Consider the following 144179-nt stretch of genomic DNA (forward strand, 5'->3'; position numbering starts at 1 on the left):
TATGAATAGTGAAAGTACTGTCAAAACAGAGCCGATCTCAAATGTGATATACATTGCAAGAGCTGTGCAAGAGAATTGTGCTTTCGCTTTATTTTGGCTTGAAAGAATGTTAATAAAAATGTCTGCATTCACTTTTTTCCCGTTAAAGCTGTGCGTCGATCGACGCAACCCCTGAATCAGTGTATGCATGCAGTCTGACTACTGGACGTGCTCTGTATGATATACTGTTCCCAGATCCGCTTCTGTACACGCAATTTAAAGATGAGCGAAAGTTTAGCATACTTTGGGGATTTATGTGTGTTTAAACAGACACATACATTTAATAATATGTAAACATGTTTGTACTGCTTGTATTATTTTTAAAAACACAACATTTTTTTTTCTTAAATGAGCACAAACAGTTACTAAACTAATCGAATGCTTTCATTAGCCTATTGATCTGTGCATTCTTATGCCGAGTTCAGACTGCATGATTTTCAAAGTGATTGTGTCACAGATGTTTTCACACTGCATGACTATCTGGGCTAGCGTTTCGTTGCTGCTTTGTTTACACTGCAAGATTGATCGGCGACTGGGACATTCACATTGCATGACTTTACTATAGGAAGAATCGCTGACAACTTCGTCCAAACTACGTCTCAGCCAAAAACACGTAGTATATCTTTTGTTATTAACTACATAATGAGAAAGAAGCTTTTAATGGGGTAGAGCATGTACGTGTTTGCTCACCTGGGTTTAAAGGGAATTAGCCATTTCTCCTTAACGTTGATAATAAACTAATTTCTTTCTGTATGAAATGTCAAACAGACAAGGTTGCTCCTGAGTCCTGTCAAACCTCCACTAGTTTTTCCTCCATTTCGTGGGTCCAAATAAACCGAAAAAGAGCGCTTTTAACTTCTCCCCCAGCCTCCCGCTGGCCTGCAGCAGGTACACACACGCACACACAAGTGAAAGCTGCTCTCTCATTGGCTGTAGGCGAACGCTGATGTTATTTTCAGTCAAAACTCAATTCAAACGGCATGATTTGAATCGCCGACAGCTCCAGATATTCAGCATGCCAAATATCTCACAGGCATCGGCGACTCATCGGCGATTCTCTCAGATCGCGTCTTTGATAGTTCATACTGTGTGATTGTCACTCACGTGCACGAGCGGCGATTTGCCTGTGATTTCAGGCATTTGTCGGCGATTTCTCAAAACCTGTCGGCGAGCCAAAATCAGGGCTAAAATCACGCAGTCTGAACTAGGCATTACAGTGACACCTCTGTTATCAAAAAACAAAATAAGAGATTGCTGCTCTTCACTAAATAACTGTAGTAATGCTAATCAATATTTAAATACAGTAAAAAGTGAATGGGATTTTATAACTTTATTTATTTTCTGTATAGGCCATTGGTTTTATTAGGCAAAATATTTTGTGTTATTGTTAATATTTTCTAATGTTTGCTATGTCTTCTTTTTAAAGCTAATTGTTGTCCCATATTTTTACATCACAGTGTTGAGCGGTATGGCATAACATGGTTTGCTAATCAATAAATAGCAACCTCTTTGGTTGCTATTTTAAGACTGGCTGTCTTTTTTTAGTCTCTTTGTGCAAAAACGTCTTGCCCTGTTTTCAGCATTGGTACTGTGGCTTAGTTGGTCAAAGCGCCTGTCTAGTAAACAGGAGATCCTGGGTTCAAATCCCAGCAGTGCCTAATGTACAGTTTCCAGAGTTGCTTCTTCTCAAGATTTACAAGTGTTTACGCAGCAAGCTGTTTAGCAGTGTGGTACTTAACAAAACTCAAATCCTTAAGAACGCTGCTTGTTCAAGAGGGCTTTGGACAATGTCTTTATAAAGCATGGTGTGGTAATGCATAACCAATTAGACTTTAATATTTCAAGTCCAGACATTCACACATGCAGCGCTACCGCTGTAAGTTGTTTTTTTCTTTTTTTGATTAAACAATTAGCTCCCGTCTGACGCTGTGGCTTAGTTGGTCAAAGTGTTTCTCTAGTAAACAGAAGATTCTGGGTTTGAACCCTAGCAGTGCCTAGTCTGTAGTGAGATTGGCTTTTATAGGCCAGAGAGTACCAAAAAGTGCTTTCTGTGGAACAGTGCTGGAGCACGCAAGCTCTCCGGTGCAATCAATAGCGTCGGACTTCTAGGCTATGAGCTGAGTCATGCAAAGGTTGTGGGTTCGAGTCCCACCAGAGTCGCAAGTTTTGCCCCTTTTCTTCACTTGACTTAGGTGTGAAGAGTTTCCATCATTTTACGCATCTGTACATCCAGTTTTGCTTCTTTCCTTCATTGCTCAGTGCAGGCTTAGATACTAGGAGTACTCTACAATGAAGCTGATGACTTACAGTTTTTTCTTAGTTGTTTACACACAATTACTTGTACTACAGACACAATTTCTACAACATGTGTAACTGATGCACCAACCCCCTGAACCAATTCTGCTAAACTACAAGCACAATTCCTGCTTTACACTCAAATTGCAGGTTTACAACACACTTTTTTCAAAACACTACACACAATTTTTTGCATATTACACAATTTTCATGCAAAAAATCTTTTGTTTTCACAAGGAACACACTGACAGTCTGTTTCTTAACAAAACTCAAATCCTTTAGAACGCTGCTCGTTGAAGAGGGCTTTGGACAATGGCTTTATATCGCATGGTGGGGTAATGTGTAACCAATTGGACTTTAATATTTCAAGTCCAGACATTCACACGTGCAGCGCTACTGTTGTAAGACAGGGGCAAAACAAATTGTCCTTGTCTGTCGTTGAGCCTTAGTTGGTCAAAGTGCCTGTCTAGTAAACCGGAGATCCTGGGTTTGAATCCCAGCAGTGACTTGATTGCAGTGAGCTGTTCTTTTATGGGTCAGAGAGTACTCAGGCTTTGTGGTGCAATGGATAGTGCAGTGGACTTCTAGGCTGTGAGCTGAGTCATTCAAAGGTTGTGGGTTCGAGTCGCAAGTATTATCCATTTTCTTCACTGACTTAGGAGTGGTGCGTTTCCATCATTATAGGCATCTGTTCATCCAGTTTTGCTTTTTTTCTTTCATTGCGCAGTGCAGGCTCAGATACTAGGGGTACTCTACAATGAAGCTGATGACTTAATTGAGCTGTTTTAAATAAGGGAGATTGGAAAGCGGTGCAGGGCAGAGTGGGCTTAAAAAAAGGCTCGAAGGCAACCTGTGGTTTTGGGGAAAAGTGACTGCCACCTATTGTTGAGATCAAGCCTTTTGGGTTTGTCGTACAAAACCCTCTTTATGCATGTGCAAAGTAACTGAGTAGAAAGCACAGTAAATTTTGCTCCCCCCCACTGTCTTAGATGAAACTTCGTTTTGTTTTTTTCTTTTAGTGTTAAGACTAAGTTGGCCAGAGCACCTGTCTTGGGAACAGCAGGTGCTAGGTTCAAATCCAAACTGCACCTTTCCCTCAGATTATGGGAGAGTGGCTTTACTGATCTGAAAATCTTTCAATGGCCGATAGCATATGTTTGTCCAGATTTCCATTTTCTTTCCATCTTGTCAGCATTTTCTGCATCCTGACATGCTGGTTTTTGTGTTTTATTGTTTTTTCTTCATCAATTTTTGTTATCGGGCAAATGTCTCTTACAGTTAAACAACCTCTTTTGGTTGCCATTTTAAGACTTGCTGTCTTTTTTTAGTTTCTTTGTGCAAAATCATCTTTCCCTTTTCAGCGTTAGCGCTGTCGCTTAGTTGGTCAAAGTGCCTGTTTAGTAAACAAGACATCCTGGGTTCATGTAGTGCCAAATGTACAGGTGCCAGAATTGCTTCTTCTTAAGATTTACAAGTGTTTACGCAGCGAGCTGTTTAGCAGTCTGTTTCTTAAAAAAACTCAAAACCTTACAGGTTTTTCCAATTGTTTACACACAATTAATTGTACTTCAGACACAATGACTACAACTTGTAACATGCACCAACCCCCTGAACCAACTCTGCTAAATTACAAGCACAATTCCTGCTTTACACCCAAATTGCAGGATTAAAACACATTTTTTTCAAAACACAACACACAATTCTCTGCATTTTGCACAATTTTCATGGAGAAAATATTTTGTTTTCACAAGGAACACAGTCATTCACAATTGTAAAGTCAGTTGTCCTACTTTGCATACTGATTCATCATATAGGTAAACACCTGTCACACAGAATTGCAATTTAGAAATCAGAGCTCATCTGGTTCATAACTGGTTCTCTGCCTACCCATGTTTTTTAGTTGTTTATCTCCCTCCATATTCTCCATTCCTCAAACCTATTGAGGTCTTTTTTTCCTGCCTGGAGATGTTAAGTGTATGACCGAAATCCACACACACGTATACCCCTTCTCCAAGCTATAGCTGATGATGCTTTTCGTGGCTGGATTCGCCATGCAAAGTGACATTTCCCCCGCTGCCTGGCCAGACCAGACCAAAACAGAAAAGAGGATGTAGACCATGTTATCTGCAACTTTGTGTTGGTTGTAATGTACACTGTGTATACTGTATTTATGGGGAAAATACAGTAAAATATATTTGGTATTTGTTTGTTTTGTATAAAAACAATATTCTGAAATATTTTACAAAGCACTTCTGTAGGCCTACTGTCTGTAGTACAGTCTATTCCAATTGTTTACACACAATTACTTGTACTTCAGACACAATAACTACAACATATAACTGATGCAACAAACCCCATGAACCAACTCTGCTAAACTACAAGCACAATTCCTGCTTTACATTCAAATTGCAGGTTTAAAACACCTTTTTTTAAAACACTACAGACAATTCTCTGCATTTTGCACAGTTTTCATGCAGAAAATCTATTGTTTTCACAAGGAACACACTGTCATTCACAATTCTAAAGTCAGTTGTCCTACTTTGCATACTAACTCATCACATGAGTAAACACCTGTCACACAGAATTGCAATTTAGAAATCAGAGCTCATCTGGTTCATAACTGGTTCTCGGCCAACTCATTTTTTTTTAGTTGTTCATCTCCCCTTCCATATTCTCCATTCGGAGAATGTGGATAGTATGGTGTTTTTGAAGAAGATCTTTCACTAGTCTACACTGCAGTTATTTATTTAATTTTAGTTTACTTAGTTAAGATGGCTGCACTAAAGAGAATAGTTTTTTATTCTGACTAGTCTATATTGGAGGTATTTATTTAATTCTAGTTGTTTACTCGGGTATCCTGACTGTACTAAAAATGCGATGACAAAGTTAATAAAGAAAAAGTTAAGATGTTCTTGTTATTAAGTGAATTGTCCCTTAGCATTGCTGTTAGCATGACATCAACCCTAACCCCACAGCAAACAGAAACCGAACCGTACCGAACTGAATCGTGGCTCCAAAACCGTGAACCAAACCGAACCGTGCCTTTTGTGTATCGTTACACCCCTAGAACTGAGGGTAACCATTTATGGTATAATATGGTATGATCCAGGCTCTTGTAAAAACAGAGCCTGGAAGAGGGGATTGAAAGAAATATCCATGTAGTCACTCTCCAAATATTCTGTTTTGTAACTGTTCATCTTCCCTTCCATATTCTCCATTCCTCAAACCTATTGAGGATTTTTTTTCTCCCTGGAGATGTAAAGTGTATGACCGAAATCCACACACACGTATACCCCTTCTCCAAGCTATAGCAGTTGATGCTTTTCGAGACTGGATTTGCCATGCAAGGTAACAAGTCAGAAATCCTCATTTAACAATTGAGTCAGAATATACCTTAAAAAGCTGAAGCATTGAAGCAGAGCTTTTGCTTCATTTGGACTCTGGACTTCTGCAAGGGTTCATCCAGGATTTGAACCCGGGAGCTCTCGCACCTTAAGCGAGAATCATATCCCTAGACCAACAAGCCACTGCAAGATCGCACCGTACATGGCAAAACTATCTGCTGACAAACCAGCATTCTCAGAAAAAGGCCTCTGTGTAAGCCACAACGCCTTTACAAAACAGCGGACAACTGTAAGGGCTCAACCAAAATTTGAACCTGGGATTTCTCACGGCATGATTGAGAATCATACTTCTAGACCAGCAAGCCACTATGCAAGGAATGATTTATGTGGTGACACTATCTGGGGTCCGTTCTTTGTACCTCGCTTAAATGATCTAAGATGATTTGGCAGATCCTGGATCTTTTCATCTCGATAACTGATCTCTCGCTAATTTGGTTCTTCAAACAAGTTCGCGAATCAGATTAGAATGTCTGGATGAACTGATCTGAGATCGCTGCATGTGTTGTGAAGGACAGATCTATCGATCCTCGAAATCATGAACAGCAATGCCATGATTGGCTGACGGCACATCAGCGTATTGACATCATCTGATTAATATTCAATAGTCCATGTGAGCAAAATTACATCAAACTAGCAGTAAACAGTTGGTTAAATTTGAAACGCAATAACCTTCCACATTTGTTTTGAGCTGCAGGCTTTACACTTTCATGTGTCAAGACAAGAGTATTCATCATGTATTTTAATGCATATCAGTGTATTTAGTTCTACATTTAGAGAAGATTTTCTTTATTATAGTAGCCGGTTTTTTAATCAGTGTAAAGAAAAACTGGTTGTTTACAAAAGCATTTTAATATTGATAAGGCATCTGCAACTTTTGTGAAGCATCAAATCACTGGCATATTAACTGTCAAAACATGTTTATGACTGCATAAATGTATTATTGCTTTTAAAAAAGTCACATATTGTGGATTTCTATAATACACAATTTGTACTAAAGTAATTTAAAAAGTTCATGTCAATACATTTTCTCTTTGCACCACCAGGTGGCAGTATTTATTGTATTAGTAACTATAAACTATATATATATATATATATATATATATATATATATATATATATATATATATATATATATATATATAGTTAAAAATATTTACCATTTTCCCAAGTTAATGTAACTACTACTGTAAGAAAATATTAGAATTCGGTACTTACTTTCTGTATTATCTTTGCTTGAACTGAGCCGATCTAATCCTATTTATATGAATTTAACCTGCTTCCGATCAGGTTTGACCTAGCAGAACTGTTGCTATGACAACAACTCTCAGATCAACTTTGAAGAACGAAACGATCCTGGATCGTGTTAAATCGTCAATATCTAAATACAGCTAACTGAGTAATCCACATACGAAGAACGGACCCCTGCTGACAAACTGGAATTCTTCGAAAGACGTTTTTATGAAAGACATAATGCCCTGTAAAACGCAGGACACCTGCAAGGGCTTGTCTGGGATTTAAAACCCCGGACCTCTCGCACACGAAACGAGAATCATACCCGGGGGTGTCCAAACTCAGTCCTGGAGGGCCAGTGTCCTGCATAGTTTAGCTCCAACTTCCTTTAACACACTTCAACTCCATGAAGCTTTCTAGTATATTTAGAAGAGCTTGATTAGCTGGTTTAGGTGTGTTTAATTGGTGTTGAAACTAAAATATGCCGGACACCGGCCCTCGAGGACCGAGTTTGGACACCCCTGCCCTAGACCAACGAGCCACTAAAGTGTTCACATTTTACATGGCGTCAGAAGTATCAGATAGTCAGAAATTTTTCTCTAACAAATCAAGGGCACCCTAAGCGAGAATCATACCCCTAGACCAACGAGCCACTGCAAAACAGCAACTTTACATGGCGACACTATCTGCCGACAAACTGGCATTCTCAGAAAAAGGCATCTGTGTAAGCCACAACGCCCTTACAAAACAGCAGACAACTGTAGGGGCTCAACCGAAATTTGAACCTGGGATTTGTCATGGCATGAACGAGAATCATACTCCAAGACCAGCAAGCCACTTTGCAAGAATTTTTTTATGTGTCGACACTATCTGCTGACAAACTGGAAATCTTTGAAACACCTTTTTATAAAAGCCATAATTTTGAACCCAGGACCTCTCGCACCAAAAGCCTGAATCATACCCCTAGAAAAACAAGGCACTAAAATCTGAAGTTTTTACATGGCATCAGAAGCAGCAGATAGTCAGAAATCAAGTGCAGAGAATTTGTAAGATGGAGGAAGAGAGTCTGAAACAATGGTGGATAGTCTATTGGGTGAGAGAGAGCGTAGGTTTCTGCGAAAGGCAACTTGTTTTGGAGTAATTGGTGGCTCAGGAGTCCTGTGGATGTGATCCGATGTGTGTAGTGGAGTTACTAGTGTTTGATCAGTGAAGCAATGTCGAGTGTAAATAAGATCAGTAGCAGAAGTAGGTGCTCTTTTGAGGTCAAAAGAGGCAAGCAGAGTCTGGAAGTCAGTAGCTTGAGGTTTTTCAATGTGGATGTTGAAGTCACCTAGCACCAACAAGGGAGTGTCATAAACAGAAAAAGATGAGAGAAGAACATCCAGTTCATCTAAGAAGTGACCTAATGTACCTGGTTGGCGGTAGATGACAACCACATTTATGTAGAAGGAGTGGATAATGGTGGCTGCATGGAATTCAAAGGAGCTGATCTTTGCCAGTGACTATCTCTGAGTAAATTTCCATTCTTTGGAAATCAATAGTCCAGTTCCACCCCCTCTCCCTGTCTGACGAGGAGTGTGGGAGAAAGAGAAATTAGCAGAAAGAGTAGCATGTGTAGCAGTGTCCTCCGGTCTCAACCAGGTCTCAGTTAGAGCCATGAGATTATAGTCAGAATGTGTAGCTATGGAGGTAATAAAATCTGCCTTGTGAACAGCAGATTGACAATTTCAGAGGCCCACGGAGAGAGTTGTGAAATAGCAGATGCATGTATTGAACGAAGGTTGTGATAATTATGCCTGCAGCTTACCTTCCGTGCTTTGCGAGTGTTAGTAACAACAGGAATTAGTTAACACATAATAAAAGTGCAATGAAAACAATAATAAGTGCAAAGATTAAGTAAAATAAATAAATAAAGTACTCAGGTGCTTTGTCAGTGTCTTTGCTCGGTGGAGTCGCACAGGTAGAGTCAATGGTCTTTACACTCGTCGGTCTTCACACGCAGTGAGACTAGCTGCTTATATACACCCCTGAGCGCTTGCTGATAGAATTCAGCTTGACATGCCTCAAGAGTTCCAACAATACAACAACAGAAACTGAGGCGAGGGGTGCAAAACCGACCGTGATCCACACACACAAGCTCTTACAGTAACCAAGGAAACAGTGAGTAATATTTCTAGCACTACACACAAACAACTGAAAACAAGTCTAAATGTACTTACACGCTGCTGGTCTCGTTGCTAAAGTGCTTCTCCTTATATGGTTGAACAAGCCATCCTACTTCCCTTACTTACTTACATTGTCTATCCATCCATCTATTTATTCATTTTGTTTAGTAAATGTGTTATTTTTGAGGCTGACCTAATAAAAATATAATAATTTTACTGCCAGAATTTTAGGTGCAGGCTAGGACTGTCTCTGCCATTGGCAGATAACGTTGTTTTTTTTGGCTTCATAGGACATGGACTTTCAGCATGCAGTGGGACGGTTTGCTGCTGAGTGTGACATGGCAGGGAAATAAACAGCACCTCTGAGTCAGAAACCATGGTGCTTGACTGGTAAAAAGGTGGCCATCTCCAGTTTGGAGAGTCTTTACCCCAAATGGAGTACATTTATCTGCGTTTTTTTTTTCATGAAAAATGGAATGTGAGATTAAAAGATGGATCAGTGGAGGAGTAGCAGTAATGCATTTGATGTGATTGTCTGTTGTGGTGAAGTAGCTGAGATGAAAGGCAATGTTCTAAATTTACCACTCAATCTAGGTTCCTACTCACATCTATGGTCATGACTGAAAGGACAAGATCTCGGTACCAACCGGACACATTTTGCAAAGTGTTATGACCCGCTTGTTTGAGTTGCACCATAAAAGTGAGATGAGACAACAAAATAGCCTGAATGCAAATGATTTATTATAAAATGTAACTCAGAACAATCAATCAAAGCAACCAACAAATGTCTAGGCATAATAATGAAGATAAAGAACTTAGGATATAATCACAACAACACTTTAACTACATAATATAAGTAATGCAAAACAAAACCATAAAGTTAAAGAGTCAATGAGATGGCAGGTCTTGACATGTGGACTCCTGAGTAGCCACAGCGTCCAGGGGTAGCTAGCACAACAACTTTCATATACCCATTGATGAGTAATGCAGGCATCCAATCAGGATTTATCACATATTCCAATCTGGAGTCTTGGGATTATCACAGTGTATTAATATTGTAAAACTAAATACTTGTCGCTCTGCCTAAATCATCAAATATTCATCAAGTTTGTATTCTACTCAAAACAGTAAATGTAGTAAACTAGAAAAAAAATTGAATCTAAAAGTAAAGAAACTTTACTAATAAATAGATGATTTGTTTCTCATTCAGGGAGTCAGACAAAGAACATCATCGAAAACAACACTAGCTACATGAATACACTGAAGAGTAGAGTACAGATGTATCCACACCTGTACAATCACTTGCAAAGAGATTTTAAGCAGCAGAGATGCTGTTTGCCAGATGTTTATGAAACTGTTCTTCTCTCAGTTGCCATCATTGTGTTTACAGTAAACGCAAGGAGCGCAACACATTTCTACAAAATTTTCACAGAGGCACAACAAACACACAGACGCAGGGGAGAAAGACAGTGACTGTTTACATGGACATCAGTAACTGACTGTTTAATGACAGTGGAATGTTTGATATCGCACATTGTATAAGAGAAAAAAAAACTGCATTTCTCGGTAACTGAGATGCACTCAGTAAGTCAGAAAGCCATGTGCGTGTGTAGACTATCCTGTCAAAAAACGCGTTTACATGTTTACACTCAGAGAGCAGCATTTACAGCAGATCCTTCAGTCCATAATATTGTAGTGATATTAAAGTACTGACTTTAAACAATTCCTCTTCTCCCACTTGTTTTGGCAACCCAACTAGTCGTCTCTCTGTCGTCTGAACACTGTTTCAGGTAAAACAGTCTTTAAAGCTATCATACATATTAATGAAGTTGCCCCAAATACACAATAGAGCGCACTGATTGGTTTGAAAAAAGTCTTTCTCATGAATGAATGCAGTACACTCAGAGACAACATGAAATACTCCCAGGTACAGACAGACAGTCTACATGCTGGAATACACGCAAGGAAGTGTATGGGTAGAAAAGTCCAGTATGACTGCGGCTTAAGTGCATGTGAATGGTTTCTTTCCAGTGTGGATCCTCATGTGTTGATTAAGGTATGATGAGCGGCTGAAACTCTTCCCACACTGAGTGCATGTGAATGGTTTCTCTCCAGTGTGGATCCTCATGTGGTAATTAAAGTGTGATGAGCTGCTGAAACTCTTCCAACACTGAGTGCATGTGAATGATTTCTCTCCAGAGTGGATCCTCATGTGTAGATTACGGGACCACGATAAGCTGAAACTCTTCCCACACTGAGTGCATGTGAATGGTTTCTCTCCAGTGTGGATCCTCATGTGGTAATTAAAGTGTGATGAGCTGCTGAAACTCTTCCAACACTGAGTGCATGTGAATGGTTTCTCTCCAGAGTGGATCCTCATGTGTAGATTACGGGACCACGATAAGCTGAAACTCTTCCCACACTGAGTGCATGTGAATGGTTTCTCTCCATTGTGGATCCTCATGTGAATCTTAAGAATGTCTTTTCTTCCAAAACTCTTTCCACACTGAGTGCAGGTGAAACGATTCTTGTCATCAGTCTGTAAAAAAGTTTTTTCCTCAATTTTGACATGATGTTCCTCCTGTTTACTCCCCTCGTTCTCTTCAATTATTTCTAAAATAGTAAAAAAAATAAAACATTAGTTTTCATTAAGTCTTAAAGGGCACCTAGGTTACCCCTTTTTTCAGATTTAATATAAGTCTTTTGCGTCTCTAGAATTTGTATATAAAGTTTCAAATCAAAATACCCATCAGATTTTTCATTATACCTTTTACAAGATGCTGTTTTATACTGATTTCCAGCAGGGGGTGGTTTTGTCGTACTGTGCCTTTAAGCCAAGTTCTGCCCGCCAACTGTTTCTACATGCCTCCTCCCTCAGCTGCGTCAGACAACAGACAGACTTAAAGGAAGAAGGTCTCACATAGCGTTTGTGAGATACTACAGTAAGAACTAACCTTTACTAATCAGTATTGTGAAGTTGCCTTGATGAGTCACACACAATATCGTTACAAAGTTAACGCGCGCGCACACACACACACACACACACACAGATACACACGCAGGCAGGCAGGCAGACAGACAGAGCGCACTTAGCTTAGTTAAGGCTAACCTCAAGTACTGTGTGGATATCTGTTATGCTAATGTACAAAGTAAACCTGATTTAACTTCCACAAACCGGGATTGAAGCGTCTTCTTTTATAATTGTTCTGACACGCGGCTGTGCTGATGAAGTAAAGCTGAAGTAAAACGCTGTAATTAATTACACACATACTCTGTTTTAAAACACTTTAAACATGTTAAACTTACTCTTAATCACATTTGATGATGATTGCTGATCCTAGCGAACAGAACAGACCTTTTATTCCCGGTTGCTTGGCGTATGTCTGCCTGGTCTTGTTGACATAAACACGTGACTACCGGAACATGTTAATGCGCGCAGCTGTCAATCAATTCGGTGGGCGGGGGGATCGCACACCTACGTAATGGTGCGATCGATTTGAAAACAGCTCCAATTGGCCGACCCTTTTTTTGCAGTTAAATTGAAAAAAAAAGGACTGGGTGTGTTCATATCACCCCAGTATGACGGTCTATACACTATACCAACACACAGATCTGTCCAAACAGCTTAAAAAGTAGATTTTTTACCATAGGTGCTCTTTAAGTCATCCTTATTTATCTAGTGCTTTTACAATGTAAATTGTGTCAAAGCCACTTAACATAGAAGTTAAAGTAAATTTAAACTGTGTCAGTCCAGTTTTCAGAGTTTCTTACATAATTGATCATGAAAGTCATTTTGGTCATATTGATCAGACACAGATTTGAAAGCTGTAAATGGCCTCTTTTTATTCCTATATATTCACAATTACAACAAAATGTTTTTCTAAAATGTGTAAAGCAGACAGGGAATAATTGTATATTCTGTGCCTGACTGGTACACGGCAAAAACTGAAATCTAAGAAAGTAAAAAAATCTTATTTCAAGAAAATGTGTCTTGTTTTTTTGCTATTAAAGATGAATTGTCTTATAAAATACACTGTGGAGTAGACTATAAGTCTTAATTTAAGAAAACCGATCTTCTTCTGGCTAGGCAAGTAAATGTTAACTAATTTTAAGCAAGATTTTACTAGAAACAAGTAAGAGCTATAAAGCCCAAATTTGTGCACATTCAATAAGATAGTTGTGCTATTTTTAAGACTAATACACCACTAAAATTTCTAATTTTAAGAATATTAAGAAAATATTATTTTAGATTAGATTTAATTTTTCATACAATTTTGTGTGGGTGAGACTGTCTGTTTTTGAAAATTGAATAAAGAAAAATTGCTGTGAACAAACACTTGGCTTAAAAGGATTTTAATTCTTATTTCGTACTGAAAAAAAATGCAAAAGTTGTATTAACAACAAACTCATTCAACATTTGTTTTCACAGAATTTATGTAAATGCACAATCACTTATAACAGATTTCTTCCTGTCAAAATGGACAGCACTTTACAAGTATTAAAAAGTTAACCTATAAGGAATATTCTGCGTTCATTACAGGTTACCCATAATTAACAGCATTTGTTGCATAATGGTGATTATCTCAAAACATTAACTTTCACTTTTTCCGGAACAATAATATTATACGCCACACCAAACAGTGAAACACGAAATTAGAATGCGCGCGTTGAAATAAAAGAAAATAATTATGATCATTGATCCTGCCACCTTAAAGCTCTCTTAATAAATTAAGTTAAATAACGATTTTATTAAATAATTATAAAATGGTTTTATTATTACAATAATATAAATATATATATTATTTTCTGTCTAGCAGTTTATAGGCTACCTGCTCTTTCTGGGAAACTTCTACACAGCAAAGTCATTGGTGTTAAATTTCAAGTGTTGTGGTAATTCAGAGTAAAGTGTTAAAATTCTAGAGTTAGATAAAGGTAAATTAACCCTCTCGGCGTTAGAAGCTGATTTGCCTCCTTGTCACACAGAGTAACATGTATCTACCTTTGTAGAAAAAACCCTGTTTTTGAGTAACTAATCAGTGTCTCATCATATACCCTCATTCACCTGGCCCTTAAATTAGTCAATTAGTTTAGTCCACTAGACAGAGTGAATGACCACAAATAAGTGAATTCAGACACCTGCTGTTAACAAGCACAATCACTGAAGGAATAAGAAATAGAAGGAAGAAATAAAACTAGACACAGCCTCACACCAAACCAACTGAATTAAAACAGAGGATTAAACAACTCCATTAAATAATAGCATAAGCAGTTTCACTGATACAGTTTGACTTCATTTCTGTTAGAATTTTTTTTTATTAAAAATATTTAATTTGACCTCACCATCATAGAGATCAGAGGCTGCTTATTTGAGCTCTTGAAGCTTTACTCTTATATTCTAATGTTTCTCTGACTGTTATAGCAATGATTCTAAAATGCATCAGTTATAACAAGAAAGGTCAAGAGAAACAATACTGTTGATGCTTAATTGTGATTGATATAATTTCAGGTATTTACTAAGTTAATTCATAAAAAATGCAAATATATTTGTATTAAAGCTGTAAGGGACAATACTACTGGAAGTCTGCTGCTGTTCATAGAAAATTCAACAATTAGGATGCAATTAATAATTAGAGTGTCATGCACTAAACATTCACGCTCCAGCTTACTCATTATGACACACAGGCATCAAAAATCAACATATGAACCTCAACAGTGGTTGCTAAAAAAAAAAAGCTGCATAGTTCATGCCGCAATGCATGCTGGGTGCCAGCATAGTACAAAGCTCCCAGCATGCATTGCAGCATGAATAAATTATGCAGCTTTATGTTCTTACAATCTCTTTCTTTTCCTTTATTTTGTGTTGTTTTTGGGAGGTGATATTTCAGTAGAGTGTTTTTTTTACTTGATTTTTATTTTTTGTTTGTCACCATTATTGAGATTCAAAGACTAATTATTGATGTCTGTGTGTTTTTAAGTTCTGCCATAGTTCAAACATTCTCATTGTAAATATTGGTTTCATTTTATTGAAGCTTCAGTGGTTTCATTTATTTAAATTACTTATTTCTCACACATAACTAACATAGTACTGAATTAGAAAACAAGCAGGAAAGGAAGGCTATGTTATCATAAATAATCTCTTCAGACTGACACTTTAATTTTCTTTCAGCTTTCCATGCTATATATATATATATATATATATATATATATATATATATATATATATATATATATATATATATATATAAATAGTGTAATTAACACTAACTATAGCAGTCAAAATAAAAGACATTTATAGCAAGAAGTTGAAGAGGCTGACTAAAGCAGACTCTGTCCTCCATCATGGTGACTTCAAATGAACAACAGAAATTTTATTAAGAGCTTTTGTTCACATGACAGAAATCAAGTAAAAGGTCAGTAATAGGTGAAGCTCCATGATAACTTGTTTAATGTGATGAGTTTTTTTTAAAGATGTTGAAAAATAACATTTTTTATTGTGTAATTTGTTTTATTTTTATTGATTATTATTTTATTTACAGTTTTTTTTTCTCAGTTGATTTCATCTTTGGTTTTAGTTTGTGTTTTTCTGTCCTTCAGTGATTCTGCTTGTTAACAGTTGTTCATCAACAATTCTCAATCCTCCTTTAATTAGACACTTAATTGTCTCATTAACTTCATCACTGTCTGAGTGTTCAGCCCTCTGTAGTGAGGACACTAGTTAGGATTTTGCTCTGGAATTTAAGGCTTACGTGTGTTCGAATGAAAAATACAGACTATGGGATTTGTTTTTAACAGAAATATTCTGGAAACTGAATTTACGAATGTAAAATGTTGAAAACAGCAGATTACTGGCAACCAGTGCTGCCAGTATTTTGACATACATTTAACAGATATTTTACACAATAAGAGTTTGCTAATTAACACTCTGGGTGTTAAAAATTTTAACACTTTCAAAAGTGTTATTTTAACACTTATAGTGGTTCCCATATCAACACTGAGGAAGTGTTAATTTTAACTCTAAGGTTGTTAAATCTACCAAATCTAAAATTTGCAGTGTGAGTTCGATAAAAAATGCAGACTGTTGAATGTGCTTTTAACAGAAATATTCTGTAAACTGAATTCATGAATGTTAAAAACAGCAGATTACTGGCAACCACAGCTGCTGGTATTTTTCCGTAAATTCTAAAAAAAAAAAAAAAAAAAAGAAAAACAGCTAAACAGTTTTTGTGTTACCATTGTGGAGGATGATAGCGTCTCTGTTCAACTCCAAGATGAACTGAGAGTATTTGATGTTATGCTGCATCTTCTTTTGTTTAAAGGTAACTGTGTAGTTACTAATGCAGTCAAAATCTGTTTGCTACTAGCAATCACACATGAAAACATTATTGCATCTATTGCATTTTTTGCACTAAGCTATGATATTGTAAACTGAATATTATATCAGTTCATGAAATATGGTTATTTTTTGTAAATTTATACAGTTCTATAGAACTTCCATGTTTTTCACAGAAAGATTCTGGCAACCACAGCTGCTGGTATTTTTTCTGAAATTTAACAGATATTTTACACAATAAGAGTTTGCTAATTAACACTCTCTTGGTGTTGACAATGTTAACACTTTCAAAAGTGTTATTTTTAACACTTATAGTGGTTCCCATATAAACTCTGAGGGAGTGTTAATTTTAACTCCAAGGTAGTTAAATCTACTATCTAAAATTTGCTGTGTGGTCCCATTTTTATGGTTATCTTCTACATACGCAGAAATCATTTGTTTTAGGGTTCTTTTCAGTCTTTTTTGTGAGATTGGTCAGGGGGTGGTAGGCTATTTGATTTTTGTCATTTTCTGTTTGATTTTCTATTTTTAAACTTCAGAGAAAACTGCTGATGTGAACTGTGTGCCTAGGTCAGATAGAATGGAATCTGGTACTCCCCAACAAGTAAGTATTTCTTCTCTGAAGAATTTGGCTTCTGTCTGGGCAGTGGCCTCTCGCATGGGAAATAATTCCAGTGTTTCCTCTAGGATTGCACAGTAGAATCTCTGTCTGCTAGGTTCTGAAATATCTTGATTATATCTGGGTCTTTGTGTTGCTCTTCCCAGATTTCTGCAATGGAGATGGGTCAAAGTACGGTCACTTGAAAGGTGCAGAAGGGCATCCAGCTGGTTTGATGACAGACTCACTGTGCTTTTGATGAAGGGTTTACGAACCCAGTCGTACTGGTTCCAATTATGCTGCTCAGAAAAATACCTATTGAAATGTGCAGACAGAGATTGCAGATGGAGAGTGATTTCCGTTTTAGTAGTATCCCAGTTAAACAAATTTTCTGTGATAAATTCATCCAAGGTCAGGAACATGTTTAGATTTAGTAGGTTTGAACACGGCCTTGAAGGGACAAATTAAGCGAATTAAGCCTATCAAATATGTCAGACAGGTATGTAAGATCTGTGAGCTACTTAGCGTCAGTAAAATAACTCCTAAAGGAAGATCCACAATCAATCCTCAGTTCGTAATGCAATGAAAAAATACGCTGCAGGACTTTGCCTGTGGAGAGTCATTTAACCTCCTTGTGCAAAAGCAACGACTCATATTCGGACCCCATTTCTATGCACAACAAGGCAAACAGTCTTGATTTAGTGGGACAAGTCTTTATGAAATTCACAATCTGTATTGCTGTTTGAAGCACTGCGTTCAAGTCTGCAGGAAGTGTTTTTGCTGCGAGGACCTCTCTGCGAATCATACAGTGGGTGAAACAAACATGCGGAGCTACTTTATGAACCAAAGCAGCGAGTCCTTTATTTTTTCCTAACATGGATCCCGCTCCATCAGTGCACACACCGACACAATTGTCCCAACAAAGACCAAGTTCATTCAGTTGACCGCTGAGTTTTTCTAAAATATCTTTTCCTGTAAACGTCTTTTCATTGATGAGCAAAATAGAAGATCCACAAGCAATTTTCTCTCATGACTGTAGCGGACGAATACAAGTAGTTGAGATGAGTTTGACATGTCTGTCGACTCAACTAATTGTAATAAAAAATAAATCCCATTCTTTATTCTTTTAATCAGCTGACGTTTGACGTCGCATGCCATATCAGTTATACGCTGGCTTATGGTGTTATCTGGTAGTGGAATTTGTTCAATTTCACTTGCATACTTCTCTCTAAACAGTTCTACAGATGGCCTTTGCAGCTGGAGATATGAGGCTCTCTGCAAATGTATGTGGCTTTTTGGCCTTGGCAACTAAATGTGCCTTGGCAACTAAATGTGCCACCTCACTTTGAAGCAGTAAGCGCTTTTACTTGCAGCGTGGTTTGACTAGTCATCATTTGTTTTTGTCCTCTTAATGCTGATTCTTTACATCGAAAAAATTCGACTGACTTATCTTTTAACATCGGATGTTTCTTCTGTAAGTGACGCACCAGTTTCACAGGTTTTAAACTGTCATTTGCAAGGACCTCTGAACACACAACACATTGTGGATATGGTTTGTTATTAATCGTATTGTATGTACTGTTCATCATACTTCCGTTGCTTTGATGCACACAGGCCTTTGGTTTTTGTAATGAGCGTTAAACCTCTCTGTGTGGAGATCCCCGTTGACGCGGAGGGTTGGTCATCTGTTTGCTTTAATGCTTCAGAAGGGCACTCGTCATCTTTTTTGTCAGACGGTTTACCGGTGTTAACTTCACCGTCTTTAATTTTAAAAGGCCACAGGTCCATTTTTTGTATATGTTTTACGTGATCGCATTAACTACAAAAGGTGCCTCGTGCCTGATAGTTAGCTGCGGGACTAATCAGATTGACTCTTGTGAACATAAAAAAAACGTCATAATTTACTCGAGTGCACACCTCAGTTTCTCGATCCCCCCTTAACAGGCGCTGGCGCCCCACATTTTGAAAACCCCTGGCCTATAGTATGGCTAAACAAATTATAAATATTAATAAATTCCTCCTGTCCTTGCGCCTTGTGTTGTGTCAAAACTGCACCTAATCCGGAATCACTGGCATCGGTGTAAACCACAAAGGGGAGTCGGAGAACAGGATGTCCAAGGATGGGAGGCGAGGTGAGACAAGTCTTTAATTTCTTCAGTGCTTGTTGACATTGAGGTGTCCATTGAAAAATTCACCCTTTTTTCTTCAATGAGTTCATGGGCTCTGCAATTTGAGAAAGGTTTGGCACAAACATATGGTACCACCCTGCCAATCCAAGGAGTTAATGTCTTTGATTTTTTTTTGGAACCGGGTAGGATGTTATCGCTTCTACTTTAATGGAATCAGCAGGAATGGCCTGTGTGTTCACCACATGTCAAAGAAATGATAATTTATGTTGGCAGAATTTACTTTTCTTCAAGTTAATGATCAGACCAGCTTTGTGTAACCAGGTGAAGATCTTTGAAGTGTTGGGTGACTGAGGGTGAGTATATGATGTCGTCATCAAAATACACAAAACACATTTTTCCCAGCAACTCTGCTAGGACAGACTCCATTAATTGCTGAAATGTTGCTGGGGCATTTTAAAGTTTTTAAATCCAAAAGTCTTGGATTCACTTCCAGGCTCCATAGTTACCTGCCAGTACCAACTGTTGAGATCAATGGTGGAGAAGATGACAGCACCAGAGAGGGATTCCAGTATCTCTGTGATGTTAGGTAGGGGTAGGCATCTCTTTCTGTGATAGCGTTCACTTTACGATAGTCCACACACAACCTCATACTGCTATCTTTTTTGGGGACAAGGACAATGCGTGAGGCCCACGCTATTTGTGTAGGTTCTGTGAGGCCATTCATTAGCATTTCTTTGACTTGCTCTTTCACAATCTCTTGCTTCTCTGGTTTTAAACGGTATGGACGTTGTCTGATCAGCACAGGGTAGTCAGTATACAAGCAGTGCTGTAGAACAGTTGTTCTTCCAAGCTGGGAGGTACATACTTGTGGATTCTGCAGAAGTAGATGATGTAACTGGCAATTTTCTTCTGGATGCAGGTGAGATTGATCAACTGATGCTTTTATTATTGTCTTGTCATCCCTATTATCTGGTAACTAGAATAGACTTTGTGGTGGGGGATTCGAGGTGAACAACAAAAGAGCTTGGCTTGAGTTTTTTCTGTGCACTTTTTTTTTCTGGTGCAGGTATGTTTTTTTCTGGAATGCTGGCCTGCCCAGGCTGAAAAGGATACACTTGGTTTCAGGTTGATGTGCAGGTTTAATTTTCACCAGCCACATTGATCTGTAGCCCACTGGTAAATATATAATCCAATCCTAGGATCACTAAATAAGTGAGAGCTGTGGAAGTGAGGATAGCAAATGGAATAGGAAAAAAACATATTGTAAAGAATGACATTTGTTTTTGCCCATCCTAAAGGTATGCCGGTCTCACCATTAGCAAAGTAGAGGAGACCATGGGGCCATTGATGAAGAACATCAAGGGAAGCAAGTGCTGACCTCAAATGTTGGTGAAGTAGGGTATAGCTGGCTCCAGTGTCGATTATGGCTTTTCCAGACCAAGCTCCAAGGGTGCTTGATACAATTAGCTGTTGTGGTATGAACTCATGGGTAGGAGGATGACTTGGTTTTGCTGTAATTGTGGAGTTGGAGTTGTAACAGAGATGCTGTTGTGAGAAGGTGCAGGCCTTTGATGCTGTGTGGGTATATTTTATCTCCTTCAGCAGTGGTTCTCAATATACCAATATAAAATATACCAGGATTTTGAAGCGATGATTTGACTGACATTAAAAGTGACCAATCACAGTCAACCTTGTCTAGTTTTGCGTTGAACGTAAGGGCGGGACAAAGGCCTTTCTATGTTACAGTGGCAGAAAACAACAACCTAAAAACAAATGCATTATTGAAATAATGCTTTTTGGGTGTTTTTACTATAGAGATGTCTATGTTATTCACAAGAGTAATTAAGCCGCGGACATCCTGCCATTTTGAATTCTCTTCGACGGAGTTTACTCGCCTCTAACCTATCACTCTTCTGAAGCCTAGTTTAATACAATCTGAGAGCATACTCACACTATGTACAGTTGCTTTGAACTAGGCCAAAGCACGCTTGTCCTCCATTCAGGCCAGGGCACGCTTACAATATCGATGATGCACTGTTCAGTAGAGAAGTGCTCTCGCTCAGCACAGTGGAGACTTCTCTAGTTATGTTGTTTTAGTCGTTTGGGATGCAGTGTCACACAATCAAATATTTTGCCGAACAGATCCGCCAATTTTGACGCTCATAAACAGTCATAAAGTCCTCGTGCTGCAGGAATTAGGAGGTTTGCAAAAGGCACAGCTGTGGTGCATTGAGGAGTTTGCATCTTTAATAAACTACAACAGTTTGCATTCATTGAACGGTAAGAATGATTAATAAATGCATATGAAATAGTCCCTTAAAAGAAACGTCTTGCTTTCAGTTTCTGGCTTAGGCGCGTTTTGCACTCACACAGAAGCGTACCACGCCAAAGCCCAAGTGAACTGTGCCTGAGCCCGATTCAGCGCACTCACACTTCTCAAACAATCAGGCAAACAGGCCTGGGCACGGTTTGGATAGCATAGTGTGAGTAGGCTCTAAGAGTGTCGGCGCGAGCTGCAGGTAATGCGCAATTATTCATTTCTGCAAATGTCGCAAGTGCTTTATTTTAACACGAGAGTGCAGTCATGTAGTTAATTTCGCCAAAACTAGATATCCGAGCCCTTAAATAGGCTTTTTCAAATGAACTGCAAGTCCTCTCATGATCTCATCATCGCGTGTGTGTGCTCAGACTATATACAATTGTGATCTCTCAGAAGTAGAAATTATTTATCTTTGCTCCTTGACTAAACTTAGTCAAAAACTATCAAGTATTCAGAATTAGATTGATGCATGACCGGTGACAATGCTAACGCACTTACTTGGCTGTATTGTGATGTGAAACTTAGCCTACCATAACTTTTAGCAAAGGTGGAACTTTTTATTTCTTTACGGCAAAAGAATTATGCTAGAAATGTTTCTGGATGAGGTATTTATGTGATTTATACATAATAGAGGTGTTCTGATCTGTCTTAAAGCATCACAAAATTGTACAGTCAATACTGGTCAAAGCAATCTGTTACATTTATCAAAATAAACATTATTAAAGCACTGCCTTGAGAAATGTAGTGTTGTCAGAAACCAAGTAATTTGTTTTTCTTATTTTATTACTGACAGTGTTCTTGTCTTTTTTGTAAAATTATTTCAGTTTAGGATCAAACGTAAAATAAAATATTGTATAGACAACAAGCAATTAAGAAAAACAGTGTAAAATATGTAAATAAAACCCCAAGTTTAAATCTTTTCATCATACACTTTAAACATTTAAAAGCTTGAAAGTATTGTTTAAAAATTAACAAAAAGTGTCTCTATGGCCTTAAAAGTATGTGGTAGTTTTGCCAGTGCTATTAAAAATGATTCATTGTCGTGTACAGAAAAAATAGTCCATACTTTGTTAATGCAAATACCTATATGTAGCCTATGATTTAAACAATTAAACAATTTAAATAATTGTATAATTAAAAAAGGGCCATAATGAAAAACATGTTTTTTTTTCAAAAGTAATTGACTAGTACTCAAAGTAGTTTTTTAGAGAGTAATTTGTAAAATATTAGTATCATTTACTAAAACTCGTATTATTTTTGCAGTGTATTATAACTTGAGTACAAATATTCTGTTCTCTTTTTATCTGTGAGATAACATCAACAAATAAACAAAAAAATGCACAAGCACATTTAGTAAAGGTGTATTATATTATAAATAAATGATTGATTAATTGTTATATTATTATTAATAAATGGTTTTTATTTGTATAAATCAATAGACAGTTCATATGCAGTATTTTTATGAATTGCTGAAAAAACATTGCAGGTGTTCAATACATTGCATGTCAGTCTTGGCTTATTATATTAACGCTGTTTTTAGGATCTAAAAATGTATTCTTTAAAAAGCAAAAAGATTCCAATGGCGACACCTGCTGGTACGTGAAGAATATGGTCAATACTGACGAACTTTACACTCAAATGTTTGCATATCATCAGCATGCTGTAATCCATTTCCTAAGCAGCAAAAGTCTTTTTTAGACTAGTTTGTTGGCCAGCTGTAGTCAGTGCAATGCTAAACGTTATTGTTTCACTTTAATTTGTTTTGTCTCACGTCGTCCCACAACAACATCATATAGTTTAGAACACTGTACAATGTTTTATAATAATTAATTATTTTGGTGTCCATTTCATTCAGCAGATTTAAAATTAGGGGCATCCACGTTTTTTTGACATACTGTAAATCAGGGTTTCTACAGGTGTCACCAAGTTAAATGTAAGACTTTTTAAGATCATTATGAATGAAATTTTAGACTAAGGAATTTTTCAATTGGCCCAGATGAAAAAGATTTTTATTTGTCCAAACAAAAAATATTTTAATATAAAATATTTAATAATACAATAATAAATCAATAATAATAATAACATTAAACTATTTTATCTCTACTTGGATCCACACACTTTTTTCCCCAAAATAAACTTTCTATAAAATAAAAAAAACAACAAATTAACAAATGTTTTAAAAACTATATTAAACTAAATCTATGCACAACAATCTGTCCAGGTCGATATCCTCAGCAGTCCTTATCATTATGATAAACAGAGTTAAAATGTCTTGTTGGTGATTGTATGGGTTTTGGCCAGATTGGGTAACAAAACATGAACAAAGGAAAATGAAGACTTGTTTAAAAAGATTTAAGACCTACAACACAATATTTCAGTAAATTTAAGACTTTTTAAGGCCTAAATGTTTGATTTTGGAATTTAAGACATTTTAATACACAGCGGAAACCCCGTTTAAACACAATAGCCCAGGTAATTAGTAGTTATTATTATAATGTAGTTCAAACTAAGATACTATCTGTGAGAACTATTAACAACTACAAAAACAAGTTTAAACCCATAAAGAAGTTGATAAAAAAAGGGAATTGTGATCAACGTGACACATGCAAATGGAAAGTACTAAGCCAACACCATTACTGTAATAGCAGATATCTTCTATGAGAATACTGTAGGTCAAATATTCTCAACTCAGTTAAACTTTTTTAGTTTTTTGTTTTTATTTATTTTATATAGCGCCAGTGCTCAAGGACGCTTTACAAACAAAGAGAACAAGAAAAGCAATAACCTTAAGAAGGTAGTGAAAATAGGAGACGAATAATACATAACAAGTCTGACATAAATAAGAACAAGTGATGAAACTCATTCTTTCTTTCAATAGCCCCTTTCACACATACAGACCTTTCCGGAAAATTACCGGCAATTTTCCGGAAAGGTTGTATGTGTGAACAGGTCCTTTTTGAAAATACCGGTAAATTCGTTCTGGCTATTTTCCGGAAAGAGAAGTTGTAACATTACCGGCAATTTGCCGGAATGCTGCGCTGTGTGAACGCAGAAGGAAGATTTCCGGAATAAGCTCGTGCACGTCTAGAACGTGCTGACGTGAGACGTCTGCTTTAGCCAATCACAACAGTCAGACGCATTTACGTCCGCGCGGTTTGTGAGAATAAAAGCCTTTGAATATTTTTCCAGACACATTTAGCTGCTAGAAGTTAGTCAGATCACGTTTATATGTTCTTCTTAATGCCAACTGTGCAAATAGTCATCGATAAGATGCTTATGATAAGCCGTTGTTTGTTTACCTTCAAGCTTTGCGTGTGCCCATGAAACAGCCTGTGAGCGTCAGCACACGCACATATTATGAACATCTCGACATGCGAATATGATCCTGTGAAAGTTGTTTACAATATTGATCATCAAAAGAGTTTGTAATTTAGTCAAATGTTTACAAATACAAGCGCAGCCGTTTAAAGCTCATTTGTGGTGAATGATGTCAGAATTTACCGGTATTTTGGAATGGATGTGTGAATGCTCTTTTCCGGAAAATTTCCGTAACGTCCTCGCCTGTGTGAACAGCGCTTTTTTGAATATACCGGTAAAGTCGTTCCGGAAATTTTCCGGATATTTACCGGTATCACTGTGTGAAAGGGGCTATTGAGTGCTTATGTGCGTTTAGGAGAACTAGGCAGCGCACTCAGGGCTGCAAGATGGATTCAATTAGTATTCTTATTATTAAAATATATCTGAATGAGGATTAAATGACTGAGTTGGTCTTTAAGAATGTAAACCAACCTGTTTGTTCCTGCAGATCTTCCTGTTTGACTGTGAATGTTTCTTCAATCTTCAAATCTTCACTCTCCTCTTTAATAAACGCCATCTTTATAACAGTGTGGAGATCAGTCGCTTCAGCAGGAGTTTTTCTCTGCGTTTGGACACTTTATCCTGTTTAAAATAAAAATTAAAAAAAACATTAAAAATGTCCTGTTTAAATTAATTAAAACAATGAACAGAAACAAAATAACTTCTCTTCAATACTTGCTTTAACAGTTTCATATGAGAGTCATTACCAAAAATAAAGCAGGTAAGTCTGTGCAAGACACAATGAGGTGATTAAAACTAGTACTCCACTTCTTATATATAGTGATTTATCCTTAGAATGGAATGACAATATGCTTTTTAATAAATTAAACCTTAATTAAAACACTTATTACTGACATTTCTGTTGCTTTATTCAAACAATAGCCCTAATTACTGTGAGTAAATTGTACTTCGTTGTAAAACGGGTAAAAATAATGTCAACAGCAGGTTCCTAATTTAGCATCGGATGAAAACCCTGAAACTTTATTCAATCGCTTTATATTTATGTAAAGGTTTTAAAAACAAACCTTTCTCCAGCTGAATCAAGTGCAAGAGCGGCGCAGCCTAATGACGTCACACGCCACGCCAAAATAAAAGTCTTTTGTTTTTAGTTTTTTGCCACTTACTGTTGCAGTCATGACTTGTTCAAACATTTCTCTCCCTAGTTTTCTACTTTACACTTGCTCTCTCTCTCTCTCTCTCTCTCTCAAACACACACACAATCACACAGATGTTCAGTATTTGAAGTTGATCAAAACCCTTTGAGACATCAAAATAAAAATAAAATAAAGTTTAAGATTTTTTAATTTAACCACATAGTTGTTGTATTATTTAGACATTAGACTGTAAGAAATGAATGTTGGTCAAGCTCCTGCACTTTTTTTTACAATTAATCTACTAACAAAAACAGCAAACAAACCTCAAATTGTGTCAACACTGTCAAGGACAAATTCAAAGTATATCTTCATTTCAGTGTGATTAATAAATGTGTATTTTCAGAAAGGTAATGTGTCCCTTTACAAACCCAACTTTATAGATTATATATTAAAAAAAACTATTCGTAATAATGAAATATTGGACAAAACATTGATTTCCAGATAAAATATGCAATCGTTGCACATTATTTTTTAAATAAAAATCCAAGATTTAAAATATTTAGTCAAACTTTCAAACATTATTAACTGGCCCTTATTGGTTACTTAAGACATCATACAAGATGTTTTGCTGAGGTTATAAATAATTTGTTCATTTTCATTAAATTTTTACATACGTTGTCGTGTGACATTCAGCAACTGTGAGACGGCGTTCTGACTACTTGTTTTAATATTTTTTTGTGGCAGTTTATCAATACTGCCTAGAATACAGGATACATCAGTAATTCTATTAATATTAAACATTGTTCATTTATTTTTCCTTTTTAATTTAACAACTGCATGTGTAAACTTGCAGCTGTTAAAAATTTTAAAAAATGATCAAACTTTTTATTATATATTTCACAACATTTAATACATACAGTGCACATCTAATATTATAAGCAAACAGTATAAAACAAAGTATAGACTTTATTACACACACACACACACACACACATATATATATATATATATATACATATATATATATATATATATATATATATATATATATATATATATATATATATATATATATATATATATATATATATATCAGAGCTTGACACAACAGGACTACACAGGGAATGACTTATTGAAGCTTCAGGCATAAAATCAACAGTGAGTAATTATGTAGCCTACTTTATTTTAATTCTTTAATAATCTATCATATACTAAAATTACATACAATTAAATGAATTTAGAGAGACAGGGAAAGCTGGTTTGAGTTAACAGAAGTCAGAGTTAGTATCTGAATACTTACTTAAATTATGAGAAGAGAAAGAAGAAGAGGTCTTGTAGTTGTGGCATTACTCGCTGTAAAATGGACTGTTACACTTAGTGTTATTTCAATAACAGCTGTACAAAATAATAAAGACATTTTTCATTAACATGATCTATTTTCCACACTATGGACATACTGTGTTCTGAATAACATAACTGCATTTAATATAATAGTAAATAGAGTAGAATTCTCCTCACCTCATCTAATTCTTCTTTCCATAGATCAGGAATTACTGCAACACTGTGATCTGAGGTGACTTTACCAACCATAAACATTCTGAAAGACAAGTTACACGAGTAATTTGAAAACAACAGTGAGTGGCTAAATAATAGAGTTTATGCAACTTACACATAATTAAAATCCAGAAATTATCAATACAAGATTACCTCAATGTGAAAATAGTAGATAGCAGATCTTTTTATTGATATTAATATTATTTAGGCATTTTAACATCAATTTATATACTTTAACTTGGTGATAGATGGGAATAGATCACCCAAACTAACAATTCTGTCATTTAGCCTCATCCTTTACTTGTTCCAAACATATTTAACTCTTTTTTCTGCTGAACAATAAAGAGGATATATTGAATAAAGCTGGAAAACTGTAACTATGTCTGCCTTTCTCATCTTTATCCCATTTCTCTTGCCATAATCTATTAACACCTTCTTTAATTATTGTCTTGATTTCTGATTTGCTAAGAGGAACTTGTATTTCTATTTGATTTGATTATGCTTGCAATCCGTCATTGACAACATTATTAGACAGTTTTATTCACTAGTAAAATCAGACATTTGTCATTATTAGATTATATTCAACAATATGTGGGCTAGAGTAGTTATACTGACACTGTAAAGATTTATTTTCATGCACAACTCTGTTCGCTATGAAAGAAAAAAACAAATCAAATGCTTGTCGTAATCATAACTCTAAAACGAGATATGATCATTTAAATGAAGTGCACGATTTCGGTTTTATTTTGACTGCAAAGTGCTTGTTCATACTTCGCGCTGCTCCCAAACAATCACTCTGTGCCACAAACTGAATATTATTTACAACTGTATTACCTGTTACTTACAACATTTGCAAGTTCTGTTCACTAAAGTAGACGTGCGCACGTCTATAATTAAGTTGAGCGCGCTCTCACGGTCAGCAGCTCACATCACGTGTGATTTCCCGGCTGCGAAAACATCATTATATGAAGACAAGAATGACATTTTCAGGTGAATTATACCTTATAAATACAGTATGTGACTCTTTTAACATCATTTGGAAGTGTCTATGTCACTTAGCAATGTATGTGAAACAATGAAAAGACTTGTGCGGCCGCCTTTTTTTCTCTCCTTAACTTGAAATTATGAGTGACAGAATCGTAGAAATGCTGGATTAAGATCGTCAAGGGGGTCGAATCGAGATCGCAATCTTTTTAAGATTAATTGTGCAGCTCTAATCCCTAATCATAACTCCTGTACAGCAGTCCCACAAATTTCTGACACTCGATGACACTGAAATACCCTGTCAGAAAAGTCAAGTGGCTGTCAATGAGCTTTTTACAGTGTCTGCTATAATGTTAATGCTGTTGTTGTGTGTTTACATTGATGAGTATGGCCACTGTGTTAAATGCACAGTACTGTTACGATCCTATTGCCACATTAGATCATTATGATAACATATACCTTCAGTCATTTCCTGAAGATAAATACCCAAAAATAACACAACTGGAATAAGTACAGCAGTCGCGATCGTCTGATCTCATATGAAGCAAGAAATCGCGAGGACATATGATGACGTGTGCAGGTACTGTAGTGCTGTCCCAATTCTTAGGGGTAAAATTTGAAGCCCTTCAACTTAACCCTCAGTTGTAAGCGCCAAGGGGAAGGGGTACAAAAATAGAATTGAGATTAGGCCTTAATATTCAATCCACATAAATTTATTAAAAGTGTTAAGTTAACTTAATTTGTGTTGTGACAACATGAAAGAATTGTGCGGAACCCTGCACAAATATGGTTGTCGGTTCATAATAAGTTGAAGCACATTGTCAGGTTTTGCTGTATTTGGCTTAAGCGTTCTTGGGTGGCTCGCAAATGTATAGATAACTCTAATACATAAAATAAGTAAGCTGACCAAAGTTCTTACGGGCAGAAGACTTTATTGAAGACAATTAATTGTGCAGTTCATCAGCAGTGATGTTAACTTCTCTGTCTTCAAGTAACTTAAACCAAAATACAGTCTGTGAGACACTAATATATAACAAAGGATGAAACCCCCCTGGAGATTACCCAACTGCTTTGGTTGGGTCACATCTCCTGAGTTCCTCTAGGTCATTTGGTTCACATCTTATCAGAAGTAGATACTTGTTGCATATGAAACAAGCCAATACAATCTATCAACATATAGAGTTATTTTGCCTTCTTGCAGCCCGATAGCAACTCTCACAACCCGGTACTGGGCTGTGACCCCTGATCTACACGACAAAACAGCTGGCAAAATCTTCACCCCTCTTTAGTTGAGTTTAAATTTTCAGGTGTACAAAGGGTTTCATTATCAGTAACTTGATATGCATTCAAGAGTTCACACTTGTTTGGCATGCTATCCTGAGAGAGACCTAAACTCACAAGATCCTCGAGCCCTATGCTCCCTCCCGTAAGCAGGACGAGAGGGGAGTGTGAGCTCAGGTAGATCTCGATGAACTCCCCAGACTTCTTTCTATTCTAATGACAGATATAGGGTCGGCTAAAGGGAGATATAAGGTTTACTAAGAGCTCGACTATGGTGCCAATTTAATGTTCAGTTTACTTAGATTGTGTGTTTTTGGACTGTGGGAGAAAACCAGGGGAAATCCACGCGAGCACAGGGAGAATGACCAAACTCTGCACAAAAAGTCAACTGGTTAGCAGGGACTTTAACCTGAGACATTCTTACTGTGAGGCAACAGTGCTAACCACTGGCTAATCATTGGCTGCCGTGTTGCCCAATCTAGAAAGGAGGGGGAGTAAGGGTGGGAGAGGGATTCTGCAAGACAAGGATAACAGAGTTAAGCTACGGTCACACTGGGCTTTTCCTCCCTTAGACTTCCATTCATACGCACGCGAATGCGTCAGACTAGAAACAGGGTCATGTGTCAAGTTTCGCAGGTTGCTGAGGTGCAAAGTTTAAGCTTTGTGAACTCTTACCTGCGAAATCGCATCACTTGACTGCGTGAGACCAATCGAGGATCAAAACATGACCTTTCTGGACAGAAATTTAAACCATGGAGCAATTGCTCACTTTTTTAATTTCTAAAAATCTTGTTTGATCCCGCCCCTTTTAACAGCACCGTACGACAGAATTTCACAATCTCAACGTCTAGTGTGACCGCAGCTTTGTGTTCTGATTATCTATAGAGAGTCAGGAATCATCTGATTGGTGAATCATGTTTTAGCTAATGCAGGACCAGCTGTGGATAATCATAAGCATGTGATCCTCTCGAAAGTAGTTTATAAATAAACTTCACTTGAATGAACAGCCAAACTACGTAAAAAAGCTGCCGTTTTGAATATACCCGTGTTTGTGTGGACAAGGCCTCAATGTTGAGGATTCTGCTCTCCATTGTGAATCTTCATGTGAGTGTTGAGGCTTCTTTTACTTTTAAAGCCCTTTCCACACTCACTGCATCTAAAACGATCCTCTCTTGAGTGAATCTTCATGTGTTTCTTAATGTAGTCTTTGCGTGTGAGACTCTTTCCACACTGATCACATGTGAACACTATGGTTCCAGTGTGACCATTCATGTGGTTCTTGAGGCTAGTTTTGGTTGTGAAGCTCTTTCCACACTGAGCACATGTAAACGGCTTCTCTCCGGTGTGAGTTCTAATGTGGTGTTTGAGTGAGCTTATATGTGGAAAACTTTTACCACACTCTGTGCATGTGTAAGGTTTCTCTCCAGTGTGAATCCTCATGTGGATGTAAAGGTCTTGTTTTTGACCAAAACTCTTTCCACACTGTTCGCAGGTGTGAGGTTTCTCCCTAGTGTGAACTCTCATGTGAGCAATCAGGGTCAGCTTTAGACTGAAACTCTTTCTACAAAGTATACAGCTAAAAGGCCTCTCTCCAGTGTGAGTTCTCATGTGTGCTGCAAGGCTTCTTGCATTATAGTAGCTTTTTCCACACTGTTGGCATGTGCACGGCCTCTTTCCAGTGTGAATTCTCATGTGAGTATTAAAGCTTTGTTTTTGACCAAAACTCTTTCCACACTGTTCGCAGGTGTAAGGTTTCTCCCCTGTGTGAACTCTCATGTGAACATCAAGGTTTGGCTTATGACAGAAACTCTTTCCACACTGCTTACAGCTGAAAGGCTTCTCCCCAGTGTGAATTCTCATGTGTGCTGCAAAGTTTCCAACATGATAAAAGCTTTTTCCACACTCTTGGCATGTGAACTTCCTCTCTCCAGTGTGAATTCTCATGTGGGCTTTAAAGCCTTGTATTTGACCAAAACTCTTTCCACACTGTTCGCAGGTGTAAGGTTGCTCCCTAGTGTGAACTCTCATGTGAACATCAAGCTTTGACTTCTGACTGAAACTCTTTCTACACTGTTTACAGCTGAAATTACACCCAGATTTGGATTTCCGAGGTCTTCCGTGTGATGAAGTCTTTTTAGTCAGTGTGGGTTTTTCATCAGTCATTATTTCTTGGGGTTTCATAAACTGCTGTTTCTCATCTATTTCATTCTGTCCATGAGTCTCTTCTTTCAGCACCATCAGATCTAAAAAAAAAAAAAAAAAAAAAGTTAACTTTAGTATAAAGGCTCAAAGCGATAAGCAAGAAATGGATGTTTCACCCACAAATGAAAATGACCTTACCATTTACTCTCCATCATGGTAGTTTTAAACATTTCCTTTATTGTGGAACACAGTAAGCCAGTAGGGTTTTTTTTCTTTTTTTAATATCTTCTTTTGTGTTCAACAGGATTAAGAAACACATAAAGGTTTAAAACCACACGAGAGAGAGTAAATGGTGAGGCTATTTTCATTTCTGCATCAACTATTCCTTTAAAAGGTTCCAACAATTACCAATTTTTTACAAGATGTAAAATAAGTCTTTGGTGTTCCCAGAATGTGTCTGAGGTTTCAGCTCAAAATCAGATCATATACCTTGTAGAATATTTAATTTAGGGGTCAGAGGAAAACCAAGCTCTTCTTGTGCCTGTGGCTTTAAATGGAAATACATGTTTAGAGTTACTGAAGTTTGTCCTGCGCTCTTGCGTTTTTTTTTAGTTACATCTATGGTTTGGTGCGTTATTCTTATCGTTGCTATTATTCAAAAGAAGGTAATGATTCACACTCAATTGCTTTGTACTGTTTTTATTTTTACTTTTTCTTACATTGTATGAGTGATAACGGTCAAACAGACGTTTCGGCACAAAGCCTTCCACAGTGTGTGGCATGATTCTCTAACTCCACCCTTTTATCCCATAGTCAATCACAATGTGCAATTAGTTAGACTGTCACTCTCATTTCATTATCCATTAATCAAACAATAACTTATAATCTTCACAGCAATAACAAAACAAACAATCTTCCCATTTCCGACCTCACTCTACAGAGATAAAGTGTATCAACTATTATCATTAATCAGGTGTACATCAATACAATAAAATTCTAACAGTTGACATTAAAAGTTTTCTACATTTAACAATTACCCAAAGATTAAAAATCACAAGTCTTACCTTTACCTCTACCCATTTAACTAATTATACAGGAAACATTTACCCTCATATTCAAAAACAATTTGCGAAACATACTGAAGGATTCGGATTTCTGCTTTCCAATTCGTCTCATCATGGACCACTGTTTATCCTTTTCATCATCCTGTTTCTTAGTATTTAACTGTGAATTGATTTTAACTATGACTAAGTTAAAACTGCTTACTGTAAGAATGTTCTGTGTCCTTGTTTCTCTTTTTGCCTGTCTATTTTAACTTTGTTTTCAGGAGACACACAGACCAGGTCATAGGTCATGGAGACCTCTCTCTCTCTCTCTCTCTATCTGTTCCTATGACTAGAGGTCCAATACAGAGGAGAAGAAGACACCTGTTTTATTGTCCTGATATATTGCCTATAATATTATAGCTGTTTGATTGATCTGTTTTTGAGTATAATTAATTTTAATGTAATTCCTTTCTGTGTGGAGATAGACTGTGTGGAGTAAAGATATTGCAGCAGACTGTTGATGGAAACAGTCTTGAACCAGCCTGATAACACAGCTGAACGTACAAGAAACATCCTTGAGTCTTTCACACAGATGGTCTTTTGTGTCTATTGTGTTCCTGGTTTAGCTTTGTACAGGTCGGAGATCAGCTCCTAATAACTTAAGGCGACCTCACCTCTAGGCATCAGGTCGCCATCCATATCTGGAGACAGATACAATGCTTTCTTTGACGCACGCATTAAGGCCATCCATATCTGGAAGTAGATACTATGTTTCTTTGACGCATGTATTTAGAATTGTCTATTTCTGTTGTAACCAATGAGAACTGTGTCTACCTGGATCCCACCCTTTCTGGACTTGTGTAAAGAGTATAATTGTTCGATTGTTGAAACTGTAAGCAGAGCGGCCTAGGAACTCATTGAGAGTGTTGAAGCTGGCTTCTGCGAATGAAACTGCAAACTATCTTCAGTAAACTTAATTTATTTTTTTAAAATCTCTGACTCCGGCTCTTCTTCATCTACCAGACTGGTCATTCTTTGGGTTAAACTGTATACAATCCCTACAGTTTTGGTGGAGGATGCGGGCACTTGTTTACTGGTAACACCATTGATCAATCAACAAAATGAAGGTAGGAAGATTTAAAATTATAAGACTAGGGATTGTCTGTGAAGTAGTGGGTAGTAACGGAACGTTTTTGGTTCTCATTTAGACGTAAATGAAAGGCGCCGGTGGATTCACAGAATTTTGTGGTAGATTGCTGTGGAATCCCTTAGCGAGCTGGTGCATTTTGTGGTACACCTATAGCGATACTGATAAGTGTAACAGTAATTGAGAGGTGTACCTTCTCCTTCACCCGGAGTTAGGGTACTCATTTGATGGGTGTTTAGGAGGCTTTTGGGACATTCTCGGGCATAAAACCTGGACTGGTTTTCTATTTAGTAGTGGACTAAATTAACCCGAGATTGTAATTGAGTTCCACCACTGCTATCTAACTGCATTACAGACAAAAGGCATGCCATAAGAATAGTGTAGGTCAGATTATTAGGGAAAGAAATAATTGAATAAAAATAACATATAACATTATAATAGAGATCCATTAGATAGTAGTGGCCACAAAAGTCAGACAAGATACCTAGAAATATCAGGGTGAGGTTGATTGATCAATGATGCACCAGGAGCAATCCCGAGAAAATTATGACCCTAACTGGATTGGACCGGTCTGGACAGTTTGCACATCTTGGGATGGTTTGCAGATTCATCAAGCAGAAGCCAAGCGCTGTTGGTAAGAGTGCCCTCTCAATTTCTTGTTGCTTTTGGTGTTGAACTCAGATATAAAAAGAAATAGATGAGAGCAGAATGCAGTAAATGGCTCAGCTAAGCTCTCAGGTTTAAAATGATTTTAGAACTGATTTTAAGAAAAAAAAAAAAAATTTTATTATTCCTTTGGCATTTAATTTTCATTGAAAAGCTAAAATCTAAATATTGAGTGTCGAGTAGCAAAATCGCAAGCACAGAAACTGGCAGTAACATTATGGGAATAAAGAATAGCTTATGTTTTGTCTTAGAAGATAAGATTCTGTGTGACTGCACTGCTACCTTGGTTTAGCCCTCAACATGACTGGTTTTGGCTGTAAAAGTAACAGAGACATGTCTGAATAAAAATATGCCATGTAAGTCTGTGCAAACAAGCAGCTTCATGGTTGGATTTATATATTTTTAATAATATATATGTAACATAAATGGGGGTTTCAAATAATACTTTGATGGATGCAGTTAACCCCTGAAAGATCTAAAACTATTGTTGACTGTAACAGCATTACTTTGAAAATGCATGTCAACTCTGTTTTATATGTTTTAGGACGGGCTCTAGTAAAAATATATTACAATGAAATTATGTTATTGAGGTTAATGTTATGTTTAATGAATGTTTAAATTTAGTAAACATGCATTTTCGTTATAGATTGCTCAAAACTCTCTTTCTCTCTCTTTAGATGTCAGCTAAGAGCTGCTATCTGCCTGTTCCATAACAATTGATAAGCACAGTGCTCAGTTGGAAATCACAATTTAAAGGAAATGCTAGAATGAATACAGAAATTCTACATTTCAATTTGTATGCACTAAAAGAGGTATTAGTAATTAAAAATCAAAGTTAACAAATAAGAGATTGCAAAATGCTTTTGTTTGTTTTCCCAGTGATGGGTTGTGGCTGGAAAGGGCACCAGCTGCATAAAAACGTGCTGGATAGGTTGGCAGTTCATTCCGCTGTGGCAACCCCGGATTAATAAAGGGACTAAGTGAACAGAGAAATGAATGAATGAAAGTGCTTTTGTTAAAGCATCTTGAAAAACACTAATATACCCGCTGAGCTATAGAGATAATTAATTTGAACAGTTGTTATTACTGTTTGGAAATTTCTTGTCTTGTCTTCAGCGGTTTATTACTGTTTGTAACTTTTGTCTTATCTTTAGTCTCCACCATCACATACAGGGCCTGATGGCTATACTGAGGTAGTAGACCCTGACACTGAATGGATCAGGGTGATATCTAAACTCCCTGAATAATCTCAGCTTGATATTCAGTTGATTTAAGTGTTTGATTAACCTGTCTCAATGTTTAAATTCTAGTAGGTAGTCTCAATGGCTTTCATGGTTCTTGACTGCACTTTCCCAAGTTTGCAGAAAATTCTGAATCAAGGAGGAAGCCTGCACAGGAGCTTGCAGTGTGAGTGGCAGTTGACCGGTGGGCACGAAGGGGGGTTCCCTAAGACGGGTAAGATTTTCCCTTGGCCAAAGCGGAAAACAACCTAAGGCATGGGACCCCTCGTAAACCCCGGGGCATCTACCCGAAAAGGGGGATGTTTAATGTGAAAGATGGTGCTGGACTGGGGTGATGCTCTATCGGCCTAAAGCATCCTTAGAGGGGAACTGTTTGAAGTTACAGTAATCTGCCTCAGTGGCCCCGTCCAGACCTGATCACGAGAATCCTGCTTTTATTGAGGACATGTCTGTCCTTGTGACAAGCATCAATGGACTATGCCAGGGTATGATACCCTGAAGGAGATGATTGGTAAAAAGATAATGGCAATGGGCTTTCAAGAACCATTGGAGACAGTACAGTTTCTTAAAATTTTACCAATATCAATGTGGTTGGCTGCTTTAACAGCACTGGATATATAAGGTTTGATTTTTAAGAATGCTGAATTCCTGAATGTGAAGCTGAGATGATTTTTAACTGATGTGTCTGATTTTTCATAGTATTTTACTGATGCAGGTCCTTATGCATGACGAAGGACATTTTCGAGATGGTGTTGGCTAAAGATAAGGACTGGCTGTGAGATGGTTTGGATAACACAGCTGAATGGAATTAAGCAGTTAAGGTAAAATAATTACAAGAAATTCTCATAGTCTTTAAATAGTTCCAACTGAGTTTTAAGAGATCAAACTTTTGACATTTGGAACGTTAATGAATGATTAAAGATTCTGAATTGCAATAATTTTAATGTTATAGTCTAAGACTATAGAAAAATCATGTGCATGAAACAGAGAGACAGAGACTGTTTGAGTGAAGCCATGAGTTGTGTTTTGTTTCTGTTATCGACTTGCTTAGCAACGATATTAAGAAAACAAAATGCCCCAGCTGATTGTCTCAGAAAAGACATTGATTATGAACAGAAACTTTGAAACTTGATAAAAGATCATGTAAATCCAGTTGAAACTGGACAGAGAATTTTAAGAATAAATTTGTGCGAGTTCAACACCTAAAGCAAACTTAGTTATGAACTGTCACAATATTCATATCTATGGTACAATAATGCTTATTGTCCTGAGGGAATGATTTGTCCCTGTTGTATGAATATTGTCACTAACCTCTGGAATGAGTGTTATATAATTACAGATTCTATAAGCGAAATGCCAGACATTGCAGAAGTCAATAATGCTGAGTTAATCTGATGAAAAGATGATGCAGACCATGAGATGAGCGTTAAATGGATGGGTTATCCGGCTCTGTTTGCAATCGTTAATAATGACTTCTTTTCCTGATTCAGATTACTCTCTGGAATAATAATAATTTTAAAACAAGTTTTATTAGCTGTGAAATTGAAGACTGCAATCCATATCAGGTTACAAACCCATGTCTAAATTGACTGAGAAGTTCAAAGGTTAATTACAGTTAATTCTTTGCTATCTGAATATTAATGTTAAATATTTTAGACTTGATGGCATTTAAACAGTGACATTGGCTAAGTCACTAACCACAATAGTCCAGAAAGCATCCTCACTCTAGCATAGGAAAAATAAGCAGAGAATTGAGTTGAAGTCATTTGTGTTAAAGGCAAATGCTGCAGTAAATCACTCTGTCTATGTGTGTGTGTCCTCAATGGTAGAGGAACATAATCGTTTGGATGTTGTATAGAACAAAGAGATAAAGTTGAATGAAAGTGTTTGCATCTGATGGTTAAATTCAGTAAGAAGTATTTATACTGCTGCAGCAAAAATGAACATTTTAGTAAACAGAAATGCAGCGTGAACTTTAACAGCATTTTTAAGCAGTCAAGTCAACTCAAGTTAATATTATTATTGTGAATACTGACAAGTTTTACAGAAACTTAGACTGTCTTTAAATGAAAATTTAGTAGTCCATATCCAAGCAAGAGTCTTGATTATATGTGGTAAAAGAGTTGTTAACTCAGTCTGTTCTTGTTCAATTGGTAATGCTTTTAAACAGGTTTTACTGTCAAATGACAGGTATGAAAGATTTTCAAATAATCAAAAGTTTTAGCAAATAACTAACCTGTGAGCAATTCTAATTGACCAGACAGTAAGAATCAAATGAATTTTATACAAAATCATACTGTTTGCTTCTGATTATGTTGACTGGTTTAGTCAGAGTAAAGTAAATGGTACAAATGACACGTTGAGAAGATAATCATAAGGTTTAGTCTTATTTCTGTTAAAAGATGCTTGAGTTTGATCTTTGTTGAATTTGACTAAGATTTTATTAAACCCCTAAAACGTGGGAACAAAAGAAATGGATTCACAATCCCTCTTATTGCATGTTAATGACTTGGATTAATAGTTTGTAAAAACCATTACATCTTTCTTGGTCTTTAGGTAACAGGTAATATCTATATCTAGTCTCTTTGAGGTGACTGAGGGTCTGGCTCAATTCATTTAGCCCGGCTTCCAGAGAGTGGATTTGATATTAGTTTGTTAACTGTGAAGGTGAATTTGGCTCATTATGGCCAGGACAAGGGTGCTTGTACACTTCCTATCAATGATACAGAGGAATGTGTAGCATCACTCCAATCACATCATTATTTGAATGAAAAGATATTTTAAGTGGACTTGACTGACATGGAGTTCAGCGAGGTGATAATTAAACATGGTAATGGTGCTGAATTGGACTATTGTGCTGTTGGCATGTTTAATGTGTGTTAATGTAAAAATGCTTCATTATTCTAATTTGAAGTTAGTGAACATGCTGATGAAGGTTTTAAAACTGGTGAAAATAAAGATGTTTTTGCAGGTCATGAATTTGAATCCTGAGTGGCTTAGGTCGAGTGGATGACCTTTTGTGTCTGATCAGAGGATCTCTGAGCACTAGAATTAGCCTGTATGTTTGAATTTAGAGTTGGAGCAAGTTGTAGATGCATCAGAGGAAGTATCGATGGAAATTATGAGTTGTTTACTTCTGGAGGACTTTTAGGGCTTGCGCATTTGTGTTCACATTCTGGACTTTAGTCCGCTGTTGTTTTTTGTATGTATTTACTTCTGCTTGCAGGACCCTTAATCCCACCGATGATGAGAAGCGTGAACTCCTTTTGTGGGTGGAGAGTGAAAGAGCCCTTAGCTTGGGGACTGGAATTTTTAGGTTCCAGCTTGTCCAAGAAGGGGTGAAGAAAACTCTGCGAACTTATTAAGGGAGCATGAGTCATTACTTTCACTCTCCTTAGTGACCTCACTGGCTGACCGGAAGTGGAGTTTGGACTCCATTCGGGTCAAAAGGGGGGACTGAAGGATTCGGATTTCTGCTTTCCAATTCGTCTCATCATGGACCACCGTTTATCCTTTTCATCATCCTGTTTCTTAGTATTTAACTGTGAATTGATTTTAACTATGACTAAGTTAAAACTGCTTACTGTAAGAATGTTCTGTGTCCTTGTTTCTCTTTTTGCCTGTCTATTTTAACTTTGTTTTCAGGAGACACACAGACCAGGTCATAGGTCATGGAGACCTCTCTCTCTCTCTCTCTCTATCTGTTCCTATGACTAGAGGTCCAATACAGAGGAGAAGAAGACACCTGTTTTATTGTCCTGATATATTGCCTATAATATTATAGCTGTTTGATTGATCTGTTTTTGAGTATAATTAATTTTAATGTAATTCCTTTCTGTGTGGAGATAGACTGTGTGGAGTAAAGATATTGCAGCAGACTGTTGATGGAAACAGTCTTGAACCAGCCTGATAACACAGCTGAACGTACAAGAAACATCCTTGAGTCTTTCACACAGATGGTCTTTTGTGTCTATTGTGTTCCTGGTTTAGCTTTGTACAGGTCGGAGATCAGCTCCTAATAACTTAAGGCGACCTCACCTCTAGGCATCAGGTCGCCATCCATATCTGGAGACAGATACAATGCTTTCTTTGACGCACGCATTAAGGCCATCCATATCTGGAAGTAGATACTATGTTTCTTTGACGCATGTATTTAGAATTGTCTATTTCTGTTGTAACCAATGAGAACTGTGTCTACCTGGATCCCACCCTTTCTGGACTTGTGTAAAGAGTATAATTGTTCGATTGTTGAAACTGTAAGCAGAGCGGCCTAGGAACTCATTGAGAGTGTTGAAGCTGGCTTCTGCGAATGAAACTGCAAACTATCTTCAGTAAACTTAATTTATTTTTTTAAAATCTCTGACTCCGGCTCTTCTTCATCTACCAGACTGGTCATTCTTTGGGTTAAACTGTATACAATCCCTACAATACGAAAAAACCTACATTCAAAAACCATTACTACATAAGAAAACAGCATATCAATTATCATCATATTTTTTAACAATTTACATGGATAATGAAATGAGAGTGACGGTCTAACTAATTACACATTGTGATTGACTATGGGATAAAAGGGTGGAGTTAGAGAATTATGCCACACACTGAGGAAGGCTTTGTGCCGAAATATCTGTTTGTCCGTTATCACCAGTAAAATGTAAGAAAAAGTAAAAATAAAAACAGTACGAAGCAATTAAGTGCGAATCATTACCTTCTTTTGAATAATAGCAACGATAAGATTAACGCACCAAACCAAAGAAGTAACTAAAAAAAAAACGCAAGCGCGCAGGACAAACTTCAGTAACTCTACACACGTTATTCATCAAACACCTGCTGCCAGCGTTCAACAAGATGTTTTTCGAAGAGATCAGCAAAATGACAGAAGAAAAAGCTGCTACATTCACATTCAGTACAGATGATGCGGAAAAGATTTTACTCCCTGGCCAAGTACTTAAGTCCACGATTTCAACTAAAGAAACGCTAGAACAAATGGAACAAAGACTGTTGGCATTCCGACAAAAAGAAGTCAGAATGGAGCTACACGCCCAAACATTAAGTGAGTACTACAGAAATTGTCGAATACCACGAGGACTGTGAATCCAGAAAGAATCAACGATAGGACGAGATAATGTTGAATTCTGCAAAAAATGGTGTAAAAATTCTCAACCATTGTTCGATGAATCTAGTGCTCCTGATTATTGACTTTACAAAGAAAGAAACGAAGTTACTATCTGAAAAGTTTGAAAATCATAAGATTAAAATGAATCAAACTTTTGACAAGAAACAACTAAATGAATTTCAAAAACAAATGGAGGAGAAACTTGAGAATTTCAAAAAGGAATTACTCAACTTCAAGATTCACAAATTTAAGAAAGACACTATGGACTATAAAGATCAAAAAGTGTACACTTGGATGTCGGAAAGATCGAAGCCCCATCCACAACGACAGAGAATGAACCACACAAGTGCTTCTGAATCAGATGACTCCTATGCTTCATCATCTCATACAAGATTTAGACAAAAAAAAGTTTTTTTTGGACCAGCCCCGTCGTTCCAAGCGCAATATTGGTCAAGGAAAGCAACAAGAAGAGGAAGTCGGACAAAAGGAAATAGAGAAGAACCTAGGGAGGTAACTTCACCTGAACATAATGTTTTTAATTAACTGGACAATCTTGTATTCAATCTATCAGACAAGGAATTATCCACTGAACAAACTGAAGTGTTGAGCAAAGGTTTATCATTTGTGCCATATAATACATCAGACCCTTTTATGATCAACGTTGAATTATTTAAATTCTTTAGAAATGTAAAATTGAGGAGTTTTTTTTATTCAAATATAAATGGAACCCCATATACACAACAATTTAAACCTAATAGAACGTTCACTCCAGTAGTTCATAATCATTCAGTAAACACCTTTTGTAGACTTGTTGAAAATGATGTAGAAAAAATGTGCAAGAATCAGAAAAAGCATCATATAAAAAACAAAAGTTAACTAGAAAACAAAAAGACGCTCTTTCCACATTAACCAATGATCCAACGTTGACTATTAAACGAGCAGATAAAGGTGGTGGAATTGTGATTATGAATACTAAAGTATACGCTGAGAAAGTAAAACTAATGCTCCAGGATAAGACTTTTAATAAGAGACTTGTTTTAAATCTGGCTAGCTCTTACAAAAAACAAATTGATGAGACTTTACAAATAGATTTAGATATGAAATGGATAAGTGAACAAGAATTTAAATATTTAAAAAGCATATTGTAGGTTAAAAAACTGTTTCAAAAAAGGTAAACTCGTTTGTGAAAGTACTCTATAATACCATAAAAAAACATATTACAATGTTTTATGAAGTGCAAGGGCACAAATTTAAAGAAAATGTATCTGTTTTCCCACTTCCGCTTTTTTTTCTAACCACCCCGGTGATGTCAGAAGCGGGACTTATCTGACAGACGCGCGCTGTTTACAGTGGGGCAGAGGAGCTAATAGCAGAAATGGTTGTTAGTTTTAGCGTAATTTATCATCATCATGCTATATTATTGTGTTTATGGGAACTGCACAAACTCTAGCCTGTCAACAGATCAAGTCCACAAGTTTCCTGTCGCTATTTTGGTTCGTGAAATGGGATGAATTCGATAAGACTTATAGCTGACGCGAACGGCGAAAAACACTCCTGGATCAGTCGGAGATGCAGCTCGATGAAAATGAGAGCTGTACACAGTACAGTCTACTGTATAAGTTTTGTGAGATGGTTTGCAGTTCACTGTCCAAGGGTCTGCAAATGTGGCTGGGTTTTCTGTATTATGTTATTTTATAAATCATACGGTGAATTTTAAAATGTATAACTGAGGAAGCGGGTGGTGAGTGAGGTGTCGCGGACGCCGCCCTATGCACTGATATAACTGAGGAGGTGTCGCGGACATAACTGAGGACGCGGGTGGTGAGGGTAGTGTCGCGGACGCCAGCCTCTCTATTCTGCCGTCCTATGCGCGGACATAACTGAGGACGCGGGTGGTGAGGGTAGTGTCGCGGATGCCAGCCTCTCTATTCTGCCGCCCTATGCGCGGACATAACTGAGGACGCGGGTGGTGAGGGTAGTGTCGCGGACGCCGCCATGGACGCGCCGGCCCTGGAGGTCTTCACAGGCTCGACGAGAATGCAGAACTTTGCACTACATTTGCTCTCCTTTCTAGATCCTTCCAGCGGGTTTACAAGGATGAGGCTGTCGGCATCTTTTTACACAGCATTCACAATTTAATACACATTAAAGACATGATGGTGTGGTACCCACATAAACGTTGGCCAACTTACTGAAAAATAATTTTAGGTTTACTTTTAAATGGGTCAGATGATTTATTTTTCTTTCAGTATACACACACTCACACAGATACTTATACATATATAAAGAGTAAAAATGCTGGTATTAACACTTTCTATGATTTTGTGCTATATGAATAAAACTTGAACTTGAGTTGAATTAGAATCTGAACTTGAATTAGGGTTATAGTTTATTTAACCATAAATGCAGATCAGATCTGTTGATCAAATCTTTGTAAATAATTTATACAGTAACAACTGTACTTGTATTTTTTATGGATTGTTGCCTAAATGGGATCTGATAGAGATAATTTTACAGTTTACCCAATGAAAAAAATGAGAAAAAGACACATATTTTAAAAACTTATTTAAATTTTTTTAATATTTGATGTTGCTTTTATTTTAATACAGAAGCTCTGAAAACCTTTTGTAAAATAAAAAAAGATTTTCCAGTACCTTGTTTACATGTTTCTGCATTATTCCAGACGTTCTGTGTTATTTGTGTTTTGTATTCACTTATCTACTATTAAAAATAGGGTCAATGTGGCATAACTCTGTTAAATGCTCATTAGTTTCTGTTACTGGTAAGTATCAATATTTATAGATGATTAATTCTAGCTTTGCTATTGCTAGAAAAGATTTCGTTATCATGCATATCTCTCTGTAAGCCAACACTGGCCTCACCATAAACCTGCTCGGTTCTTCTCACAATAGAGTTAAATTACACTTCTCTGCTGTTCTGTCTGCTGGTCTGTCCACAGGCTTATAATTGTATAGCTGTGGTCTGTCGTTTGTGTGAGCCTCTCAGAATATCTTATCTCGGCATCCAAACGCGCACCGCGATCCGTTGTCCCTCATCCGACTTCCGGTCTGGCGATTTTTCAGATGCGGAAGTAAATTTCCGTGACTAAAAACGACTCCAAACGGCTTAATAATAAACTTTAACGTATATTTTAAAGAAAATCTAGTTCCTACTTTACTCTTACACACATTGTCTCACTGGGGTGTCTAACCTACAATATACTTTTTAAGGCCTAAAAATTTGATTTTGGAATTTAAGACATTTAAAGACCCAGTTATTAGCCCTGTAATTAGTTATTATAATAATGATGTAATTCTAGATACTATCTGTGAGAACTAACAACTACTAGAAACAAGTTTAAACCCATAAAGAAGTTGGAATTGTGATTATTGTGACATTTGCAAATGGAAAGTACTAAGCCAACACTATCACTGTAATAGCAGATATCTTCTATGAGAATACTGTAGGTAAAATATTGTCAGCTCAGTCAAACTTTTTTAATTTATTGTTTTTATTTATCTTATATAGCGCCAGTGCTCAAGGACGCTTTATAAACAGTAGAGGAACAAGAAAAGCAATAACCTTAAGAAGGTAGAGAAAATGGGAGACTAATAATACATAAAATAATGACAAAAGACATGAGAACAAGTGATGAAAGAAACTCATTCCTGTCTTTCAATGAGTGCTTATGTGAATTTAGGAGAACTAGGCAGCACACTCAGGGCTGCAAGATGGATTTAATTTAGTGTTCTTATTATTAAAATATATCTGAATGAGAATCAAATGACTGAGTTGGTCTTTGACAATGAAAACTAACCTGTTTTTTCCTGTGGATCTTCCTGTTTGACTGTGAATGTTTCTTCAATCTTCACATCTTCACTCTCCTCTTTAATAAACGCCATCTTTATAACAGTGTGGAGATCAGTCGCTTCAGCAGGAGTTTTCTCTGTGTTTGGACACTTTATCCTGTTTAAAATTAACAAAACAATAAAATGTTCTGTTTAAAATTAAGAAAACAGTGAACAGAAACAAAATAACTTCTCTTCAACACTTGCTTCAACAGTTTCTTTATATGAGAGTAATTAACTATAAGAAATCAGGTAAAAGATTGCATTAATACTTATTACACACTTTTCTCGAGCAAGAAACAATAGCCACAAATGAGCTGATTAAAACTAGTACTCAATTTCATAGAGATAGGTTGGTTTTATATTCACACATTCTGACTTTTCCCTTTATAATATAATTTCATAAAAGTAATTTTTGCAAACTCTAAATAGCGAAATCATATTAGCAGCCAATAACTATCAAAGTACAACATTGTTCACAGTCAAATAAACAGTGTTAATGTTGTTTAGAAGTCACACTTGCATCCTATTCTAAGTAACATGGTAAACAATATAGAGACTTCTTAATGAACGAATGTGCGAATATAAAACCAACTTTACCTCTATCTATTTCTTATTTATAGTGATGTATACTTAGAATAGAATGACATTATGGTATTTAATAAATTAAACCTTCATTATAACACTTATTACACACTTTACTGTTACTTCACTTAAACTTTCTTCAGGTATGTTCTTAATTGTTTTGTTTGTTTTATTTATATTATTGTCTGCTTATAGCACTTTTTTGCCCAAGACAAATTTCCTCTCAGGAACAAAAGGTTTATCTTATCTTTATTTAAACAATAAACCTCATTACTGTGAGTTAAATAGTCCTACGTTAAATAAAGGGTTAAAATAAAATTGTCAGAAGCAGGTACATAGCACTAAATGAAAAACCTGAAACTTTAATCAATCGCTTTACATAAAGCTAAACGCTTTAAAACAAACCTTTCTCCTGTTGAATCACAGAGCGAGAGCGGCGCAGGCTTACGGCGTCACAAGCCACGCCAAAATAAAAGTCTTTTTTTAACCTTTTTTTGCCTCTGACTCTTAGTCATGACTTATTATATATAGGTTTTCTCTGTGTTTGGACACGTTACCCAGTTAAAATTTAACAAAACAATAAAAATGTCCTGTTTAAAATAAATAAAACAATGAACAGAAACAAAATAACTTCTCTTTATATGAGAGTAATTAACAAAAATAAATCCGGTAAGTCAGAGCAAGAAACAATAGCCACAAATGAGCTGATTAAAACTAGTACTCTATTTCTTATACATACTTAGAATGAAGTGACACTATCCTATTTAATAAATTAAACCTTTGTCTTAAAATATTTACATTAAAGGTTTGTCATGACTGCAACAGTAAATGGAAAAAAAGCTAACAAAAAATACTTTTATTCTGACGCGGCGTGTGACGTCATCAGGCGGCGCCGCTTCAGCGCTGTGATTCAACTGGAGTAAGGTTTGTTTTAAAACGTTTACCGATATAAGCCTATTTAAAGTTAAAGTTCTAAAGTTTTAGTTTTTTTATACAATGTTAAATTATGTTCCTGCTGTTGGACATATTATTTTAACCCTTTATACAACGCAGTACTATTTTATTCCCAGTATTTACAGGCTATTGTTTGAATAAAGTAGGTTAACAGAAAAGTGTGTAATAAGTATTAATGAAATCTTTTACCTGATTTACTTTTGTTAATTACTTTCATATAAAGAAACTGTTGAAGCAAGTGTTGAAGAGAAGTTATTCTGTTTTTTAAACAGGACATTTTTATTGTTTTGTTCATTTTAAACAGGATAAAGTGTCCAAACACAGAGAAAAACTCCTGCTGAAGTGACTGATCTCCACACTGTTATAAAGATGGCGTTTATTAAAGAGGAGAGTGAAGATTTGAAGATTGAAGAAACATTCACAGTCAAACAGGAATATCCACAGGAACAAACAGGTAGATTTTTATTCTCAAAGACCAACTCAGTCATTTAATCCTTATTCAGATATATTTTAATAATAAGAATACTAAATTAAATCCATCTTGCAGCCCTGAGTGTGCTGCCTGGTTCCCCTAACATAAGCACTCATTGAAAGACCTTCTTAATTAGTTAGTTATTGCTTTTCTTGTACCCCCACTATGTGTAAAGAGTTCTTGAGCACTGGCGCTATATAAAATATATAAAAACATTAAATTAAAAAGTATTCTCATAGAAGATATCTGCTATTACAGTGATAGTGTTGGCTTAGTACTTTCCATTGTTACTAGTTCTCACAGATAGTATCCAAGTTAGAATTACATCATTATTATTATAACTAATTACCAGGGTTATTGTGTATAAACAAGGATTTCCGCGAGTTAAAAAATTTGTAAATTCCAAAATCAAAATTTCAGGCTTTAAAAAGTCTTAAATTTACTGAAAAATTGTGTTGTATGTCTTGAATCCTTTTTTAAACAAGTCTTCATTTTCCTTTGTTCATGTTTTGCTTCGTAATCTGGCCAAAACCCATACAATCACCAACAATCCATCTCAATATAACTTTCAACTTATGTTAAAAAAATCATTTTTTAACATAAGTTAAACATTTTTATCAAAGTCATTTTAACTCTATTTATCATAATGGTGTAATTATTTTCCTTACAATAACATTTGTTTAAATGTGCTCCATGTATTTACTGCTGAGGACTTCGACCTGGACAGATTGTTGTGCATAAATTTAGTTTATTATAGTTTTTAAAACGTTGAAAATATTTGTTTATTTTTTTATTATTTTTTCGAAGTTTATGTCGGAAAAAAATGTGTGAATACTGTTTTTACAAAATATTTAAAATCTTTTGCTAAGAAATATCTAAAATATTTAATTTTTTTATTATTCATTTATTATTTTATTATTAAATGTATTAAATATCATATTTTTTTGATAGAACAAAAAAAAAAAAAATTCATCTTGGCCATTTAAAAAATTCCTTAGCCTTTAGCCCAGGGGTCACCAATCCTGGTCCTGGAGGGCCGGTGTCCCTGCAGGGTTTAGCTCTAACTTGCCTCAACACACCTGCCTGGATGTTTTAAGTATACCAAGTAAGAGCTTGATTAGCTTGTTCAGGTGTGTTTGATTAGGGTTGAAGGTATATCTGCAGGACACCGGCCCTCCAGGAACAAGTTTGGTGACCACTGCTTTAGCCCTTCATCAGTTTAAATTTTTATTCATAATAGTCTTAAAAATGTCTTTAATAGTCTTAAATTTAACTTGGTGAAACCTGTAGGAACCCTGGTTTAAAGTATGTCAGAAAATGTCGTTGCCCCTAATTTAAAATATGCTGAATGAAATGGACACTAAAATAATTAATTATTATAAAACATTGTACAGTATTCTAAACTATATGATGTTGCTGTGGGACGACGTGAGACAAAAACAAATAATAGTGGAACAATAACGTTTAGCAGTGCACTGACTACAACTGGCCAACAAACTAGTCTAAAAATGACTTTTGCTGTTAGAAATGGATTACAGCATGCTGATGATATGCAAACATTAGAGTGTAAGGTTTTTATGTTTTAAGTTTTTCAGGACAACAGTATCTCCAGCAGAAAATATATCCAAAGATGCCGTTTTAAATTGTAAAGAAATCTGTGTTTTTGAAACCAATGAAGACAGCAGAAGTCAATGATTAATCAGAATAATCTTGCCTGACATGTTTACTGCTCCAAAATACTTTAAAAGTTTCTCAAATAATTTTTTTTAGTTCAAAGGGAATTTTTTGGTTTCTTTTGTTTTTTTACCCAGAAATTTAAAATATATGTGGCGCGCAGGGGGATAAGGCTTTTTGTTGGTCGCAAGACCAATACAATAACTGGCACACTAAAGCCAAATTAACACAAACTATTGCAATTAGAGCTCTACTACGCCACCCAGTACATTACCTGGGACATAAAATACAGGTTCATACTTCCGACAAAGACAATGAGACGTGGATATAGAAAAATAGGTTTTTTTTTATTACAATTCAATTATCTTTGGACCACAAATATTAAAAGACAGGCACATGCACTCTTTTTAAAAAGGCACTAGTGGAGGCAATTACAAAAAAAAAAAAAATCGTCATCCAACCAGAGGAGCTGGGGCTTACCACAGTTAAGCAGGCTAGGCATTGGACCCAAAAATGACCCACAGATTCACACTTGCACACTTTGATTTAAAACACCACACAGTGAACTTCAATGCACACAAGTGGGCAAAAGACTAATTAATAGAAAAAGAGTCACGCCACACAGTGGCACTAGACACCCCCAGCTCCTAGGGAAAGAAGAAAAACCACAATTAGAAAAAATAGAAAAAAAAAAATACAACAAGCAAATATATTAAATAGGCTCACAGAAGCATCAAAATAAGATGCTACCAGCCACTCAGGGGGGCACGGAGGTGACAGGCCCCAGCTAATCACACAGTGTAAAGCACAAGGTCGCAATGTTAGAACAGGACTAAGCACCACAAATGCAGCAATTGAAGCAAAGCAAAGCAGTCCTCGAGACCACACACTTATTTTACGTTTCCTATTTTTGTAAATATGCAAAGATCAAAGAGAACAAATATTAGGGCTGTAACGATACACGATATGAAATCGAAATCGCAACACTCAGATCCACGATCCTGTATCGCGGTGTGATAAGGGAGAATCGCGACACACCCCGATACTACCTTTCCAATAAAGTCACGCGTGCCTGCAAAAGTTGAGCTAGTTGAAGAAGAACGTGAGGAAACACTTTTTTTCCCGCTCGACATTACGAGCACTGCTCCGTTTAAGCCCTCGCAATAAGCGTTTAGCCGGGAGAGCTCGCACGGAGCTCTTAGTTAGGGACCGTCTGAATGTGCCAGGAATATCAAAAACAAAACCAACTTAACCCCGCTTGACAACAGACAACGGCAGAAACATTGCCAATGCTGTCAAAGCATTCTCCGCATTACTGAAGCGCAGAAAGTAACACTAGTTTGATCTGTATAAATATCATTATAACTATATTGTATAAATATTATTATATATAGGCTTACAACAACCTGACAATCAAAAAACAAATGACATGATATCACAGGCGCTTGTCTTCTGACGGTAGAATTTCTCATATAGCTTGTGAAGCATACAGTACTATTTGATCTATAAAATTTGTAAAATAAACATTTGCAGGTTAAAGAAACAGCATAGGAGGGGCCTTGGTGCAGATGAAAAGTTTAAAGAGTGTATTTGTATATAGGGCGACATGGGTAACTAGATAGAATAGACAGAGATAGGTTGATCTCTGCAGCAGCTGCCGAAGAGCTGCGCGCTGCAGACGCAGCTGGTGTGAAAGGCAAACGCCTGCGTGCTGCTTCTGCTCGACGTACGCGCTGCTCACGCACTGCTGACGCTTGCGATGTGAAACAGGCGTCACACACACATACAGGCATCTAAACGTGCACAAACAAACATTTTAAACTTGACAAAAACTCTCGAAACCTTTACTGTCTGATGTGTCTTTAATATGGTGTAAAGATTATTATGCGTTATTGAAACATAAAGGAGGACGCAGCAAAGAACATCACTATAAATTAAAACTACTTTATTATTTTATGCAGCAGTCTTACATTTAAAAGGGAAACAAAAGGGTGATCATACGCAATAAGACCCCAGACTAAAAGGCCAGATGTTTTCTTTTCCTTATTTCTTTATTTGTTTGGCGCCTCCTTGGCCCAAGGTATTCGGCAGGCCGAAAAAGGCCAGCCGCTGGCCCCAAGAAAGCCCCGCTTTGGCCCGATTAGGCCCCAGAAGTGACAGTGGAAACGCCACTGGCCTTGGCTCGCCCTGGCTCACTCGCTTTAGGCGTGATAGTGGAAACGCGGCTAGTGAACACGTGGGGGTGTTTGAAGCCATGAGACGCGGAGAACAGACGCTCTTGACACTCTGGAGGTCATTAATAATATACATTAATACTGAAAGGGTTAAGGTGTTTTAGAATGACCAAAACAACATTTCCGTGTGCTCAGCCTGCTGGATTGTCCATTTACACAATTTCATAATCATCTTTTATAACAAACCTTTTTTGATGCAAATACTGTAATTTGTTCAGTAAAAGGGTTTCCATTGTAGTTTAGGCGCATACATTCTATCAAATAAAAGTTTATCCTGCTCAGTTATGCACATTTTTTAATGAGCATTAAAATAGATGGGTGGAAAGGTAAGGCTAAGGCAAGGAATACCGCTTCATCTTTAAAAAAAAAGAGGAGACCAACAGAAACTCAGAGTTTAGAGAATAAAACCTGCTCCTGACCGGGTTAGATTCACAGAGTAAGTGTAAGGTCCAGCCAGTTGGCCCAATGCCGGTGTCCACTGGTGGATGAAGGTTCACTGCATGTTCGGTCTTTCCAGTGCACAATGTTGATTTATATTAAACTTAACTCATATCTGACTCCAATTTTAGTATGAGGTGGTTTAGAATATTAATATATTTATCCTCGTTTTATCTGACTCCAATCATAAAACATTAAGAAGATTATATCAATATGTAATTTAGATAAATGTTTGAACCGTTTGTCTTCACTAGTAACTATTACATCCGTTCATTCAGGTGCTCATGTCGCTCAGAGAAATCGCCTCGGCCGAAGGCGTCCCTCACGGTCACACTCCGGTCAGTCTTGAATATTAAACAGAGGTAAATTGACTAATACTTTAGATGGCCGCTACCAGCGCGCTCGTTCTAAAATACTTTAGTTAGTCCCGCTTAGATGTACACCTTTGAGTTAAGACAATCATCATTTCTAATTAGAGGTTAGGGCATTAACATAAATGTACCCGACTACTGGACTCTATAGTAACTTTGGTTTTCACCAAGCCCATGGTTTCCCATATGAACTTAATTTAGAATAATATTACCTTCAAACAAAGGTCGGGTACCCAATCTAGGTTAGTCGTGCAACACCTTGTTGACCTAGACGGAAGTTATCGCCCTTTCCACCTAAGTACACATGAATCAATATCAAGAGTCAGCCGGATCGCTAAAACACAATTAGTGTGCCAATGCTCCATCTCAATTGGATTTTAGTCCGTCTACTGACCTGACGCAAGACGTGCGGAAACAAGGATACAGCGTAATCTACTTGAATTAATAATTACAGAGTGAGCAAAATATGGTCAAACATTACAATTTATTAGTCAGGTAAATGTATTATGCCAATTCAATCAGTCAATTCATAAATGATCAATACAAAACATCAAATTATCAAAGATAAATCCAAGATGAAAAGATGCATACCTGACCTTTTACATAACGTGTAAATTTTACATAACATGGAGCCTAGGCTCCATGTTATGGGCTGATCTGGGTAGGCAGAATCGCCCTGAGTTTTTCTCAAACCTTGCCTTAAATAATCCAAGAATTCCCTCAAGGAAGGGGGTGTGTGTAAAAAGTCACACCCTTCACAGTGGTTCAAAAGATGCCTGAAGTTATATATTTATTGTGTTGATTATATCTATTTCTGAGAGAATGAGACCATTGTACCAATCGCACTGAGACATTTCAAATGATATCAAACATGATAGTTAAAGTCAGTTTGGTTAATCTAAAACATTCAAACATTGAAATGACCATATGCGTGAGTTGGGGGGATGAAGCTGAGTCTCAGCATAGTCAGATGCAAATGCAGCAGGAACTGGTTTTTCACGCATTCCCCCCTGGTGGGTTGTGGAGTCCATTGGCCCTGTCTTCAGCTCATGATTTGAATTGTCAAAGATATCAGAATATTTGTAATATTTCAATTCTTACATTACTTTCACTAAGCATGGCTATAAAGCAGAAAGGAGGGATAAAGAGTCAGGGAGGTAGGACAGGTCTAAAGGTCTAAGACAAAAGATAATTTGGTAACACTTTACAATAACTACACACTATAAACCATTTATTATGCATTAGCAAATACTGAATTCATTATTTGTTTAGCATTATCTGTTTAGCATTAACTCTAAATTAATAAGTGTTATTAAACAGTTTTTAACTGCAGCTACATATGCTGTATTCCAGACTTACAACATTTATAATTTGCTTAATAATTATACTTTCATACTTTGTTAAGGATTAATTTCCTATTACTAAATTAAGTATGGGGAGTTAAGCGCAATGTTTATGATAAGTGGGGGCGGAGCGGGCCAGAATCTTGGTGGCAGCAGGTCAGATGACTGTCAGACCAAGGGGAAATGTCCCTATGTCTCCCTATGGCCAGTTCGCCCTTGAGTTTTACTGTTTTCTATTGTTTATTATTCTTGGTCATTTCTCCAATAATTGTAAGTTTTAAAACAATACCATATGAGATCAGGTCACTGCTATGATATGATTGACAATTTATGTATGTCACTGTTTGTCATTGTGCTCTGTTTATTCTGAGAGCTGAGGCTGAGTATTCGAGAGCTTTTAACTCTTGAAATTATTAACCCTGGGTCATTCTAACACTGAAGAAACAGAATCCTGTGTTATCTGTAATCTCGTTCGACACTGCTCATGCTATACCTGATGTTCATTAATAGACGTTTCACAATCACAAGCCCCAGGTTAACATTGTAATTTGTATATTTATGTTGTCAATGTCCCTGACTGGATGAACTGCAGGTCATCTTTTTAGATGGCATTTCTGCATCTTGTCGGGTTAATAATATCTGCAAATTAGGAGAAATACTAGCCTTTTAGAAAGAAGCTATTATTATACCAATACCTAAACCAGGAAAAGATCATTTAAATAATTATCGTCCAACAGCACTTACCAGTTGCCTTTGCAAAACAATGGAACAAATGATTAATGATTAATGATCGATTGGTGTGGATTTAAAAAAAAACAGAAGATTAATTAATATCAGTGTGGGTTTAGAAGAGGGAAAAGTTCTCTTTGCCATCTTATACGATTAGAATCTTTTGTACGAGATGGTTTTATTAAAAAAGAACACATACAAGCAGTTTTTTTTTAATCCGGAAAAGGCCTTTGACACTACCAGGAGGTATGGTATTTTAAAAGATTTTCATGAGATGGGTGTTTGAGGAAATTTGCCTAATTTTATTGCAAATTTTTTTTATTCAATAGAGTTTTTCGTGTGCGTATGAAAACTATATTATCTGAATATGTGAGCATATATAGCATATATGAGAATCAGGAGTGCCCCAAGAAAGTATACTATCAGTAACACTATTTAGTATTAAAATTAATAATATTGTAAATGTTAATGGGAATAATATATTTCGTAGTTTATATGTAGATGATTTATGTATTTGTTATAAAGGGAAAAATATGTATACAATCAAGAGACAAATTTAAATATGTATAAATAAAATATATGACTGGTCAGTTTTAAATGGTTTTAATTTTTCTAAGTCAAAAACTGTATGCATGCATTTTTGTTTTTTAAGATCTATGCATTTAGATCAGGAGCTTTTTTAGATAGAGAAACTATACAAGTTGTGAAAAAGGTAAAGTTCCTAGGAATGAGTTTTGACAATAAGAAGTGTTTTATTCCTCATATTAAAGTATTATGAAATAGATGTTTTAAAACAATCAATGTATGAACTTAATCTTAGAAAGGTAAAATAAATAAATAAATTAGGACCTCTGTAATGAAATCCAAGACTTTGTATAAATGTGTACACGTTAATGGACCAAACACAATATGATCTGATTTATTTTACATTTAAACAATTTATTTTTACATTTTATCAATTTGCATCAAAATGTGTAGCCAATGTTTCCTGTGTCTTCTCACTTTTCAGCTTTTGATGAGAGTTTTTAAGACTTAATGAAAACTGTTTTATTTACTTATTTTAGACTTAATTGAAGTGAATGAGGGGAGTAAAGAGGAGGAACATCATGTCAAAATTGAGGAAAAAACCTATTTACAGACTGATGGTATTTTGAAAAGGAGAGACAAGAACCGTTTCATCTGCACTCAGTGTGGAAAGAGTTTTGGAAGAAAAGACAATCTTAAGATTCACATGAAAATACACACTGGAGAGAAACCGTTCACATGCACTCAGTGTGGGAAGAGTTTCAGCCAATCATCAAACCTTAATGACCACATGATGATCCACACTGGAGAGAAACCATTCACATGCACTCAGTGTGGGAAGAGTTTCAGGAAGTCATCATCCCTTACTCTACACATGATGATCCACACTGGAGAAAAACCATTCACATGCACTCAGTGTGGGAAGAGTTACAGCCAATCATCACACCTTAATCAACACATGATGATCCACACTGGAGAGAAACCATTCACATGCACTCAGTGTGGGAAAAGTTTTAACCGCTCATCAGGCCTTTATCAACATATGAGGATTCACACTGGAGAGAAACCATTCACATGCACTCAGTGTGGAAAAAGTTTTAACCGCTCATTAAACCTTTATAAACACATGAGGAACCACACTGGAGAGAAACCATTCTCATGTGTTCAGTGTGGGAAGAGTTTTAACTTCTCATCAACCCTTTATCAACACATGACAATCCACACTGGAGAGAAACCATTCACATGCACTCAGTGTGGGAAGTGTTTCAACTTTTCATCAAACCTTAATCGACACATTAGGATCCACAGTGGAGAGAAACCATTCACATGCACTCAGTGTGGGAAGAGTTTCAGCCAATCATCACACCTTAATCAACACATCATGAGCCACACTGGAGAGAAACCATTCATGTCTAATCATCTTGTTTAATCCCGCCCCTTTTCGCAGTGGCGTACAACAGAATTTCGCATACTCAATAGTGATGGGAAGTTCGGATCATTTTATTTACTGATCGAGATGAACAAATCTTTTTTCGAGTCATTTCGTTAATTTGGTTCAATTTGCCAAAATATTATTAAAATGTTACGAATTGCTTCCAAACACATCTACAACTAGCCCAGAAGGTTGATTACACGACAAATGAGTCATAAATAAATTATAAGAAGAAGAAAATAACAATTCAATGTTTACCTGCTCTTTTGTCTATAGGCATTGTTGTCTGTTTGCTCAGCTCACCTCTTCATGTCTTCAAATGTCAGTGGTGCGTTCACGTTACAATGACAGTCACATATAATCTTAACCAATGTACACAGTCTGAGCCGATAGGAGCCATGATAATTAGGGTGCTTTCACACCTACACTTTTGTTTCGGAACGTATCTCGTTTGCCCAGTTAGCGCGGTTCGATTGGCATATGTGAACAGGGCAATCGCACTCTGTTCCGCGCCAAAGTAATCGCTCCGAGATCGCTTGAATGAGGTGGTCTCGGCTCGATTGAAACAAACCCTGGAGCGGATCGATTGCAGTGAGAAAGCGATCCGATCCGAGCGCGGTTATATCACAGTGTTTTATGGATATGTAATAGGCATACGGCTATATGAAGAGAGAATTATGAGAAGGTCGGGAAGTTTCGCGAGTCTCCGGATGCCCGCAAACGAGTGATGATCTCCCGGTAATCTCGTGTCTCTCTCCCAGTCCTCAAATAGGCATCGTCGCGCACCCTTCTCACCCCTCCCCACCGCGTCTCTCCTCAGACACGTCACGCGCGCACCCTGTCAATCACCACCAAACCAACACCTCTCCTGACAGCTGAGCGGGACGCTGCAAAATAAACCCTGACACTCTGACCAATGTAAGGAGAGTTTACTCGCACGTGACTTGTTTTAGCTCTTTTGGTCCGATTAGAAACTTTGCAGTGTGAAAGCAAACCGCTCCAAGAGCAAAGAGCAACAATGTAACAATTTTAATCTCTGTTTCGGAACAACTGAATCGATTCACAGGTGTGAAAGCACCCTTAGTTCACCTTTCGAGTCTTCTGGTTGTTGAGTCGTTCGTTCATCACGTGACAGAATAACTCAAACCCGAGGACTCGAGAGGTGAACAGATCAATTCTTTTTCTGGCTCTAAATGCATATGATTGGCATATAAATGCATATGTTTGGCTGTAGTCTTTCATGTGGTGAACGAACGACTCGATAGAGGACTCGAAAAATTAACTGATCTTGTCTCGCACTATTCAATTCAATTCAGCTTTATTTGTATAGCGCTTTTACAATGTAGATCATGTCAAAGCAGCTTCACATCGTGCACATGAGCGAATTAATGAATCTTTTAGTTAATCCGAGTCATTCATTCATTTTGTCACATAACATGAAAGAAAGCATAAGAAATGAATTATTTAATAAATCAAATAGTCTTTGTGAATAGTTTTCTAACATATGATGCTGCCAGTATTACACACTTAAACACTGTTTAATTGTTGTTTATTGTTTTATTATTATTATTTTACCAGAAAAGCTTTCATAACAAATCAGATTACTTTATAAATCACAACAATAAAATAAGCAAAAGAAAAACAAAATAGTGTACATCAAGCTAGGCTTTATAATAAATAAAAACAAGTAAGCTTTAAATTAAATAACACGTTTGTGCCATAAAATCTTTATATGAAATATGGCAACTCTTTCCAGTAGATGTTTTTTTGAAACAGCAATTTAAGTGAAAGATATTATAAATAAAAAACAAAAGCCACAGGGCCTAATGAGCTTAACAACTTGACTTGAGAATAGAACAGTCCATTTTTTAAAAAATTAAAATTAAATAAGCTTTAAAACAACATTGTGTGGCTTTACTTGTTGGACTTGGCTTAAGGTTTGTTAGCATTCAAAAACACAAGCACTAAACCTTTAATAGGCTGAGTCTGTCTCTTCTTGTGTCATTAGTTGTTGTCGCAGGATAAAAGCTGCTAAATGAGTAAATGCAAATGCAATCTTTCTTTATACAAATATTAGACCAACACATAAAGTCTGCATAGAAAAACATTAGTAAACAAAAATGGGGTATAAATGAACAAATTACAAATCACTTGTAATTGTAGAATTTAATTAATTTATTGCCTAGCTTAGTGTTTGTTTTCTGATAGCAAGCCAGCAAATAGACAAATCTATATATATATATATATATATATATATATATATATATATATATATATATATATATATATATATATATATATATATATATATACTAGATATAAACCACATATCCAGTAGAAAAAAAGTAACAATAACTTAGTGACAATAGGACAGAACTTTTTTATTTGTTAGAAAATGCTTTTTAGGTACACATTGTTTGATGATTTTATGAAAAGTTTAAAATATGATCATATAATGCAACAAAAAATCAGTTTTACATAAATATTATTGACTGAGGTTCTCGTTGCAGTGTACAGGGGAACTACAGTTTAAGATTAGATATGCACATAATAATGTAAGGATGGCTATATCTCTCCATAATATTAAAATCTGCAAACTGTTATGGAACTCCACACGAGACAAGACCATGAGAATGTTCAGGCACTAAAACAATAAACTTTCTAATTTGAGAAGAAGATCAGCTAGAAAACCAGTTGTTCAGGTTGTCTCGATCATGCATCCTGAGCCCCCCTCTTTGCCCTGGACTTTACCTTCTCCACCAGAGCAGCTCACTCACATTCCACACAGAATGTTTAAGTTCTTAATATGGTGTATCTTGTGGCTTTATATTCATGTTTGGTGTGTTTTTAAATGTCTCTGTGTGATTGGTAAAGTAATTTCACTGTAATATTTTACAATCTCCTTTATATCAGTTAATTTGGGTTTTGACTTTGAAAAGATCTTTGCCAGATGCTCCACTCCAGGCAAAATGGTCTTCGCATCAACTCATGGCCAGGCAAGAGTCTTGGTGAAGCTTTTATTGTCTTGAATTTATAATGATTTGAGTATTTAGGCAAAGGGTGCAGAATTGTCCGTGGGATCCTGTAAACAGGATACTCCATTGCAGGTTGTGAGTCTCTGAGCTCTGCATCAGGATTTATATGCTGCAATGTATTTCTTCATGGTCAGGTATTCCTCTTTAACTCTTAAATGTATCTTTGAGTAATTGATGTTGTACAATCTTGATTGGCTTATTTTGTTTAATTATGTGAACTGCAATGGAAAATCTTTTTTCTGACAATTAAATGTAAAATTCTTGTTTAACTTTAATATCTCCTGAAATTATTTAAATCGAGTAGATTGTTAAGGCTGATGTTTCCGCAGCCTACAACCAGGATTAGTCATACAATCAGACTCAATGGATAAAGCATAGGCACAGCATTAGAGACTTGTTGATTTCTGACAATCACTGATGATATAATCTAGGGGTATGATATAATCTAGGGGCTAAATCAAACTTTCTATAAGTATGAGCAAGCATGGGGCGGCCTATTGTTAATTAAAGGAAATTAGCTTATCTGCTAAGAATCGGAACTGGAGAAGATGTGTCCGTGAGCAGATGAAACTGGCCAGCATACTGACTCTAAGTGACTTTGAGTAAACGATGAACCATTAATTGGGAACAAGGATTTATTAGGTTAATCAATCTAAATTAGACCTAATCACGACCTATAAGGTAATCAGCTTGAATTAGATGAATCTAAATCTAAAATTATTATAAATTGGAGTCAGATTAAAATTCAGAGCTAGAAACAAATTAAAATAAATTATAACAAACAAAAATATTTATTTTCACATGTGCTAAAAGGTTTACACGCATTCACCCATGCTGTTAGTTCAGTCATGGGACTAATAGATGGACCCTCACATGTGTGTGTATTTATATACACTGTTAGACCTTACCGGGCTTTTTTACAGTAAAATATTGGCAACACTGTTGCCAGCTACTCACTGTAAAAGTTTGGTTATAGTAAATAACTGGCAACAGTGTTGCCAGTTAATTACTGTAACTGAACCATTTCAGTGAGTAGCTGGCAACAGTGTTGCCAGTTAATTACTGTAATAGAGCAGTAGTGGTAACTAACTGGAAACTGTGTACAGTTAATTAATGTACTGTAGTGTTACATCTCACAGCATTATATTGCATACAAATTAATAGGATGTCATATATAGTTATTGTAGTGTTACTAAAATTAATCAGTATTCTTAACTGTTATTAAAAATAGAAGGCATAATAAATTTTTAAGACAAATGTATTTTATAGTTTTAGCAGCAAACAAATATACAATATAAAATGTCAAACAAAATTAAGAATTCAGCAGATATGAATATTGTCTTACATATTACTGAGAGCCACAAGTCTGCACAGTAAGGCTGTGGTCACACTAACGTTTGAGCATGCAAAATTCTGTCATATGGCACTGCGAAAAGGAGTGGGATTAAACAAAATGATTAGAGCTTGAAAAAGCGAGCGACTGGTCCATAGTTTAAATTTCTGTCCAGAGAGGTCATGTTTTGATTTTTGATTGGTCTCAAGCAGTCACATGATGTGATTTCGCAGGTCAGAGATCTCCAAGCTTGAACTTTCCAATGCTGCGAATTATGAAATTTGTCGCATGAGCTATCATTCCAGGTCTGCAGTATTCACATGCGTATGAATGGAAGTCTATAGGGAGAAAAGTGCAGTGTGACTGGGACTTTAAGCTGTAACTCTAATTAAACACACCTGATCAAACTAATTAAGGCTTGTTAGAAATCTACAGGTAATGTTGAAGCAGGGGTGGGTACCAAACTGCAGTTCTTCAGGAATTTGGAGTTTGACCCCCATGGTATATTCAGTAGCATACTTTTATAGCAACTGCCAACATTTATCACAATCACATATCCAATAAAAAAGTGTGTTTGTCAAACACTGGCACATACTGTGTCAATTCTCAATAAAAAGTCTAAAATAATTATATAAAAAAAAATTAAAAAAAGTCGGCAACACCGAAAAACCAAAGGATTCAATCTTTTATTGCTATAATTATTATTTACTTTAAAAATCTCATGACAACAAACTTGTCTATTGTCTCTAATATAAATTCATAGGTGGAAACACTGCTCTGAAAAATACTTAGCAACAAACTAACAATCTGGTGTGTGTTAATCAATCAGTGTGTATTAATGTCTAAATCATTATTTTCTGCCTTTAAAATGCACATCTCTATAAATAGAAACAGAAAGCATCAGAGTAGATGGGACAGTGATTGGTAATTTGTCATTTATTGTCAGTTACTATCTGTAATGGGTACAAAAACTGTAATTTATTCTTTGCACTACTCAATTTCATACAAAGTCTACTCCTTTTACAGTAAAATACTGTTTCCTTTCATCACAGCAAGACACTGGCGATTTTACAGGTATTTACTGCATAATCTACCGAGTAACAGTGCAGTTATACTATTTAAACACAACTGATCAAACTAAATCTAAAGGTAGTGTGTTGAAGCAGGGCTGGAACTAAATTCTGCTGGGCTGCGGCCCTCCAGGAGTTTACAGCCCTGGTACATAGCATATTTTCAAAGCAAGTGCCTACATTTATCACAATCATGCACATATTGTTGAATAAAAACAATAAAAATATACAAACTTCATCCAAAGCAAAAATATAAATAAATAAATAATCTGATCCTCATGTTTTTCCAAACCTGTAGTAATAATAATAATAATAATAAACAAATAACCTGATTAATACATTTAGGAAAGTCTTTATACTATACTGTTAATGCCATTTTTACCTACTTCATTTGAAGTTTTCCAAACAAATTGTGACAAACAAAGAAATGTATGTACGTGCTGTTTAAGATATTTTTAATTTTATTTTACTAGGCAAATTAGATTAATTATAGAAAAGTAAACAAAGTTATAAAAATGGTTGTGATAATTTGGTTGCTCTGTGTGAATATTTTTGCCTTTAAATGCATCTCGTCGATATCTTTACCTTTTAATTAGCTCTGTGACATTGACATTGGTTGACTCCTGATACTCAATGTTAAAAACATAAAAGGAACCAAAGGAAACACAAAGATGGCTGCAGAGAAATTTAGCTTATCATCAATGCATTGTCTCACTTTCTCCTCAATACTGACCATACACATACCAAAACTGAACAGTATATATATATATATATATATATATATATATATATATATATATATATATATATATATATATATAGCAACATAAAGCATCAGAGTACATGGGGTAATAATGGTTGAGCAGTAATTTACCATTTATTATCACAGTAACTATCTGTAATGGGTACATAAAGTAAATTACTGTAATTTATGCTTTGCACTACAAAATTTCATACAAATCCTGCTCCTTTTACAGTAAAATACTGTTTCCTTTTATTACAGCAAAACACTGGCTATTTTACAGTTATTTACTGCATAATCTACAGTAAGGGTTAACAGTGTAGGCATGTTGCTGTTTCAGTTCTGGTGTGCCATTGTGAAATTTGAGGTAAGAACAGTCAACAAAACTTTTGACGTTGGGACATTTTATTTATAGAAGGCCTAAAACATGGTGCTCGTTGTGGTCAAAAATGATCCCATCTGGAGGGGACCCCAGCCAAGGAGCATCAGGGTGAATTAAAAATCCACATGGCTGGTAATTTACCTCTCGGAGGAAGCAGTACTCCATAACTGTTTCAGACTCCATTTGAAGTCCTCGCTTCATGTCGGCTGTCTGGCGAGTTATTTTGTGCATTCTTTAGGCCAGGTGTTCAGCTGAGGTCTGGCCACGCACATGACAGACATCTTACTAAAGCGTGACGATGTTATCCGGATTTTCCTAACAGAATGCCAATCAAGACATGCACTCTGATATCTGGTGGCTTGCTCAACATAGTGAGCCATTTCTGAAGTTACGGTCAATGACCTCATGTGAAGTTGTTCCTGATTATTATGAACAAACAAGCAGACAGGTGGCTGTAACCATCTAGTGGCAGTGGTGGTGTTGGTGGGGCATCACGATTAGGAACAATGTTGTGGTTTGTTGCAGCTGGCTGTTGGTATGACAGGACACTTCCAATTTGAATTTTTCCGAAGGCAGAATCCACCCGAAAATCCTAACTCGACATCCCAATTGTGGTGACCAAAGGGGCTGTAGAACTGGCAAAGTCTTTTTAAATTTCTGCCACTTGAAGGACTGAAAGATCAGACAGCTCACTGGTGACACCTTTATAAAGTGTACTTAATCAAGATTTAATTACTTAGTTCTAAATTTGTTGTCCTATTCACATTTTATGTAAAACCATATTCATCTTCTTGAGTTTGAGTTTAAAGTATTTTTTAAAGCTGTTGTATTTTAAATCATTGGTTTGACAAACATACATGTAAAATAGAATTGAAAATAGAATTTACAAGTGTCCCACCTTAATCCTTCAGCAAGTTTCCTCTCTTCGGGCCTCGCAGACAAAATCACCATATTATTGACTGGACCTGGCTCGACTCCCTAGGGATACACAAGGGGCTCGTTAATAAAAACAATAATAATAAAAAAATAATATGAGTATTAAACGCCAATACTGATGTTCTAATATTATTATTATTATTCTTATTATAGGACAATTAAGCCATTTCTGACCACTGTCCTGATTAATTACTGCTCGAGAAAAAAAAAATATATATATTTTATTATTTAATAATGAAATTGTTAATTATTAAACTCTTACTTGTTTGTGCATTTCTCTAGCTCTTCTTGAAGCTCTTGATTTTGTGTCTTCATTGATCTATATTTTCTTGAAGAAGAAGAGTTACTACTTCATCTTCGCTGTCAGAAAATCTGTGATCTCTGTCATCTGTGGGTTTTTTTTTGGGGGGAGGACCCATTTCAAAAAGTGGGGCCTCTCCCTCTCTGTCTTCTAGAATTTTTAGAAGGGTTTTTAAAACCTTAATGTTTTCTACAAATCATTGATAGAAATGTAATTAATGAACTGTACAGAATTCTAAAAAATCACCAGCTTTCTTTTTTTTAAATAAATGTTTTATTGTCAAATATACAAAGATAGAGGGAAACCTCATGGGAAAAAGACATACAAGTTTGGAACCATGCTAAGCAAGATTAGACATTAGAAGACTTTTTTAATACTTGATAATTGTATAATATATTCTAATCAATGCTTTTAACAAAAGTTTGAATTCTTTAAATTGCTAGCAATTCATGATAATGGATCAATGACTTATATGGTCAAACATATGAAAGATCATAGTTCACGATGGATGGTTTTGCTTTAATATTTATATATCCTGTATTTTAATATATTTAAAGTTTTAACAAATAAATCGAGCTGAATTCAAAATGTATGAGTGTTAATACTTTAAAGGTAATTAATGTCGTAAAACGATTTAAAATATTTTAAAAAAATTATTCGTACAATGAGAATTAAAACTCTGTATACTAACTGAAGAGCGTGCACGCAAAGTGTTCGAATAAACCGATTAGTGACGTGACTTTTACTAAAATGACTCCATAATCTGATTCATTGTCAGATAGATAACAAACTGGAGTGATTTGAGTGATTAATATGAACTGCCAGTGATTCATTTGACAAGCAGAAGTTTCAGTAAGAAGACGAAGACCACAGCAATCTATGAGGTACACTGTTAAAAATTGTCCCGTTAAAAAACAGTAAAATACTGGCAGCTGCAGTTGCCAGCAATGTACTGTTATTTTACAGTATGTTGCTGTAAAAATACATGGACTACATTGATTTACACAATACTCAAGTGAACTCATTTTGCTCATTTTTGGTCAACTGCTGAATGAGTTTATGAAGTAATGTGCTATATATGCTTAAAAGCATACTTGTAATGATAACTTATTTTAGTTAATTAGAAAAGTTCGGTTTAACTCTAATGTCTTATATTTCACAACAACACACATACATGTAAATCTGGAATCACCAGAGAGATTCTGACTGCATCAGCAACTAAACAGGCGCTATCTTTAAATAGAGAAACATGCAGAATAACATCAGCAGTTCATTGTTCATCTTTAACTCATACACTGGCTCTACTCTCCTCCACAACGGTGACAGACAGAAGAAATTAGCTTCAGGTTTTACAGAAATATACTGTTTTTTCCTTGATTTAACAGTAATCTACTGGCAGCTGTGGTTGCCAGCAATCTACTGTTTTTTTACAGTCTACTTCCGTAGTGTGAACTAACAGTATATGACTGTTAAAATACATTTTTACACTGTGTTTTTACCTCTCACACCTTTAACCCTTTAAACCCCAGAGCATATACTTCAGTTTTAATTGAAGTGTCCACACTACTGAGTGTTCAAGAAACATGTAGCAAAGCTGAAGTAAATTCATTAATTAACTGACTAATTAAATGATAATTGAGGATTAACAATGAATAAATGAAGAAATACTGAAGGGAAAAAACAAGAACAGAACATACAAAACTTTAGTCACAGCTTTATAATGAAATAACCTGAAGAACAACAAATGATTAAATCATTTAAATGATCAGCGGATGATTAAACAACTCTACAAACATCATCACCAGCTACACTTATTACTTAATACATGTATTTTTGTATAACATTTACTAAAGTTCTTCTTGAGAAAAAGTTAAAGTTTTACGTCACCATCATGGAGAACAGAGCTTGCTTTAGTTGGGCTCTTAGCCCTGTCATTTTTAACATTTATATATCTTGGCTGCTGCAATTGTTAAGAACTTTGTTTAAAAAAGCTCCTTTATTGTGGCAAGCCAGCCAAAAACCTTAATAAGATCTGGTGATGTTCATGTTGCTATTAAATGGCAGAGTCTGTTCTCATTTAGTATAATAAAATTTACAGCTCCTATTCAATGTTAATTCTATTGTTTTACATTATATGCCTATATATGGCAATGATTTCTGGAAGTTTTTAAGAATATCTTGGACAATAACACTGCACTGTAAAAAATTGCTGTTAAAAAACGGTCAGATTCTACGGCAAAATAATGTTTTTTCACTAAAACAGTAATATTCTGTTAAAACAGTGCTTTCTGGGTAACATTTTTGTTTTCGAGAAAGTAACCAACTGCAGAAAACTGTGAGCTAACAGAGTTCAGATTCGATGTTTTGAAGTCTGTGTTTGAAATCACGCTTTGTGTCCTTGTTCACTATTTCATTCACTAGTTAACTAATATAGTTCACCTGACAGTTTTAATTAACACTAATGAGTGAATTCAGACACTGATGAACACCTGCTGTTAATAATCACAATTACTGAAGAAAATAAACAAGAAACACAAACAGTGACTTGAGTTACAACATTAAATAAAATCAAATAAAATAAAACAGCTTCAGTCTCAGCAGAGGATCATTAAACAACTCCACAAACAACAGCAGACACACACTTATTACTGACTGATTTGACTTCCATACTATTCTCATTGAGATCCAACAAAAATTAAGGTGTTTTTTGTGTCACCGTAATGGAGTGAGGGGCTGGTTTAGTTGGGCTCTTCACCCTTGAACTTATTAAATCAGACTCTCCAATTACTATAATGAGTTAACAAAGTGCTTGTATTGTAGAAATAAAGTTGGGAAGTCAATAAATAGAGAAATCTATTTGTCTGAAATTAGTTCTGATAAATGTTTTGGTATAAATCTGGAAGAAGGGCCACATGCAATAGATTTTATGCTTAATTGCAGGTATTAATTTAATTAATGTGAAGTGGAATCAGAAAAGATACCTCCATAAATACTTAACAGTTAAGAATTAACATACAAAAGCCGTTCAATTATGACAAATACACACTCAGACCTCATGAATCTGACCTTGTATCTCAACAATGGTAACAATTCAAATGTTTCATGCTGCAATGCATGCTGGGAGTGGCACGGTACAAATATCCCAGCATGCATTGCGGTGTAAATAAATGTTGTATGATGGTCTAACAGTTTTCTTTATTTGTGTTTGATTCTGCTGTTGTTTATGTTTAGACTTTCAGTTGCCTGTTTGTGAGTTAAACTGTTAATTTTGTTAGTTGTCACCATTATTGAGGTTCATATGCTGATTATTGATGTCTCTTTGAGTGCAATCTACACCATAGAGCAGTGTTATTGTCCAAGATATTCTTAAAAACTTCCAGAAATCATTGCCATATATAGACATATAATGTAAAACAATAGATTTAACATTGAATAGCAGCAGTAAATTTTATTATACTAAATTAGAACAGACTCTGCCATTTAAAAGCAACATGAACATCACCCGATCTTATTTAGGTTTTTGGCTGACTTGCCACAACAAAGGAGCTTTTTAAACAAAGTTCTTAACAATTGCAGCAGCCAAGATATATAAATGTTAAAAATGACAGGGCTAAGAGCCCAACTAAAGCAAACTCTGTTCTCCATGATGGTGACGTAAAACTTTCACTTTTTTTCTCAAGAAGAACTTTAGTAGATGTTATACAAAAATACATGTATTAAGTAATAAGTGTAGCTGGTGATGATGTTTGTAGAGTTGTTTAATCATCCGCTGATCATTTAAATGATTTAATCATTTGTTGTTCTTCAGGTTATTTCATTATAAAGCTGTGACTAAAGTTTTGTATGTTCTGTTCTTGTTTTTTCCCTTCAGTATTTCTTCATTTATTCATTGTTAATCCTCAATTATTATTTAATTAGTCAGTTAATTAATGAATTTACTTCAGCTTTGCTACATGTTTCTTGAACACTCAGTAGTGTGGACACTTCAATTAAAACTGAAGTATTTGCTCTGGGGTTTAAAGTGTTAAAGGTGTGAGAGGTAAAAACACAGTGTAAAAATGTATTGTAACAGTAATATACTGTTAATTTAAACTACGGAAGTAGACTGTAAAAAAAACAGTAGATTGCTGGCAACCACAGCTGCCAGTAGATTACCGTTAAAACAAGGAAAAAAAACAGTATTTTACTGTAAAACCTGAAGCTAATTTCTTCTGTATGTCACCGTTGTGGAGGAGAGTAGAGCCAGTGTATGAGTTAAAGATGAACAATGAACTGCTGATGTTATTCTGCATGTTTCTCTATTTAAAGACAGCGGCTGTTTAGTTGCTGATGCAGTCAGAATCTCTCTGGTGATTCCAGATTTACATGTATGTGTGCTGTTGTGAAAAATAAGACATTAGAATTAAAACGAACTTATCTAATTAACTAAAATAAGTTATCATTATAAGTATGCTTCTAAGCATATATAGCACATTACTTCATAAACTCATTCAGCAGTTGGCCAATTTGAGGCAGTTGCTTTCAGTGAGCAGAATGAGTTCACTTGAGTATTGTGTAAATCAATGTAGTCCATGTATTTTTACTAGGGATGTAACGGTATCAGAATTTCACGGTACGGTAATACCTCGGTATGAATGTCACGGTACGGTATTTATTGAATCATTTACAGGAAAAAACAAAACTTATGAAAATACTCCAAAAAAGTGCCAAAAGTGTCAATGACATACAAATTAGCCATCTATCTGTAAGCTTTGAAACAGGAACTTCAATTTTAATAACAAAAAATTATTAAACCATGTAAAAACAATAAAGTTTCAATTTAGTATTGTTGAAAACTCATCACATTCAACATTTAATCACACTCAGCCCATCTACCCAGATGAGAGCTCTGCTAGTCGGACTTCTCATCAAGCATCTCCCGCTGGATCTAATCTCACTATATTTATTAAACGGGATATTTCATTTATCTTGTTGTCTTTATCTAACGACATATTCCCTGACTTTGGTCATTGGAATCTATTACTTGTTCTCAGGTAACGTGTTTTGGCTGAGCGCAAAGATAAGTTAATGATTAATGTAACCACGTACATTCTGTATATTGACTGATCGCTTGCCTTTATTTCCTATAATGTATAAACTTATTGTATGTTATACTTTTAAAATGGCCATTATCGATTCTTAAAACTGATACTCAGCAAAAGAGAGGCTGTGTTTCGTATTTTCACTGAAATTGAAAGTAGGCAGTTGTTATCGGCTCCGTTTTGTTATAAATATCCACACAGTGAAGATGACGCTCATCTTATGCAGCACGACGCCTCAACATGTCTGCTGTCTAAGTTGCTAATATTAAAATGAAAATAGGCAGTTCCTTAAATCATGTTTACATTTTATTGTTGATAAAGTGAAACAACGAAGCCAGGGTGATGTGAATGAAGTTATAAAGTACACTGTTCCCTTTGAAGATTTACCCGTGTCCTCGGTATAGTCTGCTTTTCCATATCAAACTGAGAAGAAGAGACTGCAGCCTTGATCAAACTTGCGAAGTCTGAACTTACAAGGAGAGGATGCAGGACTGAACTGTGCGTGTTAGGCTACTTAATATTCAGGAAAAGCCCCAATCAGAGAGGCGAACGTCTGCAGCCCCGCCTCCGTTTTCAGAAGTCTCCGTTTTCCATTATCCACACCGAGACATTATCCACACATTTCGAAACGCTCCGTTTTCGGCGCTCGAGAACTTCGGCGTAGTGTGGACGGTTGGCGTAACCGTAGCAAAACTTATGCGTTTTCAAACTAAAACGCATTAGTGTAAACGGGGCCTTAGAGTTTTCCAGCTCTTTTCATCCCCGCTTCTAGCAGCACACTCCATTTCCGCATTACTGGATCTGTAGCGACAACAGACCGCAAGGGATGATGGTCAAGCATGGGCTGATGGGTATTGTAGTTTTTGCTACCTCCCGTTCGCTTCATTCGCCTCAGCAAATTTTCTCAGAAGACCTATAGTTTTACCGAGTCATGCGACTTCGGTAATATCGAAAAAAATTAATATTGCGGTATGACGGTATTTACAATACCGTTACATCCCTAATTTTTACATCAACATACTGTAAAATAACAGTACATTGCTGGCAACTGCAGCTGCCAGTATTTTACTGTTTTTTAACGGGACAATTTTTAACAGTGTACTGCATCAATCAGTGTGCCTACACTGTTAAAAATTGTCCCGTTAAAAAACAGAATGAATGTTTACGTTTCCTAAAGTGTGGAAGACTAGGGATATGATATAAGAGAAATAGGATCTTTGATGCCAGCATGCTGTGTAGATAAGTACTGATCAAGTCACGCTTCTAAGGCATGGAAGGAATCTTTTCAATTGTTGAGTGTCCATTCATTGCCACAACAGCAGAAAGACATTCTGCAGTTATCATTGATCTATTTAATGTCTCCTACATGACATGAAGTCCAAACTATTGTGTTGTACTGATGTCTACACCTACAAAAACCATAAACCCAACCTCAAAGTAACCTGTCGTGTTTTAGCAACCTCCACACCAACCATAAGCTTAAAACCCCATCTCACGGTAAACTTTAGTGTACTTTAAAGGTCTGCGCCGACCACAACCCAAACCTTGCCTACTTGTAAATTACTGTTGTGGAGCCCGGATAGCTCAGTCGGTAGAGCATCAAACTTTTAATCTGAGGGTCCAGGGTTCAAGTCCCTGTTTGGGTGTGTGACGCTCCTTTTGTGGAGACACAGCTTTTGCTGTTGAGCTATCGCTTGATGAAAGTTTCATCTGGATGCACAATATGTGTACTAGGCATAAAGAAATGGCAGTACAGGCAGTCTTGTAGTCGTGGCCGAGTGGTTAAGGCTGATGGACTAGAAATCCATTGGGGTCTCCCCGCGCAGGTTCGAATCCTGCCGACTACGTCCTCCTCGTTTTTAAAATTGCAGCAGTCATCAATTGTTTGCATTTCCATTGTTTTTTGGGAAAAGCGTTGTGCTGGGGTCCGTTCTTCGTACGTGGATTACTCAGTTAGCTGGATTTGGATATTGACGATTTGACATGATCCAGGATCGTTTCGTTCTTCAAAGCTGATCCGAGAGTTGTTGTCATAGCAACAGTTCTGCTAGGTCAAACCTGATCGGGAGCAGGTTCAATTCATATAAACAGGATTAGATTGGCTTAGTTCAAGCAAAGATAATACAGAAAGTATGTTCCGAATTCTGATATTTTCTTACAGTAGTAGTTATATAAAGTTAGGGAAATGGTACATATTTTTTAACTATATATATAAAGTTCTAGTCATTAATAAAATAAATTAAGTTATACATTTTAATAAAACGTATGCAATCTGCACCCTCAAAATAAAAGTAGGCTACAAAGATTGCCTCCTGGTGGTGCAAAGAGAAAGATTATTGATATGTTGTGTATAATTGTGTATAATAGAAATGCACAATATGCGACTTTTTTAAAGCAATCATTTCAGCAGTCATAAACATGTTTTGATAGTTAATATGCCGGTGATTTGATGCTTCACAAAAGTTGCAGACGCCTTTACCAATATGAAAACACATTTGTAAACAACCAGTTATTCTTTACACCGATTACAAAATGGCTGCTATAATAAAGAAAATCTTTTCTAAATGTGGAACTAAATACACTGATTTGCATTGAAATACATGATGAATACACTTGACATATGAAAGTGGAAAGCCTGCAGCTCACAACAAATGTGGAAGGTTATTGCGTGTCATATTTAACAAGCCGTTTACTGCTAATTTGACGTAATTTTGCTCACATGGATAATTGAATATTAATCAGATGATGTCATTACGCTGCTGTGCCGTCAGCCAATCGTTGCATTGCTGATCATGATTTCGAGGATCGATAGATCTGTCCTTTACAAAACACGCAGCGATCTCAGATCAGTTTATCCAGACATTCTAATCTGATCCGCGAACTCGTTTGAAGAACCAAATTAGTGAGAGATCAGTTATCAAGATTAAAAGATCCGGGATCTGCCAAATAATCTTAGATCATTTAAGCAAGGTACGAAGAACGGACCCCTGGTAGGAGGAGAAAAACAACAGAGTGTTCTCACTGAAGAGAAAGGGGCTTATCACAGGGAGGAACATACCACACATAGGTCACAAGGGCTATTTTGTAGCTCGCCGTGATCGTATAGTGGTTAGTACTCTGCGTTGTGGCCGCAGCAACCCTGGTTCGAATCCGGGTCACGGCAGTCTTTTCAAGGTGACATTGGTGTCGCACTCTGTGTTGCCATCCGTTATCTCCAGCCTTCTTTTAGTGCAGGCTGTGCTAATGGCACGTCCTGAATGTTTACGTTTCCTAAAGTGTGGAAGACTAGGGATATGATATAAGAGAAATAGGATCTTTGATGCCAGCATGCTGTGTAGATAAGTACTGATCAAGTCACGCTTCTAAGGCATGGAAGGAATCTTTTCAATTGTTGAGTGTCCATTCATTGCCACAACAGCAGAAAGACATTCTGCAGTTATCATTGATCTATTTAATGTCTCCTACATGACATGAAGTCCAAACTATTGTGTTGTACTGATGTCTACACCTACAAAAACCATAAACCCAACCTCATAGTAACCTGTCGTGTTTTAGCAACATCCACACCAACCATAAGCTTAAAACCCCATATCATGGTAAACTTTAGTGTACTGTAAAGGTCTGCGCCGACCACAACCCAAACCTTGCCTACTTATGAATTACTGTTGTGGAGCCCGGATAGCTCAGCCGGTAGAGCATCAGACTTTTAATCTGAGGGTCCAGGGGTCAAGTCCCTGTTCGGGCGTGTGACGCTCATTTTGTGGAGCCACAGCTTTTGCCGCAGCAACCCCGGTTCGAATCCGGGTCACGGCAGTCTTTTCAAGGTGACATTGGTGTCGCACTCTGTGTTGCCATCCGTTATCTCCAGCCTTCTTTTAGTGCAGGCTGTGCTAATGGCACGTCCTGAATGTTTACGTTTCCTAAAGTGTGGAAGACTAGGGATATGATATAAGAGAAATAGGATCTTTGATGCCAGCATGCTGTGTAGATAAGTACTGATCAAGTCACGCTTCTAAGGCATGGAAGGAATCTTTTCAATTGTTGAGTGTCCATTCATTGCCACAACAGCAGAAAGACATTCTGCAGTTATCATTGATCTATTTAATGTCTCCTACATGACATGGAGTCCAAACTATTGTGTTGTACTGATTTCTACATCTACAACAACATTTCATGAATTTTTTCCATAATAAAATAGAAGGCTTTAGACAGAAAATAGGAGATGCCAAACTTTCTGCACCGGCTTATACTCCAAATCCTGTAAATGTTTCATTAAATCATAATAATAACCTACACTGCTTCAAAATCATAGAACATGAAGAGTTAGTAAAAATTATAAATAGCTCTAAACCAGCTACGTGTATGCTGGACTCAATTCCAACAAAATTACTGAAAGAGCTGTTACCTGCTATAGGAGAACCTCTTCTTAACGTTATCAACTCTTCTTTATCTATAGGCCATGTTCCAAACTCTTACAAGCTAGCTGTTATTAAGCCTATTATTAAGAAACCGCAACTAGACACCAACAACTTAGCTAACTATAGGCCTATTTCAAATCTTCCATTTATGTCTAAAATACTAGAAAAAGTTGTTTCCACTCAATTATGCTCTTTTCTGCAGACGAACAATATTTTTGAAGTGTTTCAGTCAGGTTTCAGGGCTCACCACAGTACAGAAACCGCCTTAGTGAAAATAACCAACGATTTACTCTTAGCTGCTGACCGAGGGTGCGTCTCGCTATTAGTTTTACTCGATCTTAGTGCGGCATTTGATACCATTGACCACAATATCCTCATAAATCGCTTAAAGTCTACAGGTGTCCAGGGACAGGCTCTACAATGGTTTAAGTCATACTTAACTGACCGCTACCAGTTTGTGAATCTTAATGGACAGCCTTCACAAATCTGCCCAGTAAAGTATGGGGTGCCTCAAGGATCAGTTTTAGGCCCTTTACTGTTTACAATTTACATGCTACCTCTGGGAGACATTATTAGAAGACATGGGATCAGCTTTCACTGCTATGCAGATGATACTCAATTATATATTTCCACTAAACCTGACGAGACGTCTGAACTTTCTAAACTAACTGAGTGTATCAAAGACATCAAAGACTGGATGAACAACAATTTTCTTCTCTTAAACTCAGACAAAACAGAATTATTACTTATTGGGCCTAAATCTTGCACACAGCTGATCTCGCAACTCAATTTACAATTAGAGGGATACAAAGTTAGCTTTAGCTCTACTATAAAAGATTTGGGTGTCATATTAGACAGCAATCTAACTTTTAAAAACCATATATCCCATGTCACAAAAACTGCCTTCTTTCATCTGAGAAATATCGCTAAATTACGAAATATGCTATCCATCTCAGATGCAGAAAAGCTAGTCCATGCTTTTATGACTTCGAGACTGGATTACTGTAATGCTCTATTTGCTGGCTGCCCAGCATCCTCTATTAACAAACTTCAATTAGTACAAAATGCAGCAGCCAGAGTTCTGACCAGGTCTAGAAAATATGATCATATAACCCCAATTTTATCCTCCTTACACTGGCTGCCTGTTAAGTTTCGTATTGAATTTAAAATATTACTTCTCACCTATAAAGCTCTAAATAATCTAGCTCCTGTTTATCTAACCAACCTTCTGTCTCGCTACGAACCAACTCGCTCCTTAAGATCTCAAAATTCAGGGCTTCTGGTAGTACCTAGAATAGCAAAATCAAGTAAAGGAGGTCGAGCCTTCTCTTTCATGGCTCCTACACTCTGGAATAGCCTTCCTGGTAATGTCCGAGGCTCAGACACACTCTCCCAGTTCAAAACTAGATTAAAGACCTATCTGTTTAGTAAAGCATACACTCAATGCATCACCTAGCGGGTTCCACACTGGCTTCTGCATCTTGCTTATATACACTATGAACAGCAGCTACGCTAATTATTCTCTTTATTCTCTATTTTCACCTGGGGATACTCATCCCGAGGTCCTCAAATTAGGCGGAGTCACTGATTGGATCCAAGACCAGCGACGTGATGATCCCAAGGATTCCATATCCGGGACCAGGCCATATCCTGAGCTGCTGCTGCGCTGATGGTCGTGGGGAGTGGAGAACATGTGTCTGATTCCAGCGACGCTCCAGGGACAGACGAGTCTTCATTGAGGCCATCTTCCAGCATAAACCACGGCGAATGAAGTTCTGCACAAGACTTTTAACCAGCGGAGAAATTAAAATGGTCGTGCCCAACTGAGTCTGGTTCTCTCAAGGTTTTTTTTCTTCACTCCCATCAGGTGAAGTTTTTTTTCCCTCTCCGCTGTCGCCACTGCCTCGCATGGTTCAGGATTGGTAGAGCTACGCATCGATGAATTTGCTCTTCAGTGTTTGAACTCTCAGTAATGATTAAATCACACTGAACTGAGCTAAACTGAACTGAACTGAACTTAAACACTAAAACCTGAACTACACTGTTCCAGTTACTGAACCACACTGTTCCAGTTACTATGACCATTTATGTGAAGCTGCTTTGACACAATCTACATTGTAAAAGCGCTATACAAATAAAGCTGAATTGAATTGAATTGAAACAACCATAAACCCAACCTTAAAGTAACCTGTCGTGTTTTAGCAACATCCACACCAACCATAAGCTTAAAACTCCATCTCACGGTAAACTTTAGAGTTCTGTAAAGGTCTGCGCCGACCACAACCCTAAAGCTTGCCTACTTGTAAGCTATTGTTGTAGAGCCCGCATAGCTCAGTCGGTAGAGCATCAGACTTTTAATCTGAGGGTCCAGGGTTCAAGTCCCTGTTCGGGCGTGTAAGGCTGATTTTGTGAAGCCGCAGGTTTTGCCGTTGAGCTATCGTTTGATCAAAGTTTCATCTGGATGCACAATACGTGTACTAGTCATGAAGACATGGCTTCTCAGCCAGTCTTGTAGTTGTGGCTGAGTGGTTAAGGCGATGGACTAGAAATCGATTGGGGTCTCCCCGCGCAGGTTTCAATCCTGCTGACTACGTCCTCTCCCTTTTTAAAATTGCAGCATTTATCAATTGTTTGCATTTTCATTTTTTCTTGGGAAAAGCGTTGTGCTGGTAGGAGGAGGAAAACAACAGCGTTCTCACTGAACAGAAAGGGGGCATATCACAGGCAGGAACATACCACACAAGAAGCACGACGGCTGTTCCGTAGTTCGCCGTGATCGTATAGTGGTTAGTACTCTGCGTTGTGGCCGCAGCAACCCCGGTTCGAATCCGGGTCACGGCAGGTTTTTCAAGGTGACATTAGCGTTACACTCTGTGTTGCCATCTGTAATCTCCAGCCACCTTTTAGTGCAGGCTGTGCTAATGGCACGTCCTGAATGTTTATGTTTCCTAAAGTGTGGAAGACTAGAATTCGATATGAGAAACAGGATCTTTGATGACAGCATGCTGTGTAGATAAGTACTGATCAAGTCACGCTTCTAAGGCATGGAAGGAATCTTTTCAATTGTTGAGTGTCCATTCATTGCCACAACAGCAGAAAGACCTTCTGCAGTTATCATTGATCTATTTAATGTCTCCTACATTACATGGAGTCCAAACTATTGTGTTGTACTGATGTCTACATCTACAACAACCATAAACCCAACCTCAAAGTAACCTGTCGTGTTTTAGCAACATCCACACCAACCATAAGCTTAAAACCCCATCTCACGGTAAACTTTAGAGTTCTGTAAAGGTCTGCGCCGACCACAACCCTAAATCTTGCCTACTTGTAAACTACAGTTGTAGATCCCGGATAGCTCAGTCAGTTGAGCAACAGACTTTTGATCTGAGGGTCCAGGGTTCAAGTCCCTGTTCGGGCGTGTAAGGCTCATTTTCTGGAGACACAGGATTTGCCGTTGAGCTATCGCTTGATTAAAGTTTTATCTGGATGCACAATACATGTACTAGGCATGAAGACATGGCAGATCAGGCAGTCTTGTAGTCGTGGCCGAGAGGTTAAGGCGATGGACTAGAAATCCATTGGGGTCTCCCCGCGCAGGTTCGAATCCTGCCGACTACGGCTTCCTCCTTTTTAAAATTGCAGCAGTCATCAATTGTTTGCATTTTCATTTTTTCTTGGGAACAGCGTTGTGCTGGTAGGAGGAGGAAAACAACAGCGTTCTCACTGAACAGAAAGGGGGCATATCACAGGCAGGAACATACCACACAAGAGGCACAACGGCTGTCCCGTAGCATGCGTGATCGTATAGTGGTTAGTACTCTGCGTTGTGGCCGCAGCAACCCCGGTTCAAATCCGGGTCACGGCAGGTTTTTCAAGGTGGCATTAGCGTTACACTCTGTGTTGCCATCTGTAATCTCCAGCAACCTTTTAGTGCAGGCTGTGCTAATGGCACGTCCTGAATGTTTATGTTTCCTAAAGTGTGGAAAAGACCTTCTGCAGTTATCATTGATCTATTTAATGTCTCCTACATGACATGGAGTCCAAACTATTGTGTTGTACTGATGTCTACATCTACAACAACCATAAACCCAACCTCAAAGTAACCTGTCGTGTTTTAGCAACATCCACACCAACCATAAGCTTAAAACCCCATCTCACCGTAAACTTTAGTGTACTGTAAAGGTCTGCGCCGACCACAACCCTAAACCTTGCCTACTTGTAAATTACTGTTTTGGAGCCCAGATAGCTTAGTCGGTAGAGCATCAGACTTTTGATCTGAGGGTCCAGGGTTCAAGTCCCTGTTCGGGCGTGTAAGGCTGATTTTGTGAAGCCGCAGGATTTGCCGTTGAGCTATCGCTTGATTAAAGTTTTATCTGGATGCACAATACATGTACTAGGTATGAAGACATGGCAGATCAGGCAGTCTTGTAGTCGTGGCCGAGAGGTTAAGGCGATGGACTAGAAATCCATTGGGGTCTCCCCGCACAGGTTCGAATCCTGCTGACTACGTGCTCTCCCTTTTTAAAATTGCAGCAGTCATCAATTGTTTCCATTTTCATTTTTTCTTTGGAACAGCGTTGTGCTGGTAGGAGGAGGAAAACAACAGCGTTCTCACTGAACAGAAAGGGGGCATATCACAGGGAGGAACATACCACACAAGGGCCACAAGGGGCACAACAGCTGTTCCAGAGCTCGCCGTGATCGTATAGTGGTTAGTACTCTGCGTTGTGGCCGCAGCAATCCCGAATCCGGGTCACGGCAGGTTTTTCAAGGTGACATTGGCGTTACACTCTGTGTTGCCATCTGTAATCTCCAGCCACCTTTTAGTGCAGGCTGTGCTAATGGCACGTCCTGAATGTTTACGTTTCCTAAAGTGTGGAAGACTAGAATTCGATATGAGAAACAGGATCTTTGATGACAGCATGCTGTGTAGATAAGTACTGATCAAGTCACGCTTCTAAGGCATGGAAGGAATCTTTTCAATTGTTGAGTGTCCATTCATTGCCACAACAGCAGAAAGACCTTCTGCAGTTATCATTGATCTATTTAATGTCTCCTACATGATATGGAGTCCAAACTATTGTGTTGTACTGATGTCTACATCTACAACAACCATAAACCCAACCTCAAAGTAACCTGTCGTGTTTTAGCAACGTCCACACCAACCATAAGCTTAAAACCCCATCTCACGGTAAACTTTAGTGTACTTTAAAGGTCTGCGCCGACCACAACCCAAACCTTGCCTACTTGTAAATTACTGTTGTGGAGCCCGGATAGCTCAGTCGGTAGAGCATCAGACTTTTAATCTGAGGGTCCAGGGTTCAAGTCCCTGTTCGGGCGTGTGACGCTCATTTTGTGGAGCCACAGCTTTTGCTGTTGAGCTATCGCTTGATGAAAGTTTCATCTGGATGCACAACATGTGTACTAGGCATAAAGAAATGGCAGTACAGTCAGTTTTGTAGTCGTGGCCGAGTGGTTAATGCGATGGACTTGAAATCCATTGGGGTCTCTCCGCGCAGGTTCGAATCCTGCCGACTACGTCTTCCCCGTGTTTAAAATTGCAGCAGTCATCAATTGTTTGCATTTCCATTGTTTCTTGGGAAAAGCGTTGTGCTGGTAGGAGGAGAAAAACAACAGAGTGTTCTCACTGAAGAGGAAGGGGCTTATCACAGGGAGGAACATACCACACAAGGGTCACAATGGCTGTCTCGTAGCTTGCCGTGATCGTATAGTGGTTAGAACTTTGCGTTGTGGCCGCAGCATCCCCGGGTTGAACGGGGTCATGTCGTGAATTTGACTTTTCATCAATTAGAAATTATCAGACCGGAGGTTTTGCATATCAGAAAATAGACTTTATTCTCCATAATAAAGCCGAGAAAGAGCAGAGCAGACCCCAGAGCATTCTGAAGTCTCTCCGGGACACCTTCTAAAGTATCTGTGTTCTCCATAATCTTTATACAGGTAATTATGACACACCCCTTTGTGTCTCTTTTTAACTCTTGACCATTTTTGAATAGGTTTTCTAGTCTAAGGGGTCCTGCTATTCTTGGCTCTCAGCCCACCAGCTCATGTCAACAGAGATGTTACAGGTCTATGTCAGCAAAGTATAGATACAACTTATGCAAAGGAACTAAGGGTTTACATACATTGTTATGATAGGATAATAACTTGATAATATGTTACTCATTCTAACTTCTGCCACATATAGCTTCATACAAGTATTTAACATATATAATCAGTGCTTTACATATTCAGTTATTCTACACAATCAGCCATTCAGCCTTCTCCTAGTGTTGCTTCTGTGCAGGCATACTCATATTACACAGTATTTTTAACACATGCTGGCATGTTTGCTGCAAACACTACATACATTTTGAGAAGAGAAAATTAACTGCTTTACACTTAGAAAATACTACACACTGAGATAATAGAAATCTTCTTCAATCCCTCCTCTTAGGACTTTAGTCTTAATATTATTGTCTTTTAACCCAAAGTGCAATTTCATAATCCAGTTCTCTTAATTACCTCTATCTAGTGACTGATATAAGCCACATAGCTGTTATCAATTGACTAGATTATGCCACTGTATTTTGACAGAAGTCCAGCCAAACATCTCCCCTCTCTCTTGGTTTGAAGGAAGTAAAAGACTGTACTCTTTTTTTTCTCTTAACACATCAAAGACAACAATGTTTTAAGCATAAGTATTCAGTTGGTTCAGTCCTAGCTGCTGGTTTTCACACTCATGTAGGATATACTGAAGTGATATTATATATAGGTACCATAAAAGCAATATGCAAACAAATTCAATATGCAAACATAAAAAGCATCAAATGTTGATCTTGATCTTTGGTCATCCTTGTTTCTCTTCTTCTAAGCTACCAGCATCTTCACTTGACTTTAATAGATGTTGATGGAGATGTGTGGTTAAGAGTCTGAGTTTTGAAATCTGCAGTTGTGCAATTATCATCCCTTGACTTGTGGCACTGCTATATGTGGTATTCAGGCATATTATCAGAATCACTCTTTACTTTGTTCTGATTAACTTCTCCTTCCACACGTTGCACTTCGTAGTTTAGAGCTTTTGAATATTCAGGCTCCTCTGTTTCCAGTCAGCTTTCCCTTGCTGGAGTTGTTTCCTTTCGCTCCTTTGAGGCATTGGTACCCCATTAATGGCATCCACTTTGGCAGCTGTTGGATTTGCCCTCATCCAGATATGGTCCTTTTCTCCTGAGCTCTCCAGAGCATCCTCAGATAGACTCGATCAGCTGGACCAATTGGACCTTGTATCTCTGCTCTCTCACATGGCTCCTTTCTGGTTTCCTGCACAGATATTGCTTTGCACATGGCAATTAATTGTTTCTTCATAAAAGTCCCTACTGCATTAGACATCTTTGCAAACCATTCCAAGAGGTTATGTGCAAGGTTATAGGTGAGATTATATGCAAGGTTTTATGCAAAGTTTCATGTGGTTTCTTGCAAGGGTCGACCCAATAGTAGTTCATGCGATGCGGTGTTAGATGCCTGTTTCTGTCAGTTTCCATGCCATCATTCACCAATGCACTTGTTAGCAAATTAATCCCATTAAGTATTTTATTTTCACATATTTCATTGAGCGTTGGTCTTGATGGATCATCTTCATCTCTTTCAGCCATTTCTGGTAATTGAGCATAATACAATTACTCTCTCTTTTGCTTTATTCACAATTTTTCATACTCCTATAAATGTTTTTATTTATTGATCACTTGTTAACTTTGATTTTAATTACTTTATGAATGCAAACCTTTTATGAACTTATTTCTGCTGATGTTTCAAATCCCTGGAAGTACTTCTTTCGTCACAAATGAATAACTGTTCCTGCTTCATAATTTGCTTCTGGTACCATCTCCATCCTTCTACTCATCATAGTTTCTCAACTGTGCTTGTTTACAGAATAATTCTCTATCCAGTCAACACCAAAAACAGTCATCATATCTCACTGTTTGGAGCAATGGTCTCCACTCAAGTCTTTTAATTGAACTAGATCTTTGTGAAGTTGCAGATAATTCAATCACCCACATATTGTGACAGTATCCATCCTAAGATCTTCTCCCTACACTGTCAGAAAAAATGTGCAAAATTTGTACCTTTAGGGGTACAATGGCTTGTCACTGGGGCAGTACCCTCAAGGGTACACCCATTGTACCCTTTCATGTGGGTACGTATTTGTACCTTTGCAGTATGTACCTTTCAAGGGCAAATATGTACCTCTGCTGCCAAAATTGTACCTTTGCTAATATTATGGTACCATAATGTACCTTTAAAAAATGGTGCAAATTTGTACTTCATACTGTACATTAAAAATAGGCTAGAATGCAGTTTAATCAGTTTTTATTAAACATTCGTAACAATTAAAAATACATTTTTCACAGGATAAACATTTTAGTAACAATCCCATAACACAATTTGATGACAATTTTAGAAGAATACAAAACAATATTGTTACAGTGCACACTGAATTCATTCTAAATGAATACCTTTAAAACTTGGTCACAAATACATTTCATAAAGGAACCTATTACAGTCTTAGTTTTCACAGAGTTAATATTTTAAGCTCAATAACAATAAACAAAGTGCCATAACAGGATGCATAGTTTAAAAAAAAACAAGATGTTGATTAGACTCTTTTAAAACGTTCTATAAAAATTCTAAACAGCAAGAACATTAAGCTCAATGTTAAATTAGTTGTTCTTTTATTTACATCACATTTCATTGACCATTTTTAAAACCATGTAACATTTAATTAGACCTTGTTTTAACTTAGTACATTTTTTTCTACTGTAAACATCTTATTAAACAGTCTCTGCATCATGCAAGCAAACTTTTTCCTACACATTTCACATCAAACATTTTACCAAACACAGTATTAGAAATTTGATTTTAACTTTAAACATTCTTCAGGATAACAAATAATTTGTCATCAGTATAGTAAGTGTCAAGTGCCTGAAAGTCCATCTCTTGTCCTGGTTTAATTACACTCCATTCCAAGTCAACTTTTACCACATATGCATGGAAGTGTGAATCGTAAGAAACTGAAATTAAAAACTTGCCACAAAGCAACCATTCAGTGTTTACATTTAAAATGTATTTAATTTGGAAGAATAGGGGAATTTCTTCTGCATGGACATAGTCAACTATGAATACATCTTTTAATGCATACCTCACACTATCAACAGTCACATTTGAAACGCGCTGAATGTTGAAATGTTCCATAGAGTGTATGTTTGTGAGTATTGTCTGTAGGTCTAATGGGAGTGATGATAACGGAGTCTCTATACTCCTACCTACTACCTACACTGTTAACCCTTACTGTAGATTATGCAGTAAATAACTGTAAAATAGCCAGTGTTTTGCTGTAATAAAAGGAAACAGTATTTTACTGTAAAAGAAGCAGGATTTGTATGAAATTTTGTAGTGCAAAGAATAAATTACAGTAATTTACATTATGTACTCATTACAGATAGTTACTGTGATAATAAATGGTAAATTACTGCTCAACCATTATTACCCCATGTACTCTGATGCTTTATGTTGATATATATATTGATATATATATATATATATATATATATATATATATATATATATATATATATATATATATATATATATATATATATATTTACTGTTCAGTTTCGGTATGTGAATGGTCAGTATTGAGGAGAAAGTGAGACAATGCATTGATGATAAGCTAAATTTCTCTGCAGCCATCTCTGTGTTTTCTTTGGTTCCTTTTATGTTTTTAACATTGAGTATCAGGAGTCAACCAATGTCAATGTCACAGAGCTAATTAAAAAGTAAAGATATCGACGAGATGCATTTAAAGGCAAAAATATTCACACAAAGCAACCAAATTATCACAATCATTTTTATAACTTTGTTTACTTTTCTATAATTAATCTAATTTGCCTAGTTTAGCCTATAGTTAAGCTTTTAAATTGCACTTTAAGCTGAGTATTAGTATTTTGCTAAATAACTAGTAAAAATGTGTTATTTAAAAAATATCTTAAACAGCATGTACATACATTTTTGCAGAGACTCAATGAATTTGTTTGAAAACTTCAAATGAAGTAGGTAAAAGTGGCATTAACAGTATAGTATAAAGGCTTTCCTAAATAAATGTATTAATCAGGTTATTTGTTTTTTTTTAATTATTATTATTACTACAGGTTTGGAACAACATGAGGATCAGATTTTTTTTTTTTTTTTTTTTTTGCTTTGGATGAAGTTTTTATATTTTTTTTGTTTTTATTCAATGATATGTGCATGATTGTGATAAATGTAGGCAATTCCTAAATGTCAAACTCCTGAAGGGCCGCAGCCTAGCAGAATTTAGTTCCAGCCCTGCTTCAACACACTACCTTTAGCTTTAGTTTGATCAGGTGTGTTTAATTAGTATAACTGCACTGTTACTCTGTTGTATGTGCAGTAAATAACTGTAAAATAGCCAGTGTTTTGCTGTAATAAAAGGAAACATTTATTATTTATTAACACATATTATTTTACTATAAATGGAGTAGACTTTGTATGAAATTGTGTAGTGCAAAGAATAAATTCCAGTAATTTACTTTATGTACTCATAACAGATAGTAACTGACAATAAATAGCAAATTACTGTTCAACCATTACTGTCCCATCTTCTCTGATTTTTTATGTTGCTATTTATAGAGATGTGCATTTTAAAGGCAGAAAATAATGATTTAGGCATCACCACAAACTCCCACAGATTGTCTGTCTTATTCTAAACACAAAGGTGTTGGAAAGAGTTTTCAGAAAATGCTGGCCCTTTAAGGGAGCCAGGTGTTTGATTTGTTTACTGCTGAGTGTGCTCTATTCTCTGTCCATCAATTCAGATGTAGAGTCTGATATGTTTTAGGCTTTAAATAAGAATCTACAATGAGTAAGTAAAATGTGTTCAAATGTTTTTGAGGGTTTCTAAAATAAGGCTGTGTTTTAAGTTATATTGTTGTTATCTTGAACTGTGTACTTGAAAGCTACATTGTTAGCTAGTTAGCCTCTCCTCATATAACTTCTTACATTACTTTTGTTTATGTATTTATTGGATATTGCATACGGCTATAATGTACAGATGCTAACAGTTGTATGTATCTTTCTGGCAACTAAGCCAAAATTAAATTCCTTCATCTCAGTAAGGTAACATGTGCACATCATCACAGGGAATCACAAAAACATGATACACATAGCCATCTACACACAAAAGGTCCACTGTCCGGTCCCAGGTTGTGAGTTTGTTGCTAAGTATTTTTCAGAGCAGTGTTTATGAATTTATATTAGAAACAATAAAAAAGTTTGTTGTCATGAGATAATTATAACAATAAAAGATTGGATCCTTTGGTTTTTCGGTGTTGCCAACTTTATTTTTATTTTTTATAATTATTTTAAACTTTTTATTGAGATTTGACACAGTTTTTAATTATTTAAAACTTTAAAATAATTATTTTGTGTTTTTTGCTGTTCATTTGCTGATCTACCTTCCTGCAGATTTCAGTTTTTATCCATATCAAACACACCTAAACCAATTAATTAGGACCTGAACACCACGTAATAATTACAGGCAGGTGTGTTTGATATGGGTAGCAACTGAAATCTGCAGGAAGATAGATATACAGGAACAGGATTGAGCACCCCTGCTATATACCATGGGGGTCAAACTCCAAGTTCCTGGAGAACTGCAGCAGCAGAGTTTAGCTCCCACCCTGCTTCAACATTACCTGTAGATTTCTAACAAGCCTTAATTAGTTTGATCAGGTGTGTTTAATTAGAGTTACAGCTTAAAGTCCCGGTCACACTGCACTTTTCTTCCTATACACTTCCATTCATACGCATGTGAGTACTGCTGACCTGGAATGATAGCTCATGTGACATTTCATAATTCGCAGCATTGAAAAGTTCAAGCTTGGAGAACGCTGACATGCAAAATCACATCATGTGATTGCTTGAGACCAATCAAAGATCAAAACATGACCTCTCTGGCTTGCTTTTTCAATCTCTAATTATTTTGTTTAATTCCACTACTCGCTTTGTTTAATTCCACTTCGCAGTGCAGTATGACAGAATTTTGCATGCTTAAAGGTTAATGTGACCGCAGCCTTACTGTGCAGACCTGTTATATGCAAGACAATATTTATATCTGCTGATTTCTTAATTTTGTTATACTTTTTCTGTTATTTATTTGTTTGGTGCCAAAACAATAAAATAAATTTGTCTGAAAAATGTTATGCCTTCTATTTTTAAATAACAGCTAAGAATACTAATTAATTTTAGTAACACTACAATAACTATATATGACATACTATTAATGTGTATGCAGTATAATGCTGTGATTTGTAACACTACAATACAGTAATTAACTGTACACAGTTTCCAGTTAGTTACCACTGCTGCTCTATTATAGTAATTAACTGGCAACACTGTTGCCAGCTACTCACTGTAATGGTTCAGTTACAGTAAATTACTGGCAACACTGTTGCCAGCCACTCACTGTAATAGTTCAGTTACAGTAATTAACTGGCAACACTGTTGCCAGTTACTTACTGTAACCAAACTTTTACAGTGAGTGGCTGGCAACAGTGTTGCCAGTATTCTACTGTAAAAAACCCCAGTAAGGTCTAACAGTGCACTCAAACTCATCAAGAATACAAGGTGTGGAAAATTCCCAGCGTTGTTTCATTTGGTGCCTCTCACTTAAGGTTTTGGCAATGTTAATAAAGTTTCTACAGCTGCTAGCAACATTCTTAAAATACTGGTGTTTAGCCTCAAAACGCATGCACCAATGCAAGCGCAAAGGTTCAAATATAGATGTTAGTCTTGAGTAATGTATCAAAAAATGACACTTGGGTGTCACAACATCCCCAAAAACATCCCTTAGCTGTGTCAAAAACTCAAACACCAGTGTATCTAACATTGCCAGGTTTTCCCTTTTCACTCTTGGGGCAATTACAATGTCAACAATGTCACGACACAACAGAAAAACATTCCACTGTTTACTGTTGGGAGGAATACGGTGTGCCATTAAAAATGGCAAAATCCTAAACAAAAACCATTTTGTGAGGCAGACCCAGCAATTCCAGATTTGTGTAAGCTTCGCTCTGACAAATGCACTGTTTTTTTTTTTTTTTTTTTTTTTTTTTTGTCATTTTGACCAATGGAGAGTTGCTCAAGTTAATCATTTAACTCCTTAATAGTGATATGTTTTTCTTTGTGAGCCCAGCTCAGAACAAGTTTTATTATTAGAGGAATGACTCCCTCCAACAAATCATGCATTATATCAGGTGGAAATGTCTGTCACGTCAAAATAGTTCAATTCACTAAATGGTGATGAATAGTTTACACCATATGTTCTTCGATCATTTGCGTTTTCAATGCATGTTAGATGGTAGAGATGTACCTCTGGAGTTCTTAAAACAAAATCACTTTCAGTAAATTTATCTTTTACGTCTGTGTGGGTTGCCATGCAATAGCGGCAAACTCTAGCAGAGTTAAATGACATCGTAAAACCAGCTAACATATGTGCTGAAAGATTGTCTGCCGAAAATGTTGCTAGTGCAGCATGAACAGTCTGCTCAATCCCACCTACAGTTATCATGAACCCTTCACGTTCAAGTTTTTTCAGGTCATCCAACATTGGTTTTAAAATGGTTGCTAATCCACAGTTTTTTACAAAGGTTTGTCATACTAATAAAGCAAGGTGAATGTGCTTCAGTTTTGAGGAGTGTTTAAGGTTGCCTTCAGTATAGTAAAAAGCACAAAGCTTGTGCTTGCTTTTTTTAACCTAGCAAGTTGACAACGTCAAATTCTAAAGCATGTGGGTTGACTTTAAAGTAGGAATGTTCCTTGAAACATGTACCATTTGTGTAGTCATTTAGGTAATCTGGATCTCTGTGTAAATAGTTGTTTGTCTGAATTTCATCAAATATGTCGTCACGTGAGCAGTAGTTAGTTAAAACCTCAGTAATAGGTACATATGAATAGGTGCCTACTTTGTGTCCACTCGGTGACCTCAAAATGTGATGTACTGGTTCAATCAGCCTAAGCTTAGATTTACAGTGCTCTTTTAACATGTGTGGAGAGCTAACAATTTTTGAAGCTTCTTCAAAGAAGTCCCTTGACTGTACCATTTGTCTTGTTTCAGGACATTCTGAAATGTTGAACCCATTTTTTTTGAAGAGATGGTAAGAAATAAAAGAGTCGTAATTTTCTTTAAAATAACAAAATAAAAAATTCATGTCATTAACTATTTCCTGCTGGACAGTCTGAGGAATGTGATTTTTTTCTCTACATTTAAGAATTAAACTGAAGAGATTTTCTTTAAAGTTAGCCAAAAGCTCATTCCTACTAGGTGAAGGCATTTCATCTGCCAAAGGCTGTAGCTCGTTGGTATTTTCCAGATCATTGTGACAGTCAATGTTTTCAAAATCATGGTCCATGTTTTCAGTAGCATCCAGGTCATCACGAGGCAGAACAAGCTTCCTGTGTTTTCGATAGACATGACGCCTAAAAGACTCATATAGTGTAAAAGATGACTTGCAATCATTCAGTCCACAAGTGATGTTGAAATTTGGTTCATGGTTGTGAACCAGGCCAACATGTTGAATTAGTTTCATTAAGGTGAAGGTTTTCCTTCCACACCTTGTGCATCGATATGGCTGTGGCATTTTTAGCACAGGATATTAATTATTTGGGTGACAGTTATTGGAAGGGGCTTGCCACCCTCCTCAGTAATCTTGGCTATGGCATGCTGCAGGAAGGTCAGTGTATTCTTCATATATGGTGGATAAGCCAAGTTGAATACATAATAAGCACTGAAGGCTGCAATAATTCCTTCTTCAGCTCCCATTGCCCTGCACACCTCCACACCATCCACTTTGACAAAAAATTGTGCCCTCTTGGAGAAAGCCATTTTCCAGTCAGTTTCTGCCAATTGTATGGTTGGGTATGGAGTCTCAGCATCACACTGTAAAAAGTAAAAAAAAAAAAAAAAAGTTAACCATCTATAAGAAACATGTATCTAGACTATTAGAAAGCGAGAGTTTAGCTAAGTTCCATACCTCTCCCAGTGTGATCAAATTCTCAACTTTTTCTTTGAAGACATGGGACAGCAGAATCAATCCTGCAAGAAAGTCAGAATCTTTTGCGAAAAAAAGTATAAAAGTAGCCATATACATATACTCATACACACACAGATATACAGTTGAAGTCAGAGTTATTAGCCTCCCTGTTTATTCCCCCCACCCCCAATTTTTTTTTATAAATAACTGATATAAGACTGTATATATATTTATATATAAGTATATATACATTAATGCGTTAGTCAATGTCCAAACAATCAGCAACCTCAATGTGAACTGCTTTAATTGTTAAGCAAGTGAACAACACTCCAAACCTTTTTACTATACTCCGGCCCGTTTCACTTCATATATATATATAGTCTTGTTCGTAACAGTTGCAGGGCTGATAGTGGAAAAAATTCCTGAGCCTGAACTTTTTTTCCTTGCCCCTGAGGTGAGTAGGGGTGGGGGTACTATGTATGCAACGCACTTTTAACTCATAACTTGTGGGCCCCTGGGCCCAAATATATTAACAGCCTATGTGTAACCCTGATCTTCATTATTGTCAAGTGGCTCTTTTTAGATATTTTCCTATTTGCATTATGCCCCCAGTATTATTCAAGAAAACCTAGCATTTTCTTCTCAATATGTTCAGTGCCTAGATTGACATTATTAGCCCATCTTAGAACAATCACTGGAAGTAAATGCTACAGATGCTACAGCCATACCAAGACAGGTCAGTAAGTGGCAATAATAGTACTCCAAAGTACACAGGAATTGATTAACTAAAGCACATGAAAAGGACACACATTCATTTTTCTTTATCAAATTTAATTGCAAAATATGCACCATTCAACTGAAAAACCATAATAAATAAATATACTGTAAAAGACAGTATGGGATTAACAAAAAAACATTTCTCCTTCCCTTTATTTTTTCCTTTCTGAACTTAGATTTTGGTCCAAAACATGCAAATGGTGACCACTGAACTGAAAAAAACAAAATAAATAACTGTAAAAGACAGTGTGGAAAACATGTCTCCATCCCTTCATTTCTTCCTTTTTGATAAACATTGTTTTGGGTCCTCAGAACCTTTTCTTTTTAACATGTTTGATGATGCTTTGGATTGATAAAAGAGAGTAAACACTGTGTTGGTGCAGATGATGTGGAGACTGGTGCTGAGGAGGGTTGGGGTGGTCTTCCAGGGCCTGTTGACCAGAGGAGTTGGTGGCTTGTGCAGAGGTGGTGGAGGCTTGTGCAGAGGAGGGTTAGGGTTGTCTTCTCTTTTTCAGGTGGGCCTGTTGAGCAGAGGAAGTGGAGGCTTGTGCAGAGGAGGTGGTGACTTGTACAGAGGTTAAGACTGTTGAGCAGAGGTGGTGGTGGCTTGAGCAGAGGTGGTGGAGGCTTGTGCAGAGGAGGATTGGGGTGGTCTTCTCTTTTTCAGGAGGGCCTGTTGAGCAAGAGGAATTGGAGGCTTGTGCAGAAGAGGATTTTGCTGGCCTTTTGATTTTTCGGGCCTGTTGAGCCAATTTGTTTGCCTCCTTTGAGGACAGAATCCTTGCTGCCTCACTAAGCCTTTTCTGCTTTAGTGCCTGTGCAGTCTCTTTCGTTTTCTTTAAATGTAATTGGTAGTTTTGGAATGAGGAAAGGCAGGATCGCCTTAAAGGCTGGTCAATGTTCATAGTTGAGGCTGTCCAGTCCCTGGCCTTAAGTGTGGACCTGATCACTGCGAGGCTCTCATATGTTTCCACATTAATGGAGCACCTGTCAGACTCTAGGATATCATCCATTAAATTGAATGATCCTTCCACCAAGGGGCCTGTAAAAATGGACAAAAACAAGTTTGCACAGGGTGGGATACCTCACACCTCTTTTTGCATTTTTCAAGGAAGCAACATGGCTCCACCAGTCTACATCAACTCGACAGTCCCCTTCAATGTAGTTTGGTACACGAAGAAGCATGTCCGCATCCATCTGGTAGGCCCGACATTCTTCAACCAGCTGACCAATCTCTTCTGGAGGGACAACATTTGGCAAGGCCTTTCCTAATGTAGTGAATGCTCCAACAACTGCATCGGATTGAATTAGAGACGGCGTTAGAGCAGAGAGTGATGTTAATATGATGTTATCCAGGGGAAGGTTTTTTAGCAGAAACTCTGCTGACCTCATATACCCTTCTCTGAGAGAGTCATAGATATGTCCAACCCATACCTTCCTCTCCACACGAGCTTTGTTCATTGAATTGTAGCAGAATTGTCCAACAGAGAGCCTCTGGTTTGACAGTTGCAAATCCCTGCTCCGTACATCAACCTTGAGAATCTCCTTGTGACTCAGTGGAACAGCCTTTGGTCTCATAAATTTGCTCAGGAGCTCTTTAACAAGGGCCACCATTTCCACATGCAACAAATGCACCATTGGCTTTTCATGTTGAAGCTTTTTGACAAATCTCTGAAATGTCAGAAGGACCCCTGCAAATATAAGAAAAAATAAATAATTCAATTTGAGCAATTAAAACTCATGACTGGTGTGGGAAATAACTGAACAAAAGTATGATTATGTATTTAAAATACAATATATACTGTGACTAAATAATAATACAACTAAATTTATTTCCAGCAAAACATTAATTAGATCAGAACACTAGTCATACTGCCATACATATAACAGAGGGAATTACTTTTTGATATATTCCAAGATGACTGTATAACAAAACATTTTTCTTTCTGACACAATGCAAAAAATAGCCTTTGAGGTGACATCATATGTTTCTAGGTATCAAGTCTAGGTCTTGCATCCTCTGATAAATAAAAATTAGATTAGACTCTGTAATGAGACTACAGAGATGGCTTTTGAATATGTTACTCACTTTCATGTACAGGAGTAAATTATAGGAAACTGTTACCTTGACACATAGTTCTTCACAACATCACACAGTACTTAAATGTTGATCATATTCTTATTAATTTGGTTATTGTTGCTGTAGAAAAGACCTGACTGTTTCATTGTATCATGACTTAGGTAATTTGTTAGATCAGGTGCTAGTGGACTACAAACACTAAAAACACAAAAATATTTAACCAATACAACATCAAGTTCAAGTTGCATTAAGTTTGCCTAGTCATACAAAAGATACCTCTGTATAAGTCAATCAAGACTTTTACTCTGTCAAACTCTGAAATGAGCACAGAGGTGCGATCTTTTCGGTCTTGGTTAACTTGTGTTCCCGTCCGGGACGCTGCTGCCTGCTCTTTCTGAAGAACTACTATCCTGGCCTTTTCCTCAGTTGTGAGGTCATGCCGCTCAAAAACCTGATTAAGAAGCCTTCTGTAGTACACACACACACACACACACACACACACACACACACACATATATATATATATATATATATATATATATATATATATATATATATATATATATATATATATATATATATATATAGCCTATTACCTTGATATGCTGATAATTTGCTATTTTCCTAACACCTACCATAACCATTTAAAAAAATATCTCAAAAGATGTTGCATCATTAGGCCTCCTGTACATTCCATAATGAGCTTAATCTAACTAAACTAAATAACAAACATTAAATACATCACACCTGTTATTATTAAAAAGAGTTTTATTAGGCCTACCTGTATTTGTGTTCCTCATTTGGGTCCAGGACATGATAGTAGTGCACCACGAGTACATCCAGTAGTTCATTCATTCTACTGCAGACTTCAAGCATCTGAATGAATCGGTTACTAATGGGCCTTATCAAGCTCTTTGGGGGGGAGATGGAGTAAACTCTGAAATTGTGCAAAAATCTCCTTCTGCTTGGGGGACTTCTCTATGTCATTATAAACATCAGAGCAAAAATCTTCCACCTCTGATTGAAATGGGCTCATGAGAGCCTTAGCCGCATTTGACACCATATGGACGGTGTCTCCCAAAATGTCCAACAGATTGGGGTTCTCCTTTCTAGCTAGGGTCTCAAGCCCCAACTTCTTCCCCCTCATCACTGCGCAATTGTCTAGTAGCATACTGGTGACCTGCCTCCACTTTAGCCCATATGAGTGCAGGACGTCATTTAGTTCCAGCATCAAAGCTGAGGCATTCGCAATATTTACTTTTTTGCTGGCAAGATGCTGTGTTTTCACACTGCCTGCATCCTCGTCATAAAATCGGACCAGTACATTAAGAATTTTATCCATACTTTTGTCCGTGGCCTCGTCAATGTTGACTGAAAACATGCCATTCTTAAGCTTCTCAGACAGACGTTTTTTTTTAAACTCTGGCAAGATGCCGTGTGTAAGAAGATAGCTTGCGTGCTGCCTGGAGACAGACAGATGCACCAAGGCGGGTCTATCCTCCGCTAATTTCTTACATAATGTGACGAGTGGGTGGGCGATAGTAAATGACAAGTCAAGCTCAGCAATGAAGGAGCACTGCAAGGATTAATGCAAGGCTGTTACCCAGAGCTGGAAGAGTAGCTACACAAAACAGCAATTGTAATGGACGGGAATCGGACCACGGTCTTCTGTGTGGCAGGCAAGAAATCTACCACTGAAGCAACAATGCTGATATGCTTATACTGCAGCCCTAGTGGGGTGTGATTGCTGCAAGGCTGATACCCAAAGCTGGAAGAGTAGCAACACAAAACAGGAATTGCATTGGCCGGGAATCGAATCCGGGTCTCCCGCGTGGCAGGCGAGAATTCTACCACTGAACCTCCAATGCTGACCCGTGTTCTTCCTTGCCTTTGTGTGTGTGAGTGCTAAAAGGCCGTCAACCAGAGCTGAAAAAGGAACAACACAAAACTGCACTTGTATTAGGCGGGAAGCGACTCAATGTCTACCGCGTGGCAGGCGAGAATTCTACAACTAAACCACCAATGCTGACATGGTTTTATTGCAGCCCTAGTGGAGTGTGATTGCTGCAAGGCTGTTACCCAGCGCTGGAAGAGTAGCAACCAAAATCAGAAGGTGCATTGGCCGGGAATCGGAGCCGGGTCTCCCGCGTGGCAGGCGAGAATTCTACCACTGAACGAACAATGCTGACCAATGTTGTTCCTTGCCTTTATGTTGTGTGAGTGCTAAAAGGCCATCAACTAGAGCTGCAACAGGAGCCACTCAAAACAGCACATGTATTAGCCGGGAATCGACTCAAGGTCTCCGGCGTGGCAGGCGAAAATTCTACTACTGAACCACCAATGCTGATATGCTTATTCTGCAGCCCAAGTGGGGTGTGATTGATGCAAAGCTGTTACCCAGAACTGGAAGAGAATTAACACAAAACAGGAATTGCATTGGCCGGGAATCGGACCCAGGTCTCCCACATGGCAGGCGAGAATTCTACCACTAAACCACCAATGCTGAAATGCTTATTCTACAGCCCTAGTGGGGTGTGATTGATGCAAAGCTGTTACCCAGAACTGGAAGAGTAGCTACACAAAACAGGAATTATAATGATGGGAATTGGACCAGGGTCTTCTGTGTGGCAGGCAAGAAATCTACCACTGAACTACAAATACTGATATGCTTATACTGCGCCCCTAGTGGGGTGTGGTTGATGCAAGGCTGTTATCCAGAGCTGGAAGAGTAGCAACGCAAACTGTAATTGCATTGGCCGGGAATCGGACCCGGGTCTTCCGCGTGGCAGGTGAGAAATCTACCACTGAACCACCAATGCTGATATCATTATACTACTGTCCTAGTGGGGTGTGATTGCAGCAAAGCTGTTACCTAGAGCTGGAAGAGTAGCAACACAAAACAGGAATTGCATTGGCCGAGAATCGGACCTGGGTCTCCTGCATGGCAGGCGAGAATTCAACCACTGAGCCACCAATGCTGACCGATGTTACTTTTTGCCTTTGTGTTGTGTGAGTGCTAAAAGGCTGTCAACCAGAGCTGAAAAAGGAGCCACTCAAAACTGCACTTGTATTAGCCCGGAAGCGACTCAAGGTCTACCGCGTGGCAGGCGAGAGTTCTACCACTGAACCACCAATGCTGATATGGTCTTACGGCAACCCTAGTGGGGTGTGATTGCTGCAAGGCTGTTACGCAGAGCTGGAAGAGTAGCAACACAAAACAGGTATTGCATTGGTCGGGAATCAGACCCGGGTCTCCCACCTGGCAGGCGAGAATTCTACCACTGAGCCACCAATGTTTACTGATATAGTTTTTTGCCTTTGTAGTGTGTGAGTGCTAAAAGGCCGTCAACCAGAGCTGAAAAAGTAGCCACACAAAACCACACTTGTATTAGCCAGGAATCAACTCTTTGTCCACCGCGTGGCAGGCGAGAGTTCTACCACTGAACCACCAATGCTGAAATGGTTTTACTACAGCCCTAGTGGGGTGTGATTGCTGCAAGGCTGATATCCAGAGCTGGAAGAGTAGCAACACAAAACAGGATTTTCATTGGCCGGGAATCTGACCCGGGTCTCCCGCATGGCAGGCGAGAACTCTACCACTGAGCCACCAATGCTGACCCATGTTCTTCCCTGCCTTTGTGTTGTGTGAGTGCTAAAAAGACGTCAACCAGAGCTGAAAGAGGAGCCACACAAAACCGCACTTGTATTAGCCGGGAATCGACTCAAGGTCTCCAGCGTAGCAGGCGAGAATTCTACCACTGAACCACCAATACTGATATGCTTATACTGCGCCCCTAGTGGAGTGTGATTGCTGCAAGGCTGTTACACAGAGCTGGAAGAGTAGTAATACAAAACAGGAATTGCATTGGCCGGGAATCGGACCTTGGTCTCACCCCGTGGCAGGCGAGAAATCTACCACTGAACCACCAATGCTGAAATGCTTGTTCTGCAGCCCTAGTGGGGTGTGATTAATGCAAGGCTGTTACCCAGAGCTGGATGAGTAGCTACACAAAACAGGAATTGTAATGGATGGGAATCGGACCAGGGTCTTCTGTGTGGCAGGCAAGAAATCTACCGCTGAACCACCAATGCTGATAAGCTGTTACTGCAGCCCTAGTGGGGTGTGATTGCTGCAAGGCTGATACCCAGAGCTGGAAGAGTAGCAACACAAAACAGTAATTGCATTGACCGGGAATCGGACCCGGGTCTCCCGCGTGGCAGGCGAGAATTCTACCACTGAACCACCAATGCTGATATGCTTATGCTACAGCCCTAGTGGGGTGTGATTGCTGCAAGGCTGTTACCCAGAGCTGGAAGAGTAGCAACACAAAACAGGAAATGCATTGGCTGGGAATTGGACCCGGGTATCGCGCGTGGCAGGCAAGGTTTCTACCACTGAACCACCAATGCTGACCCATGTTCTTCCTTGCCTTTGTGTTGTGTGAGTGCTAAAAGGCCGTCAACCAGAGCTGAAAAAGGAGCCACACAAACCTGCATTTGTATTAGCCAGGAATCAACTCAAGGTCTCCCACGTGGCAGGCGAGATTTCTACCACTGAACCAGCAATGCTGATATGCTTATACTGCAGCCCTAGTGGGTTGTGATTGCTGCAAGGCTGTTACCCAGAGCTGGAAGAGTAGCAACACAAAATAGGAATTGGAATGGACGGGAATCTGACCAGGGTCTTTCATGGGGAAGGGGAGAAATCTACCACTGAACCACCGTTGCTGACATGCTTATTCTGCAGCCCTAGTGGGGTGTGATTGATGCAAGGCTGTTACCCAAAGCTGGAAGAGTAGCAACACAAAACAGCACTTGCATTGGCCGGGAATCAGACCCGGGTCTCCCGCGTGGCAGGCGAGAATTCTACCACTGAACCACCAATGCTGATATGCTTATACTGCAGCCCTAGTGGGGTGTGATTACTGCAAGGCTGTTACCCAGAGCTGGAAGAGTAGCTACACAAAACAGGAATTGTAATGGACGGGAATCGGACCATGGTCTTCTGTGTGGCAGGCAAGTAATCTACCACTGAACCAACAATGCTGATATGATTAGACAGCAGCCCTAGTGGGGTGTGATTGATACAAGGCTGTTACCCAGAGCTGGAAGAGTAGCAACACAAAACAGGAATTGCATTGGCCAGGAATAGGACCCGGGTCTCCCGCATGGCAGGCGAGAATTCTACCACTGAACCACCAATGCTGACCCATGTTTTTCATTGCCTTTGTGTTGTATGAGTGCTAAAAGGCTGTCAACCAGAGCTGAAAAAGGAGCCACACAAAACTGCACTTGTATTAGCCAGGAAGCGACTCAAGGTCTACCGCGTGGCAGGCGAGAATTCTACAACTAAACCACCAATGCTGATATGGTTTTACTGCAGCCCTAGTGGGTTGTGATTGCTGCAAGGCTGTTACCCAGTGCTGGAAGAGTAGCAACCAAAATCAGAAGGTGCATTGGCCCGGAAACGGACCTGGGTCTCCCGCGTGGCAGGCAAGAATTCTACCACTGAACAACCAATGCTGACCCATGTTGTTCCTTGCCTTTGTGTTGTGTGAGTGCTAAAAGGCCATCAACCAGAGCCACTTAAAACCGCACACGTTTTAGCCGGGAATCGACTTTAGGTCTCCCGCATGGCAGGCGAGCATTCTACCACTGAACCACCAATGCTGATATGCTTATACTCCAGCCCTAGTGGGGTGTGATTGATTCAAAGCTGTTACCCAGAGCTGGAAGAGTAGTAACACAAAATAGGAATTACATTGGCCAGGAATCGGACCCAGGTCTCCCGTGTGGCAGGCGAGAATTCTACCACTGAACCACCAATGCTGACCAATGCTTTTTCTTGCCTTTGTGTTGTGTGAGTGCTAAAAGGCCGTCAACCAGAGCTGAAACAGGAGCCACACAAAAACGCACTTGTATTAGCCGGGGATCGCCTCAAGTTCTCCCGCATAGCAGGTAAGAAATCTAGCACTGAACCACCAATACAGATATGCTTATACTGCTCCCCTAGTGGGGTGTGATTGCTGCAAAGCTGTTACCCAGAGCTGGAAGAGTAGCAACACAAAACAGGAATTGCATTGGCCGGGAATCGGACCTGGGTCTCCCACATGGCAGGCGAGAATTTCACCACTGAGCCACCAATGCTTACCAATATGGTATTTTGCTTTTGTAGTGTGTGAGTGCTAAAAGGCCGTCAACCAGAGCTGAAAAAGGAGCCACACAAAATCACACTTGTATTAGCCGAGAATCGACTCTAGGTCTACCATGTGGCAGGCGGGAATTCTACCACTGAACCACGAATGCTGATAAGCTTTTACTGCAGCCCTAGTGGGGTGTGATTGCTGCAAGGCTGTTACCCAGAGCTGGAAGAGTAGCAACACAAAAAAGGAATTGCATTGGCTGGGAATCGGACACGGGTCTCCGGCATGGCAGGGTAGAATTCTACCACTGAACCACTAATGCTGACCCATGTTCTTCCTTGCTTTTGTGTTGTGTGAGTGCTTAAAGGCCGTCAACCAGAGCTAGAAGAGGAGCCACACAAAACAGCAATTGCATTAGCAGGGAATCGAACCCAGGTCTCCCACATGGCAGGCAAGATTTCTACCAAAATCACCAATGTTGATATGGTTATGCTACTGCCCTAGTGGGGTGTGATTGCTGCAAGGCTGTTAGCCTTCCAGCTGGAAGAGTAGCAACACAAAACAAGAATTGCATTGGTCGGGAATCAGACACAGGCCTCCTGCATGGCAGGCGAGAATTCTACCACTGAACCACCAATACTGACCAATGTTGTTTCTTGGCTTTGTGTTGTGTGGCTGCCACAAGGCTGTTACTTGCAGCTGGAAGAGTAGCAACACAAACGAGCAACTGCATTGGCCGGGAATCGGACCTGGGTTTCCCGCCTGGCAGGGGAGAATTCTACCACTGAACCTCCAATCCTGAAACACATGTTCTCCTGCTGAAGGATTCGGATTTCTGCTTTCCAATCCGTCTTATCATGGACCAATGTTTATCCTTTTCTCATCATCTTGTTTCTCATGATTTTTTTTAATTAAATATAATTATTTCATCATTTGAATGAGTATTTAACTGAAATTATTTTAATTAATGAATAAGGTAACACATTGCTTAATATAAGAATGTTCAGTGCATTTGCCTATCTCTTTATAACTATTATCAGAATCCACCAAACTAGGTCAGAGGTCACAGAGACCTTAAAGGGCCATGAAACCCCCTCGTTTCAGCAGGGTGTTTTCACACCTCTACTTTGGAAAAAGTCAGAAAAGTGGGCGTGTCCAGCTCTGTTTAGGGGGGAGTGTCGGAGGAAGAAACGAGGCTTGGTATGGGAGTGTCCATTTGGGCGCGCTGAATTTCAGAGTCAAAACACACACCCACAGCGGACAATGTGACTGTGTTTACATGGACATCTGTAGTCGAATTATTTGCCAAATTATTAAATGGTGGACTTTAACTGCAGTTTGGCTCTTTCATTCAGGGTATTCATTCATGTCCCTCGCGACAAACGAGATATTTGATTCGAGGAACTGCTCTAAGCGTGTATTCGTCATGCAATGTTTGATACCGCACGGCGAATGAGAGAAAAACAAACTCTGCATTTCCCGGAAACTTAGATGCACATGGCAGGTAGCGTCAGAAAACCGCGTGTGTTATTCCGGTCACACAATCCAACACGAGGTTATAGTTTGGTTGTAACTGTTAGTGCAAACTTGTTTACACTCGGTGCAATAGTTTGTTTGATACGAATAAAATACGAACTGAATAAACAAAGAGCGCTGGTCGCTCACTTACCAAATCTGTAGAGACAGGACAATCACCAGCAACTAGAGCTGCGTCTTTATTTAGAGGAGACTAACGTTACAAGCGAATCCGGTGCCCGCAAATCCGGCTGTGTCCGCATACGCTGTTAGCGGATACGCTTCGTGGAGGGGGAACTGGAATTCCAGAAGGGAACAGAATCGACTGCTACTCCGGATCTCAGCGTTAGCAGATCAGAACAGCTCTCAGGTAAACAATAATCCTCCTTAGACACGTAAGTTATTGTTGTCGCGCGTCGTGTACACTTAATCCACACGAGTCTGCGCTCTCACAGAGAGAAAATGAAAACGAAACTTAACTGCAGCAAACTATAAAAGCAACACTTCACGCTTGTTTTGCCAACACAACGTGGCGTCTTTGTCGTCTACACTCTGACAGTAATGAATATTAATGAAGTTGCACAATAGAGCGCGCTGATTGGTTTGAACCAAGCCTTACTCATGCATTAATGCAGCACACTGTAAGACGTAATAAGACTCACTCTGGCACAGACGCCCAGTCTGCACGCTGGAATACACGCTATTATGTCATGACCGTGAAGCAGCTTCAAAAATTCGTTTCAAACCGGAAGTACGAATTTGCTTGAAATAACGCAAAAACAACCAATTTACACTTTTTAGTGAAATATAAGTGTCCTAATAGTGTTTTTAGCAGTGTGGGACACATATACGACTGTCAACAGCTCAAAAAATGTGTTTTGGTGTTTCGTGACCCTTTAAGTGGAACTGAGGGCTGAGGACTGGAATCAACTGTTTCTATTGTTATTTCTATGAGTTAATACTGTCTAAAATGTCTAAAGTGTTTTGCTGTTTTTACGGTTAATTCTTTTAAAGTAATTCTACTTTTTATTCAAGATAGACAATGACTATGATAAGAATATAACTGCCTGAATGTAGACTATACCAATTTTTAACCAGTTTTCATAAAGATGGCTGAGAGTACACTCAGCCTTGAATAAGTAACAGATTATACTTTAAGTGTGTGTGTTCTATTTGATTGTTGATCCGTTTCACAGGTCTGGAGTCAGCTTTAATCAGTCTAAGGGATGTCTGACGTTTATGCTTAAACGTGCAGTAGGTGATTATCTTCAGAAACTGAATTTCTGAAGACAATCACTAATTTTTGTTCTGGTTAAAAGTCTCTTCACAGTCCAATAGTAATGATTACAGTAAATGATCTAAATGTGTTTATATGTATTTTTATATTCTGGGTAAAGCATAAAACTAAAAAATGTTCATCCAATTAAATAGAGTCGGACTGTCATCTCCCATACTTCCGATAAGCAGGTCAGGCTGTCAGCTGTCAGCAGATGTAGATTCGGACTTCTGTGCATCTGTTCACGCATATCACGCATAAGCCATTAGCGTGTGCCCGTCTGTATAAGCGACCGCGCGCGGTCCTAAGACGGACCGGGAGAAATCAAATGCTGAATTAAAACTTTTAAAAACCTGAATCAATATTGGTGTTACTTTAGCACGCTGAAGGAAGGACAACACCATGGCGGAAATATTACTATTAGAGAGGTAATGTTCAGTTTTAAAACTATTTTAGTCAGGCTAAGCTGATGTTAGATTGTGTTGTGTTATGAATGACTTATATGCACAGACGTGTTGTTCAGCCACTGAAATCTTGCGGTGAAATATTGATGTGATTATTTTCAGTTTCATAAGGTCATTTTACAGCATTGATAATGATTTATAGAAATATTTATATTCAGTTTAACAACAAACATCAGCAAATAGCGCTTTTCAGCCTAACCTGCTTTATTGAGCTGAAGTTGCTTTTATATTTACATTTGGTCATTTTTGAACAATGACAGCTATACTGTTTATCGCTACTCTGAATATTCACTCTGAAATAGCATGTAAGTGTGGCTAAGAAGTAATAAATGTAATTCCTGCATGGCGCTGGCACTACACAGCAAATTTTAGATAGTAGATTTAACTACCTTAGAGTTAAAATTAACAATCCCTTAGAGTTTATATGTTAAAAATAACACTTTAGAAAGTGTTAACATTGTCAACACCAAGAGAGTGTTAATTAGCAAACTCTTATTGTGTAAAATATCTGTTAAATTTCCGAAAAAATACCAGCAGCTGTAGTTGCCAGAATCTTTCTGTGAAAAACATGGAAGTTTTATATAACTGTATAAATTTACAAAAAATAACCATATTTCATGAACTAACACAGTGTTCAGTTTACAAAATTATAGCTTAGTAGTAAAAAATGTAAAGTCTTTAAATGCAATAATGTTTTCATGTGTGATAGCAATTAGCAAACAGATTTAGACTGCATTAGTAACTACACAGTTACCTTTAAACAAAAGAAGATGCAGCATAACATCAAATATTCTTAGTTCATCTTGGACTTGAACAGAGACGCTATTATCCTCCACAATGGTGACACAAAAAACGTTTAGCTGTTTTTTTTTTTTTTCATTTTTAGATTTTACGGAAAAATACCAGCAGCTGTGGTCGCCAGTAATCTGCTGTTTTTAACATTCATAAATTCAGTTTACAGAACATTTCTGTTAAAAGCACATTCAACAGTCTGTATTTCTTATCGATCTCACACTGCAAATTTTAGATTTGGTAGATTTAACTACCTTAGAGTTAAAATTAACACTCCCTCAGTGTTAATATGGGAACCACTATAAGTGTTAAAATAACACTTTTGAAAGTGTTAAAATTTTTAACACCCAGAGTGTTAATTAGCAAACTCTTATTGTGTAAAATATCTGTTAAATGTATGTCAAAATACTGGCAGCAGTGGTTGCCAGTAATCTGCTGTTTTCAACATTTTACATTCGTAAATTCAGTTTCCAGAATATTTCTGTTAAAAACAAATCCCATAGTCTGTATTTTTCATTCAAACATACTTAAGCCTTAAATTCCAGACCAAAATCCTAACTAGTGTCCTCACTACAGAGGGCTGAACACTCAGACAGGGATGAAGTTAATGAGACAATTAAGTGTCTAATTAAAGGAGGATTGAGAATTATTGATGAACAACTGTTAACAAGCAGAATCACTTAAGGACAGAAAAACACAAGATGAAATCAACTGAGAAAAAAAACTCTAAATAAAATAATAATCAATAGAAATAAAACAAATTACACAATAAAAAATGTTATTTTTTCAACATCTTTAAAAAAAAACTCATCAAATTAAACAACTTATCATGGAGCTTCACCTATTACTGACCTTTGACTTTATTTCTGTCATGTGAACAAAAGCTCTTAATAAAATTTCTGTTCATTTAAAGTCACCATGATGGAGGACAGAGTCTGCTTTAGTCAGGCTCTTCTACTTCTTACAATAAATGTCTTTTATTTTGGCTGCTATAGCTAGTGTTAATCACACTGTTTATACATATAGCATGGAAAGCCAAAAGAAAATTAAAGTTTCAGTCTGAAGAGATTATTTATGAAATCATAGCCATCCTTTCCTGCTTGTTTTCCATTTCAGTATCATATTAATTATGTGTGAGGAATGAATAAATTTCATAAATGAAACCACAGAAGCTCCAATAATTAATGACTTTATAACAGGTTTTAAAAACACCATTTACAATAAGAATGTTTGATCTATGGCAGAACTCAAAAACACCCAGACATCAACAATTAGTCTTTGAATCTCAATGATGGTGACAAAAAAAAAATAAAAATCAAGCAAAAAAGAAAAACACTACTGAAATATCACCTCCCAAAAACAACACAAAATAAAGGAAAAGAAAGAGATTGTAAGAACATAAAGCTGCATAATTTATTCATGCTGCAATGCATGCTGGGAGCTTTGTACTATGCAGGCACCCAGCATGCATTGCGGCATGAACTATGCAGCTTTTTTTTTTTTTTAGCAACCACGGTTGAGGTTCATGTCCTGATTCTTGATGCCTGTGTGTCATAAAGAGCAAGTTGGAGCTTGAATGTTTAATGCATGACACTCTAATTATTAATTGCATCCTAATTGTTGAATCTTCTATGAAGAGCAGTAAACTGCCAGTAGTATTGTCCCATGCAGTTTTAATACAATTATATTTGCATATTTTTATGAATCAACTTATTAAACACCTGAAATTATATCTATAACAATTAAGCATAAACAGTATAGTTTCTCTTGACCTTTCTTGCTATAGCTGATGAGTTTTAAAAACACAGCTAAAACAGTCATAGAAACATTAGGATATAAGAGTAAAGCTTCAAGAGCTCAAATAAGCAGCCTCTGATCTCCATGATGGTGAGGTCAAATTAAATATTTTTAATAAAAAAAAAATAAACCTCTGTTCATTGTCAAATATTCTTACAGAAATGAAGTCAAACTGTAATCAGTGAAGCTGCCTATACTATTATTTAATGGATTTGTTTAATCCTGTGTTTTAATTCAGTTGGTTTGGTGTGAGGCTGTGTCTGTAGTTTTATTTCTTCCTTCAATTTCTTATTCCTTCAGTGATTGTGCTTGTTAACAGCAGGTGTTCAACAGCAGGTGTCTGAATTCACTTATTTGTGGTCATTCCCTCTGTCTAGTGGACTAAACTAATTGACTAATTTAAGGGCCAGGTGAATGAGGGTGTGGTGCGATTTCAGACACTCTGATTAGTTTCTCTAATACAAGGGTTTTCTACAAAGGTAGATACATGTGCTCTGTGTGACAAGGAGGCAAATCAGCTTCTAACGCAGAGAGGGTTATTTTACCTTTATCTAACTCTAGAATTTTAACACTTTACTCTGAATTACCACAACACTTGAAATTTAACACCAATGAATTTGCTGCGTAACTAACTGGCAAAAGACAGTAACTAATGGGGTTGTCTGTCTGCTGTTGTGACGCGGTGCGCGCGTTCGCGATTTCAGGGGGTATGGCTTTAAATCACAGTCCCTCGCCGCCGTCCAAAGATAATATGCTAAGCGGTTAGCATTTTGGCTGATCACCTACTGCACCTTTAAGATATTGTTCAGAATATACGCACAAACCCCACGTGGAAATTCTCCTAATCTATCTGTGTTTTAACCAATCAGGCTAGAACACCTATATGTATGACGCAGTTAATGACGTTATGTGAGAGTATAACTGTTATTGATTGGTGATTGTAAGCAGAGCGGCCTAGGAACTCATTGCGAGAGTTGAAGCTGGTTTCAGCTGATGAAACTGCAAACTATCTTCAGTAAACTTGATTTATTTATTTAAATCTCTGACTCTGGCTCTTTTTTATATACCTGACTGTTCATTCTTTGGGTTAAACTGTATACTATTCCTACAGTTTTGGTGGAGGACGCGTGGCACTTGTTTACTGGTGACACCATTGATCAATCAACAAAAATAAATGTAGAAAGATTTAAAATATTATAGACTAGGGATGGTCTGTGGAGTAGTGGGTAGTAACGGAAAGCTGTTGGGTTCTCATTCAGACGTGAATGAAAGGCAAAATTTTGTGGTAGCTTTGTGTGGAATCCCCTTGTGAGCTGGTGCATTTTGCGGTACACCTATAACGATAGTAATAAGTATAACAGTAGTTGAGGGGTGTACCTCCTCCACCCAGAGTTAAGTACTCAGTGACGGGTGTGTAAGAGGCTTTTAGGACATTCTCGGGAATAAAACTTGGACTGGTTTTTATTTAGTAGTGGACTAAATTAACCCAAGATTGTATTTAGTTCCACCACTGCTATCTTGCTGTTTCACAGACAAAAGGGCCCGAATCCTAAGAATAGAGTAGGTCAGATTATTAAGGAAAGAAATAGTTAAATAAATAAATAAATTCTTAAATAACATCTTAATTGGTATCCATTAGATAGTAGTGGCCACAAAAGTCAGACAAGAAACCTAGAAATATTAGGGCGAGGTTGATTGATCAATGATGCACCAGGAGCAATCCCGAAAAAAATATGACCCTAACTGGATTGGACCGATCTGGACAGTTTTCACATCTTGGGATGGTTTGCAGATTAATCAAGCAAAAGCTAAGCGCTGTTAGTAAGATTTCATTCTCAATTTCTTGTTGCTTTTGGTGTTAAACTCTGATATAAAAAGAAACAGATGAGAGCAGAATGCAGTAAATGGCTCAGCTAAGCTCTTAGGTTTAAAATGATTTTAGAACCGATTTTAAGATAAAAAATGCCTTTGGCAATTAATTGTCAATGAAAAGCTAAAATCTAAATATTGAGTGTCTAGTAGCCAAAAACTAAGCACAGAAACTGACAGTAACATTATGGGAGTAAAGAATAGCGTATGTTTTGTCTTAGAAGATAAGATTCTGTGTGAGTGCACTGTTATCTTGATTTAGCCCTCACCATGACTTTTGACTTTTGGCTGTAAAAGTAACAGAGACATGTCTGTATAAAAAATGTGCCATGTAAGTCTGTGCAAACAAGCAGCTTTATGGTTGGATTTAAATATTTTTAGTAATATATAAGTAACATAAATGGGGGTTGAAATAATACTTTGATGGATGCAGTTAACCCCTGAAAGATCTAAAACTGTTGTTGACTGTAACAGCATTACTTTGAAAAAGCATGTCAACTCTGTTTTATATGTTTTAGGACGGGCTTGAGTAAAAGATTACAATAAAATTATGTTATTGAAGTTAATGTTATGTTTAATGTATGTTTAAATTGAGTAAACATACATTAACAGTTCTGGATTGCTCAAAACTCTCTTTCTCTCTCATTAGATATCAGCTATGAGCTGCTATCTGCCTGTTCCATGACAACTGATAATCACAGTGTTCAGTTGGAAATGACATTATGTCAGAGTATAATTGTTATTGATTGGTGATTGTAAGCAGAGCAGCCTAGGAACTTATTGCGAGTGTTGAAGCTGGCTTCTGATGATGAAACTGCAAACTATCTTAGGTAAACTTGATTTATTTATTTATTTGAATCTCTGACTCTAGCTCTTCTTCATCTATCAGACTGGTCATTCTTTGGGTTAAACTGTAAACTATCCCAACAGCTAAAACCCTGCTCATGCACCATTTGGAATCGTAAAAAACCTTTTGTCTTTTCTCCTTTCTATCCTAGAGCCATGTTCCCACTTGTATCCCGTGCTTTACAGAGCTTTGGCCCTGTCAGTGCTAGGCACACTGATTGATGCAGTAGGTCACCAAGTTTATGGACGGGGGGAAATTAGAATGTCAGGATAGCCTATGGCAAAGTCCCACTAAAGCAAGGGCTTTGGAAGTGCATTAGCACAACAAAACAAACGATCAGAGCATCCCACATTCGTTTTCACCATGCATGTAGACTTTCCAGTTGACCCAGCAGCACCTCCCACGATTTGCTAAATCCATCCTCATGCACCATTTGGAATCGTGAAAAGCCTTTTGTCTTTTTTCATTTCTGTACTTTTACCCACGCACTAAAAAAGCAAAATGGAGTGCTTCACGGATTTGCGTGTCATCCTTTCGCAGGGGCCATGCTAATCGTCTCTGTATCGATCCAATTTTAGTATATGTGCCACCGTAGCGAGCACAGATCAGCGGTCAGGCTCAGGGCATATGTACGCCTCGAGTCCCAGCAATGTTCCTCCAAGGTGGTGGGACCTGGAGAGCCATGTTCCCACTTGTATGCCGTGCACTACAGAGCTTTGGCCCTGTCAGTGCTAGGCACACTGATTGATGCAGTAGGTCACCAAGTTTATGGACAGGGGGAAATTAGAGTGTCAGGATAGCCTATGGCAAAGTCCCACTAAAGCAAGGGCTTTGGAAGTGCATTAGCACAACAAAACAAACGATCAAAGCATCCCACATTCGTTTTCACCATGCATGTAGACTTTCCAGTTGACCCAGCAGCACCTCCCACGATTTGCTAAACCCATCCTCATGCACCATTTGGAATCGTGAAAAGCCTTTTGTCTTTTTTCATTTCTGTACTTTTACCCACGCACTAAAACAGCAATATGGATCGCTTAACGGACTTGCGTGTCATCCTTTCGCAGGGACCATGCTAATCTTCTCTGTATCAATCCAATTTTAGTATATGTGCCACCGTAGTGAGCACTCAGGCTCAGGGCATATGTACGCCTCGAGTCCCAGCAATGTTCCTCCAAGGTGGTGGGACCTGGAGAGCCATGTTCCCACTTGTATGCCGTGCACTACAGAGCTTTGGCCCTGTCAGTGCTAGGCACACTGATTGATGCAGTAGGTCACCAAGTTTATGGACAGGGGGAAATTAGAGTGTCAGGATAGCCTATGACAAAGTCCCACTAAAGCAAGGGCTTTGGAAGTGCATTGGTTGCACAACAAAGCAAACGATCAAAGCATCCCACATTCGTTTTCACCATGCATGTAGACTTTCTAGTTGACCCAGCAGCACCTCCCACGATTTGCTAAACCCATCCTTATGCACCATTTGGAATCGTGAAAAGCCTTTTGTCTTTTTTCATTTCTGTACTTTTACCCACGCACTAAAACAGCAATATGGAGCGCTTCACGGATTTGCGTGTCATCCTTGCGCCTCTTGCGGGAGAATCTTCGGTTCCCTTCCCGTTCCACAGTTCCACTTTCCCTTCTTCCTGATTGGCCCGACGTCTGGCTCGGGATTGGTCGACGGAAAGTTCCACAAAGCGTGCTTCCGAATTTGGTCATGTCATGTAGCGTGCCGTTGGCTCTTTTGAGAAAGTTCCACTGAACGTGCGCTCCGATTGGCCGCTGGGCGGGACCTCCAGGAAGCGCGATTTATAAAGCGGTGCAGTGAATAGAGGAAGTTAAAAAAGGAGACAAAACAGACTAAAAAGACGACAAGCTTTGTTGTAAATGTTTATTTTGTTTGACAAAAAATAGATATATACATGTATATGTTTTAGGGCTTTATGATAACATAGAAAAACGCGATTATTTCTAAAATAACATTTCCCTAGAAAAATGCATTTTTTTCTGTGTTATTAAATCATTTACTTAATAATATTAAATGGTTGAAAGATATTGTTCAGATGCAAATAACTAATTCTAAAAATTAAGTCTAAGTCTAAAAACACTGTAAAGGTGCAAACATTTAGTCTTTAAAACAAATAAGCAAGATATTTTGACTCTTATTGGCTGTTGTCATTTTCTTTTTTCTTCTTAACTTCTGCTATTAGTGTTTATTACAGCTCTGGGTTATGCTTTGAGCTGCTCTAGCAAATAGCCGAGCAGCAACTACTGGGAAGGTAGTTTATAAAATAATAATTTATCATATGTTTGTGATTTTTTTTTTTAAATATTGCATAAACTGTTGTGATAATAAAATAATTTTACGCTATATTGTACTGCCCTAATATGTTAAAAGTATAAATGGTTACATATTTTGTGTAAATAAACATTTTTTTATTTTATTTCTAATCTCTGTGTACATTTCAGCTTTTTTTAAAGATTTGTTCAGTTGCTACAGTGTCCCAAGAGTGGGTTATCTGTTGTGACTCGAATAAACTTTACACAATATTTATATTACACTTTACATTCATCATTTTTTCTATTCATTTATTGCAAACAAGTGTTAAAGGATAAAATAAAACTTGCAAAAATACACTGCGTACATATTCATGTGGTTGCTTTAATGTTATCATTGTGTAATTTAAAGGATGGTAATATTAGGGTTCTGTTTATTATTCATAAACAAGTTATAAACTGTAGTTTAGCTAACAGTAAAAATAAAAATGGTATAAAATTATATTGTAAATTTAAGTAAATGTTCAATGTAAATGCAGTAAAAAATAATATGTGTATATGTAAATATAACTGGAAACATTGATGTAAATGAAATATTTTAAAATATATTTAATTGAATTTTTAAATAATTTATTAAACTTTAAAAAATTGACAAACCTATTTAAATATCAATGCCTGAAATTTAAATTTGAAAGTATTTTAATTTAATATTTCTTATATCCTACAACCTAATATTTTTAGGTACTATATTTAGTTTAATCAGTTGTTTAAATATTGTATTATGTGTTATTTAATATTAATAAATAAGTTACCTGAACATTGCGGTCAATATAATTGACAAAATTCTAAAACATTTAAAAGTCAATATTTCAGTATGTTTATTATTGAACTATTAAAATATTTTATTTCTTAAAAGGTGTCAAATATAAGTCCTGATTATAAAAACATTTTATCTAACTGACATGCAATTCAAAAAAGCTATATTTAGTTATGTTGCAAATAAACATAGAATTATATTTGAATATAATGTAATAAATTTATTAAAAAATCATACTTATTATTATTATATGTTACTCAATTCATTTAAAATGGATTTTCTTTTTCAAATTATGTAATATATGATATACAATGAGAGCAGTCTACAGCACATGGCTAATTAATATGCACCTGTCATACCCCAGAAAGCACATGGCTAATTATGCCAGTTCCCGCCTTTGATTTTTTTACCATATTGGGTAATTTCATTAATTTCAGCAAGCATGAGCACCTGTCAAGGTCTCAGGTGACCCCAGTGGGGTTCAGGGGTCACTACCTTGCAGTCTAAGGCCATGTGACGTCGAGAGGACTGCTGGGGGCCACAGGGTGGGGACAGAGAAGATCCATCAGGTTCCTTTGCGCAGGGGCCATGCTAATCTTCTCTGTATCGACCCAATTTTAGTATATGTGCCACCATAGCAAGCACTCAGGCTCAGGGCATATGTACGCCTCGAGTCCCAGCAATGTTCTTCCAAGGTGGTGGGACCTAGAGAGCCATGTTCCCACTTGTATGCCGTGCACTACAGAGCTTTGGCCCTGTCAGTGCTAGGCACACTGATTGATGCAGTAGGTCACCAAGTTTATGGACAGGGGGAAATTAGAGTGTCAGGATAGCCTATGGCAAAGTCCCACTAAAGCAAGGGCTTTGGAAGTGCATTGGTTGCACAACAAAACAAACGATCAAAGCATCCCACATTCGTTTTCACCATGCATGTAGACTTTCCAGTTGACCCAGTAGCACCTCCCACGATTTGCTAAACCCATCCTCATGCACCATTTGGAATCGTGAAAAGCCTTTTGTCTTTTTTCATTTCTGTACTTTTACCCACGCACTAAAACAGCAATATGGAGCGCTTCACGGATTTGCGTGTCATCCTTTCGCAGGGGCCATGCTAATATTCTCTGTATCGATCCAAGTATATGTTTTTTTTTTCAAAACATCAGTTCAGAAGCATATAAAAATATCATTTACAAACATTCCTTATGACATTATGTTGGTTTCAAAACAGGAAAACAACAAGCATAATCATTCTGGCAAATCTATTTTCAAACCATCTAGTGAGTACGTAATATAAGGAGTATTCAACATAAACGTTTTGTAAAATTCAGTCTCTTTTTCTTCCATTCTAAAATATTGTTCCACAGTTTTAATATAGTTTTCCAGTTTCTTTTATACATTGTCCATAACTCCATTTTAGCATGTTTATTTTTAACAATGTTTCTCCTTTCTCAAATTACAGTTCTTGCAACTGATAGAAACAAATTGGCAATTCTTGTTTTACTTCCATTAAAACTAGGGATGCACGATATATCGGCGCCCATATCGTTATTGTCCGATAAATGCTATTTTTAAGATTATCGTTATCGATCCGATGTTGACACCTTGCAATTTCGAAATCATATCTTTTTTGCTTCAAGTATAGACTATTCAGTTCATAAGAGCAGTTCAATCTTTTATGAAGTTTGCTGTATAAAAATATAACAATTTAAAATATTTATTATTATCGGCCTATACATATCGGCTATCGGCCTCCAAGTCTGAAGAATTATCGGTTATCGGTATCGGCCAAAAAATCCATATCCAATCCCTAATTAAAACCAAATAAAAATATTTTATACCATTCTGTCTCCTCCTCAATCTGCTCTGTTTTACTTTTCATCATTTGTTTAATACTTTCTTTTAACTTTGCCATAAATGTATTAAATTCAACACATTTTAAAAACAAATGCATAATACCTTCATTTTCCAGTCCACATATTTTGCATAATGCATTCTCACTGCTTCCAATTGGTGCCAGTTTTGTTTCAGTGAAAATAACATTATGTCTGATGAAATAATCCAACGTTTCAATTTTTGCGTCTAAATATTTCCATTTTAAATTCTTCCAGATTCCCTCTTCGTCTATTTCCACAAATATTTTTTTCCAAAATTGTTCTGAAACTGGTCTTTTATGCACTTTGTTTCTGAAACAAATGTAGAAATTTTTGAGAACACATTCTTGAAAATCTTTCTCATTTTCCTTTAAAAACATTTTCACATTATTCCTTCATTCGAATCTATGATTTCAAAACTTTCTGGATCCACACCTACAAATGTTGCCATAATTTATCGTCCACCCAAAGTAAATAATGAATTTCTAAATGACTTTGCTGCTTTTTAACACATATTACCACCCTCTCACCTAATATTATGGTTTTAGGAGATTTTAATATTCATGTGGATAATTTTAATAACTCCCTTACAAGAGATTTTATATCCTGTCTTGAGAGCTTTGGACTTCAACAGCATGTCAATGTTCCCACACACTCTAAAGGACACACCCTCAACCTCATCTGCTGCTCTGGTGTTTCACCCATTGACCTCTCTGCTGAGGAACTCCCTATAACGGATAATTTTCTCCTCTGATTTAATTTTGCACTCTCTCTTTCTTCCACCAAATCTCTCCGTACTATTTCCTTCCGTAACATAAAACATATTAATTTAGAATCCTTTTTTTGCTAATATTAACTCTCTTCCTGAAATTACTAACCTTTCATCACCAAATGATTTAGTTTCTCATTACAACACTGGACTTCACTATAAGTCTCTGTAATAAAGTTCACGGCCCTTTGGCCGCCTGGAAGAAGGAGGCGGAGAACCGACGTAGTTTAAAAATATTTATTAATAACAGGGACGGCAGCTCCCCACGGAGACAATGGGGGGGTTGGCGCCACAGCCCCTGCGAGACCTATATGAGATGGGCCGAGAGAACAGGAGATGAAAAAAAAGGAAAGACAGAGTAGACCAGGAAAGGGGAGAGAGGAAAAAAAAATAAAAAATTGGGGTTCGGTTCTCCAGACATGCTGCCACTCGGTCCTCCACCAGCTGAGAGATGCGATGACGTGCTGGGAGCCCTGTGGAGGAATCTATCCACCCGTCTGTCTTCTGGCGTCCGGCAGCGGTTCTCCTGGCTGGCTGGCGGCATCTCTGGTCTCCTGCTCTGCTTCCGTGGATGGATGCAGGCTCTGGCATCATGGTGGATCGCGGCAACTCCCCCGGGTTCTGTGGGATGGCTCCCTTAAGCACTTTCCCCTTCGGTGGTGAGCCCTGCGTCTCCTGCTCCTCCCCATGCTGGGAGACGGCAGCAGGCAGATTCTTTCCTCGCCAGCCTCAGGCCGCCCCGGCACTCTGGGCAGACGAACAGGTTTCTCCCCCACTCGGGTTAACTCCCAAACGCTCGACCCTCTCTCAGCGGCAAGGGCATCTGGACAACGCGTCCCTCCTTCTCCCGGGCTTCGGCACCACTGTAATAAAGTTCATGGCCCTTTGGCCGCCAGATAGAAGGAGGCGGAGAACCAACGCAGTTTTAAAATATTTATTAATAACAGGGACGGCAGTCTCTGTGTCTAAACCAAAACGGACGGACGGCAGCTCCTCACGAAGACTGCCGTCAAACTGAAAGCAAAAGTAAAATATGTCCGGGCCCGGTCCTCTCTCGGCTTCCTCTGCCATAGTTCCTCCTTTTATGTCCCAGAGCTCCTTCCGTGGGATCCGAGGCAGGTGCGCACCGCAGGTGTATCCACTTAGGCGGTGGCCTTACTCCGTTCCCACGGCTCTCGGCCACGCCCCCTCGCCACAGTCTCATATGGATTTTTTGAACATCTGACAGAAATAAAGTCAATCAGGTGAGCAATGAGCGTAGCTGCTGCTGCTTCTCTTATGTTTCTGCATATTAACAGCAGGTGTTCATCATCAGTGCTCAATCATCACTTAATTAAACTCATCATCGGCTCATTAACTTTACTCTGCTGCTGAGTAAATTTTGCTCAATTTAGAGAGGGACTAAATGTTCTCTGAACTGAGTAAATTTTACTCTGATGATTTTACTGTGTACAGGTATGGATCATATGTTTTGTCCCAGCTAAGATCTTAAAATGTTCTTTACTTCTCATAGTAACAACTAATGATAATAATTGTCATGGTCACATATATTGCTGTATATGAAGGGATATTTATTTATTAGCATGATGGTTGCTATATTTTAATGAAACAACTATTTACTATGTAAATGGAGCTATCAAACCGACACGAGCGTTGAAAATAATACATAAGCTAAACTTTTTCAGGTTTTGTGCAGCCATATATACATATAAGTAATATCACAGTATAAAAATAACCTACAACACAAAATCTCTAGGACAGGTGAACTTTCTGACGACACAGCGTCACCAGCACAGACCAAACACTGCACAAAGAATGAGATATTTCAAACATGATGTGACCTTAGCATTAATGTAACAATAAAAATAACTTACCGCACAAAATCTCTGTAATGGATGAACGTCTGACAGCGCAGCGTCAGGCACACAGACAAAATACTGCACACACAGTGAAATATTTTAAATGTGATGTGAGCAAAACATACTGTTTATCAGAACAGGATAAAAATAACCTACCGCTCTAAATCACTATGAGAGGTGTATTTGCTGACAGCGCAGCCTCACGAACAAAGACAAAATGCTGCACAAAGAGTGAAAAACTTCGAACGTGATTTAACCAGAACATATTGTGCATCAATATAACAGTATAAAAATAACTTACCACACGAAATCTCAACAACAGGTGTACTTTCTGAAGGCGCAGCCTCACGAATACTGCTCAAAAAGTGAGATATTTCAAACATGTCGTGAACAAAACATACTGTGCATACTTTGGAAAATCCTCAGCGCTGATTGGCCCTGATTTTAAACTTTAGACAATGCATCCCTCCGATTAGCCCAGGGTCTAAGCAAACTGTAGACAATCGCGGGTTCTCGTTGGACGAGAGTCTACAGTCTACAGTTACCATTGCACGTTCCCTGGGCAGATGTCTGCGAACTCCCCAAATGTGGGAATCTCGACTGCATAATTTCTGGTAGTGGGGGACTGCGTTCGCGCTCTCCCCTGAGCACAGTGGTTCAAGACAGAGTTCAGGCGGTAGCGTCGGACCCGGCTGGAGCGTCGCTTCCCTCTCTTCCTCGCCCTTTGCCCAGCCTCTTTTGCTCCCGTTGAGCTGCGCGCGCCTGTGGAAGGCCTGCCCACCCGTCGCTAGAAGAGTCTGTACAGACGCCGAAAACCACTCGAAAGGTCCCCCCTCAAAGCGGTTTGACCAGGTGAAGGAACACGCAAAGAGAGCCCCCGGTGGCTTTTGTCCGCCAAGCGAGTGTGCCCTGTGGAACGTCAGGATTTTATTTGCCGGCCTGCCGCTGTTACTGACGGAACGAATGCAGACCGTGTGAAAGGTCATCATTTTATCTGCCGTTAAGTAAGCGAACGCTTCTGCTCGGATCAGAGGTAACTTTGTTTCAAGAACTGCAATCTTTTGCAGACGTCTGTGGCGTTTTGGGCAGAGGGACGGTTCTAAACCAATCTGAACCAGAGGCAATTTCGCAGCCAGCCGTCGGTGGTTTCCCGTCTCAGGAATGTAAGGTGCCTGCAGCGGGAGGTTGTTCCGTTAGCGCTTCCGCTTTCGTCAGTGAAGTTCTTTTGCGGAACGTTTGCAGATCCCGTCGTGTTCTTCAAGCTATGTCGTTTGAGCACTGTGCTGATAGGCTGACGTAAGAAAACAGGACACGAAATATACAAGGCGAGAGTGCAAAGCACGGAGCTCTAGGCAAAGGCGGTCCGAACCGCAGCAAAGCCGGAGGTCGACATGTCCAAATAGACCAAATCAGAAACTAAGCAGAGAAAAACGGCATCTGTAGAGAAAGAAAACAGTTGGAGGAAAAGAAAGAAAGAACAGGAGGATCCCCTCCCCCCATAGAGGGTCTGTTATCCCCAGATCGAGTGCGTCCAGAGGAATCCATGTGTTGGCAGCCCCAACTGATGACAAAACACGAAGCAAGCATCTGGAGGAAGCTCAAACCCTTCATGCGTTGCCACAGTTACTAGCGAGTGGTTTGCAAGCACAGGCACGTCTGCTGCAAGTACAGCGCCGTCAGGAGACAGGGGTTGCTGGCCCATTCCCCACGCTCGGTGGCTGGGCATCACCGCCCTGGAGTACGGCCGATAGAAAACGGCGGCTGCCATTTGCGCCGCCCGGCGACTCATACTTACCTGGCAGGGGAGATACCATGATCAAGAAGGTGGTTCACCCAGGGCGAGGCTTGGCCATTGCACTCCGGCCACGCTGACCCCTGCGAATTCCCCAAATGTGGGAATCTCGACTGCATAATTTCTGGTAGTGGGGGACTGCGTTCGCGCTCTCCCCTGAGCACAGTGGTTCAAGACAGAGTTCAGGCGGTAGCGTCGGACCCGGCTGGAGCGTCGCTTCCCTCTCTTCCTCGCCCTTTGCCCAGCCTCTTTTGCTCCCGTTGAGCTGCGCGCGCCTGTGGAAGGCCTGCCCACCCGTCGCTAGAAGAGTCTGTACAGACGCCGAAAACCACTCGAAAGGTCCCCCCTCAAAGCGGTTTGACCAGGTGAAGGAACACGCAAAGAGAGCCCCCGGTGGCTTTTGTCCGCCAAGCGAGTGTGCCCTGTGGAACGTCAGGATTTTATTTGCCGGCCTGCCGCTGTTACTGACGGAACGAATGCAGACCGTGTGAAAGGTCATCATTTTATCTGCCGTTAAGTAAGCGAACGCTTCTGCTCGGATCAGAGGTAACTTTGTTTCAAGAACTGCAATCTTTTGCAGACGTCTGTGGCGTTTTGGGCAGAGGGACGGTTCTAAACCAATCTGAACCAGAGGCAATTTCGCAGCCAGCCGTCGGTGGTTTCCCGTCTCAGGAATGTAAGGTGCCTGCAGCGGGAGGTTGTTCCGTTAGCGCTTCCGCTTTCGTCAGTGAAGTTCTTTTGCGGAACGTTTGCAGATCCCGTCGTGTTCTTCAAGCTATGTCGTTTGAGCACTGTGCTGATAGGCTGACGTAAGAAAACAGGACACGAAATATACAAGGCGAGAGTGCAAAGCACGGAGCTCTAGGCAAAGGCGGTCCGAACCGCAGCAAAGCCGGAGGTCGACATGTCCAAATAGACCAAATCAGAAACTAAGCAGAGAAAAACGGCATCTGTAGAGAAAGAAAACAGTTGGAGGAAAAGAAAGAAAGAACAGGAGGATCCCCTCCCCCCATAGAGGGTCTGTTATCCCCAGATCGAGTGCGTCCAGAGGAATCCATGTGTTGGCAGCCCCAACTGATGACAAAACACGAAGCAAGCATCTGGAGGAAGCTCAAACCCTTCATGCGTTGCCACAGTTACTAGCGAGTAGTTTGCAAGCACAGGCACGTCTGCTGCAAGTACAGCGCCGTCAGGAGACAGGGGTTGCTGGCCCATTCCCCACGCTCGGTGGCTGGGCATCACCGCCCTGGAGTACGGCCGATAGAAAAGGGCGGCTGCCATTTGCGCCGCCCGGCAACTCATACTTACCTGGCAGGGGAGATACCATGATCAAGAAGGTGGTTCACCCAGGGCGAGGCTTGGCCATTGCACTCCGGCCACGCTGACCCCTGCGAATTCCCCAAATGTGGGAATCTCGACTGCATAATTTCTGGTAGTGGGGGACTGCGTTCGCGCTCTCCCCTGAGCACAGTGGTTCAAGACAGAGTTCAGGCGGTAGCGTCGGACCCGGCTGGAGCGTCGCTTCCCTCTCTTCCTCGCCCTTTGCCCAGCCTCTTTTGCTCCCGTTGAGCTGCGCGCGCCTGTGGAAGGCCTGCCCACCCGTCGCTAGAAGAGTCTGTACAGACGCCGAAAACCACTCGAAAGGTCCCCCCTCAAAGCGGTTTGACCAGGTGAAGGAACACGCAAAGAGAGCCCCCGGTGGCTTTTGTCCGCCAAGCGAGTGTGCCCTGTGGAACGTCAGGATTTTATTTGCCGGCCTGCCGCTGTTACTGACGGAACGAATGCAGACCGTGTGAAAGGTCATCATTTTATCTGCCGTTAAGAAAGCGAACGCTTCTGCTCGGATCAGAGGTAACTTTGTTTCAAGAACTGCAATCTTTTGCAGACGTCTGTGGCGTTTTGGGCAGAGGGACGGTTCTAAACCAATCTGAACCAGAGGCAATTTCGCAGCCAGCCGTCGGTGGTTTCCCGTCTCAGGAATGTAAGGTGCCTGCAGCGGGAGGTTGTTCCGTTAGCGCTTCCGCTTTCGTCAGTGAAGTTCTTTTGCGGAACGTTTGCAGATCCCGTCGTGTTCTTCAAGCTATGTCGTTTGAGCACTGTGCTGATAGGCTGACGTAAGAAAACAGGACACGAAATATACAAGGCGAGAGTGCAAAGCACGGAGCTCTAGGCAAAGGCGGTCCGAACCGCAGCAAAGCCGGAGGTCGACATGTCCAAATAGACCAAATCAGAAACTAAGCAGAGAAAAACGGCATCTGTAGAGAAAGAAAACAGTTGGAGGAAAAGAAAGAAAGAACAGGAGGATCCCCTCCCCCCATAGAGGGTCTGTTATCCCCAGATCGAGTGCGTCCAGAGGAATCCATGTGTTGGCAGCCCCAACTGATGACAAAACACGAAGCAAGCATCTGGAGGAAGCTCAAACCCTTCATGCGTTGCCACAGTTACTAGCGAGTGGTTTGCAAGCACAGGCACGTCTGCTGCAAGTACAGCGCCGTCAGGAGACAGGGGTTGCTGGCCCATTCCCCACGCTCGGTGGCTGGGCATCACCGCCCTGGAGTACGGCCGATAGAAAAGGGCGGCTGCCATTTGCGCCGCCCGGCGACTCATACTTACCTGGCAGGGGAGATACCATGATCAAGAAGGTGGTTCACCCAGGGCGAGGCTTGGCCATTGCACTCCGGCCACGCTGACCCCTGCGAATTCCCCAAATGTGGGAATCTCGACTGCATAATTTCTGGTAGTGGGGGACTGCGTTCGCGCTTTCCCCTGAGCACAGTGGTTCAAGACAGAGTTCAGGCGGTAGCGTCGGACCCGGCTGGAGCGTCGCTTCCCTCTCTTCCTCGCCCTTTGCCCAGCCTCTTTTGCTCCCGTTGAGCTGCGCGCGCCTGTGGAAGGCCTGCCCACCCGTCGCTAGAAGAGTCTGTACAGACGCCGAAAACCACTCGAAAGGTCCCCCCTCAAAGCGGTTTGACCAGGTGAAGGAACACGCAAAGAGAGCCCCCGGTGGCTTTTGTCCGCCAAGCGAGTGTGCCCTGTGGAACGTCAGGATTTTATTTGCCGGCCTGCCGCTGTTACTGACGGAACGAATGCAGACCGTGTGAAAGGTCATCATTTTATCTGCCGTTAAGTAAGCGAACGCTTCTGCTCGGATCAGAGGTAACTTTGTTTCAAGAACTGCAATCTTTTGCAGACGTCTGTGGCGTTTTGGGCAGAGGGACGGTTCTAAACCAATCTGAACCAGAGGCAATTTCGCAGCCAGCCGTCGGTGGTTTCCCGTCTCAGGAATGTAAGGTGCCTGCAGCGGGAGGTTGTTCCGTTAGCGCTTCCGCTTTCGTCAGTGAAGTTCTTTTGCGGAACGTTTGCAGATCCCGTCGTGTTCTTCAAGCTATGTCGTTTGAGCACTGTGCTGATAGGCTGACGTAAGAAAACAGGACACGAAATATACAAGGCGAGAGTGCAAAGCACGGAGCTCTAGGCAAAGGCGGTCCGAACCGCAGCAAAGCCGGAGGTCGACATGTCCAAATAGACCAAATCAGAAACTAAGCAGAGAAAAACGGCATCTGTAGAGAAAGAAAACAGTTGGAGGAAAAGAAAGAAAGAACAGGAGGATCCCCTCCCCCCATAGAGGGTCTGTTATCCCCAGATCGAGTGCGTCCAGAGGAATCCATGTGTTGGCAGCCCCAACTGATGACAAAACACGAAGCAAGCATCTGGAGGAAGCTCAAACCCTTCATGCGTTGCCACAGTTACTAGCGAGTGGTTTGCAAGCACAGGCACGTCTGCTGCAAGTACAGCGCCGTCAGGAGACAGGGGTTGCTGGCCCATTCCCCACGCTCGGTGGCTGGGCATCACCGCCCTGGAGTACGGCCGATAGAAAACGGCGGCTGCCATTTGCGCCGCCCGGCGACTCATACTTACCTGGCAGGGGAGATACCATGATCAAGAAGGTGGTTCACCCAGGGCGAGGCTTGGCCATTGCACTCCGGCCACGCTGACCCCTGCGAATTCCCCAAATGTGGGAATCTCGACTGCATAATTTCTGGTAGTGGGGGACTGCGTTCGCGCTCTCCCCTGAGCACAGTGGTTCAAGACAGAGTTCAGGCGGTAGCGTCGGACCCGGCTGGAGCGTCGCTTCCCTCTCTTCCTCGCCCTTTGCCCAGCCTCTTTTGCTCCCGTTGAGCTGCGCGCGCCTGTGGAAGGCCTGCCCACCCGTCGCTAGAAGAGTCTGTACAGACGCCGAAAACCACTCGAAAGGTCCCCCCTCAAAGCGGTTTGACCAGGTGAAGGAACACGCAAAGAGAGCCCCCGGTGGCTTTTGTCCGCCAAGCGAGTGTGCCCTGTTGAACGTCAGGATTTTATTTGCCGGCCTGCCGCTGTTACTGACGGAACGAATGCAGACCGTGTGAAAGGTCATCATTTTATCTGCCGTTAAGTAAGCGAACGCTTCTGCTCGGATCAGAGGTAACTTTGTTTCAAGAACTGCAATCTTTTGCAGACGTCTGTGGCGTTTTGGGCAGAGGGACGGTTCTAAACCAATCTGAACCAGAGGCAATTTCGCAGCCAGCCGTCGGTGGTTTCCCGTCTCAGGAATGTAAGGTGCCTCCAGCGGGAGGTTGTTCCGTTAGCGCTTCCGCTTTCGTCAGTGAAGTTCTTTTGCGGAACGTTTGCAGATCCCGTCGTGTTCTTCAAGCTATGTCGTTTGAGCACTGTGCTGATAGGCTGACGTAAGAAAACAGGACACGAAATATACAAGGCGAGAGTGCAAAGCACGGAGCTCTAGGCAAAGGCGGTCCGAACCGCAGCAAAGCCGGAGGTCGACATGTCCAAATAGACCAAATCAGAAACTAAGCAGAGAAAAACGGCATCTGTAGAGAAAGAAAACAGTTGGAGGAAAAGAAAGAAAGAACAGGAGGATCCCCTCCCCCCATAGAGGGTCTGTTATCCCCAGATCGAGTGCGTCCAGAGGAATCCATGTGTTGGCAGCCCCAACTGATGACAAAACACGAAGCAAGCATCTGGAGGAAGCTCAAACCCTTCATGCGTTGCCACAGTTACTAGCGAGTGGTTTGCAAGCACAGGCACGTCTGCTGCAAGTACAGCGCCATCAGGAGACAGGGGTTGCTGGCCCATTCCCCACGCTCGGTGGCTGGGCATCACCGCCCTGGAGTACGGCCGATAGAAAACGGCGGCTGCCATTTGCGCCGCCCGGCAACTCATACTTACCTGGCAGGGGAGATACCATGATCAAGAAGGTGGTTCACCCAGGGCGAGGCTTGGCCATTGCACTCCAGCCACGCTGACCCCTGCGAATTCCCCAAATGTGGGAATCTCGACTGCATAATTTCTGGTAGTGGGGGACTGCGTTCGCGCTCTCCCCTGAGCACAGTGGTTCAAGACAGAGTTCAGGCGGTAGCGTCGGACCCGGCTGGAGCGTCGCTTCCCTTTCTTCCTCGCCCTTTGCCCAGCCTCTTTTGCTCCCGTTGAGCTGCGCGCGCCTGTGGAAGGCCTGCCCACCCGTCGCTAGAAGAGTCTGTACAGACGCCGAAAACCACTCGAAAGGTCCCCCCTCAAAGCGGTTTGACCAGGTGAAGGAACACGCAAAGAGAGCCCCCGGTGGCTTTTGTCCGCCAAGCGAGTGTGCCCTGTGGAACGTCAGGATTTTATTTGCCGGCCTGCCGCTGTTACTGACGGAACGAATGCAGACCGTGTGAAAGGTCATCATTTTATCTGCCGTTAAGTAAGCGAACGCTTCTGCTCGGATCAGAGGTAACTTTGTTTCAAGAACTGCAATCTTTTGCAGACGTCTGTGGCGTTTTGGGCAGAGGGACGGTTCTAAACCAATCTGAACCAGAGGCAATTTCGCAGCCAGCCGTCGGTGGTTTCCCGTCTCAGGAATGTAAGGTGCCTGCAGCGGGAGGTTGTTCCGTTAGCGCTTCCGCTTTCGTCAGTGAAGTTCTTTTGCGGAACGTTTGCAGATCCCGTCGTGTTCTTCAAGCTATGTCGTTTGAGCACTGTGCTGATAGGCTGACGTAAGAAAACAGGACACGAAATATACAAGGCGAGAGTGCAAAGCACGGAGCTCTAGGCAAAGGCGGTCAAAGATATAGCCCTTTTCACAGTAATTTGCCGTAATCATGTTACCTGCCGTAATTTCACAATAAAAATATGAATACAACATATTACTGTGATTTTTTCAGTTAAATACTGTGAAAAGATACTAATGTAATTTACTGTGAAAAATTACAGTAACTTGTTGTGAAAACCTGGAAATTTTTTACAGTGTACGCTTTTCGAAGTCCTTCATTTGGCAGCTGATAGACTTCCCTGTGTCACAGCTTCGCTGCCATTATTTTTTCTCGCCTTCAAGGGCATTGTTTCTGTCAATGCTGTGTCGATGCCAACTGAGCTGCGTCCTTCCCTGGTGCTGCGCCTGTTTTAAATAGCTGTCTTAAGCTGTTGGTGTGCTTAAAAAAAAAAAAAAAAAAAGTCAATTTTCACCGGGGGTCTCATTATTCACCTAGAAGGGCAGGGATTTTTCTTCCAGCAGTCTGGTGTCAGCGGCTGGCTACCAGGCTGGTCTTGGAGAAGTTCTCTAGATTCTCGTAGCCTTTCGCAATATACCCTAGGAACGCCTTGATCAATCCTGAAAACTTTCTATTCAGGGACCATAGAAAGCGTATTGACTCAATGTATCTCAATGTGGTATGGAAACAGCTCAAACCAGGACCGCAAAGCACTTCAAAGAGTTGTGCGATTAGCTGAGCGCATCTCAATGTCTGCTCTCCCCTCCTAGCAGGACATCTATCTCAAACTCTGTAAAAATAGAACTGTTAAAATCTGTAAGGACTTAAATCACCCTGGTAATTACCTATTCACTTTGCTTCCATCTGGTAAGCTTTTCCGTAGCTTGATGGCAAAAACTGAGAGACTTAGGAGGAGCTTCTTTCCCCAGGCCATCAGGCTTCTAAATTCTAACCCGGTCTTATACATCACTTGACTTTACGTATATATCACTGTATTAGTCATATCTATAAGCTACCTCATATTGCTGCTATTCTTATTACTTTGTATAATTTTATCATTATTTTTTGCACATATTTTTCTTCTTATTATTTAATTTTTGTTAATCTATACTTGCACTGTCTCTGGAGTGGACCTGACCTTCATTCACTGATGGTAATACTTTGTATTATTATTTATGTGACAAATAAAACTCTTGACCTGACTCGATTCTCGTCAGTTTGGATGAGACGTTTTGCAGACGGCCAGTGGACTCACTTTCCAGTTTATAACCCTCAATCTCTTCCAAGAGCAGGTCTGCAGAAATGGGACGAAAGTCAAAAGTCAGCCTTGATGATATACCCCCACCAGCCTAACAGAAAAGGGCCATAACTATACTCAACTCAGGGCGGGAACATGGTCCGGGTAGGAGTACTTTTGTGATACGTAGGCTTCCAGAGGTCTGGTCTGCGTAGGATCTTTGGCCATCCCTTGCCTGGGGGCCGGGTCGGGGAAGTGGTGCCGGCTGAGCAGCAGACTACCTTCTCCTCCTCTTCCTCCTCCACCAGCTTGCTGAGATCTTTGAGCTGGGACTGGATGCACTCTGTAGTAAGCATGCAGCAAGGTTCTGCACACAGACGCTCGGCATCTGGGCCAACTGGTTCCCAATCATCGTCTTCCAACCACGCTAACCGAGACACCACAGGAACCGCCCATTAATTGGATTGCAACCACGCAACAACTCCTGAGACACAACTCCTGAGTCACTTTTCCATGCTTTGCTCTTCCCATGGCCTCTTTCCGGCCAGAGGCAGAGAGCTCTGCGTGCTGCTTCAGGTGTCTGTCTAGACGGGCCGGTGTTCTGCAACAGCTGGGCACCTGGCACAGCATCTTACGTGTGTCCTTATGGCCAGCGCTGAGCAAGAGCAAAAGCCTCTTCTCTTCCGAGTTTGTCACCTTGTCAACCGCTAACAGGTGCGACAAGAGCCGGCTGTAGACTGAAGCAGAGCGTACATTCAGCCATGACCATCCAAGATCAATGCTGCAGGGAAAAACTTACACACTGAGTGGAATGGTTTAAAAGGAGGCGGCAGAGGCATCCACTTCCGAGTCATGACGCTGGTGACACTTCTTAAAGGGGAAAACATCTACCCCTGAACCAGGGGTATAAACCGATACCTTCAAGATCCCCTTGGTCCAATGCATGGATAAGCTGTTACTACTTTAGGGGGATTTCCCCATTCAAAGGAACCATGTGTGTCCAAGGAACAACGCACCGTTTGGGCAGCTTTACTGCGCCAGCCGTTGGAGCTTTTACACAGCCTTATTCTTTCTCTTTCTCACAAAGGGATGGTATGAGCCCCATCGAACACGCACCATTTTGGCAGCTTTACTGTGCCAGCCGTGGGAGCTTTTGCACAGCTTTTTTTCCTTCTCTTTCCCACAAAGGGATGGTATGAGCCCTATCAAACACGCACCTTTTTGGGCAGCTTTACTGCACCAGCCGCTGAAGCTTGAGCACTGCTTTTCCTTTTTCAAAGGGTTTAGTAGAACCCCACCAAACACACACACACCTTTTTGGGCAGCTTTACTGCGCCAGCCATGGGAGCTTTTGCACGGCTTTTCCCTTTTTCAAATAGAATCGTAGAACCTGATCGAACATGCACTTTTTCAGGACATTTAGTGGGCGTCATTGTGCCCACCAGTCATTAGACCAGTCATCTTCCAACTGGACCATGATAGCTTGCTAGAAAGACCAACAATCCCACAAACTGGCCTAGTCGTTCCAGACGCTTGCTAGAAAGACCCACCACTCTGCAAACTCACTGCACTAGCTCTCACTTGACCAAAGCTTGCCCGGGGACCCACACTCTTCCCAGGGAGCCAGGGTCCACGTTAGGGGGGCTGGAACCACTGAGCTCAATATCCCACAAATCACACCCCTTCTGCCCAGGGACCCACACCCTTTCTGGGGCCATCGCCAGCCCCACAGGGTTCTCTTGATTGACACCTGTTCTCCAGCAGTGCCTGAGCACCCCACTTTTAAGCCCGGGAACATGGATTTAGAGAAAAAGCATGTGCTAGTTGTTCTGTTGGTGACCCACCTGGCTCTGGGGCACCACCCTCTCCACCACCTTAATGTACTGTGGTTCAGACAGCTGGGGTGCACCAGCCTTTCCCAGTTCCACTACCTATGGCAGTGCTCAAATTTCGAGGTGGCTGGGGTGCACCAATGACGCGTAGTTCTAGCAACAGATGATATAGGAGTTCTGTGTTAACCTTGCTCGGTTGGCAGGGTTCGAACGTGTTTGCTGGGGCAGCTAGTCTACGTACAGACCCCTTGGTTCTTTCCCAACTATGCCAGGATGCACGACCAAATGCTCGCCCGAAACGGATGCAACTGCTCGGGCAGATGGCTTGGCCATAGACCCCTGCTTCTTTCCCATTGAGCCAGGATGCGCAACCAAAGGCTCGCGGGAAACAGATGCACCTGCTTGGGCAGATCAGCCTGGTTATAGCTCCCCTGGTTCTTTCCTATTTTGCCAGAACGCACAGCCAAAGGCTCGCAGGAAACAGACACAGCTGCTCAGGCAGACGGCTTGGCCATTGATCCCCTGCTTTTTTGCCATTGAGCCAGGACCCACGGCTGACGGCTTGCAAGAAACAGACACACTTACTCGGGCAGACCAGCCTGCCCTTAGACCACCTGCTTTTTTCCATTGTGCCAGGAAGCGCGGTCAAAGGCTAGCGGGAAATGGATGCACCTGCTCGGTCAGACCAGCCTGGCCTTAGAGCCCCTGCTTTTTTCCCAATCGTGCCAAGAGGTGCGGCCGAAGGCTCGCGGGAAATGGACACACCTGTTCAGGCAGACCAGCCTGGCCTTAGAACCCCCTGGTTTGTTTAACCGCACAACTATCAACAAACAAAGTCCACAATTTCACGCCGTCCCCAAAATCCTGATGGCAGGTCAGAGGCATTTGGCATCAGGCACGTACTTCCAGGCGCAGGATATCTTGACAGGTTGGTCAGGAAAGATTGTTTCCCACCGGCAGTGGTGGAAAGAGTACTGAGAAAGCATACTTAAGTAAAAGTACCATTACTTGCATAAAAAATATAGTTAGAGTAGAGTAAATGTACCTGTTGTAAACATTACTCAAAGTAGGAGTAAAAAGTAGCCCTTTTAAAAGTACTCATGAGTAGTGAATACTGAGTATTATGCTGTTAAAAGTTGATACATTTACATGTAATTTGTTGATGTGTGTAAGCCTAACATTCTGTAGAAAAGCAAACTCATAAAACTTGTCTTCGATGTTCATCGTGCTCTGAATGAGCGTTATAACTGTAGTGTAGCGTGTAACTGCTTCATTCTGGAGGGTTAAAAAAAAACCCAGACTCGTCTATGGGAGTCGATTCTTGTCTTCAAGTCAATTCCAGCACAATGTCCATTGAGGAATAGAGGAATCGACTATTTTGGAGTCGACACTCTAATCCCTAAGCAACGGCACTCAATCTGGCTGTCAACAAAGCTGCTCATGCGGCTGCTTTCGCCAATTTCAGGTAAGTTTAGTCCTTAAAAGCACTCGAATATTACATACAGCTGTTCCCGACTCTTTTCTTACTGGTAATTGACATTTGTGTTGAATATTTATTTTATAGTGATGGTTAGAGTGTGTAAAAACTCTGTTAGCGCCTTGGCATAGTAATGGGCTTTTGTTTGTAAAATTTTTAGCTTTTAATGACAATGTTTTGTTATCAATGTTTATTAGGAGGTCGTGTAGTAAATAACCTAAAATATCTACTGTACTGTCAAACACGAATTGAAACCCCTTGTGGAAAAACAGCTTAAACCTGCCAACCAGTTTAGACAATTTTAAGCTGTTTTTTTCTGCAGGAACATTAGTACATACTTTCACTGTAACGACAAACTAATACAGCTTTTAAAAAGTACTTTGTGATTTCAGGACTGACACAATTACCCTCACAACAGAATAGAAGAGATTTCTAAAAACCTGATGGGAACTAGCTGATCACAGAGATGGAGGAAACATGGGTAATACAAGAAAACTTATTAAACAAAAATGTTTGATTAGTGTGTTAAGGCGCATTGTTGGAGCGTTGCTATTTTGAGTAAAAAAAGTTTTAAAAATTCGTAAAAAAATTCAATTTGGTATACGAAATGCATTTTTTCTGTTTGGAATAGAACACTCATTTGAGGGATGGTGGGTCTCTAGCACGACAAAGTCAGTTTGAGCAGGATGGTGGGTCTCTAGCACGACAAAGTCAGTTTGAGGGAATGGTGGGTCACTAGCACAAGTCAGTTTGAGGGGGATGGTGGGTCTCTAGCACGACAAAGTCAGTTTGAGGGGGATGGTGGGTCTCTAGCACGACAAAGTCAGTTTGAGGGGGATGGTGGGTCCTAGCATGACAAAGTCAGTTTGAGGGAATGGTGGGTCACTAGCACGACAAAGTCAATTTGAGGGGATGGTGGGTCTCTAGCACGACAAAGTCAGTTTGAGGGGGATGGTGGGTCTCTAGCATGACAAAGTTAGTTTGAGGGGATGGTGGGTCACTAGCACGACAAAGTCAATTTGAGAGGATGGTGGGTCACTAGCACGACAAAGTCAGTTTGAGGGTGATGGTGGGTCTTTGGAACAACCGCTGGCAAACTTATGGATGCGATCACCGGGGGAGTTGATTAGACCCAGGCCCAAGCCCACCATGACCTTCCCGAATAAAGACCACCTTTCTCAGCATGTCCCCCGCCCCCCGAGCCTTTGGAAGCCTTGAACCCGCAAGCCTACCCATTCCCGGACCACGTCCTCACACTGAGTTAAGTATTTTTATAGCACTTTGCTGTTGGGCTGGTGGGGTTATGTCGTCGTTTCTGCTGACTCTTGGTTGTCCCCTTTCTGCAGACCTGCTTTTGGGGGAATTTGAAGGCTTCCAACTGGGCAGCGAGCCTACCGCCCGCCTACGGAACAACATCACTTCCAAGCTGGGCAGTATCAAGACTTTTCTGGGATACATGGCAAAAGGCACCGCGGAGCCAGAGTACTTCCTTTTTCTCAATCAGCCAGCCCGAATCCGAGCTTGGCCTGCCCTGCTGGGCCGCACGCGGATGACCGAGCCAATGAGACAGCACTATCTAAAAAACCTAGCCCAGTTTCTAGACTACCTCTCAGAAACCCCGCCGGCCTCCTGCCGCCTCTCCAGCATGGCCCTGGTACTGATTCGCAGGGAGGTCAGAGCTCTCATTTGCGGCAAACGCCGGCATTTCATCGTGTACAAGGTCAGAACCAAGCAGGCGAAGGAAAGCAGACTAATCTCTAAGGCCAGCCTGGTACGCTGTCCCCAGACCGCTGGAAGGAACATCCCTGCCCTCCTAAGTAAGTGATCTATCCGCCGGTCAGCATTTCCACCTTTTCGTTTCTCCGTTTCTGCTCCAAGGCACCAGCAGCTCTTGGTTAAATCAGCCACGTCAGCCAGCCCCCCCTTCCCCCCCAAATGGAATAAGAAGAGCGGGCTGACGTGGCTGGTTTAACTGGGTTACCAAAAGAGCTGCTGGTGACCTGGAGCAGAAATTGGTGTTCTTATTTCCCCTTTGCTTTAGGCCACCAACAGCTTTTGGTTAAACCAGCCACGTCAGTCTGAAGGGAGGGCAGACTGACGTGGCTGGTTTAGCTGGGTGAACCAAGAGCTGCTGGTGACCCGGAGCAGAATATGATTATTCCCGCCCCCTCCTTTTATTTTAGGGCTCCAACGGCTCTTGTTAAACCATAGTTAAACCATTGGTGGTCTAATTTGTCTAACCTTACTGCCTTCATCAGATAGCCTGGAGTCCAACCCAAACACTGTAGTATCAGGTTAACTACTGAGGTAGGAACCTTGTGTAGGTGTTTGTTGAAGGGGGAGCATTAAAGCCGTGGGTTTAATAGACATACTGTGTGGTCCTTCTGATGTGCCTCCTAGAAAGGTTATAGTGTACATATTAACCACTTAACATTGTGTCAGAAGCAAAAACGTAATATTAACGGATGTCGAACAAATAAGAGACAACACAGTACGCAGGCTATTTGTTTCTCTCTGCCGTTTACTGAAAGCTCGGGGCTAATGCTAGCGAGCTCACAGACTGCAAAATGAATCAGTTTCAAGTTTCTCCACCAGAGAAGTTTATATTTAAAGCAGAAGACTTGACTAAATGTATTAAACGCTTTAACAGATTCCGCATCACATCTGGATTGGAGACGCAAGCGGATAAAAATCAAGTAAATCCGCTAATTTATACAATAGGGGAGGAGGCGGTGGATATATTGTTTTCCCTGCACCTCAGCCCAGTGCAAGCGAGTGTATGGAAGTTTTTTCCTAACAAAATTAAAATGAAAATTCAAATGCTTAAAAGATCAAATGATAAATCAAATGCTCAAACTATAAATCAAATGCTCCAACCGACATTGCAAATGATAAATCAAATGCTCAAACTGACTCTGCAAATGATAAATCAAATGCTCAAACGGACTTTGCAAATGGTGAATCAAATCCTCAAACCGACTCCTCAAATGATAAATCAAATCCTCAAACTGACATCGCAAATGATAAATCAAATCCTCAAACTGACATCGCAAATGATAAATTAAATCCTCAAACTTACATCGCAAATGATAAATCAAATCCTCAAACTGAGATCGCAAATGGTGAATCAAATGCTCAAACTATAAATCAAATCCTTAAACAGACATTGCAAATGGTGAATCAAATGCTCAAACAACTCTGCAAATGGTGAATCAAATCCTTAAACGACTCCGCAAATGGTGAATCAAATGCTAAAACTGACATCGCAAATGGTGAATCAAATGCTCAAACAGACATCGCAAATGATAAATCAAATGCAAATGAGGTGTCAATCAACCAGCATTGGCGGAGCTTTAAGGCGGAAGAGTTTGTTGTTGACAACAACCGGTAGCGCTACGACTTTTTCAAGGCGTTCAGATTTGCGTGCACTATTCCACGTCGTATCCGTATAAACTCGTGAAAGAGAAAGCGAGAAATCTCCTACTGCTTCTGTCCACATTCTGAAGTGTTCATCAGATGGGTACATCTATCACAGAAGGCCACGAAAAACCATACGGCAAGATGATAAAAAAAAGTTACATAACTGACGTTACAAGCGCAACTTTAAATAAATGGCAGGTTTAATAAATCATAATTTAAATTAATATTTTATTACATAACCCAGATAGCAAAATACACTCGGGCCAGTTCCGGCTAGATTGTCGCCTGCCGGAGACTTACCCCTCGGCCCAACTTCGGCTGCCGGACTCGGGCCGGATGCCTGTGGACTCACTGCCTGATTCCGGCCCGAATCAAGCGGGCCAGATGCGGCGCGTGATTTTTTTTCCCAAACCAGTTAAGCGCAAACCACGCCCCCTACGCGAAAACCCCACCCCGCAGCTAGGACACGCTCGATTTCATTGGTCAACGTTGTTACTTGTGGCCTGAGAAAGAAGTTCAGAGTGCACACATCAATCAAGGTCGTCGTTGATGGATCCGTCGTTGACAAACGGTAAACACTTCTTTTTGATAATGTGTAATATTAGTAATTTAATACTTGGAGATGTGAGTGTATGTTTTTATTCTTTTTTTATAGTTTTAATTAATTTTTTTGTCTTTATGTTATTATCTTTGATCGCCCTCAGGAGAGCATGATTGCTTATGTAGTGGTGAAGACCAAGCTGTCGATCTAAAGGTAAAAAAAAACATATTGTTTTTTCATTTAACACACAAATATAGTACACACAGTCTTTCAAAAGTTTGGGACCAGCAAGAATTGTAATCTTGTTTATAGAAGGATGCTTTCTATTCTTCCAAAATACAGAATGAAAAACTGTGATATTGTGAATTATTATTAGAAGTTAAAATAATGCGTTTCTTATTGACTGAAAACTAATTTGTTTAGACTGTTTCCAACAATGATAATAAATCAGCATTTATAATGATTTCTGAACTATGATGTGACACTTAAGACTATAGTGATAATGCTGAAAATTCAGCTTTTCAGAAAACTCAGAATAAATTATTGATTTACATTGAAATATAAAATTCCATTAACATTTCTGAATAATGCAGCTTTCTGTATTTTTATTAAAGTGAATGCAGCCTTGATGAACAAAAAAACTAATGATAATGTTGATCTCAAACGTTTGAACAGCATTTAGAAATTAGATTTTTAAATTATTATTATTATTGTTGTAATAAACTTGGCCTATTGTTAATTGTTTAAATGCTTATGGGTGAACAGTCTTTCAGGTAAATTATTTTTACTTTTACAGAACTGGTTGCCTCCTGGGTAAAAATACCACTTTTGCACCTATTGCTTAGCCAGTACAAACAGTGAATCACATTTGGACCACACAAGTTTTGAAGCAATTCTAAGAATTGCATTGACAGACATTTATGAAGTAAAGGAATGGGTGAAAAAGCTTAGTGGGTCATCAGGAGTGAGTTGGAGAGTGGCAGTGACGAAACCTAAAAAGGGACAACGTGTGCTTTATAAGGTAATGTGAAATCAGTTCATTCTTTTTCACACTATATAAATGTAGTACACTGAAAATAACATTGCAGTAAATATTTTAAACATACATAATTCTACTGTTCAAAACATTTTAGATTCTTCACACAAACTGAGATGTTTATTAATATATTTAGCTTTAGTGTGCCAGTTAAAAATATTAGTTAACCCTGACTTTTAAAATGGTTTGTAATAGTCCAGTGACATTTTTACTCTTGTGATGGCTCCAGTATTTGTATAAACCTAGGACAGGTCCAATGGATAGATAGATTTTTATATACACAGCCAAAGTGATTCTGAAATCATATAGTCTCAGCCTCAGATATCATGCCAAGCAACTTCTGATGCATACAGCACACTTTTCTGGAAACACTTTTGAAGATTCTCAGTTGTCCTCTGATTGGTTTAAATATACAGGATTTCTGTGAGGCTACAGCCCACCTGGAAACAAGTCTGTGCAGATAAAATGGCTGCAATGTTCATATTGATGACAGTCCTCATTGATAAACATACAACTTTCTGAGACATTAAGTGATTTACAGCCTGCATACCTGTCTGTTATTTTGAGGATCATTTTGTGATGATGGGCATTTATTAATTTGATTTAAATGCTGGATTATTAAAAGTATCATAGATTTACTGCATAAAAGCTTTAACCCATGATATCGACAAACATGCAGGTATGCTTGTGTGTGTGTGTCTTTTTTTCTAATGGCAGTGAAAATCTTCAAATATTCTGTCATTTTGGTCATAAAGATAAGAGAAAGACTATTCAAAGCAGTAACTTTTTTTATTTGTGGATACTCACAAAAACATCAAAACCTTGCTTTTATAGAATAAAGTAAACTTTCACATCTCATCTGAGGGGATTTTTATGTAAAAGTACTTTATCAAAATAATGAATGAATCTGAGAACAAAGTCTACATAAATGTCGTACAGATTTCCTATATAATTTGCTGACAGATCTTAGAATACTGCTGCATCATTGTTGTGACCCTTTGATATTTGTGAATGTAAAATAAAAATATCTAACATTTGTGCACACTTCTGTACACATTTAAACATTCATATTTTCCATAGGCTCATTACAGGTGCCAGCACAATGTTCCTGTTCGATCAGGCACGGCTAATCAACGACGGCTGTCAAAAAATACATGCTGTGGGGCAAAAATGGTCTGCACTCTGGTAAAGACTGTAGACAAAAGGGGAGGATCAAGTAGGTGAGTTAGAAGTGTCAAAATTGGATTAATAAGTTTTTGAAAGTTTCTTTGTGTGATTTGGTTTTGTTTTTTAGGAGCAATGATCCCCATATTCCCGACTACCCAACCTCTGTGCGCTTGTACAATGTGCATAATCATAACATATTTGTTGCGGAGGCACTGAGGCACAAGGATGTAGGGTTCTCTGTAGTTGAGACCCTGACTCAATTATTTGAGATTGGGCACAGCCCAACATCAGCTCTGGCTGTAATTAAAAGTGATCTGTTGGCTGAACATGGCAACAAGTATGTATATGCCTCAGCCAACCGTGCAATCTGCCCAGACCTTCAGTTTTGCTACAGGTATGTTACATTTTACTCTGTGTAAATCAATAGCTTTTACAGACTTAGCAGACAAGGGTGTATTGATTTATGTGGGTAACAATTATTTTGTGATTTCTGCTGTGCTACATTTTAATTGTAATTGTTGTTATTGCACTATACATACAGTATGGCTTTTGATCTGTATCATTGCATTTTGTTGTGTTTTATTTCCTAGTCAATATTTTGTATGCCTGTCAGGGAAAAAATAACTTCTATTTATATTCAATTAAATAGATTTTATTCTATTGTGCTTTTGTTGTGTATATAATGACATAGATGAAGAAATAAAAGCCATAGCAATATTTCAAATTGTGAAACATTACAGCATATTGGTGTAGCTATAAATACAAATTAAAACTAATTGTCGGGGTTTTTTGTGACTACTTTGTCTCCCTCTTGTGTATTATCATTTGTATGCTGTTTCACCTGTTATCAATTTGCTTGTTTTCCCGTCCCCATTCCTCTCACCTGTTCTCCCTGATTATTGTAACTATTTAGTCTCCCCTTCTCCCTTGTTCTGTGCTAGTGAATTGATTCTGTGTTCAAAGAGTTATGTGTGCTACTGGTTCTCGCTGTTCTCAAGAAATCTACGCATTTAAATCCGTCTCGTCTCGTCTAGTTCAGTGTTATTGATCTTTACCACTCATCATCCGTTTATCTGTGCTCTGGCTCACCTCTGCTCTGCCCACAGTCCACGATCGTGTGAGGTCTCATCTTCCCGGCTCCCTGAGGTCTGTTCCCCACTTTTCTACTAACCCAAGAGGGTATATTTGAGTTTGATCAGTCCTACTACGCCCGGAGGAGGGTCGATTACTGACTGCCTGTGTTTTTGGAGTGATTGTTTTCCTACTGCCCAGAGGAGCAAAAGATTGTTGATTTATTTCTGTTCAATAAATCCTTTGAACTTCTCCCTTGCGCTTGGGTCTCCATATTTCCTGACAGAATTCACTAGCCAAACCATGGACCCAGCGAGGGAGTCTCCTATCCGCTCTGCGGTCGAACATCAAGGAGCGATGTTGGGCAGACACGCCGAAGAACTCAGCGCTGCAAGACACGCTGTAGAGGGCCTGGCCGCGCAAGTAGCGGACCTATCCAGTCAAATTCACACGTTACGTCATAACCCGGGATTCCCACAACCGACCCGCCTTTCCTCGGAGCCGAGGGTCAATAATCCATCCACGTACGCGGGTGAGCCAACACAGTGCCGTGCTTTTCTCACCCAATGTGAGGTTGTGTTTACCCTGCAGCCCTACACGTATGCTGAGGATCGAGCCCGTGTCGCATACGTCATCTCTCTCCTCTCGGGCAGAGCGAGGGAATGGGGTACCTCTTTGTGGGAGGCCGAGTCGGAGATTTGTACACACTTTGACGCCTTTAAGGAGGAGATGCTGAAGGTCTTCGATCGTTCGGTTCATGGCCGGGAAGCGTCACGTCTCTTATCCACTCTCCGCCAGGGTCACCGGCCCGTAACCGATTATGCGATTGAGTTTCGCACCCTCTCCACTACTTGCGGGTGGAATGAAGCCGCCCTTTCTGCTCGCTTTCTGGATGGGTTGAACGCCCTGTTAAAGGATGAACTCTACGCTCACGATCTTCCCGTCGATCTGGACTCTCTGATTGAGCTCTCCATTCGGATGGACAAGCGCCTGGCGATGCGTAGACGCGCTCGCTCTCCTCACACTGACGTCAGAGGGGTTTCCCCATCGCAGGACTCCAAACCTTTCGAGAGGCGCGCATCCTCCTCGGTGCCCATGGAGGTGGGAGGGGTTCACCTGTCTCCCTCCAAGAGACAACGACGTATTCATCTGGGTTTGTGCCTCTACTGCGGAGGTTCTGGGCATCGTTTTTCCGTGTGCCCAGTAAAAGCCAACGCTCGCCAGTGAGTCGGGACCTCATGGCGAGCGCTTCCACACAGTCCCCTAACGCCCCGACTAGGACCTTGTTACCCATCACACTTTGCTGGGAGGGGTCCTCAGTTTCCTGCTCCGCGCTGCTGGATTCCGGCGCGGAAGAAAGTTTCATTGATGAGTCTTTTGCCGCTAAACATAAGGTGCCACTCCAGCCACTTAGGGATCCGCCCACTGTGTATGCCCTAGATGGTCGTGTATTGTCTAGAGTGTTCACTCCACCTCTCCGGTGAGTTTACATGTTTCTGGCAATCATCGAGAGACTTTAACTTTTTTTGTTATTTGTTCCCCCGCTACACCTATAGTTTTGGGCCACTCTTGGCTAGTTAAACATAATCCTCAAATAGACTGGATTAAGGGGTCTATTGTATCATGGAATTTGTCCTGTCAGAGATATCAGGTGTTCCTGAAGTTTACCACGATCTGCGAGCGGTCTTCAGTAAGTCCCGAGCCGAGACCCTTCCTCCTCACAGACCATATGACTGCAGTATTGACCTCCTCCCAGGTACCACTCCACCTCGGGGGCGTCTCTTCGCCTTGTCCGCACCCGAAAGAGAGGCGCTCGATAAATATTTATCCGAGTCTCTAGCCGCGGGTACTATAGTTCCGTCATCCTCCCCAGCCGGTGCTGGTTTCTTTTTTGTCAAAAAGAAAGATGGGTCTTTACGCCCATGCATTGACTACTGCGGACTTAATGAGATCACTATTAAGAATAAGTACCCTTTACCGCTTATGTCTACTGCCTTCGATATCCTTCAAGGGGCTCGCATTTTTACCAAATTAGACTTGCGCAACGCTTATCACCTTGTGCGAATTAAGGCCGGGGATGAGTGGAAATCGGCGTTTAATACACCCTTTGGTCACTTTGAATACCGGGTTCTTCCCTTCGGGCTGGTAAACGCTCCTGCTGTATTTCAGGCACTCATAAATGACGTACTTCGCGATATGCTCAATATTTTTGTCTTCGTCTATTTAGATGACATCCTCATCTTTTCGCCAGATTTACCTACTCACATCCAACATGTACGCCGTGTACTCCAACGTCTATTAGAGAACCGTCTTTTCGTCAAGTCAGAAAAGTGTGATTTTCATACTCGCTCTGTCCCGTTTCTCGGATATATAATCTCGGATAAGGGCGTTAGCATGGACCCCGCAAAGCTTCGCGGCGTTATCGATTGGCCCATTCCTGAGTCTCACGTCGCTCTCCAACGTTTCTTGGGTTTTTCCAATTTTTATCGCCGCTTTATTCGTAACTTTAGCCAGATCGCTGCTCCTCTCACGGCGCTTACATCGGCCAAGACTCGTTTCGAATGGTCTGATTCTGCGCAACAGGCGTTCGACCGTCTCAAAAGGATGTTCGCATCCGCCCCTATTCTCATCACCCCCGATCCCGAGAGACAATTCATAGTGGAGGTTGACGCCTCCGATGTAGGTGTTGGCGCCGTACTTTCCCAACGCTCCGCAGAAGATAACAAGGTTCACCCGTGCGCTTTCTTTTCGCATCGTCTCACTCCGGCTGAGCGCAACTATGATGTCGGTAATCGCGAACTTCTCGCCGTCCGTCTCGCGCTTGGTGAATGGCGTCACTGGCTTGAGGGTGCCTCTATCCCATTTGTTGTATGGACGGATCACCGCAACCTCGAATATATTCGATCTGTGAAAAGGCTTAACGCACGTCAAGCTCGTTGGGCACTATTTTTCAATCGGTTCAATTTCACCATTTCTTATCGCCCGGGCACCAAGAATATCAAACCGGATGCACTCTCCCGTCAATTTACGGTTTTAGAGGATAAACCTCTCCCCGAACCCATCATACCTATTGATATGGTAGTAGGGGCCGTATCCTGGGGTATCGAGAACTCTGTTAAAAGAGCGCTCACTCGCACCCAAGCTCCTCGTAACTGTCCGTCGGGTAAGCTCTTTGTCACCAGACCCTTACGCGCTGCTGTCCTCTGTTGGGGACACACTTCTAAATTAACAGCTCATCCAGGCATTAGGAGGACGTTAGCCGTCATCCGTCAACGTTTCTGGTGGCCCGCGATGATTCAAGACGTCCGACGTTTTGTCAAATCTTGCCACGTTTGCGCGCAGAATAAATCCAGTAATTCCGCTACCACCGGATTATTGCGACCACTCCCTATCCTGTCTCGTCCCTGGTCGCATATTGCGCTTGACTTCATAACGGGTCTTTCCCCGTCTAAGGGCAATACTGTTATTCTCACTGTTGTTGATCGCTTTTCTAAAGCGGCCCACTTTATCCCGTTGCCCAAGCTCCCTTCCGCCCGTGAAACAGCGCAAGTTATTATTAACAACGTGTTCAGAATTCACGGGTTACCTGTTGATGTCCTATCCGACCGCGGTTCGCAATTCACTTCACAATTCTGGAGAGAATTCTGCAGACAGCTTGGGGCTTCCGTTAGTCTATCTTCAGGGTATCATCCCCAGACTAATGGCCAGACCGAAAGAGCTAATCAAGATCTAGGTCGAATACTTCGTTGTCTTGCCGCTCGTAACCCCTCTTCGTGGTGTGAACAATTGCCGTGGGCTGAGTACGCGCATAATTCGCTACCGTCCTCATCTACCGGGTTATCACCATTTTCTTGTTGTCTCGGTTATCAACCGCCTCTTTTTCCTACTCAGGAAAGAGAGACAGCTGTTCCTTCGGTTCAAGCGTTTATACAACGCTGTAGGCGCACTTGGGAGAGTACGGTGTCCGCGCTCCGCCGCTCTGGGGAACATATTCGGCGCTCTGCCAATCGTCACCGCACTCGTGCCCCTCGTTACGTCTGTGGGCAAAAGGTTTGGCTTTCCACTCGTAATCTTCCCCTTAAAGCCCCGTCTCGTAAATTGGTACCTCGCTTTATTGGTCCGTTCACTATTGATAAGATCATTAATCCAGCAGCTATCCGTCTTAAATTACCTTCCTATTTGCAACGCATCCACCCAGTGTTTCATGTGTCCTGTATCAAACCCGCTTTTCACTCTTCCTATAGTTCCCCTCCCTCCCCCTCTCCCCCCATTGTCGTCGATAGTCCTCCTATCTACAAGGTACGGAGGTTGCTTGATGTAAGGCGCCGGGGTCGTGGTCAGCAGTTTCTGGTCGATTGGGAGGGATATGGTCCTGAGGAGAGAAGCTGGATACCGTCTCGGGACATCCTGGACCGCTCGCTCATCGAGGATTTCTTTCGCTCTCGCCAGTCTTTCTCCTCTGGTGCACCAGGAGGCGCTTCTTGAGAGGGGGGAATACTGTCGGGGTTTTTTGTGACTACTTTGTCTCCCTCTTGTGTATTATCATTTGTATGCTGTTTCACCTGTTATCAATTTGCTTGTTTTCCCGTCCCCATTCCTCTCACCTGTTCTCCCTGATTATTGTAACTATTTAGTCTCCCCTTCTCCCTTGTTCTGTGCTAGTGAATTGATTCTGTGTTCAAAGAGTTATGTGTGCTACTGGTTCTCGCTGTTCTCAAGAAATCTACGCATTTAAATCCGTCTCGTCTCGTCTAGTTCAGTGTTATTGATCTTTACCACTCATCATCCGTTTATCTGTGCTCTGGCTCACCTCTGCTCTGCCCACAGTCCACGATCGTGTGAGGTCTCATCTTCCCGGCTCCCTGAGGTCTGTTCCCCACTTTTCTACTAACCCAAGAGGGTATATTTGAGTTTGATCAGTCCTACTATGCCCGGAGGAGGGTCGATTACTGACTGCCTGTGTTTTTGGAGTGATTGTTTTCCTACTGCCCAGAGGAGCAAAAGATTGTTGATTTATTTCTGTTCAATAAATCCTTTGAAGTTCTCCCTTGCGCTTGGGTCTCCATATTTCCTACACTAATTCAGTTTAGTTCAGTTTAGTATAAATATCACTGTTAAAGTTCAAATTAATTCTGAACAATTACCCAATTAGATCTTCTGTCACTGTTAAAGGCCTATTCACTGCAAATGACTCTAAATTAAATTATTTATTACATTACAATTTAAATACTTGAGTATGTTTTTAGCCAGATACGTTTACCTTATACACATATTTACTTTTAACACCTCTGTTTGCAGACTTTATCAAAAATTGAACAAACAAGAATTTGGAGAGCAAAGTGGTGAGGGAATGCTAGCAGCTTTGGAAAGACAGGTAGAATCTTACAATGCAGCCTGTAATGACACCTGCAGCAAGCTTCAAATGTCCTCCGCAGGAACACCACTTGTAGCGATTTGTTCCCCTTTAATGAAACGAACACACAGTCTCTCCAATAGTGGAGAAATGTGTTTTATGGATTCATCAGGTAACATGGACCGGGAGGACTGCAGAGTCTTTCTCCTTCTTACACATACCTGTGCTGGTGGACTTCCTCTAGGGATAGTGATAACACATTCAGAAGATGAGAAGACAATTAGTGAGGGACTGGAGCTGCTGAAGTCCTTAATGAAAAATGATGCCTTCGGAGGGCGTGGTGAGGCAGGTCCTCGTGTGTTTCTTACAGATGACTCAAAGGCAGAAAAGGGAGCTATAGCACAGGTTTTTCCTGAAGCCACACAACTGCTCTGCATATTTCATCTTCTGCAGGCTGTGTGGCGGTGGTTGTGGACCAAAGACCACAAAGTTGAGATGAAGGACAGACAGACACTTTTCACCATAGTAAAAGACATGCTTTATGCCAGGGAAATGAGTACCGTTGAAATACTCTATCAGCAAGCCATTGCCAACCCTTTGACCACAAGGTAGAGATAATAATTGGCGGCAATAGGTGGCTTAAGTGTTGTAGTTGTATTCTGATACTTTCATGTTTGAGATGGTTTAAGTTTATTATATTTATTAATTTCATTTGTAATTACATTACAGATACAGCAAGTTTCTGACCTATCTACAGAGTCTTTACAGTCGACGGAAGAGTTGGGCTTTTAGCTACAGGAAGGACCTGCCAACACGTGGAAACCAAACAAATAACTATGTGGAAGCTGCAATGCGTGTCTTGAAAGACAAAATACTTCAGAGGACGAAAGCATTTAATCTGCCTCAATTGTTCAACCTTTTCATCACTCGACTGGAGATGTACTATGAAGCACGTGTGACTGATGTTGCACTTGGCCATTGGGAGGCATTCCACCGTTCAAGATTCCTTGCTACAAAAAGCAATATCACATCCTGTGATATTTCTCAAGTAAGATATATTTTATGAATCTTTTATAAAATTGTTAGTTCTATTCGAAGATGGCTGCATCTCAATATTCAATATGTTTTTTTTTTGTGTCTCAGTGTCTTTAAGACTTTACTCTTTAAAACAAGTCTGCAAAGACTGTCTTTGTGAGAATGATTCTGTGTTTTGTGCATTCTTATAGTTGTTAGGGTATTTTTTTGTCTTCATGTGACTGATAGATTGGTGAAAAGACATTTTGTGTGAGATCCTCCACATCAGGGCAATCATATACAGTGGACATGGAGTTTGAGCTCTGCACATGTCCAGCTGGCCATAATGGGGCACCATGTAAACACCAGGCAGCAGTAGTGCAAAATTACAAAATGGCCTCCATCAACTTTCTCCCCACAACAGCTGAAATGAGGGCTGAACTGCTAAAAATGTCCTTAGACATTGAATAGCTTAATTTTTTTAATCATACAAATTTTATGTGCTGTTCATCACCTTCACAGCCTCAGTTTCTCTTGAGTTCTTAAACCCTCTACGGCAAAATATTCCAATACCAAGCACATTAGCTCAAGGTAAGAAAATTCAAGTGGGACTTGACCTTTACTATACATGCTAAATTCTCACAAATATACAGTAGTATACAATACAGTTGTACACAATTTTTATAGGCATGCTTATCAGGCAAGAAACCTCTACTACTGATCATCAGTACCATCTTCATGCTCCAAATGATGGTTGGTATAAAGAGAGGCATGGTGCATTTTTATGGGTTCTCTGTCTATTTCTAATGGTAGCATATTGAACAGAAATTCTCTTGTAACATTTCATTTTGTCTGTGTGTATAACTTTAGAGTTGCATCAGCTGGACACGTCTTCCAACAATTTTGCAGAATTGTGTGAAACAACGCATACTCAAGAAGACTCATTCTCTAAACAACCCTGTGTGCAGGGTAACACAGAGGAAGGTGAGTCAATAAAGCCTGGATGTTTAGTTGAGCCCAAATAACCAGGATTTTCTAAGTAGTTTTTTTTTGTTGCATTTTACTTGCATTACTTTTTGCATTTACTGTTATTTATATATTTAGTTTTACTCTTATTTGTAGTTTGCACCCTGGAGAAAATGTTCAGCATTTTTTAATCAATTAAGAGTTTCCTGTACATTTAAACTGTTACTGTTCAACCTAAAAATACAAATTCACCATCTGAAGACTATTTACCCTTTTGGTAAGTGCTGCCAAGATCACAGATTACCTATTAAAGGTAAATGGATGTAAATAATAATAACAATATATAACAACCAAAAACTACTAGGTAGTTAAAGGCATGCAGTGGAGTGTTTGCGCAGGTGTATTCAGTTTATGTGAAACACATTTCTGTCGCATAATTTAGTTTCAATTAACACACCTCAGTTTTTTTTTCCAGGTCCAAGTATTTGTTGCAAATACTTTTTGAATTTAATTGTTTTTATTGTCTGTTTAAACAGCATCTACACCTCAGTCTCCTGTTAGACGAATGCTGGGAGCGCTTGGTGAACTAGCTGTAAACACAGACTACAGTGATGCCTTAACTGCAATGGCCAAGCAGTTTAAAAAAATACAGCACAACCCGGCCCAACTAATCTCTGCAATTTACAGTTTTGGTAAAGGAGTGTCTGCATCTAAACGAGCATCTGCATTAAGACGAGCTGCTAGAAGACCAGGTCCTATTATTGGCTGTCAGCCCACAGCAGTGGCCCGAAGAACTGTCAAGAATGGTTCTAGGCGGCATTTGATATCGGGGCGCCCCAGAAAAAGTAGTTCTGGTCCAGACCATGATGATGAGCTCAGGTGATAATGATTCCTGACAGTTTGGATCTGAAACCATGAGAGGAAGTGACTCAGGACAGCATCATGAGCGTTGTGGTGGCATTGCCTGTACTCGCTGGAGCTATGGAGCAGCACGAGAATTTGTGGGTCGAAGAATCCATGCAGTGGGGGGACCTGAACATTGCTGGAGCAGGGTGAGAATGAGGAGCCAAAGGCCGAATGAGCACCGAGGCATGGCCAGGATAAGCTGAAGCTGTGGGTCTGTGAAGTGCCAGAGGGTGGGCTGACCTGCACACAACAGTGAAAGACATGAAACTTTTACCACATCCATGACTTTTTTGAACATTTAAAATTTGAACTTTGTTCTGTTATGAAAGGTTGTTACAACTAAGGTGAAGTTCCAAATTCAGATTTTATTGTTTACTTTTATAGGACTGGTCAAAACAAGCAAGGGTCAAAAATGAGCAATTTAGAGTGTAGAGACTAGAGTGTTCTCTAGTGTGGCTGTGGGCATTTCAGCTGATAATCCTGACAAATTCAAAGTATTATATATTTATGTATAAAATGTATAAATGATTTGTTTATTTTTTTGGGCTGCATGTTATGAAGTCATATTTAAAATCAAATTTGGACACAACTTCAATAGTAATTGTACAGAAAAAAAAAAAGTCATTAAACGTCTTTTTTTTTAAGTGAAGTTTATTCATAAACTAATTTCGAGAGGATCACGTGCTTATGATTTATCACGTCCAGTCTCGCATTTGCTAATCACTAATCTTCCAATCATATGAGCCCTAAGGCACCTTAAATAGTCTAAGTTTTCAGTTCACTTTATCTTCGTTTGGAAGAAACCCCCCTCCTCCCCTATTCTCCTCCTTTACCTGCAATTGGGCGGCACGGCGGTCCAGTGGTTAGCACTGTGAACCACACAGCAAGAATACTGCCGGTCCTAGTTCGATAGGACCGGTGAGTGTTTCTGTGGGGAGTTTGTATGTCCTTCCCGTGTCCGCGTGGGTTTTCCCCGGGTTCTCCGGTTTCCTCCCACCATCCAAAGACATTCAAGATGCTTAACAATCAAGCTTGTCTAATTCCTTACGTTCCCTTAGCTACAGCGGCAGGGGAGTTCTGAGATCCACCGAGCTCAGGCTCCCTTCTTGCTCTGCCAACGGGAGGAAGCCCCGGGCTCGAGGAGCCCTTGAGCTCGGGGCTCTCTCCCGGGACAGCATGCCAAATAAGCTTTGTAAATCATCAGCTAAGTGTGAACTCTTGAAATGCCTCTTTTTTAATGTAAATGTTTAATGGTAATTGTGAGCTGTAATGTAATATTATATTTAATGTTGCTTTTGTGTACCATGTATTGTTGTGAGATTATCTATTCAATAGATAAAGCATTGAAACTGAATTAGAATTAGCTTTATTTTCCAAGTGTGTGCAAATACAAGGAATTTGTTTGTTAGGAGCTCTTGGTACCAATGTGAGGCTACATAGGGGTTAGGGTTATGATGGTCCACCCAGACAAAAAATGTGGGTAACACTTTATGATAACTACAAACTATAGATCATCTATAAAGCATTAGCAAATGGTGAACTCATTCTCTGTTAACCATTAACTTTACATTATCTGATGTTAGTAAGGAGTTTATAACTGCAGATACAGATGCTGTATTCTTGACTTATAAAAACATTTAAAATGTGAAATTTAGTTTGTACTTTGATAATTTGTTAGTGATTATTTTTTCATGATTAGTTTAACACATTATTCACAAATCATTTTTATTTATGTGTAGTTGTTTTTTTAAGATTATTTAGAATGAGTTTGTAAATGATTACTAAACTAATCAAATTAACGTGTACATATTATTTTGCCATATACTAATGATTTATTCATTATTTGATTTATTCATTATTTGAAATGCCTGCAGAACATATGTTGGTCTCATTTGCAGTTTTTAAACATCTAAACTCTGTATAGAAACAGGTATAGTTCAATATACTTGCGCTTCAGTTGATTTCCATCTGATATGAAGATTATGTGCAGTGTTGGGTAAGTTACTCTGAAAACGTTATTCATTACTGATTACTAATTATCATTAAAATAAATACAACAATTAACTTTTTAAAATCAATTTAATTAAAAACTTAATTAATCAGTAAGTCATGTAATTACTCAATATTATTTAAAAAATATCTACAAATCTCAAAGCATAGACAACAAAAATAAATCTTTTAATTCTTTAAATTTGAGTCTAACAGAACCTTTTAATTATTTTTTTAACTTAATTCCTAAACATATTTTAAATATTTTTGAATTTGAAAGCATATTTCATACAGACCATAAAGCATGTGTAATTGTTGGACAACTGTTACATTGTTTAGTTTAAAAATCGGGTTATTTAGCAAAATATCTGGATTTTGACAACAAATTATACACATACACTATGCAGCTTCTCTGAATTAATACCAGATATTGTCATAATCAGTCATTCAATTTAATGTTTTTATACTAGACAGGTTATGTTTGCATGCAGGGGCTGTACAAAATTATTAATAATAAAAACTGTTTTTAAATAAATAAATATTATGTTTGGGTGTGTTTTTTTGTACTTAGTAAAGTTTTCTCTGTTAACATGCTGTTTGTTTACTAAATGAATTTTAGGCACAATTTTTATTCATTAAACCCAGCCGTTATATAAAAGCTATAGACTGATTGTACTGCGTGTAATTTCATACACGCTTTGTTAACCTTTCGTATTTTAGGTCTTATATTAAAAAATAGTGTGTTCGTTGCATTGTGATATAGCTAGACCAATGAAATCGAGCCACAGACGTGAGTCACCGCTGCGGGGTGGGGTTTTCGCGTAGGGGGCGTGGTTTGCGCCTAACTGGTTTGGGAAAAAAAATCATGCAGATGCGGCGGCCGTAAGCGAGCCGACGCTGCGCATCCGCGCCAGAATCGGCGCGAGGGTAATGTGCGCTGCGGCCCGGAGCTGGCGCGACTCCATATTTATACACCTTATAAAACCTTTTGGTATCACATTGGTACTTGATATATGGTATTACAACCATTTGAATTTATACAACAGTAAACACAGGC

At 39.3% G+C, this 144179-nt stretch overlaps 5 protein-coding genes, 1 long non-coding RNA gene, 15 other non-coding genes and 4 pseudogenes across 21 annotated transcripts in view; 14 read left to right on the forward strand and 11 right to left on the reverse strand.

The window, feature by feature from the left end:
• Window positions 1-1623: 1623 nt before the first annotated feature.
• On the forward strand, window positions 1624-1697 carry trnat-agu (transfer RNA threonine (anticodon AGU)). Its single transcript has one exon. It is a non-coding gene; the product is annotated as a tRNA-Thr (tRNA).
• Window positions 1698-9854: 8157 nt separating this feature from the next.
• On the reverse strand, window positions 9855-25947 carry LOC137491279 (gastrula zinc finger protein xLCGF3.1-like). The gene is made up of 3 exons (NM_001441713.1): window positions 25893-25947; window positions 25300-25449; window positions 9855-11746 (listed from the first exon to the last, which is right to left on the reverse strand). The coding sequence occupies exons 2-3, from the start codon at window positions 25382-25384 to the stop codon at window positions 11136-11138; spliced, it is 696 nt and encodes a 231-aa protein (NP_001428642.1). The 5' UTR covers window positions 25385-25449; window positions 25893-25947; the 3' UTR covers window positions 9855-11135.
• Window positions 25948-29411: 3464 nt separating this feature from the next.
• Window positions 29412-46006, reverse strand: LOC108183928 (uncharacterized). The gene is made up of 3 exons (XM_087248894.1): window positions 45977-46006; window positions 44956-45104; window positions 29412-32023 (listed from the first exon to the last, which is right to left on the reverse strand). The coding sequence occupies exons 2-3, from the start codon at window positions 45038-45040 to the stop codon at window positions 30846-30848; spliced, it is 1263 nt and encodes a 420-aa protein (XP_087105020.1). The 5' UTR covers window positions 45041-45104; window positions 45977-46006; the 3' UTR covers window positions 29412-30845.
• A 446-nt stretch (window positions 46007-46452) lies between these two features.
• On the forward strand, window positions 46453-59047 carry LOC110439586 (uncharacterized). The gene is made up of 3 exons (NM_001442022.1): window positions 46453-46495; window positions 46830-46979; window positions 54851-59047. The coding sequence occupies exons 2-3, from the start codon at window positions 46895-46897 to the stop codon at window positions 55738-55740; spliced, it is 975 nt and encodes a 324-aa protein (NP_001428951.1). The 5' UTR covers window positions 46453-46495; window positions 46830-46894; the 3' UTR covers window positions 55741-59047.
• A 3203-nt stretch (window positions 59048-62250) lies between these two features.
• LOC147844834 (uncharacterized) lies at window positions 62251-63256 on the reverse strand (annotated as a pseudogene).
• Window positions 63257-70387: 7131 nt separating this feature from the next.
• On the forward strand, window positions 70388-70470 carry trnas-aga (transfer RNA serine (anticodon AGA)). Its single transcript has one exon. It is a non-coding gene; the product is annotated as a tRNA-Ser (tRNA).
• A 1244-nt stretch (window positions 70471-71714) lies between these two features.
• Window positions 71715-71786, forward strand: trnah-gug (transfer RNA histidin (anticodon GUG)). The gene has a single exon. It is a non-coding gene; the product is annotated as a tRNA-His (tRNA).
• Window positions 71787-75810: 4024 nt separating this feature from the next.
• On the forward strand, window positions 75811-75882 carry trnah-gug (transfer RNA histidin (anticodon GUG)). Its single transcript has one exon. It is a non-coding gene; the product is annotated as a tRNA-His (tRNA).
• A 698-nt stretch (window positions 75883-76580) lies between these two features.
• Window positions 76581-76662, forward strand: trnas-aga (transfer RNA serine (anticodon AGA)). The gene has a single exon. It is a non-coding gene; the product is annotated as a tRNA-Ser (tRNA).
• A 1649-nt stretch (window positions 76663-78311) lies between these two features.
• Window positions 78312-78384, forward strand: trnak-uuu (transfer RNA lysine (anticodon UUU)). The gene has a single exon. It is a non-coding gene; the product is annotated as a tRNA-Lys (tRNA).
• Window positions 78385-78502: 118 nt separating this feature from the next.
• trnas-uga (transfer RNA serine (anticodon UGA)) lies at window positions 78503-78584 on the forward strand. Its single transcript has one exon. It is a non-coding gene; the product is annotated as a tRNA-Ser (tRNA).
• Window positions 78585-86201: 7617 nt separating this feature from the next.
• LOC148680287 (uncharacterized) lies at window positions 86202-88290 on the reverse strand. The gene is made up of 2 exons (XM_088650818.1): window positions 88149-88290; window positions 86202-88054 (listed from the first exon to the last, which is right to left on the reverse strand). Exons 1-2 carry the CDS (start codon window positions 88263-88265, stop codon window positions 87758-87760), a joined length of 414 nt encoding a protein of 137 aa, XP_088506944.1. The 5' UTR covers window positions 88266-88290; the 3' UTR covers window positions 86202-87757.
• Window positions 88291-89384: 1094 nt separating this feature from the next.
• On the reverse strand, window positions 89385-92590 carry LOC147844835 (uncharacterized; annotated as a pseudogene).
• A 2595-nt stretch (window positions 92591-95185) lies between these two features.
• On the reverse strand, window positions 95186-95256 carry trnag-gcc (transfer RNA glycine (anticodon GCC)). The gene has a single exon. It is a non-coding gene; the product is annotated as a tRNA-Gly (tRNA).
• A 10947-nt stretch (window positions 95257-106203) lies between these two features.
• On the reverse strand, window positions 106204-106310 carry LOC141382066 (U6 spliceosomal RNA). The gene has a single exon (XR_015485096.1). It is a non-coding gene; the product is annotated as a U6 spliceosomal RNA (small nuclear RNA).
• Window positions 106311-106730: 420 nt separating this feature from the next.
• Window positions 106731-106837, reverse strand: LOC141382080 (U6 spliceosomal RNA). Its single transcript, XR_015485155.1, has one exon. It is a non-coding gene; the product is annotated as a U6 spliceosomal RNA (small nuclear RNA).
• A 2533-nt stretch (window positions 106838-109370) lies between these two features.
• Window positions 109371-109444, reverse strand: LOC141382092 (U6 spliceosomal RNA; annotated as a pseudogene).
• Window positions 109445-109857: 413 nt separating this feature from the next.
• On the reverse strand, window positions 109858-109957 carry LOC141382083 (U6 spliceosomal RNA; annotated as a pseudogene).
• Window positions 109958-115085: 5128 nt separating this feature from the next.
• On the forward strand, window positions 115086-115249 carry LOC137494376 (U1 spliceosomal RNA). Its single transcript, XR_015485668.1, has one exon. It is a non-coding gene; the product is annotated as a U1 spliceosomal RNA (small nuclear RNA).
• A 1141-nt stretch (window positions 115250-116390) lies between these two features.
• On the forward strand, window positions 116391-116554 carry LOC137494453 (U1 spliceosomal RNA). Its single transcript, XR_015485780.1, has one exon. It is a non-coding gene; the product is annotated as a U1 spliceosomal RNA (small nuclear RNA).
• Window positions 116555-117695: 1141 nt separating this feature from the next.
• On the forward strand, window positions 117696-117859 carry LOC137494426 (U1 spliceosomal RNA). Its single transcript, XR_015487994.1, has one exon. It is a non-coding gene; the product is annotated as a U1 spliceosomal RNA (small nuclear RNA).
• Window positions 117860-119000: 1141 nt separating this feature from the next.
• LOC137494285 (U1 spliceosomal RNA) lies at window positions 119001-119164 on the forward strand. The gene has a single exon (XR_015485891.1). It is a non-coding gene; the product is annotated as a U1 spliceosomal RNA (small nuclear RNA).
• A 1141-nt stretch (window positions 119165-120305) lies between these two features.
• Window positions 120306-120469, forward strand: LOC137494427 (U1 spliceosomal RNA). The gene has a single exon (XR_015486377.1). It is a non-coding gene; the product is annotated as a U1 spliceosomal RNA (small nuclear RNA).
• Window positions 120470-129022: 8553 nt separating this feature from the next.
• Window positions 129023-141110, forward strand: LOC147844836 (uncharacterized). Its single transcript, XM_088650446.1, has 8 exons — window positions 129023-131876; window positions 131951-132217; window positions 138977-139295; window positions 139511-139718; window positions 139781-139852; window positions 139949-140014; window positions 140132-140245; window positions 140764-141110. The coding sequence occupies exons 1-8, from the start codon at window positions 131827-131829 to the stop codon at window positions 141108-141110; spliced, it is 1443 nt and encodes a 480-aa protein (XP_088506572.1). The 5' UTR covers window positions 129023-131826.
• The window catches only part of LOC147844838 (uncharacterized), a 172344-nt gene continuing 157879 nt past the window's right edge, over window positions 129715-144179 (reverse strand). Inside the window, exons 7-8 of the long non-coding RNA XR_015483676.2 lie at window positions 137970-144179; window positions 129715-132595 (exon numbers count right to left, since the gene is read on the reverse strand). The exon at window positions 137970-144179 is cut by the window's right edge and continues 1018 nt beyond it. This is a non-coding gene — a long non-coding RNA (uncharacterized LOC147844838). The remainder of the gene's footprint in view (window positions 132596-137969) is intronic.

Source organism: Danio rerio, chromosome 4 (assembly GCF_052040795.2).
Source record: "Danio rerio strain M-AB ecotype USA chromosome 4, GRCz13ab, whole genome shotgun sequence".
Classification (NCBI taxonomy): domain Eukaryota; kingdom Metazoa; phylum Chordata; class Actinopteri; order Cypriniformes; family Danionidae; genus Danio; species Danio rerio.

What these genes read in the sequence shown, in the direction of transcription:
- LOC147844836 (XM_088650446.1), top strand. Translation starts at nt 131,827, where the DNA reads ATGGTCTGCACTCTGGTAAAGACTGTAGACAAAAGGGGAGGATCAAGT. An exon ending in TCTTCATGCTCCAAATGATG is followed by an intron (nt 140,015 to 140,131) that starts GTTGGTATAAAG and finishes GTATAACTTTAG; the next exon opens with AGTTGCATCAGCTGGACACG. An exon ending in GCAGGGTAACACAGAGGAAG is followed by an intron (nt 140,246 to 140,763) that starts GTGAGTCAATAA and finishes CTGTTTAAACAG; the next exon opens with CATCTACACCTCAGTCTCCT.
- LOC148680287 (XM_088650818.1), bottom strand. Translation starts at nt 88,265, where the DNA reads ATGTATATGGCTACTTTTATACTTTTTTTCGCAAAAGATTCTGACTTT. An exon ending in ATTTGATCACACTGGGAGAG is followed by an intron (nt 88,055 to 88,148) that starts GTATGGAACTTA and finishes TACTTTTTACAG; the next exon opens with TGTGATGCTGAGACTCCATA.
- LOC108183928 (XM_087248894.1), bottom strand. Translation starts at nt 45,040, where the DNA reads ATGGCGTTTATTAAAGAGGAGAGTGAAGATGTGAAGATTGAAGAAACA. An exon ending in AGATCCACAGGAAAAAACAG is followed by an intron (nt 32,024 to 44,955) that starts GTTAGTTTTCAT and finishes TTTTTTTTTTAG; the next exon opens with ATCTGATGGTGCTGAAAGAA.
- LOC110439586 (NM_001442022.1), top strand. Translation starts at nt 46,895, where the DNA reads ATGGCGTTTATTAAAGAGGAGAGTGAAGATTTGAAGATTGAAGAAACA. An exon ending in ATATCCACAGGAACAAACAG is followed by an intron (nt 46,980 to 54,850) that starts GTAGATTTTTAT and finishes TACTTATTTTAG; the next exon opens with ACTTAATTGAAGTGAATGAG.
- LOC137491279 (NM_001441713.1), bottom strand. Translation starts at nt 25,384, where the DNA reads ATGGCGTTTATTAAAGAGGAGAGTGAAGATTTGAAGATTGAAGAAACA. An exon ending in AGATCTGCAGGAACAAACAG is followed by an intron (nt 11,747 to 25,299) that starts GTTGGTTTACAT and finishes TTACTATTTTAG; the next exon opens with AAATAATTGAAGAGAACGAG.